General features: G+C 43.6%; 1 protein-coding gene across 1 annotated transcript; it reads right to left on the minus strand.

The window, feature by feature from the left end:
• Positions 1 to 1,848: 1,848 nt before the first annotated feature.
• UBTD2 (ubiquitin domain containing 2) lies at positions 1,849 to 63,266 on the minus strand. Its single transcript, XM_066591286.1, has 3 exons — positions 62,965 to 63,266; positions 28,958 to 29,194; positions 1,849 to 2,653 (listed from the first exon to the last, which is right to left on the minus strand). Exons 1-3 carry the CDS (start codon positions 63,032 to 63,034, stop codon positions 2,256 to 2,258), a joined length of 705 nt encoding a protein of 234 aa, XP_066447383.1. The 5' UTR covers positions 63,035 to 63,266; the 3' UTR covers positions 1,849 to 2,255.
• Between the last annotated feature and the right edge of the window lie 80,913 nt (positions 63,267 to 144,179).

Raw genomic sequence — 144,179 nt, forward strand, 5'->3', positions numbered from 1 at the left:
AAGAATAGCGAAAGAAGAATCAACTTCAAGTTTTGTAATGTGTAAACTAAAGTCCTGATCCTAATCCTATAGAAATGTTGTGGAAGGACCTGGATCAAGCAGTTCATGGGAGGCAACTAGGTGTGCGCAATACACAGTGAATAGAACCCATTGTTGTCAATGGCTACGTGCAGCTGAACATAATTTGTGCATGCATTTTAATTGTGCAATTTATTGTGGTTCTCTTTATCTACTTTTAGGACTTGTGTGAAAATGTGATGTAGTTTTAGGTCAAATATAAACAGAAATATGGAAAATTCTGGAGGTTTCACAAACTTTGAAGCACTACTATAAATATATCATATGTACAAAAAAGTGTATTTTAATATATGTTACTCTTTTAGAAACCTAGAGTAAAGCCCCATTTACACGCAAAGATGATCACTCAAAATTTGCTAAAAAGACAGTAGGAGTGACATTTTAAGCGATCATTTTGCATTGATACTAATGGGCACTAATGCCTATTAGCAGCTTATTAGCTTTATTTGTGTGTAAATTAAGGGCTCCCTTCGCTGTATGCAGATAACAGCGGGTGGTCTGTTATCTGCATACAGCTCCATTGTTCTCCTGCAGGACAGCAGATGAACAATGTTATCAGCGCTCCCACATAGAATCACAGCGTGCGGTCCCTGCTATCAGCTGGCCGGTCGAACAATGGTTTTTATGCTGAACCAAAAATTAGCATTCGGACGAAAAGCTAACGATTGCAGCATTTACACGCAACGATTATCGCTCAAAATACATTGTTTGAATAAATTTTGAGCAATAATCATTGTGTGTAAATGGGCCTTTACATATAGTATATGTTTTGTTTATACATTTATCAGCCATAACACTAAAAGCACCTATCTAATATTGTGTAGGCTCCCCTTATACCGCCAAAAAAGCTCTGATCGGCTGAGGCCTGGACTCCAGCAAGACCGTTGAAGGTGTTCTGTGATATATGGCACCAAGATGTTAGCAGATACTCTAAGTCCTGTAAAGCCCTATTCACATTGTTTTTTTTACTGACAGAGTAACTGTGAATGCTGCTGACATACATGCTCAACGTATCCTAACTCCATTAGGACTAGAAATAAGCGAACGTACTCGTTAAGGGCGATTTCGCAATCGAGCATCGCTATTTTCGAGTACCTGGCTACTCGGGTGAAAAGATTCGGGGGGGGGGGGGTGGCGTGGTGGAGCGGGGGGTAGCAGTGGGGAACAGGGGGAAGCTCTCTCTCTCCTCTCCCTCCCCCACTCCCCTCTGCAACCCCCCGAATCTTTTCACCCAAGTAGTCAGGTACTCGAAAATAGCGATGCTAGATTGCGAAATCGCCCTTAACAAGTACGTTCGCTCATCTCTAATTAGGACCTGTTCATATCTCATCATGGCCTCCATCTAGAGCTGTTGGGATTTCCCTTTGTAAGCCCTAATTGCCCATTTACACGTAGCAATCACTCAAAATGCGTTTATTACTAATGTTCAGTGAGCAAAAAAAACAAACAAAAAAACTAAAATCGCTGGCTTCTCATTGCATGTAAACGTTCCTGGCTGAGCGCTTCACATAGAAGGTGAGGCACGGAGCGAGATGCTCACTGTCTTTCAGTGTGAACGTTCTGCACAAGCGCTAACAACTTTATCGGTGAAGTCAGCTCTCACGCAATCGTTTGAACGACTGTCGGCCTGGGTAAAAGGGCCATTAAGCAGCACCCCTGAATGAAACTCCCATTTTTAATGAAATATTACACTAATGACTGTTTCCTGTAACCTCCCCACACAACATACAATCAGCTAGGTGTCTATTTTCCATAAAATATGACAAAACATTTGGTTGTTTCAAATTTTCATTATTTTGTTTTTGAAAAGTGCAATGCTAAATACTCCACATACAGTCCAAACCTTTATAGAACAGATAAAAAAAGATAGTTTTCCTGATGTTATAAAAAGTCTTTTGTTGCATCATTAAGAAATACGACTGATTCCCCTTGCCCACCCTCCCTTAAAACTCAGAGGAAAGGCCCGGCTCTTCCTTCTGAGGTCACATGTCCGTTGAGCCAGCTACAAAGTCCTGTGATGCCAAAGAGGCCTGCAATGAGTTACACATTGCTCTGACAACTCAGGACTCAAGAGATTTAACAAAAAAAGTAAAAGAGAAAAGTTACAGGCTGCGTACAAACATAGCAAGGAGTGATTCGAGTAAAGAGGAGAACGGTGAACATGGTCTTTGAGATGGTCAATTCTCTACTGGTGTGGGATTTGGAACAGGCTGGCTCACTATTACTTGTACTACATAGTCCTTGGGAATCTTCAGCTCCTCCAGTTTCATTTTGTCTGTCAGTGGCCGGCCAGAAAAAAACCAGCGCTGGCTGGCAGGTTCAACGCCTTCTACAGTGTGCAGACGCCTCTTCATGTGATAAACAGTGTCTGTGCTACGCACCAAGAGCCTAAGGTCCTTGCCTGTGGAAAGGCGCAGGCGCAGCTGGCATTCATGGCCAGAGTTTGGAGGCGGTTCAGGGATATCCAAAGTTTCTGTGTCACTCTTCTCCTCAATCATATTAATGGGAGGGGCAAGGCAGTAAACTGGCAGCTGGTAGCGGTTTCCCAGTTCGTCGTAACACTCTGTAAGGGCACCTGTAAACAAAAAAAAACACATTTGTAAAAATTTTCTCAATAATAAATTGATGGAAAGAATATATTTAAAAGATAAAACACTATGAATATAACCCATGCATATAAACCCCAAAGAGAGTGCTTACAATGGAAGATTTTCAAGATCAACCAGGATATAGACATTAAATAACCAGTGGGGTTATTGATCCGGGTCTTGGAGTCGGGTAGGAACTATCAAACATTAATCAGGGGATTATTATGACTGCCATTATGGAGTCGGGAAGGATTTTTCCCCCCAAAATGGGGTAAATTGGCTTCTGCCTCACTGTATTTTTTTGCCTTCCTCTGGATCAACAAGGGGGAAGGGGGGTGGAAACAGGCTGCACTGGATGCACATCGTCTTCTTTCAGCCTAACATCATACTATGTAACCTATGTTCCTGTAATGTTCTGCCGGAGGTCACTGCTTGGTGCAAAGGGCTGAGCTTATATACCTAGTTCCAGCTCTAGTTCTTCTCTTCCCCTTGCTTTTCGGACTCCTCTGGGTTTGGTGGTCAGTCCCATGCTATTTTTTATCTACACAGCAGATCTGCTTTTGGCACCATCTCTACACTGATGCCACCCAATTATACACTTCTTCCCATGGTATCGCACCTTCATTACTACAAATTGCCAGTTATTGTGTGTCTACTGTCTCTAACACCAGGTCATGTGTTTAAAACGCAATCACTTCTTGTGTTTCCGCCATCTACTAATGGACCTAATCCCGAAATTCCCATCTCTGTGTGTGATGCCACCCTAACTTTTAGGAGGCATGCCTGCTGTCTTGGGGTCATTTTTGACTCCGATCTTTCCTTCACTCCCTATATTCTTATTTTTGCATGCTCATGTCACCTGCACCTCAAAAACCTTTGCAGGATCCAGTCATTTATCACTGCAGCTACATCAAAAACTTACTGTTGCCCTTATCCACTCTCAGCTTGACTACTGCAACTCACTATAAGGCTATGTTCACACAGGCGAGCGCGATATCAGGCCAAGAAACTCGTCACACGATGCGAGGAGTTTGATTCTTCTGTGAAATTGTAATCCTCAGGCGCGTTTCACGTGCGTCACAGAATCGCAAGTGTTTTCCATTGTTTTCAAGGGGAACCACATTGCGCTCGCATGCACATCGCACGGCATGCAAGTGCCCTGCGAGGTCTTTTAAGGCCCCATTGAAAACAGTGGACGAGGCATTCCGAGGGAACGCCAAAAGATAGAACATACTGCGATTTTTACCCTTGTAGCATCGCTGAGTGTAGCAAAATAAAAATAAAATTGTTCATGTGAATAAAGTCCATTGAAAAGAATGGAGTTCATAGTCATACGAGTTTTGTGCGTCTTGCAATGCGCAAGATTCTTGCCCGTGTGAATGTAGCCTTAAATCTGTCTTCCCCTCACTAAACTCTCCTCTTCAATACATGCTGAATGCAGCAACCAGGCTTCTCATTTTGCTGCTACACCAACGCCTCCACCCTCTGCCAGTCACTGCAATGGTTGCCCGTCCACTATAGAGTACAATTTAATCTCATCCATAAAGCTCTCCTCAGTGCTGCACCGCCCTACATCTCCTCCCTCATCTACCTCACTACCTGCACTCACCTTTAGTCTAAGATCATTAGCAGAACGGAATTTTTAAAAGGGATGACCATCAGGCATTTAAAGTGGCTGACAGTCATCACAACGACTATCACTCCTATGCTTTCACACAGGAGGGATAGTTATGCAGTGAATGGAGCTGGAGTGTGCCGGAAATCTCTTCTGACTACCTGCCTCTATTCACTGCGATCAGGCAGTTCAAATATGAATGACGGTCTGTTTATCCAGAGCGAGAAGTCACTGCTTCAGTGAGCTGAGACAAAGCGACCAGTGAATAATGAGCGATTCTTTGCTCAGTAACCAGTCAAAATTGCTTGCTTGAGCCAATTTTCAGCCGATAGTTGGCATGTGCAAAAGTAGCCTTAGATTCCCTTTAATCTAAACTTCCCAGTCCCGTCTCTAAGATTTTTCCACAGCGGCTCCAGTTCTCTTGAATGTGCTAACCCAGAGAATCAAGTTAATCCCCAATGCCTACAGTTTTCAGGAAGGCCTACCATACTCTATCTTTGCATGTAAATGGGCCTTAAGATTATCATTCAAAAGGTTTTGAGGGATTGTTTTGCATCAACTGCTAATGGACACTAATGTCCACTAGCAGATTATCACCTTCATTTGCATGTTAATGAACCTCCAAGACATGTGGAGAATGGGTGGTCTGTTCTCTGTATTCAGCTCCTTTGCTTTGCCACAGGGCTGCAAGCTGAATACAATGTAATCAGCACTCCTGTGGAGAATACAGCACCATGGACAGCAAACACAGCATGCAGTCTGTGTTATCTTCTCCCCATCTGAATGATGGATTTTATGCTCACCCAAAAATAATTGTTCAGCCAAAAATGGGAGCATTTACACACATCAATTATCGCTCCAATGATTGCTTTTGCGCGTTAATCTTGCGTGTAAATGGCCCTTCACTCTATTGACGTGGTTTCTACACTGCCCATTAGAAACCTGGACCTTTGTTCCCACTATATCCCCCACACCTGTTAATGCACTCAACTGTATATACACAGATATGGCTGGTAACTAGATCATACAGCTTTATGAAAATATGTGCAACACCCTATTTTTTTGTATTTTTTTTTTGGCTGCACTTTTAGCTCCCATGTTACCCGCATTTCCCCAGTGTGCAAGCTCTTGCACCCCTATTGTTCATGCTGCCTATGGTTTAATACTGTAGATTAGGCCTTATTTTATTAATGGTTGTAACGTGCTGTGCAATATGTTGCCACTATATAAAGATTATTAATAGTTGTCCTTTTTTGACCATACTTGTAATTTGTCTAATTGAACATCGATGCTCTTCTCTGGTCCTGCAGTAAATACTAGAGAAATGTCTTTAGAGTTCAGCCACAAGCAGGCAATGCAAGTCAATGATAGCTGCGCTTGTAATACCACCCCTGGCCACTGCACTATGGTCAGCGTGATGTGCTTTTGCAGCTTCCCAGAGTGACAGTGACGCCGGTAATCAGCTGATCCTGCTGATCCTCTACTGATGACCTGTCCCTTCAAAGGCTGTCCTGTACCCACGTAAGATAGTTTATAGGTAATACTTTGCTCAATCTCTATCCTTACAGTGTGTTAAACATTATTTAATAGACACTAGCATTTGTCCATTGTACTCTTAGCCATAATGTTCGTTAACTTGAGCCAGAAATGTGTTAAGAAAAAAAAAATATAAGACTTTAATTGCCCAGTTTTACACAATGATAAAAGCAGCTTCACAAAAAGTAATTTCTCATGATACCCACTTTGTCCTGCAGGTGGCACACAAACTGAGCAGATGTCCTATTTTACAGCCGCCAAGTCCCTAAACCTAAGCACTCTCAATAGCAATTGGACTGTTATTCTGCACATGCTTCTCAGCTGGTTCTCATTAAAAATGTACGAGTGTTTCTCCTTTTTTTATTGGCATCGACTGGCACAGCTTCTTGCTGCCTGCACATGACACGGAGGTACGCTAGCGGTGGTTTTGTGGTTATACTGCGATATCCGTGTCCAGCGACCTCATTCTTAACAACAGTAACGCGATGCAATGACTCTGGTAAGCATATCTCTAACACCACACTAAAAGATATGCAAATACTATGAGAGATACAGAATGTCCACATCTCCGGACCACCAGTTCAGCAAAAGCTGTCTAGTTCTAAAGGATTCTTGATCAACTTTTTAACATAGGGAAATGATGTAGTGGGATGTTGCTGCTATAGCAGTACATTTCATGGGAAATAATTAGTCATTAGCTGCTCAGTGAGTCTGTCCGCTCATCTAGGTTGTATAGATACAGATGCAGAATACTCCTCTCCAAATATTTAGTTATAGGTCATGCGCTGCACTGCACACTTGCGCCGATTTGGCGGGTGAGACACTCGCGGCAGATCTGGAGAGATGAGTATAGTGGCTCTGGGGGGCGCTGGGTCCGATTCCGCTGCAATATTTTGAAGCCAGAGTCAGACCTGGCCGTGGGTGTGAGCCACAGGAAGCAGGCTCTTGGAGGCGTCAGCCATAGTTTGTGAAAGGAACAGAACGCTATTGGATATCTGGGTTATGCCATAGCATGCAATCCATCCATCGTGAAGCGCAACGCATTGGCCCGTCTGCAATAGTGCGAGGGTCATCATTGGACATTTGAGCACACAGTCCTGACCTGAACATTTTTGGAACAAACATCAGGTCAGGAAATACGAACAGCGTTAACCTTTATCGAGAGAATTTGCAGAATGAATGGAGGGATATACCATCTGAAGTGTATCAGACGTTAGTAGAAAAGAATGCCATGTAGAGCATCCGATGTCATTAGGGCTGAAAGGAAGCCTTTCTTAGAGCCCTTTTACACGAAGAGATTGTTAAAAAAACACGTTGACTTGTGCGAATGTGAATGATCGTTCAGTGTAAACATGGCCAACGATCGAACGATAACTTGTTGGCCTATAGTTTATGGTTCATTTTATACAGGCATAGAGATCATCGCTCACAATTCGTTACATGTCAACAGCAATCGTCCAGTCGTTCGCATTCACAGTCCATGAGTACGCCATTAATGCAATCTGCAGGCTACATAAGTGAAGCAAGAGGAGCCCAAGTAGGAACATCTCTAAATTAATACTACTTCTGATTCTTGTTCAGGTCTCCAATTCCTTTTGGTAGGATAGTGTATATAATCCGATAACAGATGTTTGGTTACAATTGTCCTAAAATAACTATTCCCTCTGATGTAGTTGATCTTACACAGCTTGATGTGAAGCGGACAACAAGTGCTTCACTGGCCCTCAGCCAGGCATATTCAGAATGTATGGGGGATTTACGATTGTTCGCCCCCCATACAGTTTCACCGCTGTGTAAATGAGGGATGTGCGGCCAACAACGATTTTCTTGCTGCACAGGAGATCCGATCAGCTGATGAAGCGCTTGATCCTTCCCCAGCTGCTCAGGGGAACCTCCACATAGCCTAATGCAATTGGAAGTTCTTACCAACGGTCGGGTCTCATTATCAGCCAGTATAGAAGGGTTTTTAGGTTTCTGACAGATGAGAAAGATTTGAAATCAGGTCAACTGGCCATTTACACTAAGCAATTGACCTATTTCTGCCCAGTTGGAATAATATCAGTCTAGATAGCGGTCGGCCACATTCATATTGCCGTATTAACCCCTTAGTGACCACTTCTATTGTGTTTTTACGTCCTGCCGTTGCAGGACGTGTATGGAGGGAGATAGCGCTGCCATCTCCCTCCATACATCGCAGGTGTCAGTTGTTTATTACAGCTGACACCTGCGGGCAACAGCCCCTTTCGCCTGCGCAGCCGATTGGGACTGTTAACCCTTTAAATGCCGCTGTCAAGTCTGACAGCGGCATTTAAAGCACGGTGAGATTGGGGGGGCCATGAATCAGCCGACTCAAATAACCAATCACCGGGAATCAGCTGACTCAAATAACCAATCACCGGAAATGAGTAAATCCAAAACAACCAATCAGGTTGCGAATGGTGTGGATTTGGGGAGTAATATAGATATATGCGATCGGGGGAGCCATGCGGGTGTCATGGCAGCTGGGGGCCTTCTGAAAGGCCCCATAACTGTCATGGCAGGGGTGGCTGGATAGGCTGCCTGTCAGAATGTAGCATGATGTAATGCTATGGCATTACATAATACTGCATAAGCCATCTAAGCATCGCTAGTTGTTGTGCCCCAGGAGAACTAAAAGAAAAAGTAAAAATAAGAATAAAGTTTTATTAATCATATAGAAAAAAAGTTTAGAAAATCTAAAAAAAAAAAAAAATACATATTTGGTATCGCTGCATCCGTAAAAGTCTGATCTATGAAAGTAACACATTTACCGCGCAAAGTGAATGTCGCCGAACCCCCCTCCCCCCCAAAAAAACATAAATGCGCTATTTTGGTCACCTTGTTGCCAAGAAAAAGATCTAATAAAAAGTGATCAAAAAGTCTTATGCCTCAGATTTCTTTATATTTGTGTGTCAGATTCAAACGGAATGTGACTAAATAAATTGCGCGATGCTTCAGCAGATGGCATATTACAGAGAATACCTCTGTGATCTAATGCTGTATGTGGCACTATACACCCACATGGAGCGCCTTCTACCTCCTAAGGTTATGTTCACATCTGCGTTAAGATCCGGCACAATCTACTGGAAGAAAAAGTCCTGCATGAAGGACTATCGTCTGATCAAATGGTAGCAATTACAGTCCATGGGGTCCATCAGAAGTTGGATCCGTTTGGCCAGGGGCTTCCCCTTTCCTGTTCCGATAAAGCAGGAAACCGGAACCCCCAAACGCAGATGTGAACATAGCCTTACAAGCTGCATGAGGCCTCGCATGTCATTTTAGATTCAGTTCATTGAGTGTGTGCAAGCCGGTAACAGAAAATTGGAGCGACCATTTACATTTTGCTCCGAGCCCAATCTGTACATACTGCTGCTGTGCAGCTGGTCTTTGGTGACATTTTGATACTTTGTACGGATATGGAACTCTGCTCAATATCATTAGATACATGTTTCTTTTGGGCAATAATGTCAAAACCGAGCGAATATACATCTGAGATATGGATGGACCTTTTGCATTGGCTTTAACAAGCTTGTCCTAATTGTATCCATGCAGAACGAATGCTACATTCCTGTAATACATCTTCCTCAGCTGTAACAAGGCAGCACAGTGCAATAACCAAGTACAGTGTGTCATTTATAAAAGGGACATGTGAAATCTGTCAAGGCTGAAATGTCCCAATTAAGAACAGCTGCTTTTTGATGTACACTTCTGACAAAACCAAGGGATGGGACCTATTGGGAAAGGAAAGACTCCCGAACAGCATCGCTGTCATGCTTCGACAGATGTAACCACAGAAATAGCTACTAACCACAATCTGCTCTAAAGAAGTCCTTGGGTTAATGACTATTTTATATGGTGTCCTGCATATTTTCCGGAATGTCAAAATATCTAGACCACCAGTGCTGGTAATACCCCAATTACAGCAGGATAGGGCAACTCCATTTGGCATTCAAATGGCAACTTGCAGGAACACAAGTGTGTGGTTTCCTTGTGGAGTGCTTTCACACAGGGGACAGAATATTCCACAGTGTGAAAAATCTGCACCATAATCTGCGTGTCTAAGTGTGCATTTTGATGCAGAATTAAAAATGGCAGAATTCTGGGGGCAATTCCATGTCAAATCTGCAGTTAGATTTACAGATTGACAATGAAATATTTAGCCGCGTCCCATGGAATGTTCCCATATTGTCTTTCCTACTACAGCTTCTGTGCTCTAGAAGCCCGAGAGGGTTCATGACGCCACAATCAACAACATCTGCATCAACAGCCAAACATGATGGATACCAGAAAATACATACATTTTGAAAACTTCTTACGTTGAAAACATAAAAAGTCTCACTGGATCACCTATGGCTCTGGTTCTAAAAGTCTCACTGGATCACCTATGGCTCTGGTTCTAAAAGTCTCACTGGATCACCTATGGCTCTGGTTCTAAAAGTCTCACTGGATCACCTATGGCTCTGGTTCTAAAAGTCTCACTGGATCGATCACCTATGGCTCTGGTTCTAAAAGTCTCACTGGATCGATCACCTATGGCTCTGGTTCTAAAAGTCTCACTGGATCGATCACCTATGGCTCTGGTTCTAAAAGTCTCACTGGATCGATCACCTATGGCTCTGGTTCTAAAGGTCTCACTGGATCGATCACCTATGGCTCTGGTTCTAAAAGTCTCACTGGATCAATCACCTATGGCTCTGGTTCTAAAAGTCTCACTGGATCGATCACCTATGGCTCTGGTTCTAAAGGTCTCACTGGATCGATCACCTATGGCTCTGGTTCTAAAAGTCTCACTGGATCGATCACCTATGGCTCTGGTTCTAAAAGTCTCACTGGATCGATCACCTATGGCTCTGGCTCTGACAGTGCCCGATGCCTTGCTGCTCTGTCTGCTGCAGCAGTGATGTCATCCCAACAAGAGATGTCACTACTGAAGCTAAGTGAGTCAGTTATTGGCTGCAGGGGTCACATGTCCCTGTAGTCAGTGAAATTGTTCTGAAATCCAAGTCCCATTGTTTTCAATGGGAATCTACATTGTAGTTCATATGGTGCAGATTCTTTCAACGTAGATTTTGACATGTCACTAAGGCCAATTTCAAACGGACGAGTCACACATAGGGCCGTAAAACTCAATCCAACGTGTTTTCCTGTGGATGCAAGGCGTTTTTGACACAAAACTCCCATTATATCGAAGGATCGGCAACTGTTTCCCACTGTTTTCAATGGGAGACCTAGAATCGCGCACCTCACACGCCACACCCTGAGATGTTTTTCCCGGCTCCATTAAAAACAATGGGCGAGGTGTTCTGAGGAAGTGCCCAAAGATAGGACATACCGCGATTTTCCCCTGGAGATAGATAGAGATAAAACACACACCATATTTTCCGGCGTATAAGACGACCTTTTAACCCCGAAAAATCTGCTCTGCACTCGGGAGTTGTCTTATACGCCGGGTATACAGAGGAGGTGCTGTCCCCCCCTAAGAAAAATTCTCACCTCCAGCGGCGCTCCTGTAGGCTTTCGCTCACTCGTGCATGCCGGCAGAGCATTGCTTTCTGCAAGCAGGGTTTGAATGCCCCGCCTCCAAAAAGCTAATGCTCTGATTGGTTAACTTAGTCTGGTGTGAGCCAATCACAGCCGTTCAATGACATCATGAATGGCTAACGCCAGACTAAGTTAGCCAATCAGAGCATTAGCTTTCTGGAGGCGGGGCACTCAAGCCCCACTTGCAGAAAGCAATGCTCTGCCAGCATGCACGGGGTAGCGACAGCCTGCAGCAGCGCCGCCGGGGAAGAGTATTGATTTTTTTTTTTCACACTGTATTCCCGGCATATAAGACACACATTTTTTTTTTTAATTGCAACAAACAAATATCACGCAATTTTCTCAGCCATGTGAAAGTGGCCTTATTTGCTAAGAATTTTTCATAAAACTGGAAATTCACATGGAATTTACAGTTAACACATTTCTGAAGCGGATTTCCCCACACACATCACCCGTTGACCACCCTCATACAAGACAGAAGACAGTCCCACTTTCCTCTAAGAGAGAGTGCAACTGTACAAGCCAAATCATCATCCAAAGCAGCGCCTCCTTCATTCCTCCAGTAGTCCTAGCATGGCCGCTGCCCTTCCCCAGTAGTCATCAGGGCCTCTTCAAGTAGTTTTCATATTTTTGGTATATAACGTCTACCATACTGCATCTTTTGCTGGTCAAACAAAGCTCAAAATCTAACAAAAGTACAGGGTGATTGAAAGGTCAGGGCCACCCGAAATATCTTCTGAACGAAAAGAGATACACGTAGGAAGCTTTATAGAACACTTACATGTGTGGGGGAGTGGTAATGAAGTTGTTATGCGATTAGGGTTTTCCATACTACAGAGTTCAACATGTCTTTTCAGGTATCAGAAGATATTCCAGGTGGCCCTGACTTTTGAATCACTCTGAATAGTACAAATTAGTAGACATTTAATTAAAAAAAAAAATTTAAAGTAGTAATTTGTAAAGGGAAAATCATTAGTATGTTTCGGACTGCCTACATGCCTAACTGTTACATTTGTTCTATTGAGACACTATTCAGATGAGAGTTGTCCCATGCAAAGTCACCCTTACCAGAAATGTCAATCTACTACAAGTTTAGATATGCATACTTAAGGCCCATTTACACGCAAATATAATCTTTCAAAGGACTGGAAGATTTTGCGATTTGCATAAAGTGTTAATGGCCATCGTGCCTGTGTTTACATATAACGATTATCGCTCATTTTCGGTTGTTTGAACGAATTTTGGGCGATAATCATTATGTGTAAATGGGCCTTTACTCATGGCCAGTTTCTTCACTTCCTTGTTATATCTAAGGCGCCTCAATGGAATTAATGCTGATGCGAGGCTCACCGTTGTTGTTCACTGCCCTCTACCAACAATGCACTGACGTTTTCTGCTATTGTCACTGCGACTGTATCAAACTCTGACACAGCGGAACACTTCATGCTATTTCAGACTTTTAATGGCATGTCAAATGCATAAATAACCTACAGCAAATGTAACATTAGGATACAGGCTTTCATATGCCCCAATAATGGATAGCATAAACCAGAGTGTATGACTCTTTTGTATCCAGAATCTCCTTTCATGATTGCAATGAATGGCACCATATTTGCTCCATGACATGTGAAAGGAACAGAATAGCGCATTAGATTTACTGCTGGGAGACTTTATCAAAAGGCTGGTGCCAGATTAAAAAAACGCTGAAGAGATTGAGTGCCAATAATGACTGAATCAAGTCCTTGAGTGTTCTTCCTTTAAGCATCAAACTGTACTCCAGCCAAGTGCATGAGAACCAACTAGAGTGGGCGTCCCCAGACAGTAATACTTAGCATATTGACTCGCTCTATAAATACGCCGATAGGCAGCTGGTTGTTTTTTGACTGCTTATGTTATGGGACGATTTATTATATCAGCTCTTCGGTCATCGCTGCTCGTCACATAATGGCGTTTAGAAAAACATTCTTAGAGTGAACCCGGGCTTCACAGATCTCCACTGAACATGGGAGCACAGCGCCAATGAACTCTATGTACAGCATAGAAAGGATTCGGCTAAACCATTTCCAGATTAAAAATAAATAAATAAACAGGTAAAGCCCCCCAACCAAATCAGCAGCATGTACACGGGGGCGTACCAAAAAAAAGCATTTCACCAGTGTTTGTGATGTGGTAGGGACCACGTATGGGCTGCGAGTGTACTGCGCATGCCTGCGTATTAATGCACACGGTCATACGCAATGTGACGGTCTTTTTTTTACATTCTTATTTGATTTCCCACTGTGTTTCATAGCGGGTTTAGGTATGAATTGCCACCCATACGCAATGTATTGCATACGCTGCCCATACAAAAGTATAAGGTTGACGCTGCGTAGTACGTCGAGAAATAGAGCATGCTGCGATCTATTTCTCGTGAGTATCTCGTGAGTCCATTGACTTTCATTGACTCCATTCACCTAGTAGCATACGGGCCGTGCATCACAAACGTAATACGTGGCGAAAAAATGCCTGTGGATAGAAGGCCTAAAGTGAATGCCCACCTTTTAAAGAGGCATACCAGGCATTTACTATTGATGACCTATCCTCAGGATCAGTAGTTGATTGGCCTGCCTTTTGGGATCCCCTGTTGATTAGCTGATCCTCCTGCTAACAATGCCGTGGTGCCAGACGTTCACATCAGTGGTCAGGGCTCTATTGAAATCAATGTGAGCAATGCCTTCTATTACACTTTCTGATAAAAGGTATCATATCTACAAGATTACTTGGTTTCTCTTGCTGGGAACAATCACATTTTCACTGCAGTCAGAGATCAAAGTGTAATAGAAGGCATCGCTCCTATTAATGTCTATGGGTGCAAAGCTGTCTATTATACACCTTTAGCCCTGACCCACGATGTGGACATGAGGCCCTGTTGCAGTGACCGTAGGATGGAGCATTGGCTGACTAGTGGGGACTCAGTGGCGGACCCCTGCTAATCAACAATAAATGCCCGGAATACCCATTTCTAGGTCCAACATTGTCACTCAACAAATTTCGTAATATTTTTTTTTAAATGGTTGAAGCTCTGTTTACCCAATACAGAGCTTCAAATCTCCTGCAAAGACAGCGCTAGGCTACTTTCACATTGCATTGGCACGTTTGGCTCCCTGAATGTGCCGGGGAGGCTCCTGACATGCACCGTAAATTGATTCAAAGATCCCAATTCCCTTGACAGAGGCCACTGTGGAATCTGGTCATGCAGCTATTGTCTCAATTGCAGATTTTTTTATTTTACTGCTTACTGCACTACTCCATGCAGAGGTATCCAGTAAAAAAAAAAAAAAGTATCCTGGTTGATATAGGTTTTTATACACTGGCAGCCTATAGAGCATGGCACAGATTTCCATTGCAGTCAATGAAAGACTTTTAGGACATGGATTTGAAGTGGAATCGGCATGGATATCACTTCAAATTTGTGGCAAAATTGGCTGTGTGAACCAGACTTGAAGCAGTGGCTGCATGCTAACCTTTGGTACAATGGACAGCTGCAGTCCTAAACAAAACAGATAAAAGATAGTTGCACCGCTTCTCTGACTACTTGATGCACACTGTCTATTAGTATGTATCGGTAGTCTAATATACTACATGCTGCTCTGATTGGCCAGGGCTGCTCATGTGGGCAGCGGTGGCCAAATCAGAGCAGAATGTGGTATATTAGACTAATGACTGACAGTGTGCATCAGGTATTCAGAGACGCTGTGTGACCTTCTTTGTCCAGGACTGGAGGGTCGCTTTAAGACCTCATGCACACTGGATTGTGCAGATCTATAATACGAGGCCCACACTCTGCTCTAGGTCCATACTATACAGCTTCATCCCTTCATGTGGAGACATATTGAAGTTTTTTTTTTTTTTTTTTTTTAACTCACACATTCATACAAAATATTCTAAAACGCTCCACATTGTATGCCTATGTGTCTGGAATACGGACCCACTATGATCGTTTGCCAGGATACAAGATCCCTACATACAGCATGTGCTACTCTGTGGAAATGTTCAATATTGTTCGGGATTTGGCTACCGATCACAAACAAATTGACATATTCGTCTCACTTAATGTACTTCGAGTTGGAGAACTTTTTGTATACACCATTTGTTTCATCCACAAGTCAATCTCCTCCCACGGGCTCCTGGCAGGTTCCCCTCCTATTTCTATCCCACAACTGTGAAGTGAACTCTTAAAAATAAACTTGACCTATTCTGTCAGTGTAATTATCATCCACTTTCCTTTCGCCTGCAAACCTTTAGAATGACTTCCAGACTCATGGATCCAAACGTTCAATTCATTCTTACATGGCTGATAAAGGCTTCGTGCTGTCAAAGTCCTTCTGGAGCGCCGCCCTGGTTTATCATGACACTGACGGAGAACAAAATGAATACAAAGATTTTGTCCTCTTATCAAACATTCTCAGATATGCTGTCCCAGCTGTCCTTCACTAGGGTAACAGGCAAAGGATCAAGCTGCAATCGCAGTCATCCTCCGCATAAATTAATTTTCATGCGCTTTTAACGGTAGATATTTTTTCACGATTTGGCAGCCATGTACTTATGTAATGATAGTGAAAGAGTTTGTTCATCCTGGCAACCAACTGTCTGCTCTTGCTCCAACTATTTGTGCCTACAGCTCTAATGTATACATATACGTCTCTATGGTTAAAGGCTACAAACCAACCCCTAGTAGTCTGATCCTGCAGTCATAGGGCATATTCATCATTGCATTCTGAGCATACTCGGAGCATGGAAGACAGACAAGGAATGGGAAGAGGCAGAATACAGCTGATAGGAGACACTGCCCAGTACTACAGTCCGGGTTTCTATGTTTGCCACGCTCTGAGCACCCTTAGAATGCAATGATGAACATGCCCATATTCTCTTCAGTCTGTGCTCCCTGCTGTAATTTATGGTAACTTCTAGTCGGTAACTTAGCAAGAAGTAGTAGAAAGAAGAGAGCAGGACTGCAGTAAGTCTCTAACCAGAGAAACATAGGACTGCATAGGAGCTGTAGATACAGTTCCTTTTAATTAAAACATATCAAAACATTCTGTATCTACCAAATTTGTTACTAATTAAAAGGGTTGTTTATTTGTAAACTATTGATGGCCTACCCACAGGTTGGGCCATAAATAGTAAATTGGCAGGGGTCTGTCACCCAGGACTCGCTTTGATGAGCTGTTTGCACTCATGCAAGGAGCTGGTTTCTGCAGGAAGTGGACAGCTCCGTTCTCTCTGCAATGGCCTGGCATGGTATTACAGGTCATTCAATAACTGGCCACTGCAGTGGAAACGGAGGGTCTGTTTCCTGCAGAAATCAACTCCACGCACCAGACCAGAGCATAGTTGATCAGTGGTGCTCCTGGCTGACGAAGTCATTGATGTACCATGGATAGCGAATAGGCAAATCGGTAGTTTACAACTGGACAACCCTTTTAAAAGAGATTGTGAAACATTCTCTTTTTATAAAATCAGTTTTAATTTTGTGATTGCAGGTTTATATATTCTGACTTTGGGCTCAGTCATCTAGCCAGTGTTAAAGCTAAAGCGACCCTCTGGTCCTGGACAAACAAAGATGGCTGCACCACTTCTCTAATTACCTGATGCACACTGCAGTGGTACACATCGATAGTCTAACACACTACATGCTGCTCTGACTAGCCAGGGCTGCTCACTGATCAATCAAAGCAATGTGTAGGGTCTTCTACTAAGGATTAGTGTGCATCAGTTAGTCCGAGAACTAGCACGGCCATCTTTGTTTGTCCATGATCAAAGGGTTGCTTTAATAGCATTTAGAGATGCTATACAGCAGTCTTATGGGCCACACACAATGAACACATGTCCATGAGCTGTCCAACTGGCATAGACAGTGGGCATGGCATGTCGTACTCTGATAAATCATCTTTTCAGAAACTCCCATATTTTTAATTTTAAATTATGGCCTAATTTTTAAATAGATCCAAAGTTTACAATGTACATTATGGTATATATGAGGGGGGAAGGGGGGGGGGGGGGGAGGGGCGTATTAGGAGACGGATTAATTTTCGATCCTCAGGTTAGCCATCAATAGCAAGTCTGTGGTGGTGGTGGTGGTGGTGGTGGTGGTGGGGGGGTCCAACTTCTAGCAAACCCACCGATCAGCCTTCTGAAAGGGCCGTGATGCTCCATTGATCATCACATCCACTTAATAGCTTACCACCAAGCACAGCATTGTACACTTGATAGCAGCTCTGCCTGGTCAATCCCACTAATCTGATAAAAGGGTTTTCAGGACTTTTACACTAAATGGTCTATCTAAGTTTGGTTGTAGTGGTCACATGATGCTGCAACGGGACATCACATGGTCCAGGAAATGGGAGCCATGGAGGATTGGGTAAGATAGGATTCTTTTTGTATGTTTATTTAATACAGTGTGGGGAACATTTACATTTTTCTTGCCAGACTATCCTTTAAAAGGCTCTACCTGACTTTATTTTTGCGTCCTATTGTTTGAATCGATCTATCCCTTAGACAAACATTGTGCTGTTGCTTTTCCAAAGTCAATCTGTAAATAAAGGTGGACAAATTTTCAAAATTTGCATTAAAGAGGTCATCAATAGAGATGAGCGAGCATACTCGATAAGGCAAGCTACTCGAGCGAGTAGTGCCTTAGCCGAGTATCCTCCCGCTCGTCTCTAAAGATTCGGCTGCTGGCGCGGGTGACAGGTGAGGTGCGGCGGTGAGCAAGGGGGACCGGGGGTGGGGAGACGGAGAGAAAGATCTCCCCACCGTTCCTCCCCGCTCTCTCCCGCTGCTCCCCACCGACACCCGAATCTTTAGAGACGAGCGGGCAGGTACTCGAATAAGGCACTACTCGCTCGAGTAGTTTGCCTTATCGCGTATGCTCGCTCAGCTCTAGTCATCAAGGATTACATATGTATAAATTGAAAAAGTGTCCACCTTTACCTGCAGATTGACTTTGGAGAAACTGGCACTGATAGGGGAGCTCCTGTATTCTTGGAAAAGAAGAAGATATACAAAAAGTTTGCTAAACTTCACACAATTAAAATATGTAGACATTATCGAAAGGGGCAATATTTTCCAACTGAGGAGGCAATGTATACCTCATCAAGATGAACAACCCATCAGTTAGTTAGGAACGCATCAACATTAACGTGACTATTCACTCAATACTTGTGACCGCACATTGGAAATTTCCAGCTTTGCAAATCTGTCCCGGAGATGTGGCTTCTGGCCTCCTGCTGACAACTGTACAACACTATTCATATGATGAAGAACTAATATTCTACAGGCCGTTCACAGTATCTCTGCCTGGCAAACTGTGAACAGCCAAATAAATCAACATAATGACCCGCTAGGAGGACACTGGCTATATTCAAGGTAATCTAAGTATGTGGTATGTGTCGGAGGTCGGCTAGACTGGCGACTACTGAAAAGAGATGTACTGTTTTGCACTTTAGGATGGAGACCTGGACTTGTGTGACATATGAAGTATCACTCTTGCCTAATATTACAGTTTAGATTCAATGTTGGCAGAAAGCTAGATCTTTAACTCCTTCCCACTGCAGCCCTTTCTGTTTGTCATTTTCAATTTTTCTTCCCCACTTTCAAAAAAATAAAAACACATTTAATTTTTCCAGCAACATAAGGGCTTGATTTATGGGGAGACGAGTTGTATTTTTCAGTGATACTATTTAATGTATTGAAAAATTTGTAAAAAAAAGTCTATGTGGGACAAAATGATAAAAACAAAAAAACAAAAAAAAACAAACAAAACTGCGACTTTTTTGTTTGGGGGTGTGAGGGGTAGGGTTTAAAGCATTTATGGTACAGTAAAAAGGACTGTCCAATTGCAGCAATACCAAATTTATATACGGTAGTTCTTTAATTGTAGTGCAAGCTAAGAAAAAAAAAAGCCCAAGAAACTTTAGAGTATGTTCACACGTTGACAATTTGCTGCAGAATTCATAGTTTCAAATTAAATTAAATTAAATTAAATTAAATTAGTGAAATCTGCTGCAGATCTGCACCAAAATTCGCAATAAGGCCGGCTGCACACGGCCGTGACGGGCTCCGCCGCAAAATTCCGCAGCGGAGCCCGTCACTGCGCCCCCCAGGAGACCCCGAACTTACCTGCGGATCCAGCGTCCTCGCTCCCGCAAGACGCTTTCCCGCCCACCTCCGCCGCGTCAGCTACAGCGGAAGATAGCGTGAACGGACGGCTTCCATTGACTGCAATGGAAGCCGTCCGCGCGTACACCCGCGTCAAATAGAGCATGCCGCGGGTGAGGACGCGAGATTTCACGGTGCGGAATTCCACAGTGGAATTCCGCACCGTGAGCATTGAGCTATTAGGTTCAATAGAACCTAATAGCTGCGGGCAACGCAGCAGATTTCCGCCGCGAATTAAACGGCGGAAATCCGTTCGTGGGAAGGAGGCCTTAGGCTGGATTCACACAAGCGTATGCGCTTTTACGTTCGCCCACCAGTAACGTAAAAACGCGTGAATGAGCGCACAAATCTAACATTTGTCTGTCCATTCAGACAACACGGGCCCGGCGCACGTACGCCGAGCCCGCAATGCCGTTGCGCGGGGGAAGACAGTTTAGCTCTGCTAAGCTGTTCTCCCCCTTCCCTCCCCCTCGTCGGCTCTCTACAAGGGGAGTTGGTGGAATGGGGTGGGAGCTAGTGTGCTAAGCGCCTGTCCTCTCTCCACCCTTGTTGCAGCCAGCAATGGGAGGGGGCAGGATGGGGCGGAGCTTAGCCCACCCTCTTCCAGTGCAAACAGCCAGAAAGGGGCAGAGGAGCAGGGAAGGTGGTGGGAGTTTAGCAGTCACGCTGCCAAACTCCCTCCCACTTCCCTTCTCCGGCAGCGGTCATAGGCTCCCATAGGAGTCTATGCAGCTGGCGGCAGCGTAAAACTGCCTTCTTGGCCGGCTGGCCGCCTTTACGCTGCGGAAATATGCCCATGTGCACTGATGCATTGTAAGCCAATGCATGCATAGGAGCAGTGTATATCGCCGGGCGTGAAAACCCGCCTAAGATTACGCTCGTGTGAATCCAGCCTAAATCTGCCATGGGAAAACATACCCTTAAGAAAAAAAAAAAAGGGTTTCGTCGCCATCTTTCAGTTTTTATTGAGCCCTATTAGGGGTACTTACAACATTTTGATCTTTTTAATCCCATTTTTTGGATCCAAGTCTCCAGAAAAAAAATATTTGAAATTCTGGCATTGCATAAATTTTTTTCTGACGGCATTTACCGTGCAGAATTAATAATATGATATTTAAATACAGACACAACCATACCATTTTTTAATTTTTACATTTTTTTTTTTTTTTTTAATGTGATGAATGGGGAAAGGTTTTTTTTTTTTAAAAAAAAGCAAAACATTTCATTTATAATAATTAACAAAAACGATTACTTTTTTTTAAAGTAACTGAATTTGGTCATTTGATTGCTCATACAGTACAATGCTGTATTTTGATCTGCAATCTATGACAGGAGATCATTTATGGCAGCCACGACACCCAGACAGCTCTCTGTGATCTCATTAGACCTCCAACCCCCCATCGTTACTGTATTAACAGGAGGTGTCTGAAAGTAGAAAAAAAATGATAGAGAAAAAGTGGGTATTTTGCCAATAGACTGGCACTTAATGCAGCACATGCTGGGGAGCGGCTGACCTGAACTGTACCCACCGGCGCATTCTTCATCAACATGCTACTACTGTGTTTGCCACCTGGGCTATTCATATACGCAGCCCATAAGACTTGTAGGCTCAATGACTGGCTCTCCATAATCACAAATCCATTGTTTAGAAGGCAATTTATTTGGGTCCTATTTGTCAAAACCGAAGCAGCTGTAACTTGCTCTAACGAGAGAGATCCACGAACACTGCCAATTTTAGTGGGAAATAAAAATTTGCTGGAGATCACATTTATCACACTTGTTACTCTTGCAATTGACAAACCATCTTCTCCCAAACTGTCAACTTCCTGTCACATTCAATATGTAGCAACAGAATAGGATTTTTCACCGTAATTTATAATCTAGCCATTCAGTCCAGTGCAGGGATGCGGTCAGGTCGGCGCCTCACTCCATTCTTCAATATAAAGCCTCCTTCACACGGGCGACAAATCGCATGTATGAGAAGCCCATGATTTCCTAAGGGTTCCTTCACACATGAGATGTTTTGTAGCATGCTACAAAACGACACACAAACCTCACAGGTCCGGGGATATGCCCGCGACACGCGAGGTTTTGTAGCCCATGTTTCTCTATGGAGCCTTCCTCTCTGTTGCATCGCACGAAAACGCGGTTTGCATGCAATGCGATGCAACTTTGACAGTTGCAGATGCTACAAAGTCTCGTGATTTTGTGGAGTTACATGCAACTTTGTAGCGCTACAAAATCGCAGTATTGCTGCGAGAAAAATCACAGCGATATCGTACGGTGCAGCGATGCGGTGTCGCCTGTGTGATGGAGGCCTAAAGGTGTAAATGGTTAACTATTACAGTAAGTATATATAATATATATATATATATTATATATATATCCCTCACACACATCCTGTTTATAGGCTTAGTAGCGTAATAGAACACAGCGATGTTCAGCACCTCTTCTACATGACAGTGCTATTGACTTCTAGTATTTTGCATACTATCAAATTCCCTTTGCATAATTTAACTCTTTCCTAACAGAAGAAAAACAAAAAAAAAATTTTGAGTGTCAGTAGCAATTTGTCTAGGAAGTGTAGTTCATCAGATATAAAGCCTGTCTAAAGCCCAGTGCATAAGGGCGTATTTGCATTGCGGAATCGTGAGCAGGCGACCGCCTCCGGATACTGCAGCAAATACTGCCCAAAGGCATGCTATGGGAAGAAAAAAAAAGTTAATCGCTTTTCCGTTTCCACGAGCGGAAAGAAATTGCGATTTTCTGCTCGCGGAGTGAAATTCCACGCAGACGGCTTCCATTGCAGTCAATGGAAGCGGTCCAATCCGTGGCCCTTCCGCAATGACATTACAGAAGGGTCACGGATTCGACGTCCTTGCCTAGCGCCGGGGCAGCATTTTCTGTACTGCGCATGTGCGCCGGGGCACTAGCCAGAACATTTGCAATACAGAAGAGAATACTGCGGACAGGTACACAGGGGTCACCGGCCGGGCACAGGGTCGTAATTCCACTGCGGAATCCCACATGCAGGATCCGACCAGCCCGTGTGCAGTTGCCTAAAGCAGGCTCTTGAAGCAAATCCTAAAAGGCCCTAGGCCTCATGTCCACGGGGAAAATAAGAATTAAAATCCGCAGCGGATTTTAACTCTTCTCCCGCGCGCGGATCCGCACCCCATAGGGATGCATTGACCACCCGCGGGGTAGATAAATACTCGCGGATGGTCAATAAAAGTGATTTTAAAAAAAAAATGGAGCATGAAAAAAATCTGGACCATGCTCCATTTTCATGCGGGTCTCCCGCGGGGACGGCTCCCGCGGGCTTCTATTGAAGCCTATGGAAGCCGTCCGGATCCGCGGGAGACAAAATTCGGAATTTACTCACACGCTCCGTTTCTTCTCTTCGCGGCGGCGCCATCTTCTCTCCGTCGCGGCCGGATCTTTTTTCTTCGGGACGGCGCATGCGCGGAGCACGTCACCGACGTCATCATGCACATCCGCCGAGCCGAAGAAAGAAGATCCGGCCGCGACGAGAGAAGATGACGCCGCAGCGAAGAGAAGAAACGGAGCGGATGGGAGGTGAGTTTATTTTCATTTATTCTTATTTTCAGCGCTCATGTCCGCGGGGCAGGAGGGACCCGCTACGGATTCTACATGTAGAATCCGTAGCGGGCCTGATTTTCCCCGTGGACATGAGGCCTAAAACATCAAGGGTTTAAAGGCTATAGACACCTTTGGGGTGCAATTTGCACTTAAATACATGCATTTTGGGCTAACCATCATTTTTGCAATAGGTTTTAATTAAAATCTTGCATAACTTGTCTTCTGCAGCTTCTACATATCATAGTATATGGAAACTGCAGTCTAATTCTAATAGGTGATCTGTCAGGGAGGCTGGACCGACGGGTCAATTTTCAGCCCCCATCTCTCCTCACTTGCAGCTTTTTATCTGCTACCTTGTGATCATGACAAAGAAACTTTGTTGTAGTCCTAGATTAGCTGATAAAAGGGTGCAGATGACGAGACAGCGGGGGAGGGGGGGGGGGGAAGAATAATGGTCCTTTTACACATCAATTGGGAAAACGACTGCATGAGCGCTCGCTGACGTCACCGCTAAGGTTATTGGCACCGGATCGTCAGCTTCTTGCCCAGTGTTTCACCTTCTATGGGAAGCACTGATCAGGGAGCCTTTACACGGAACGACAAGCCCACAATCCAGCGATGGTTTTCAAGCTGCCTGAAAAGTCAGCTTAGAAACCCGAGAACGAATAGTGAGCGATTTTTGTGCATTTACACTGCACCGTCATCACTCAAATTCATTCGTTTTGAGCAATAATTGTCCCGTGTAAGTGGCCATAAGCTATCAATCCAACTTCCTTGATGGATCTCCTATTGAGGCTTAGACTGCAGTGTTTCTACACTGCGATATGTAGAAGCTGCAGAAGGAAAATCATGCAGCATTTTTTAATTAAACCCCAATGCAAAAACGATTGTCAGCTCCAAATACATGAATTTAAGTGGAAAAAAAAAAAAAACGCCAAAAATGTTTCAATAGCCTCTACAGGTGTTGTACCTGCTTTCTTCTAGAAACAGGGCAACACCTGTCCATGGGTTTTGTCTGGTACTGCAGCTGGAGTGAATAGGACAATGCTGCAGTACTCAGTCCAGCCACTGACAAACGTATGGCGATCTGAATGGGAACCTGACCACAAGCAAATGTCAGCACTGAAAAGGTTGCAGCGTTCTCCGGTGCCGTGGCTCCTCAAAATAGTTGATCATTATGGGAGCCGAGAGTCAGACCTCTAGTTACCACCATGGACTGGTGGCTTTATCGGGCTATACAGAGCAATGGATGGACATTTAAAATCTGAGCAGACAGGAGTGAGAAACCCCTGGATACACCCTGTATCATCATGAATATTAGTGCTAACACCAAGGTTATTAGACACATGATGGGTTGTGCAAGAACATAAAGCACTGGGACATGGAGTAGCTGCACCCCCAGGAACCGGACACCACGAATCTGCACTGCACCACTTTACCAGACTTGTTCAAGCAGAAGAAAAAATGCCAACACGTGGGCAGCGGTGACAGAGCAATAAGCGTGGCTTCACACAAACCTAAGAGAAAATGCTGAAGGTTTTTTTTGCCACAGCCAGACGTTAGCTGGAGGTAAATAGAAGTTATGAAACGCAGTATATACTTTGGAGGAAAAAAAATGGCATGGCCCTAAAAAAAAATAAAAAAAAATGCTCCAACCCTGAGAAGCCAATTACAGCATGCTCTCTGTTTGGATTATTTTTCAGGAGTTACACAATAAACTTGTCTATAGGAAAAAAGCCTGGAGAAAAAAAGGGTGTGTGTATAGAGAAAAACAAACAAAATAACGCCAAGTTTATGGTGTCTTTAATAGGCCATAGGAAAATGCAACAAAAACTTGTGAGTGAAAGAAGCCTTGAAGGGAACCCGTCACCTCTTTTTAGCCCTATGAGCTAAGCTTGTGTGCCGAGAGCAGGCGACCCGCTGAGTCTCAGGAGGTGTCCTACTTCCCTCCTGCGCCACAACTGAAAGCCCAATGCATGAGGGGCGCACTAAGTAGTTCACCCGTTCTAATTTTATAATGGACTTAATGCACTGCAATGGCGGCTTCCAGCACTGACACGGGGGGAACACCAAGTATAGGGGAGGGGTCCAGTCTAAAACTTACATCCCCATTACACCCATTTTCAGCCCATAGGCTTAACTTATAGAGTGAAAATGTCCCTTTGGTAAATACGTCTATTCCCCATTAAACAGCAATTGTGGGTCTTAAAATTCAATGTATGAATAAATAGTTACCATTGCCATGATGACAGGTTGTTTCCCTACACTCTGTACTATAGTGGCACTTAACCCATATACCACAGATCCACGAGGTATGCAGCAGGCACCCTGGTGATGTCGGCCAGTCATGATATCATTGTGGGTTTACCACAATTCCCCAAAAACTACAGGAAACTCACGACAACACCATGACTGGTGGATGCTATAAGCTTTGACCTCCTTCACACGGGCGATCAGGATTTTGCCGTGAGAAAATCGCGGTAAAAATCGCGTCTTTGTTCCTACGACTTTTTGAGAGTCAGCAATGCTTTTTCCCGGAAAACGATCTTGCATTGCTGCCGCCTGTGATTTTCTCAAGTCCTAAAATTGCGCAAAAGTCAATAGCAGTTTCGAATATTAAAAAGGCATTGCACGGAAGTCGCAAGTTCGTGTATTGCGATGCAATAAAAAGGAGGCTACATAGGGAAACATGGGAGATCAAAATAAAATAAAATCGCAGTAAGAAAGGACATGCCGCGATTTTTTTCCCCACTCCACATCGCATGAGTGAAAACATCGCAAATGGGAATGAAACCATTGAAAATCATTTGCTTCATAATTCAGCATTGTCACTCGCTCTCGCATCGCTCAAAAAATGTACAATTTTCTGGCAAGTATGAAGGCGCCCTTAGAGATCCATATTGGAACGCACAGAAAGGACTACTCTGAGGACGACTCCTGCTCTGTAATTATACTTGGATGTAGGGCATGTACAGGAAACCTGTCACCCCCGTACAGCACCATAAACCAAGTTATGGTGCTGTTAAGGGAGCCGGGGGATATATTTTTTTATACTGCCCTGCTGAAAATTGTGCGTGCGATGGCACTGCAACTCTTCTCAGATTGCTGTGCGGCACGCTGTCTCATGACCTTGTATGGGAGAGAATTGCCATGTGGCACATAGTCTTTGGCAGGTGACGGCGCAGGAACCATGGAGCAGGTTGGTATGTAAAATACATCACCCGCCTCCCTGTCACCTTCCCTAACAGCACTATAAGTTAGTTCATGCTGCTGTAGGGGGGCGACACGTTCCCTTTAAACAGCGGCATTCCTACCATAGACATGTAATGTTTGATTAGTTGGAGTTTGATCTCTAGGACCTCCACCAGGTGAGAACAGGGATTAATTGCCTCTCGCTTTCGTCATGTCAGTCCCAAGTACTTTCCCTGTATAGAAGCGTCCACGGTCAGACAATGTGCAGCAGCCGACTGTGGAGGGTCCTTTGACCAACTCTGTGGCTAGGTTTGCATAGTCAAATGACGGAATTTCTGTTGCAGGTAAACAGGTGAACATGTTCATGTTACACATCCCCATTAGCAGGATCGGTGACTTGATATATACACCTCTTTATATTATACTATGTTGCTTGCATCTGTTTTCTACTCTTCCCGTTTTTCCTACTAACAATCCACATACATGATAATCGATAATGGCTCAGTAAAAGCTTCTGTTAATTCTGAAATTAGTGGGATTTCACTGCAATCAATCTTAATTCACTGCCTACAATTCAAAACTGGGGCAAAGTAATACTGTACAACATGCATTACTAGTATTATTAGTTTGAACTGCAGGGGTGCACAACCTGCAGCCTGGGGGTGGGCATATGTGGATGAAGATACCATTCTGTACAGCCCCCAAACATCTCCCTCACCTCCGGGAGAAGATGAGTGGCAGACAGCTCAGACGCAGGAATAAGCGAGTATTAATGGTGTACTGTGTAGTCATCTCTGTATCCCCCATGTACCGCCTTTCCCTGAAAATAAGACCCTGTCTTATATTAATTTTGGCACCAAAAGAGGCCTTAGGTCTTATTTCCGGAGAACGTCTTATTATACTTACCTAGCAGACTTGGTCCAGAATTCTCCCGTTGCTCTCCGGAGCTCCGACACGCTTCTTGCAGTCCTCAACCGCCCACAGAAGATCACTTCCTGGTTACAAGATTCATAAATCCCACCTCCAGGAAGCTATGGTTCTGATTGGGCTGGGCAGCGCTCGAGAACCAATCATTGCAGGCTTGATAAACCAATGCAATGGCTGTGATTAGTTCATCGAACCAATCACAGCAATTGCTTTGTAGAAGCTGGATTTATGAATTGGCTGAGCCACGGCACTGATTGGCTGAGCAGCGGTCAAAGAACCAAATCACAGCCATCGCTTCCTGGAGGTGGGACTTATGAATCCTGTAACCAGGAAGTGATCTGTGGTGGCCAAGGACTGCAAGAAGTGCGTCAGAGTTCTGTAGAGCAGTGGGAGAGACCTAGACCAAGCCTGCTAGGTAATGTTTTTTTTTCTATGTAATGCAGTTGGGGCTTATGTTCGAGGCCTCCTCGAAAATCCCCCCAAATTATGGTAGGGCTTATTTTCAGGGAAAAGGGACATCAGGAAAATAAGGTCCTGCGACCCATTGGACACTCCAGAAAGGAGTATACAAGTTAGCGCTAGCTGTCTATAAACATAGCCTTCTGAAATGCAGCTAATGGGAGTTGTGACATGCTAGACTGTTACCACAATATCCCCCCCAAGTGACTTGGAGCTCCATTTGGAATGAATCTTCAAAGCATGTTTATTCTGAAACGCAGCAGTGTTTCAGAGTAAGACAAAACATGAGCACACTCTCCATACCCATCCCAGGTTCATGCTACACTTGCTTAAGGATGCCTGTCCACGGGCATGATTGCAATACTCCGCTCGTGGCAGGCAATTCATAGCATGCTGCGAATTGCCCCGATTCTCCTCGGCCAGCCTATCAGATAGGGCTGCCCGGCGGAGATCTGCCACGGGACTTCGCATTGCCCGTGGACAGAGAGCCTAAGACAGCATAAACTTGGTTGACAGCTTCCCTTTAACAAAACACCAGTATTTACACAAAGACTTACCATTGATAAATCCCTACTACAGATTCACCTTTCTGCGCCCTTTATCTTTAAAAGCCAAGTGATAAACTACCTTTAAAACAGCAGATCTGCAAATTGCCCAAGAAGTGTTAACCTAAAGGATATGCCAAATAAACAACCCCCTTCCCTGTTTGGTGTTTAGCCATTAACTTCTGCTGACCAAGTATGAAGACAAGTCTGTCAGTCACCGGCTCACAGTACAGGGTGCTTTCATCACTTAGCATCCCAGAGATACCAATATTTAATGTGCACTTCTTTCCAAGGGGCCAAGAAAATATTGTATAGTAGCTGATTAGTGAAGCAATTCACTAATTGGTTCAATGATCTCTCAAACGCCGCTTAAAACTACAGCTTTTCAGTATTGAGTTTGGTACTTCTTGAAATAATTGTGAGTTAAACAAAAACTTTCCCGGAACAAAAATAAATTAAAAAAAAGGGAAACAGATTATCACGGAAAAGATAAAAAAACTAAAACAAAACAAAACCGGATTTGATCAGGCAACAAAACCCAAGTTACTAATGTTAACAACTTTAACCATTTTACTATATAAAAGAGACACACAAAAAAGTGTGCCAACGTGTTTGCCAGCTGCTTACAGTTTTGCCTTTAGGTAAACCCAACCTACCATGCGGTAACGTTATACTTGCACCATCAATGATTGCTTGGGCCAGTTCATGATCATTACTCTCAAAAGCGTGTGCCGCTGCTTTCAGAGCATCCCAAATTTCTTTCCGTCCTTCAAAAGCCGGTGCAGTGTCCCAAAATTCATCTCGTTTGCTTCGCAACTGTCCGTCTGTCATAGGGTAATCACTTTTCCATTTGGGTTTATCCTTTTTCAAAGGTTGATTACGTCCTAAGGCCACTAAATATAAAAGATGCAAACAGTAAATATACATTTACCCACATGCAAAAAAAAGCATCAAAACCATTTATAGAGCCCCGTAAAAGGTACTTTTTAGCAATTTTACCCATGTGGTCGTTTTATGGACCCGTTTTTTTTTCCTGGCCTGCCAAAACTATTTTTGTTGTGTTTTTCTTTTTCGTCACATACAGGACTATATTTTACTACTTTTTTCCCCCAGTTTTGACTTGTACAAACAGCAAAAAAAAAAAAAAACCCTTACATTTCTAGTTCTTTTAGGTTAAAATTACTACATTTCTGTTAAATTACAGGAATGTGTTCGCCATTTTGTTTTGAACGTTTTAATATAGCATTCATATAATCTTGGATTACAGGGCGGATACGGCAGCAGTTTATGCCAGCATTGGGTCGTTTTCTTTTCCTATATATTTTTATTTTATTCTGCAAATTATTTTTAACTTATTTTTGTAATTATTTTCTCCACAGCTATGTCCCCCATGACATCATTTAAGACCTCTGGGGGACATTCACACTTTTTTTTTCCTTTTTCACTATAAATGTAGCATCCATTGCAGCCCCAGTTACAGGGGAAACATCCCTCTATTGTGACTGTAGTCACTGCCAGAGCTAGTCAGGGGGTCTGGTCTGCTAAGACCCTACAGCTCTAACTTGCGATCACATGATTGCCAAGTCCGATTCAGGAAATGGGCAGTGCTGCTTCCTAGTGCTCATTGAGGCCATGTAACCTGTAAAAGAGAAGGCAGAAATGGTTAAAAAACCATGTCTCCTCTTCTCCAAGTCCTTAGCTATGTTTGACAGCTGAGAATCTGACCTGCGCTCCTGCTGGATTACAGAGCTTTAATCCACATATTTACTGTTGGGTGGGATTATTGAAGCCCACGACCAAGTGCCGTATATTTACGGTGCTCAGTCTCTAATGGGTTAAAGAAAAAAGTAAAATTATAAAATGTGCTGTAGGTTCTGCATACCAGATGAACAGTCTCAAGGCTTACAGGGATCTCGAACTATACAATTATGGTCTCTCACTTTCAGACTCACCTTAGTGCCATCCAACAATGCCAGGCACAGTGCTCTACTGAATGTGCCACTCTTCCTGCCTTCAACCAGGACTGCCATTGTGGCCTTCTGATCATGTCAGACAACACACTATCAGCTTGCCATGTTGTCATGCCATATGGGAGTGGCAAGTACTGTAGCTGGAATGAATGGATTAGATGAACACGAAGACGTCCAACAGACCAAAAAGGGACTCCATTACTGCTTTTTGCTAGCTGCCAATGGGGCACAATTATAAGATGTATGGCACAAAAAAAAACCCAGAAGTGCCGATATTGAATGCAATCACACTGATGCATACTACATATTGTGCATGCAATTATAAAGGTTATATAGAAAAATGTGTTTATGGGGAACAGCATAAATCCCCCCTCCCCTGGCATGTTAGAAAAGCATGCCCACTATTATTCTATTTCATTTCAGAGAAGAATGGGTCAAGTGTGGGCACCGTAAACTATAAAGCACAGCTAGATATGCTGAAAGCAGCAGCTCTCATAATTGCTAGCTACAATAAAGTCTGAAGGATGGCAGGGTAAAGATGTTTCAGAGGAAAGAACTCTTGCTAACCAAGCCTTATGCAAAGTTGTCATGCTGGCACTGATGAAAGAGATCCAGCTGGGCACCAGCCACACGGAGGCATCACCAGTTTTATTTAGTTTCTGCATCTGTGCTTAGGCCAATTGTTTTAATCACTGAGAAAAATGAAAAAGTGTCCTTCGCCGCTATAGATCAATGTGGCACAATGATGAGACTATATGCCCAATGACATGGAAAAGAAAGAAGTTTACTAAATTCAAGTACCATTTGAACAAGGCTATGGCACGCATTCATCATTTGCCAGCATTAGCGGATATGTGCACCTCTGCAAGATTTCTTCCAATAACCACATCTAAGAAATGGAGCAACTTTTCTGTGTATACAGCTCCTATGCATATCCATGCCTGCAGGCTACAGATAAACTTTTTATGTAGTCTGCATTTATCGGTTGCTTTCTACAGTCTACGGGTTAACAAAAGGCAGGGACCACATGGAAGAGTCCGACAACTGCGGGATCAGACGCTGCACAGATCTGTTTGTAGTCTTGCGGGCAAGAAGCACAGACCGTTACAGAGGCTCTGCAAACAGTAGATCTATTGTGGAAGTACAGAATGACTGTCGTAGCATGCTGGGAGCTGTAGTTCCATTATAGTTGGAGCACCAAAGGTTAGAGACTAGTGGACCAGTTTACAGCAAGGACAATCCTCCTTAGACACAGTTTGTGACCCTCATCATTGAAAAACATGAGAACTATGTACGGTGCATAAGGGCTCAGGGAGTCACCAAAATGTATGATCTTCTACAATTAAGGGCTCGTTCACACGGTCATCCATGAAACGCAAGTATTTCTACTCCCAAATACAAAGTGAAAGCATAGCCTCTAACGGACCCATAGGCTATAGTGGGTTAAATGAGGAAATCTGACTGCATTTAGCAAGGCATACGTTTGTGAGATCGGAACGTGTAGCCTACTACGCTTTTTTGTTCCACAAGGGAAAAAAAAAAAAAATCTATATATGTCTTGCTCCCACTCTGCATACATATACTTTCTTCGTTTTTTTTAACATTCCAGTCAACAGAAAACATGTGGGAACATATAGCCGTACGTTTCCATGTGCTTAGCGTATGAGTTTTTATCGAAGAAAAAAAAAAAAGAAGAAGTGCGGAACTACAAAACTTTAAGGAAAAAAATTAATTAATTAAAAAAATCTTACAGTGAAAAGCGTATTCCTTTTTATATCCACGTTTATAACGGATTACAGTTTAGATCGTGTATGGGATTTTAAAAAAAGCGTAAACATCTGCTTAAAATGCATGCGTGTTTTGACACTTTGGTTCACATAACTTTCTTGCATACGTAAGCAAGAAACATATGCAGAAGCGCCCTAAAAAAATAACCTTTTGGGATTTGTGAGGACATGCAAATACCATCCATTTTGAGGCTGCCTGTCCACGGGCGTAGCGATATCCCGCAGCAGATCGCCGCCGTGGGAGCCGCCACCCGGAAGCAGGGGAGAGCTGATGGTTCTCCGCACTGAGCCTATCTGAGAGATAGTCTCACAGCGGGGAAAAAAAAAAAAAAAAAAAAAAAAAATCGCTGCATGCTGCAGTTTGCCCCATCGCTAGGATTCTCCACTCGTGGACAGGGGGGGCTGTGCTTTCCGCATTATCACCACAGGGGACACAATGAAAATTTGCCCGTGGACAGGCAGCCTAAGAAAGTAATTGAACATTTAGTAATTCATTGAAGCCCCCCCTATCCTTTGAACTCAATAAGATGAATGCATTGATCAAACCTCTTTCTACATAATATCCAACCTTGTTTGTTTTTATTCCTTTAAGACATTGCACAGCCGAATGCACACGGCCGGGTCGGATCCCGCAGCGGAATCAAACCTGGTGCCTGACCGATGACCCGTGAGTATCTGTCCGGATTCTTGTTATCTGTGCCGTGGATGTGCTGGCACACATGTGCAGAACTAACAATGCTGCGCTGTTGCTAGGCGATGACGCGGATCCCGCGACCTTTCCGCAACGATGATTAAGGAAGGGCTGTGGGTTGGATGGCTTCCATTGACTTCAATGGAAGCCGCCTGTACGGAGTCTGCACAGAATTGCAGCATGCTGAGATTTCTCCTCCACAAGCGGGAAAAAAATAAATAAACAAATAGCAAATCGATTTCCGCCCGTGTAGATGAAATTGCATTTTGCAATAGCATGCTATGGGCGGTATTTGATACGGATTACACAATGCAAATCCGCCCGTGTGCAGCCGGCCTAAAACACAATTTGATTTACAAAGTAAAAAGCCATTTGCTATTGATAAGAAGTTTGCTACATAAGTAAAACTAAGTTAAAAAAACAACTAATAGAAGATTTCTGAAGTCTCGTTACATAGGAGTTCTCTGGACATAAATCTAGTGTGCCGTTTGACCCATAATGTGAGTTTGCAAGATGCCTAGCTTCACTTAGAAAAGAAGCCAAGAGTCACAGTACGTGTCTAATACTCCACCAGAGAAGGTCACACGTACTTTAAATATTTTATTAGCCAGAGCTCCCCTGCTGAGATGCATAGCACAGTCCTGACAGTAAATGCAGCAACATGAAAGCCTAACAGATCATCTCCACATTCTATAAAATTCATTTTTCTTCTAAGGCAGGTTTTGTGATCTAGGAATAAAAATACAAGTTTTATTAGTTCCTTCCCTGCAGACAATTTTGTAAACGTACAGAACAGACTTTCAGACCCTTTTTTCCCTCAACTGCTCCAAATTCCTTCAATTGCTAACTGCATAACCTAAAAGGATTGTCTGGTTGTAAATTATTGATGGCCTATCTTCAGGGTAAGTCATCAATAGTAAATTGGCAGGGATCTGCTGTCTGTGACCCCCTGAAGATCAGCTGTTTGCCAGGCCAGCATACTTGTGCTTTGACCTGATTTCTGAAGGAAGTAGACAGCTCCATTCCCTGTGAAGTGGCCAAGCTTGGTATTGCAGGCAAGGTTGCCATACATTTCAATTGAAACAGACAAATACCAACCTGGCCACAACAGTAAGCTCTCTGATTTCTACAGAAATCAGCTCAATGCACAAGGGCACCAACCCAGCAAGCAACGCAAGAACCCCCCACCAGTCTACTATTGAGGACTTATCCTGAGGGTACACCGTCAATAGTTTAAAGCGGTTGTCTGAGTTGTACCATCACAGGACCACTCCTCCTTCGTGCACTAAGATAACACAGCGATATACTCACCTCTCCCCACTCCCGTTGTGTCCCATGACGCTGCTCGGTCCCCAGCTTTACAGCCAACAAACTTTAATAAATACAAGTGACACATACGGAAATAGCACAAGCAACATTTAAAGTGTACCAATCGTTTCAGAATAAATTGTCACCTTGTACATGAGAAAACACTTTTTTGCATATTATATGACTTGTATATGTAGTTTTTCTTCACTTTTCCCATCTGCAGGCTCTCTTTCTAATTGTTAGTTTTCTCTGAGCCGCTATGATGTCTCCCATACATATCACACCGAGAAGAGGAGATTGTGCACCCTCAGAAGCAGCAGTACGGAGGACATTATACAGCGGTACTGAACAGTGTGAATGAAGCAAGAGCGAAGACTTACTAGAGCCTTCAGCATTTGTGTCTCTCTGCATCTGCTTCTAACCTTTATAAACTTCTATGAGCAGCATGTAACCTGGTCTCTCAGCGTGAAGAACCCTCTGGGAGACAGATTCTAGCAGTTTTTCAGAGTGAATGATCAGTTCAGGAGACGAGGAATGGGGTGAGGAAGAAGTGGCATGTATAAAGAGAAACAGGCATATTTCAAAAAAAAATTTGTATTCGCTTCTACAAGTTATGAAAAGTTGGCTGAAATGACAGTGCCTACAGTTTCATAGATTTTCATTTTAATGGAGACATTAAAACAGAGAAGAAAGAATCTATGAAAAATAATATCCTATTGGCATAAAAGACATTCTTTGATTTCCTATCTTATAAATAATAATGGGTAATTAAAGAAGTTAGGGTAGTGTTGTATCTTGTCCCCACCACAAGTATGGGTGGAGACCTAGTGATGAGATGCATCCGCCCAGTGTATGCCCACAAGCTGATTGGCTGGCTGCAGCAAGGTCCTAGCAGAGTGGGGACTAAGGTTTGGCTGGGATTGAGGGTAACAGTTAGGGTTAGTTCAGTGTTAGGTTTACATTATTAGCTGTAAATGTGAGAGTGGGACGGCATTAACATGGAAGCATTTACAGCTAATAATGTAAGTCTAACACTGAAAGAAAACCTAACCTTCCATCCAAGGCATTGAGAGAGCGGCCCGTGCTTCAGCGGCGCAGGAGGAGGACAGGAGCAGCTCAGGATGACAACCGGACCAGTTATGCCTTTTAGCAGCACAGGAGGAGAACGAAAGTACAGATTACTAGGCCGATGCCACTGTGGCCACGGAGACCAACAGTGTAGGAGCCGTGAGCGGACAACGGAGACCGGGGTGAGTGGCAGGACACGGGACGCGAAAAGTGACAGGAGCTGTGAGCGGAGACTGGAGGACTGCAGGACAAAGGACAGTGACGTCATCACTGACAGGAGCCGCGACGAGCAGGAGGATCGGGGGCGCCATGGAAAGCTCACAAGTCACAGCGGCGGAGGGGTGAGTGAGGAGTAGGCTGCGCAGCTGCATGGAAACCCATCTGCTAAAGTGAGAACATCCTGCAGCGCATGTAAACCCATCAGCTACATTGAGAACCTCCTGCAGCCAATCAGGAACTGGGGGCATCACCTGGCTGTCAAGCAGCCTAACCCTTGACTCCACGATCACTTCCGGTGGAGACAAGATACAACAGTACCAGAAGTTAGATGCCTTAGAAATCAAATAAGAGAATGAGAAGAAAAAAAAAAAGTAAAAAAAGGCTATAAAGAAATAAGATCCACAAGACATCTGAGAGGAATCTAGTCGGGTATTGCTTGCTCATTTCCACAGTTTTCTGTGATATACTGTACATTCTAGAGAGGGCACAATGTAGAATATAAAACAGGTGGGTGGATAAAAAGCAGTCACGCTATTGAGTAAAACATAAGACATCAGAATTCAATATTTAGAGAAGTAGGACAAATTTGCAAAATCAAACAGCAAAAGCTACACAGCCAGCTTTCTGTAGAACTACCATACCTAAATCTAGGACTCCACTTTCTAGGAATCTGACCACAGCCCACGAGGTACCTGCGAACACTGCGATCTGCACTTCGCTTTGTGGTCCATCGTAGATGGTTTATCATTGTAGAATGAAGTTCTGTAACTTTTGATATAAGCTTTCAATTCCTCACCACATTCAAGGTCTTTGTAGCAAAAGCAAAGTATTCAGTCTAAGCAGTCTGCACCCAAACTTCCAGCACAAAGTCTCTGTTACGTTTGGACCATACGAATCAATGATTAGATGCATCCCAAATAATAAGGCTCATTTCACACTGGCGTTTATGCTTCGTTCAGGCTTTCAATAGTCAATGGGGTCCTTCCGGCGTGGAGACGGAGCTATTCATCCTCAGGGATTTCCCTTTCCCGCTCCCCCAAATAGAGCAGGAAAGCAGAATCCCCAACGTAGGTGTGAAACCACCCTGACCCAGTTATCTAGCCAACAAAATTTGGCCCTTGTCAAAGTCATTCAAATCTTTACACTTGCTATTTTTTACTGTTTCTAACACATCAATTTCAAGAACTGACTGTTTTCTGCTGCCTAATATATTCTACTCCTTGACAGCAGCCATTGTCATGATTTATCAATGTGTCGCCTCTAGTGGTTGTACTGTTGTGGCTGATCGGCTTGTGAATTCATCTTCTCATTAAATGGAAATTCCAATAAACAAAACTTGATGCCTGTTGTGCTACACAGTAAAAGCCCTCAATATTGAGTAATTAAATCCTTTCAGCAGCCTTGCACATGATTAGGACTTATTTACACAAATGATTTGAAATGTCCCGAGTTTGAAACTGACAGAACTTGGGCCCATTAAAGTCAATATGTGTGATATTTTTCCACAATGTAATGGTCCATGAAAAAAAAAAAGGATAGGGGAAAAAAAAAAAAAAAAGAGGAATGGGTGCTATTCTTTTTTTCATGCACCCATTGAAATCAAGGTTGATGTGAAATGCACATAACACTCCCAATCAAATCCGTTTTTCACGGACCAAAAATCAAACTTGCCTGTGTGAATAAGGCCAAACTCATCACCTATGGGCAAAAAAGGGATGTTTGTAGCTCGCTACCAAAGGTTATGACCTGCAGTTCAAGTTGGTGGCCGAGCGTGCTTACTTCCAGCTTGGAAGGGTATAACTGGGAAGTATTAGGAGAGGGTTAAAATTGAGAAAACACTATAAAAATGTACAAGTGGGGGGCTTGTTGCTCTTCAACCGCCAGAGGAGAAAAGATGAGCAGAAACCAGACGGACCCCAACAGTCAATGGGGTCTATCGAGCCCTTCCTGGTTCCCTCATAAGATGGACCCGTTTGGCCACACGATTCCCCCCGGCCCATCTGAACAGCACACTTGACTATCACTGATCAAACTGACAGCAAACAAGTTTTTTGCCCTTTTTCTTAAGGTTGTCAATGAAGAATGAATGCAACTGGAAAGCCTTCAGTTTGTATCCATTATGTGTTCTTGTAAAAGCAGGACTTTCTTCTGCGTGCTACAAAATAGAAACAAAACCAAAGCAATTAAAAAAAAAAAAAGAAAAGAAAAAACTTATCCATTAGAGATGCCAAATGGAAGCAAATGTGTTATATGAATCCATTAAAAAACAGAAGCCTTAGTTTCCGTTCGTTTCAGTTTGGCATCCACTTTTTCGGTAATACAGATGAGTCTTCCAAGACAGACACCCGAACACACAAGTGAACAGAGCCTATCCTTCCAGTACATTACGCTAATATTTACGGAATTGTTGAAATATACAGTTAAAGAAATTTTTTCCCAGTCACAAAACTATGCGATTCTGAGAAGTCAACGTTTTCAGCATCTCACGAAAACTGAAAAAAGGAAGAAGTAGTAATAATGGATACTCACAAGTCATCTGTCAAATAATGAACATTCCCCCAATGCAAAACGTGGTATGCTTGCAGTTTTGTATCTCCACTAACTTATGGGTCAGCAAGAAATAAATACGATATTTTGGCAAAGGGAATGGAAGTTCTGACAGATTGTTGTCCTCCAAGACTTTTGCACACTTGGCCATGAGAGCATGCATGTGAAAGAAGGACCAGAATAGCTGGCAGTCAGCCGAACCCTCTTTCAGTGGCCAGCTATTTCTCAACTAGAGATGAGCGAGCATACTCGCTAAGGACAATTGCTCTATCAAGCATTGTCCTTAGCGAGTACCTGCCCGCTCGGAAGAAAAGGTTCAGCTGCCGGCGGGGGTGACAGGTGAGTTGTGGGAATGAGCAGGGAGGCGAGAGGGAGAGAGATAGCCCCTCCGTTCCTCCTCGCTCTCCCCAGCTGCTCCCCGCCTGCCGCCGAATCTTTTCTTCCGAGCGAGCAGGTACTCGCTAAGGACTATGCTCACTCGAGTAATTGCCCTTAGCGAGTATGCTCGCTCATCCTTACTCTCAACCCTACCATCTATACATGCATGCAATGTGTATGTCTGATGTGTATGGGCAGCATTACTGCTAAGCATCTTAAAGAAGTGAAATCCGTTATTTTTGCAGGACTTCTATATATTCTGGAATCTTGATTGCAAGTTTCCCATCATAACTTTTATGCAAGTTTGTGGAAACATTAACAAAACAAGCATATTGTCCCAGTGAGATTATACCCATTCTGTATTGGCAAGCCACGGCAATTAAAAAGCAGCGCTGCTCAGTTCCCAAGTTTTACGGACACACCCGAACATCGTAACAAAGCTGAAATAAAAATGTATTTCTTTTCAGCCTTGTGAGACCAATTTAAAATTGTTCTTGATACATCAACAGAATGGGAGGCTGAGCGCTTGGCAGAGTAAATGTTTCTAAACTAATCATTCCCATTTGGAGTGTAAATATGACTTGGTGATTTCTAACAGTTACATTAGTAAATGAGAATCAATCCCGGCTTTTATATCCCACGTTTCCCAAAAAAACAGCTGCAGGAAATTAATCTTTCACAATCAATTTTAGACCGATGTTTGAAAGACATTAACAAGTAAAATAAAGCGTTAACGTGTAAAGATGCATTGAGAGGATGTGGATCATGCACATGTTGTATACACAAGGTTAATGAATACATCATGCGGTACAGATGCTGCAATACCTATGGACTGCTCTAAGGTGCAACTCCAACCGAACAGCAGACACACAATCGCCTGTGAGCCGTCTGATCTGCCGGGTCAGTGTACATGCGTGTCCTATTCTCATCTGTGATATGGACCAGAATAGGACGTGCAACAGTTTGTTTCACATAGATTATTGATCCGCGCGAGAAAACCTCATCCGTGTAATTAGCCTTATAAGCTATAGTAAGTCCATGTTCTGTCAATGACCTACATGGACAGCACACAGACATAAGCTACAGCTTTCTGCATAACTGAATCCACCATCTACGAACACAGAGGGGGAAATTAGTATAATTCATCCCGGAGCACCATACACCCCTTCATGTGTTTGGAGCATCTCGGCACCTCCGTGAGGCTACACACAAATGTACACCAGACCCAATCTGGGAGTACATCTCTGGCATGATTTACGTCAGCTTCTGCCATTTATTATACATAAATCTGTAGGCCCGAGAGTTATGTCCTCTCCTGACAAGCCTTACCCCCCCCCTTTTTTTTTAACTAAAGTGGCAAAGCTGGAGCACAAATTCTCAAATTTGTGTGCGAATCCCCACTTGCACAAAAATGTGAGACTAATAAGTAAAGAAAGTAGCTACCAGAAAGTAGCATAATTAACTTTTTTTTTTTTATAGTCCCAGGAGGATAGCCAACAGCCAATGCCTGCTGTGCGTGGAGCAGGCTCATCTCTCAAGCATATGCTATGGACGTTTATATACATCCTAACTGCATGCGTCGTTTGCAGTTAGGATGTAATTAGCCGTATGGATGACGGCAAGGGGTTATGGCTATTTTTTTTCTTCCTTTGGAAATATTCATCATAAGTTTTTTCTGATGTAATCAATCCTCCGATTGATAGGCATACCGTAGAATAAGTCACCTGCTGCTTCCCAAAAAATACATTTTATATATAGTTAGTTTTGTACATGAAAGCACAGCAGATGTCATTCACCTAAACAGCAAGAAGAAAAATAGAGCATACTTACCTGGCCTATAATAAAAGCACCTTCATGTCAGCCACCAGGCACATTATGTCCTGTGAGTACATTCAGCGTATTCACCGGGAGCTTCCCTTGTACTCGTACATACACCAAACATTCACGCAACCAGGTATGTTCGTTAAAAAAAAACAAAAAACTAATTATAGTATAAAGAAGCTCCTGAAAACACCTGAGGGGCGATTTATGAACGGAGCACTCACTGAAATAAATTTTCCTCTATGGAAAAGCGAATTCTAAAGACTAAGGCCTCATGTCCACTTGAAAAATACAATCCGCGCAGAATCTGCCGCGGATTTGCTTTAAACAGTATTTTTTTTGCATGCAGATATCCGCACACATTGCTATCAATGTGATAGAAATGTTGCCAATCCGCGGCAGAATGGGGCATGCCGCGTTTTTTCTCCCGCATGTGAAAAACGCAATTCTTTTAAAATGCCATCCACGGGTGCAAAAATCAATTTAATGGACCGCGGATGGCCAATGATTCCCTATGGGCAAAATCCGCTGCGGAATCCGCAATTCCATTTAGCTAGTGGACATGAGGCCTCAGTGTTGGAAGCAGTGAGGTTAGGGTGGGGAGAAGATGTATAAATTCTATGTTTACAGGGTTTTTTTTAATATTTAAAAAGGGATTCTGTCATGAGGTCCATACTGCCAAAACCATAGCCAGCACGATTCCTGGACAGGTAGAGCGCTCTCCCCTTTTGTGTAATAGGGAGAGAGCTGTCACTCTGCGAGATCCGGGCAGGGAGAGGCCAGTGTGACCCACCTCCGTGGCATGGAGCGCCGTTTCAAGTTAAACTTCAAAGCATGCGCATGTGTTCGTGCTGGCCGTGGTTCAGGCAACATGAATCTGATGACAGAACCCCTTTTGTTTTATTACTCAAAATGTTGATAATCTGCAACAAAACTAATATGCAGTTAAAAACAGCTAAATCAGTATTACATGAGTGTCATAGATGGGGTCCTCAGCTCGGGACCCAACTCTATGGGTCAGAGCAAAAAGCTAACAGGCAGCAACTCGCACTCAGATAGATTTCTATTAAAAGGCCCACCGTGTAATTCTACAGAAACGATCAGGTTGCGGTGACTACTTCCGGCAAAAATCAGCAGTTTATCACAACAGCCAGAACCACAGTGATCAGCTGATCATCAAGGCTGATCCCACATAAAGGGGTGCCTGTGATATATATATATATAAATATATATATATATATATATATATATATTTAAAAAAAAAAAAAAAACAAAAAAAAAAAACCACAAAACACTTTAACATAAAAACTGCATAACGAAATCCCCCGAATTTAGTTTGCTTTTCTGCAATATTCTTCAGCGACAACCTTGACCCTTTCCAATCCACTGTCTGAATTCTGAAGACATTATGATTTAAGGCTGTACAGCTCCGATGTTCGAAGACATCCATCGGGGTTCTCTTACTGTATATTGCCAGCCTCTCTGCTGTCGGAGCCTATCCAACGTTTCACCTCATGCAGTACTGGCTTTGGCCAGCATATAGCGCCGTTGTATAACAAGAGTAAGCCCCCCGGGAAAACCAGAGTACAAAATGAATTGGAAAGGGTTAATGCCCAGTGGACAGTGAGGAACGCCCAGACATCTAAAATGACAAGCAGCCTATGGAATAAGAAACGGGGAACTTTATCACTACTCTTCCTTAGCTCATAGGGACCAAAGACCGTTGTATTACGTGCATGGTACGGTTCTTTTATGCGTTTCCAGTAGTCCGATCACCTTAATGTTTCTAGATTAAAGCGCTGTCATTTTTGATCCCGACTTCTGAAGTTAAAAACTACACAGAAATGAAGCAATGTTCTGGGATCGCAGTAATCTGCTGGAAAAATCAGATGCTACTGTTCAAACACAACCTTCTTCCGCACATTGGCCTTGGTCACACTCATTTGCCAGCTGCGGAATAAATCTGAGCTTCTAAGTCACAGCTTGATAGCCTGAAAACTCGCTGGTCATATCAGGCAATGCAAACATATTAAAATCCTCTGTTTACAAGGCATGCAATTAACTTAAGCCATGCCGGAGCCTTAAAGGCACAGTTTGACACATTATGGAGAATCGGTGGTATTTTTAGCTACAGCAAACAATGTGATGTTGAGGGTTTTGTTTTCGATCAATAGCGGAAAGCGAAGGGTTTTGGGTAATCTTGAAAGCAGACTCCCAATATTACGGTCATTATCTAGACAACGATGTTCGTTTTCAGGAAACTATTAATGCCATATCCAAGTGTTAAATGAATTTCTAACCTCAAAGCCTTTTCTTCTACAGTCATGTGTAAAGCAACCAAAGAAAAAACTAAGGGAAAAGATGGAAGTTGTTGGATTACTTTCGCAGTAAAAGTTAAACTTAATGCCATAAAAGCAATGCATGATTATGAATGATTACGATTTCAGGCTAGGGATACACAGCGGCATTTTTTTTTTGCCTGAGAGTCATGATAGAATTGCGGCAACTTCAATGGTTACACAAAAATCCAAAAGGGATCAGACTTGTTCTGCGTTAGGAAATATTAAGGTCACGTTCGAGAAATACCACAATTTTACCTGTATAAAACAACTAGAAGCCAGCATTCAGCTCGATTTATAATTTTAAAAAGTTTTATTAAACTTTGTTTCAACTTTTATTTTTAGTCCCATTAAGAGACTGTGCCACGTGATCAAGATGCAATAGATGTACTAAGCAGCCTTCGGGACCATTCTTAGGTCTTCAACTGCCATAGCAACTCATAGGGAGGCTATGATCACATAGTGGGCGGCTGGTCAGGTGATAGAGGGAACCCCCCTTCTATCTGTCTAATCGCTTAGACCCACAGTCACTATTGATCAAGGTATCTAAAGGGTTGACTGGACTGCCAGTTCTCTCCGATCCAGCCCATTACAGGCCTGTACGATACAGCCGGCACCCATGGGATCAGCTCCTTAGCATGGTTTAGACACGTTTCTACATGTGACACACATCTATGTTTGGAAAGAATTGAGGCTAGGTTTACAGTGGTAGTGGTGTAGTCGGAGGCTAGCACTGTTGCCTAGCACACTGGGCTCAAAACCCACCAAGGACGTCATCTGTATGGAGTTTGTAGGTTTGTCTTGTGTTTGTGTGAGTTTCCACTGGTTTCCTCCCACAATCCGAAAAAAATATACAGATAAGTGAATATAGATTGTGAGCCCCAATGGGGAAGGAACCCAATATCAAGTGATGTACAGTGCTGTGTAATATACCTGTGCTATATAAAGATTATTATTAGAGATGAGCGAGTATACTCGCTAAAGGCAATTGCTCGAGCGAGCATTGCCCTTAGTGTACCTGCTCGCTCGAGACTGAAGGTTCGGGTTCCGGCAGCGGGCAGGGAGCTGCGGGGCGGAATGGAGGGGAGATCTCTCTCCCCCGCTCTCCCCCCCCCCCCCCCCGCTCCCTCCTGTTGCCTGCCCCTACTCACCGCTCCCCCGCACCGGCACCCGAACCTTCAGTCTCGAGCGGGCAGGTACTCGCTAAAGGCAATGCTCGCTCGAGCAATTGCCTTTAGCGAGCATACTCGCTCATCACTAATTATTATACTTTGCAAATTTATACATCCTCTTATTTCTCAGATGTGGTCTAGTTAGCACCCATTCATAGCTGCACCATTAAGCAGCCTTTGGTGCAGATTTAGCAGAAAATCCCAGATGAAACCTTGCAGTATGCTGCAGCATTTTGTCTGTGAAAATGCCAGTGTTCCGGACGATTGCCATTATGGGGTCCCTTTCGGATCTAGCATATGCTGGATCCAGTGGTTCTGGGATTTTTTTGATCAGGTCTGGAGGACAGTTGAGCAATGGAAAACGATTGGAACTGCCGGCGTACGCGTGAAGACGGCCTTAAAGGGGTTGTCCCACGCCGAAACGGGCTTTTTTTTTCAATAGCCCCCCCGTTCGGCGCGAGACAAACCCGATGCAGGGGTTAAAAAAGAAAACCGGATAGTGCTTACCTGAATCCCCGCGCTCCGGTGACTTCTTACTTACCTTGTGAAGATGGCCGCCGGGATCTTCACCCTCGGTGGACCGCAGGTCTTCTGTGCGGTCCATTGCCGATTCCAGCCTCCTGATTGGCTGGGATCGGCACGTGACGGAGCAACGAGGAGCCGCTCTCCGGCACGAGCGGCCCCATTCAGAAAAGAAGACCGGACTGCGCAAGCGCGTCTAATCCGGCGATTAGACGCTGAAAATTAGACGGCACCATGGAGACGAGGACGCTAGCAACGGAACAGGTAAGTGAATAACTTCTGTATGGCTCATAATTAATGCACAATGTACATTACAAAGTGCATTAATATGGCCATACAGAAGTGTATACCCCCACTTTGTTTCGCGGGACAACCCCTTTAAGTGCTTGTCTCAACCACACAACCCCTTTTTGAAGATTAAATAAAAAAAAAAAGTAGAGCTGCATGCTACAGATCTGGCACCCGAAAACACTGGCAGTCCACTGGTACTCTCGTGGGAAGTTGCAGTGCCAACCATCTCCCTGCAGGTTATTTTTTATGGACCACTGGATTAGTGAAAATCTTCAGGGTAGTAAAAAGAAAACTATCACTACAATTACAAGTTCAGGAATTTCATACCTCATTTACATGCAGTGGGAAAACATCCTCATGGAATGTAGATGCCCCTGCTTTTAAACCACAGTCCCGGCAGCGCACTACATTTTTGGGTACTGCTGAGCTGCCACTAAATGTTCCTCTAAAATAGAGCGACAATGGCAGTAGCACACGAGGCGACAATGGTAACACCACACATTTTTATCCATGCTTTCAAGTGAATACAATCCACCACCGCCAAGTAGCTTTGTCAGTACAAGTAAAACATCTTGTGTTACCTTTCCCCAACCATGAACGTGCCCTGCTGTAATGACGAACCTCCTTCACACCCCGACAGTGCTGTTTGCATCTGTCTATACAGTGTGCAAGGGCTCACTCACATGGGTATAGTGTATTCAGTCGCGTAATACGCTGAAAATTTACACAACCAAAATGTGCGGATTTCCTGTGTATTTCTAGCCATGCTTTCCACCAAATTCCAAGAGATACGTGGAGGGATTTGAGATCTGGACTTTGAGCTGGCCAATGAAGTTAGCAGATGTTCTGCTCCTCAAACCAAGCCTCAACACTGTGCTGTACGATATGGTGCCTGACCATATTGGTATAGAAATGGAGATGTACCAAAGTATTGCAACAGGATAGGTAATGCCACATTGTCCAGGCCACAATGTCCAGTTCTGGGCACCCTAAAAGCCCAACAAACTAACAAGTTCAAAGATTTACCAAGATGGTGAGCGGTCTGCAAATCATGTCCTATGAGGAAAGGTTATAGGATTTTGAAATGTTTATCTTGCAAAAAAGTAGGGTGAGAGGAGACTTAATAGCTGTCTACAAATATCTGAAGGGCTGTCACAGTGCAGAGGGATCAGCCCTATTCTCATTTGTACAAGGAAAGACTAGAAGTAATGGGATGAAACTGAAAGGGAGTAGACACAGATTAGATATTAGAAAAAAAACTTTGACAGTGAGGGTGATCAATGAGTGGAACAGGTTACCACGGGAGGTAGTGAGTTCTCCTTCAATGGAAGTGTTCAAAACAAAGGCTGGACAAATAGCTGTCTGGGATGATTTAGTACATCCTGCACTGAGCAGGCGGTTGGACCCGATGACCCTGGAGGTCCCTTCCAACACTACCATTCTATTTAAATACACAGTGAATACACAAGTATCTGCAAAAAGCAATGCAAGTATGAGCGGTCGGATAGAAATCAATGGGCTTTTAGCACCGCAGTATGCGTGAGTTTAAAGGGGTTTTGTCATTTAAAAAAAAAAAAATTCTATACTTACCTATTTCTTCTCTGTCAGTCTACTTACTGCATTTTCTCCTGGCTAAGCTTCTCCAGTGCTCCCGGGGTCACCTCACGCCGGCTGGCTTGTTATGAAGCTGACATTCCTCACGGCCAGGTCAGTGAAGGTCGTATCCCCGTGCTGTAGTGTTCACTGCCTAGGAAGGAATGCTGATCTATTGCCGAGATAGCTCGCATGAGCAGTCTCTGAAGTAGATCGGCACTCCCCCTGCTAGCTGTGACGTAACCTACATTTCCAGGCAGGAAGACTGCTGGCAATTTACGTAACCTCACAGGAAGGAGAAGAATCAGCCAGCTGGAGGTGAAGTCCCCACCCACCTTCTTTCATGATACTGTAATTTATTGGTGGTGAAGTTTGGTTGATACCAAGCAAAGATGTAAGAAATCACAATAATATACATAAAAGTGCCATTTCAAAGTGTTCTTTCGGCAGTTCCTCTTCCTTAAAAATAAGAAAAATTAATTAACGACAGTGGAAGCTTCTAGTTGATGAAATAACAATTCTATCAAAATTTATTATTTTGCCACAAAAAGTTTTTTTTTTTTTTATAATTCTTATTGATTTTTGTTCACAAAGGAAATTGCTCTTTAGAAGAAGGCGAATAAACTCAGGGAACTGAAGGCTGATCTTGTGGAAATTCTAAGACACACGGTGCGCTGCTCTGTCTTTGGCAATCAGATGAACAGCAGGTCTACATTTACCCTAGGTCTCTCTACTAGACCCATGACCTAGATAAAACGTCCTGTTGCTATGTGGACACATTTCCAATGCTGTATTCGGAATAACAATCAATGTGTCATGTCGGTCCAATGCATTGTGAATTTCAGTCCCTATCTGGGGGACTGGGCTGAGCTGCAAACAAGCAGCAGAAAAAGCTTTCTGTGCACTCACAACTTCTCGAGAACTTTCTCAGCCACATACTTGGTTTGGCACGGGGTTAACGAAGCCTCAAATATTGTGGAGTCAGCAGAAAATCTGCCCATTTACGGTTGTCTGATGGCTTCTGATGATTTTTCAGGATGATATTTTGTTGCCCGGCAAAATCGATGCATAAATTATCAATGAAAATGACTCCAGCCCAGTGGTGGTGGTGGGGATGCTTTCACATTTATTGATGTCTTGTCCATTTATTTGCTACAACAACGATCTTTAAATAGTAAATGGAAGCCTTTGTTTATAATAAACTCAGTAGACCGGGTTCACATCTGCACTGGAATCTCGTAGGTTTCATCGCAGATCCGTTATGCAGTGCTTTCGCGTCCGGAAAGTACTGGGCAGCTGAGCGGAAAAAGAACAGACCTCATGTAGTCAATAGGGGTCAGTTTGGCGTCGTTTCATTTCCGTCATAAGACCTCATGTTCACGGGCGGATCGGATGCTAGGAGCCTGCAGCAGAATCAGACTCTGCCTGCGGCCAAGGACAGTGCGGTCCGCAGCCTGTCCGCGGTTCGGATGGCTTCCATTGACTCCAATGGAAGCCGTCCGTGCAGAAGCCGCACTGAAAAGAAGCATGGTGTGATTTTCTTTTCCGGACGAAAAAGTCCACAAATCAAATCTGCATGCTTTAATTCATTTGCAGACGTCCATGTGTCCCTGTAGGTGGCCCGATTTGTGGATCTTTCGCGCGGATTCCACAAATAATCTTTATTTGTAGAACGCCAACTTATTCTGCCCATGGACATTGGGCCTAAGGCAGACTCATTCGACCCAAAAGATGCAGCAAAACTGAGAAAAAAACAATAGTGGAAAAAAAATGGGGCCTTTCATTTTTTCCTCTACACCTAAAGCGAACATTTGGACATGACATTTTTTGGCATTTAAAAAAAAAAAAAAATGGCATGCTCCAAAACTATGCTTTTGAAAAAACAACCGACAGCAGCCTAAGGCCGCCTGCACACAAACAGATTTTTGCTGCTCCATTTTTGTGCTGATTCTGCATCATCGCCTAGCAACGGCACAGGAAAAAAAATTGAAAGAAAATTTAAAAAACAAACAAAAAAAAAAAAAAACTGTACTGAGCATGTCAGACAGTGAGCCGCTGGGTTCATTCGCAGTACAGAGGAAGAACGGAAATGACAGGTACACACGAATGCCGCTGCTGTCAGGGTCGGATTCTGCTGCGGGCTCCCGCATGTCGAATCCAGCTCTGCTGTGTGCAGGTGGCCTTAAAGGGGTTTTCCGGGATGACATTTATGGCTTATCCAGAAATATCCTGTTGACCATTATCATTTGTTTCTAGATCTACTATTTCTTTAAGGCCAGGCTCACACAAGCATATAGCCACAGCGGATTATACGTGCAGGTTTTGCCCGCGTAATACGCTGCACCAATCTGCCATCATAGGGTACCATTTTGCCGCTCACACGAATTGCGTGAAATACATGTGCAAGAAAAATCACAGCATGTTTTATTGCGATTGGCGGCATGCAGCAAGTACACATTGTCATTGCCTACTTGCCGAGTGTGGCACGTGTCTCTCATAGGCAGCATGTAGCGAATTAGGACTGTCTGAGCTTGGTCTAAGGCAAAGCAAATGGAAAAGGTGCTGGTTTTATGCCCTGGCTATTAAATAAAAGAAAAAACCTTGAGTGGTCTAACTGTCACTACAAAATTACTAGCGAGTCTATGGTCAGAATGCACATCTACAGATATCATACCTTACAGGATGTCAACTTGTGAAAAAGAGAAGACTTGAGTAAAGAGATGTGGCAGCAATTTCCTAACAGATGTTCATTATCAAAAAGTTGCTTTTTCAGAAATGCAGCAATGTGACTTCTCTTCTCCACTAACCTCTGTCAGTCTGCATGTTGTACATACTGAGCTTCAAACACGTGCCATTGTAAATGTACAGTGCAGGTTTTTTAAAGTTCCTTCAAATTTAGTAGAAACAGGTTGTGTGCCTGGCTGTAAAGACAGCTGGGATCCTGCGGAGGCACTATAGCCACTTCAGTCTTATTTTCAGCATATAAAGCACTCTGTAGCGAATGTAAAAATGAAACACAAGCACTGCCTCTATTGGACACAACCATCACTGGGGCCCCGTGGCATTGCAGAGCTTAGTAAACCCAAATTAGGTGTCAGTGACTAATGTCAAGACAGGGGGGTTGTTTTTCCTTGTAACTGGATAATCTAGTTACAGTGAAAAACTGCTAAATAAAAAAATTACATGCGAGTCTTAAGGCCGATTTAGACAACAATTATCGCTCAAAATTCACTCAGAAGCCATCTTCTGAGCGATAACCGTTGGGTGTAACTGTGCCCATCTTTCCCTTTTCTGTGGAACGCTGAACTTCAGTTCGGCATGAAATCCATAGTTCGGCAGTTGATTAGACAGACCGCACGCTGTGTTCTGCCCGCGGAGTGTTGATTACATTATCTCAGCTGTCAGCCCCATGGCAGAACTAAGGGAATTTATTCAGAGAACAGCGGGTGGTCTGTTCCCTAATTACATCTCCTGGCAGCTCACATGCTACTAATTGGTACTAATAGGCATTAGTACTAACTAGTAGTTTATGCAAACAGATCACTCAAAAGCCATCTTTTGAGCGATCACCTTTGTGTGTAAATGCACCTTTAGATGGTCCTGAAACTAGCGGGTCTCACGGGAGGTTGCAGATGGATGTGTCCCTCCATCTGCGGCCATACAATGCATGGTGTGGTGCACTGTCCAGGGAAGAGGTATGCCTTCCAGGGAGCATAGCTTCACAAACAAAAGGCTAAATCACACAGAACTTCTACAAAAAAAACCAAGAAAAAACTAAATTGCCCATTTTAAATGTTTAACAGACATTTGGAAACCGTATACCTAAAGACCTAACGTGTTCAATATTTAATATTTACCCCTTAAATATTTGATGCTCCTTACCAACAAGATGCCATTGTGTCAGCTCTTTAGCAGTTGTATCACGGTGTGCTGTAGAATTCTACAATTGCTTTTTGCATCAATTCTGATTAGGTCTTAAAACTTCCAAGGCAGTAATCCAATGGCAAGACTACTTTGTGGGAAGAAAAGCCAATATCTCATGCAGCCTGCAATTAGAAGAGGTCAATGCCACAGAAGTTTCATAAGGGTGCTTTCACGCTTGGTGGAAAAATCCTAAAACGGATAAATCCGCCACAAACCCTGCGCACATTACATGGGGATTCGGTGGCAGATGTGTCATGGAATTGCTGTGGAGTTCGCCCCTGTGCAAACCTGTAGTAATTCCACAACATCCACATTCTACATGCAAAACATACGAAGTGTATTGCAGAGTTATCAATGGTAGACTTTTTCAGCCATTCGTCAAAGCATCCTTGGGCTGGATTCACACTGAGCGTAAACCCCATGGAATGACCGCAGCGGTACCGCACGGAAATGCCACAAGATTTCCACAGCTGGAATGCAGCTTCAAACCCAGCGTGGGTTTTGAAGCGACTTCGTCGTGTGTAGTCCGCTGGGGCCATCTCTCCCCCATAGAGAGTAGAGATCATTGCAGCAGAGATGGCGCTAAATTCGACATGCCGCAGCTTTGATTTCCGCACGGTATGTCAGTTTCAGTGCGGCTCGGACGCAATGGCTTCTCCGCAGTGTGTGGACGAGCTTTTTGCAAATCTCGTCGACTTTGCCGCTTTACCCAGAGATAAAAATTGCAGGCAGAAGTTTGTGCAGAAAGTCTGCACGGAAATTCCGCCGGAATTTTTCCCTCGCTGTCAGTAGGTGATGATGCGGGTACCCGTGGCCTGTCCGCAATGTCAACTGCGGATGGTTTGTGGGTCGGACAGCTTCCATTGACTTCAATGGAAGCCGTCCGCATGGAGTCTGCAGAAAAATAGAACATGCTGCGATTTTTCTTCCGCTAGTGGAAATTGCAATTAGTTTCCGCGTGTGTGAAAGAAAAAGCGATTTACTATAGCATATTTTGAACTGTGGATCCTCTGTGTGGAGGCCGACCACGAATTCCGCTGCAAATATGCGTCTGTATGTAGCTGACCCATGTGCCGGGAAAGCTCAGACATATATGATGAACATATCCATAGACCCCATCTCTGCTGCAGGGAAACCCTGCCAATCTGTATGCACCTAAATAAGCTACAGACCATAAGAATAAAGTCATAAGTATGAACTGTAATGATCTCTATTGTAAACTTTGTAAAAGCAGATGTGTGATCATCATCAGTAACTGCAATAGGAGAGTCTGTGTTCCCCTCTGAAGAGCATGTGTTGTAATACGTGTAAAATGTGATTGTTCCCAGCAAGAGAAACCAAGTAATCTTGTAGATATGATACCTTTTAACCCCTTGAGTGGCGGGTTTCCTACCACCCTGTCGTGCCCACCAGGGCAGGTTTTTTAAAATGGTCTAATCATTGAATTTCAACTAGTTTTGCAGTTGCGTCTCAAGAGCCATAACTTTTTCATTTTTCCATTGACATGGCCATATAAGGGCTTGTTTTTTGCGGGACAAGTTGTGATTTTTTAAACAGGGGGGAGGAAAAAAAGAAATGGGGAAAAAAGAAAAAAGGGGCCATGTCATTAAGGGGTTAAATAATGTATTAACTTCCTTCTCTGGGTCATTACGACGCACATGGATACCACATGTGTGATTGTATTTTTGATTTTTTACAAAGTAAAGGGAGACAAGTGTTTTTTTTATTTTTTTAATAATTTTTTTACTTTTTTTTTTTTTTTATTTTTTAAAATTTTTTTTTTTTTTTTGTCCCTTTAGCGGACTTCCACAGGGACCCATCAGGACCCCTGATCACATTCCAGGGGTCCGATGGTGACAGCCCTTTACATGCTGCAGTTACAGCCCTTTACATGCTGCAGTCACATAGACTGCAGCATGTAAAGGGTTAACACAGCAGAGATCGGAGGTTTTCTCTGATCTCTGCTGTAAGAGCAGGTACCTAGCTGTCCTCTGACAGCTAACAACCAGCTCTCCCTGCCACAGAGACCATCGGCTTGCTTCTGACAAGCCGATGGTCTCTATGGCAACCTGTAAACAAAGCAGGACATTGCCGACATGCCGGCAATATCTTCTGCTGGTTTTTCAAAGCCCTTGCTCTGTTCTCTGTGGGACTGTGCAGGCAGAGCACACTGTCACAGCTTGTGGCATTGTGCTCTGCAGCTCCCATAGTGATACATAGCCCGGAAATCTTCCGGGCTATGTTGCTATGAGCAGAGGAGCTCGTCCCCGGAATTTTTCCGGGCGTGCCACTCAAGGGGTTAAAGGCAAACAAAAATATATGATGTTATTGCAAGCTTTCAGACCTCTTAAGTTCCTTCCTCAGCCATTATTGCCTGAGGAAGAATCCTGAAAGGTTTGAAAGCTTGCAATAACATTATGCATTTTTTTGTTAGCCATTAAAAGGTATCATATCTACAAGATTACTTGGTTTCTCTTGCTGGGAACAATCACATTTTGCTCTACTGGTTAACACGGTACCAAACCTTTTTGTAAAAGGTGTGTAATATAAAATCACACAGGAGTTATGCTGACTGAGAAACTGACTAGTTTGAGAATATATAAACCCAAGTAAATGTGAGCTGATCAGAACAGAGATCATATGACCACCTGAGGAGAAAGAGGGCAGAAGTTTCAAAGAGAAAGGAATACCTAACAAAGGTAACACTAGCTGACTTATCTATCCTAGAGGGATGGCTACATAATGAATGAAAAAAACAAATTCACCGGAGTGACTCTTTAATATGTTCTTTCTTTAACAAGATCCAGCATGAGCTCAGGTTAGAAAGCACATGAGTAGGATAGTCAGGTAATGGTGGCAGCTTGGAGCACAAGGGTTTGTGGAACTTCTGACAGATTCTCTTTAACCTGCGATGAAACTTGAGCAACACATTGTGTTTCCTGATCCTTTGAACACTGTACATTTTTAATGTAGTCTACATAAAAAAAGCCAGTGTGAATGTGGCAAAGAGCAATAATGATAAGGAAAGAACAACTGTCCAACTTATACTATTCAGTTATCAACATACTCATAGTGGGGGGGGGGGGGGGGTCACTTGGCAAACCCATTCTTGAATCTAGTCCCCTAGAGTCAGCCTTTAGAAAAACTGAAGGTTTATTTTTCCTGATGGGCGCAATTCAAAGCTTGTAGAGGGTTTCTGCAATACTTGCATCTGAACAAATCTACAGATCCACAAGCTTGCTGCAGAAAGAACACCCCCCCCCCCAAAAAAAAAAGAAAGAAAAAAAAAACAAACCACATTTGGATGTATGGGCCAAGATTTCATTACTGCCACTAATTTACTATATTTCAATATACCCTAAGACCTCCCACACACAGACATCCCAGCAGAAATTTCAATCAATGAGCAAACAATGCAGGACGGAGTCTGGGGGGGCAACACAACCATCCAGACTGCTGTCTGCAACGTGACCATACACAGGTCTTCCCTTGCGGATATCCGTTCAGTTTGGGTGCGCTCACCCTTACAAATTCCATAGGAATCAGTGGGGGGGAAAAAAAGAATTACCATGTGACTGCATAATATCTTACAAAGGTACAGCATGACACCACAGCAAGCCCAGGTCTGCATTAAAGGGAATTTCTGGGACTTTTAACGTTTTTTTTATTATTATTAAATAAAAGGGCTAAAAGTCAATAAAATTGAAATATTTACCTATTCTGGCTACAGCGCCGATGCCAGCTACCTGCAAGCAGTGGGCGGTCAGTGCCATTCACTGTGCACGTGATCACTAAAGGCTTTAGCAGCCAAAGAAGAATCACCGTTCATTGTGCATATGACCACCCGCCGCTTCTTCCGGGTTCCATGCGATGGGCACCGGAGGTTGCAGAGCTGGATGGGGAGCCGCTGGGATAGGGGAGTATTCAATTTTACGTGATTTTAATTCCTTTATTAAAAAAAGTTAAAGGTCCCGGAAAACCCCTTTAAAGGCATAGTCAAATCTAGAAAAGTCCTTTTCCTAGTGATCTCTAGAAACAAGAAGATTGTAGAGGGATCCAAAGTGTCAACGACCAGAAGGTAGCAGTTATTAAATGCATTGTCTCCCAGCTTTTATGAATAGCAGCTCTATATTATCCAAGAAAAAGAGGAAAAAGGGATATATTGCAGAACACAGAATAGAAGGGTAAAATTAGCTAAATGGGTTACTAAAAACCGACTGTGATGGTTCATAGGAACACACTATATGCCTGCCCCAGCCGAAGCCCGTCTCCACTTAATGACTGTGGACAGCTTGGGATATCCATGTCTGCTTTGGTAATGAAAGTGGCAAATCCCATTGACAGCCCAGTGTGAACGGCAGCTACATACTGAGCGGGGGACAAAGAACAGATGTAGGATGTGCCACCGGGGCGGTGCTGGAGCAAAGATCAGCAGGAGGCACGCAGATGTCTGGTGGCACAGTCCAGGCAATAGCGTCACCCTGCTGCTCTTTCACATTTATGTCAAAGTAAATCAAGCCCATTATCAACAGCATCATTTTTTTTTTGATTACAGCTAATTTCTGCCTCTTAAGGCAGAGTTCAGATATTAATACATTGTGAAGTCAATCAATAACTGCACCGTAACTACTGACAAATCGTCTTCTGGTAAGTGTAGAAATAAAGCGCTTACACTATCCTTCACTAGAATGGTTTATAAAGTAACAGAAGTGACGACAATACGAATAGAAAGTATTAAAAACAGTATTTTCATTTGGAAGTAGGCTCAGTCACACAAGTGCATGTGTTTTTGCATGTGCATGAGCGTATTTTACTGCACTTTTTGCGTGAACAGGTCGTGCACAATTGAGCGCAAAAAACAAAACCGCACCAATGCTCTGTTATTGAAATAGCCACCAGCGTCATAAGTTCAAAATATTATTTCCTTTGCAAATGAAAATAGAGTATGCTGCATATTTTTTTGCACAACCGGATTGTGCACGCCGAATGGCTTCTATGTTTTGCGTATTGCTTACATACATTTTTTGTGTGCAAATACACTTAAAGTGGTACTCCAATCTTATAAAGTGAGGCCAAATCCCTAAATCTGTCCCTCCACTTACTTTATGAGTGGGAATACCCCTTTAAACAAATCATTGGTAAGCACTAGTCCTTGACTTGTACTCTGTCAGATTGTGAAAAACCTTGTGTTTCAAAGGCTGTCTACAGATGGGCCATACGCAGAAAATACAACCTACTGGAAGAAAAAAAGGAGAACATGCTCTATTTTTTGCGTATTTGTGCATTGGAAGTCCCCATAGAAATCAATGGGGGTGCGCAAATGCAAGCGGACGAGTGAAACTTTGCACAAAGGCACTGGAAAAGGAACACGTCTAGAACTATTCAGCAATTTCAATTGGTGCGTTTATTTGCTGCACACAAATGAACATGCTCTGTGGGCAGAAAAAGTACAGTACAATATGCCAATGCCCACGCAAAAACCTCATCCAGTACGCAAATAAGTTGCACACGCAATAGCGCTTACGCTCGTGTGAAGCCGGACTAAGGCGACTCTCACACAAAGTCGGCAAAACGCTGCAATCTGAAAAGAAGTGAAGAAACAAATAAAATAAAAATATTTATATATATTTTTAACAATTTGTAAAATAAAATCCAAGTGAAAACAAAAAAAAAAAAAAAACACCTTCATGCACCACTTTATTTTAAAAAGTTGTAAGAACTCTGGACAACCCCATTCGCCATGCATTAATTAAAAAAAAACTGGTGGTGATATACTTCCCCCCCCACTACCGCTGTGTCCCGTGACGGAGCTCAGTTTCCCCGCTCTGGTCTCTGTTTACTGCTGCAGTCCTGCAGCTGATTAGTCGCTGAGCCCTGCTACTGGCTGCAGCCCCTGTAACAACTCCTAAAGCGTGCAGAACTGCAGCTGTAAACAGAGACCGCAGCGGGGGACCAAGAGTCGTCGTGGGACGCGGTGGGAGCAGGAGTGGGCGAGCATATCTCTATTTATTATTGTAATGCATGGGGAAGGGTTTTCCAGAGATTTTACAACTCAGACAACCCCTTAACGGGGTATTCCCAGTTTGGCAGAGAGTGGGGGAATTGCTGCTATAGTTACCGGCCACCTGGCCTGTAACTACCAAAAAACATCTTAAGGCTGGGTTCACTCGGAGCGGATTTGGCGCAGAAATTCCATGCGGAATTTCACCGCGGCAAATCCGCATGCAGCCGCTAATCCCGGGATTAGCCAGCCATGTGGACGGCAAATCCACTGCGGCTAATACGGCAGAAACCGCCGCTGCGGCGCGGCTTTGCCGACCGCAGCATGTCCATTCTTTTTTTTCTTTCCGCTGCGGCCGCGTTGTCCTCTATGGGAGCGCCGGCCGCAGCGGAAGAGTGAGCGGCCGGGCTGCGCGGTTCTCCCGGCGGAAATCTCGCTGTTTTTGCTGCGGCCAAGCCGCGGGATTTCCGTCGGGAATCTGCCCCGTGGGAACCCAGCCTAACAGTGTAGCACAGCGCACCAAGTTGTTTCCGTAATTTGCCGAGTTACGGAAACAAAGTAGCACACTGTACTATGCAGTTTCCATAACTCTCATTCACTTCAATAAGAACTATGGAAGAATTCAGCCGGTTCCGACGGGTGGTTGGAAACAGAGGGCTGGGTTTTCCCATCTAGGCCATGAAAAGCAGAGATGGGAATATCCCTTTAAATACTAAACTAGTCCATATCCTCAAGGGGTTAAAGGACTTTTCTTAGGATCTGCCACTCCATATCCCTCGCTTGGGATCCCCAATCAGCTGATTGTCTGGCCTGCTATGAGTGCGGCAAGACCAGTCGCGGTCATCAGGGTTGGAACCAGAAGTGGCTTGATTCATAGAGGGTCCATTGCAAATGTATGTGTTTATGCCAATGTGTCCATATATTTCAATAGGCACACATGTAAAGAGGTGTCCTTTTACTATACAATATGTAGGATATGTCAACTGGGTTTTCAACATAAACTTCATGAAAAAATGCAAATAAGGGAGATGGAACAATACCTCTGCAGCGCCACCTAGTGGAAGGCAGCATTCCTGCAAGTCAATGTTAGACTACAAGCCAATTCAATTCAATTCCCAGTCATTATTACAGGGCTTATATAAAGAGTCCAACATTGACTTGCATAAATCCTGCCGTCCAATAGGTGGCACTGCAGAGATATTTTTCTATCTCCTTAATTTGCATATTACCCAGAGGAGCATGAATGGCCTTATAAGTTTCCTTACTCACTTTCTAGGTGCTCTCCCTAAGGAGAAAAAATAGTGTTCCCAAGCGTCGTGAAAAATGTACACTAATTTATATATTTTTATACTTATATTTTTTTTAATGGAAGACATGCAATTATATAGGAAAATAGTGGTGTACTTCTGTCCATACGGGCAACATCATTTCCTGTTTCAAATAATCCTGTTGAAAAGTCGAATTAGGCATAAAAATAGTACCACTTATTTCCATTTCTGGAAAAGATGGGTTGTCAGCTAACATTGTGTCCGTTAGAGCCCTGACTAAGGGGTCGTCACCCCCGAAGAGTTTTCTAGACTCTTGCATGAAAAGTCCGCATGGGCAAGCAGTAATACACCCCTCCCCTCAGTACCGCTCTATAACTAGACCTACCTGCCATTGAGAAGTCTAAGGCCTCATGTCCACGGGGACAGATCCGCAGCGTTTCTTCTGCAAGTGTGATCCGCGCCCCATAGGGATGCATTGGACACCCACAGGTAGTTAAATACCTGCGGATGTCATTTTCCCCTGAGGCGCGGATTGCGTGCGCAGGAAAACACCTGCAGCATGCTCCATTTTAGTGCAGGTCTCCAGCAGGCTTCTATTGAAGCCTATGGAAGCAGTCCGGATCCACGGCACACCCGCCGCTGAATTCCTGCTCTCTGGCGCGGGAGAGCAGGAGTTTAAAAAAAAAAATGGAGTGCGCGGCACGCTGCCGGCGTGCAGAGCACATCCGCCAGGCCCAAGAAAGTAGATCTGGCCGCGAAGGAGGGCAGATCTGCAGCGTCCGGACAGGTAAGTAAATCTTTTTAGCCTCATGTCTGAGGGAAAGGAGGGACCCGCTGCGGGATTCTGCATGAAGAATCCGCGGCAGGCCTGATTTTCCCGTGGACATGAGGCCTAAGACAGCTGAGTGACAACCCGTATAGTAGCTGTAATGTAATCTCGTTACTCACCACCAAATATGTCAGGGAATGGCTGAACTAACAAGACAGAAGGGGACTATTAAAGATCTGTATTAGCTGGTCATATTTTGATGTTCTGTGAAATATTTAACATTGGATATAAAAAGTACAAAAGCGCAAGGGCGGGCAGTCTACTGTACTCGTTATGCAGAATAGTTAATGTAGTTTTTTAGTGCCTGTGTCATGTTGAAAATCTGTACCAAATCTGCATAAAATCCCTTAAAACAAAGCATAATATACTGACGTTTTACATCCTGGCACAGTCTAATGTCATCAGTACCACTTATCCCCCTCCGTACGGATGGCATATCACTGCATGGCATGGCCGTGTGGTCATGTGTATGGCATGCCATTGAAACAGCACCACAGAATTTAAAGAGGAGTACATTAATGTAAGTTTATTGATTTGGCGTTTGACAGCGGGTATTTTATAGAGATTGAAAACCCCCTTTGGCCATACTTCCACACGGCAGACTTGTTACAGAAGTTTCCGCGGCTGTCCCATACATCTAAATGGCGCTTACAGAAATTCATGCGTTTGCTGTCAAAATGACATTCAGATGAATAAAACAGAGTTCAATCAATCAGTTACGGAAATTTCTGCAACAAGTCTGTGTGAATTCAATCTTAAAGTAACCTTCCGGTTTTGGGAAAAAGTTTTGCTTCTGAACCGGAAGTGAGAGGGGTATAAGACCTGCGGTTGTTCTCTGCCATCCAATCCGCCAGTTCTGGGTCCTGTTTTCAGCCGCCCAAGATGGTAGACCCAATCATCAGACTGCCTAATCTCCACAGTGCATCGGTAGTGTTAGACAACTGCTCTCTGATTGGCCAGAGCTTCTCATGTGATCAGCACTGGCCAATCAGAAAGCAATGCAGAGTGCGCATAAAGTAGTTAGAAAACTGCAGCAGCCATCTTGGCTGGTTGAAAATAGGGCCTTAACCCTTTGCAATCCAATTTTGGATTTAGGGTTTCCTACGGGGCTTTCTCTTTCTGCCATTATACACTGGCGCCATCTGCTGGCTAGAGCCAGTACTGTGGTATGGGACATGCTGGAGAGGCCCCCGACAACAGAACGGCCAGTAATCTACAGTAAGAATACCCCGTTAGACGCCTTCCAACATTGGAGCTGTACAGCCTTCAATTAGAATGTCTTTAGACATCAGACAGTGGCTTGGAAAGGGTTAAAAAGTTGGATCGGAGGGATGGCAGAGAAGCACAAATGCAGGCATACCTGCCTCTTTTCTCCCAGGACATGATTTTATCCGTAAACAAGAAATATTTATTACCTTTCCATTGGATAGATGCTAAATGTCTTATCACTGGAGGGTCCCACCAGTCATGAGAACAGGGGTCCCTCTTTCCTCCTTATTGCCCCCCTTGACAATGAGTAGGAGTGGGTGATTGAGCATGTGTGCTGCTACTCCATTCAGGCTCTTAGTCACTATGCGAGGGTGTAGTGAGAAGGAAAAGGGGATATAGGATCCATTGGGCAGCAGTCAGACATTTAGCATGTATCCGGTCGATAGGTGATAAATATAACATTTTGGGAATACCTCTTTAAACAGGTCATTGCATTGAACTTAATACGTCCATATCGGTTGATTCCACGGACCGAGGGCCCCGCTGAGCGCCTGCAATTTGTCATCTCGACGGAGAAGCATGTACAGACTATAGAAATAAGGTAAAATGTATACAGCCCATAAGCCGCCTCTGAGAAGAGTAGCAGACCGCTGGGCAGAAGAACTGTAACCCTTTGTTCTAAGTATCCGAAATATCCTTGACAAGTCAGAGGTTCTCTGCAATGACAGTTACCATTATCTGTGAGAGCAGGGCATGCTGTGGGATAGATCTCGCAGAGAGGAAGCCGATTCCGCAGACTGGAAGGTAATCAACTAAAAATTGCAGCAAAGTCCATGTTAGGTCTCCGGTACACTAGCATATTCGGGTCCGTGTTAACTCATGGCGACCATGCGCTGTCAGACTCAAGAGGCTTGGGTGCGACTCGCATCAAAGTACGTCAGAGACCTTAAGGGCCATTTACACGGATTCACAACGAAAACGTGCGATAATCATTACGTCTAAATGCAAAAACATTGTTTACTTTTCGTTAAAATCACCACTGGATTGCGGACTTCTCGCTACGTGTAAACGCTCCCCGCACAGCACTTCACATAGAATGTGACGCACTGAGCAAGAAACCAGCAGCGAACTGCCTGTCTATGCTCTACACGAGCGCCAACGACCTTAGTGGCGACATCAAATGCTCGTGCAGGAGTTTAGCCGGCAGTCGTCCCGTGTAAACGAAGCATTAATTTAAGCGCAAATTTCATACTATTCGCAGCACATTACACCAACCTCAGAGGGGCGACTTGAGGGATTGTACCAGAATTGACTTTCACCACCTATCCATAAGAGACAATACAAGTCTGATCTGCGGGGGTCTCAATGCAGAGACACCCCTTGATCTTGAGAAGGGGGTCCCTGTCATTCACATCGCGGCCTCACTGCACCTCCCACAGTAAGGAGGGGACTGAATGGAGCGGCGGTCACACGTGCGGTGGCGGTCCATTCATTTTCAACAGGACTGACGGAGTTGGCTGAACACAAGCTATTTCTATCAGCTCTACTGAAGTGAATGGAGCGGAGGGCGGGCACACGCAGCTGCTACGCCATTCAATCCGATGTCAGTGAAGGTGGGTGCTGGAGACCCACAGTGACGAGAGGGAGATAGGGTACCCTCATTCTCTGGATCAATGGGAGTCTCAGGGGTGAGACCCCCACCAATCAGACTTTTATCACCGTTCCTATGGACAGGTGATAAAAGTTAATTCTGTCACATCCCCTTTGAGGCTTCTGGGCACCAGTGCAAAATAGCGCCATCTACCTACCATGTGCCATTTATACCAGCGTCTTCCTATGTGGCAGAGGGGCCCAGACAAGACTACTTCCTCTGCAGACCCTATTGATACACCCCTGCCTAGGCTTATGAGCCCATCAATACCGCCAAGAGCCAGTTTGATTATTTCACTAGCCAGGAAGTTATATAGAAGTAGATTAAACTTTCCACTCAATGTCGGCCCGGCTTCACATCTGCGCTGGATGTGGCACAGCCGGCACAAAATACCAGAAGTATCGTTACATGCAGAACTTTTTCTCCTGGTAAAATGACGGACAACTGAGCGGAAACCGAACAGACCCCATTATAGTCGACGGGGTCTGTCCACAGACCCCATTATAGTCAACAGGGTCTGTTCGATTCTGTCATAAGATGGATCCATTCAGGCAGGGGATTCCCCTTTCCTGTTCCCCGAACGGAGCAGGAAAACGGAATTCCCGTCGCAGATATGAAAGCAGTCTTAGGCTGGCTTCACATCTGCGTTAGAACATCTAGTTGGAGGTTCAGCAGATGATCCGGCTCAAAATACCGGAAGAAAAAGAGGAACCAAATGGACCACATTATAGTCAACGGGGCCTGTTTGGTAGAGACGGGGCCATTTAGCTGCGGGGATTCCCCTTTACTGCTCCCTGAACGGAGCAGAGAAGCAGAACCCCAGGTGCAGATGTGAAACACCGCTGGGCAGAGATGTGGTTACTTTGTAGCAAAATCTGGAGACGTTTATAAATAATCAATGTGAAGATAAACAGTAAACAACATAAAGAAACATAAGGCAGGTCATCCCCGGATCGCCTCGCCCCACTGCGGACCCCGTACATTGGGAAGGTAGCCACACAGGGACAAGCTCCTAATGACAGACGTCCCATCCGTACAGGCGAGTAGTGCGGCCGAGGGGGCCGGCGGACCAGGGCGGGAAGTGCGGCCGAGGGGGCCGGCGGACCAGGGCGGGAAGTGCGGCCGAGGGGGCCGGCGGACCAGGGCGGGAAGTGCGGCCGAGGGGGCCGGCGGACCAGGGCGGGAAGTGCGGCCGAGGGGGCCGGCGGACCAGGGCGGGAAGTGCGGCCGAGGGGGCCGGCGGACCAGGGCGGGAAGTGCGGCCGAGGGGGCCGGCGGACCAGGGCGGGAAGTGCGGCCGAGGGGGCCGGCGGACCAGGGCGGGAAGTGCGGCCGAGGGGGCGGCGGCGGCAGACCAGGCGAGAAGTGCGGCCGAGGGGGCGCCGGCGGCAGACCAGGCGAGAAGTGCGGCCGAGGGGGCGGCGGCGGCAGACCAGGCGAGAAGTGCGGCCGAGGGGGCGGCGGCGGCAGACCAGGCGAGAAGTGCGGCCGAGGGAGCGGCGGCAGACCAGGCGAGAAGTGCGGCCGAGGGGGCGGCGGCAGACCAGGCGGGAAGTGCGGCCGAGGGGGCGGCGGCGGACCAGGCGGGAAGTGCGGCCAAGGGGGGCGGCGGCGGACCAGGCGGGAAGTGCGGCCGAGGGGGGCGGCGGCGGACCAGGCGGGAAGTGCGGCCGAGGGGGGCGGCGGCGGACCAGGCGGGAAGTGCGGCCGAGGGGGTGGCGGTGTACCAGGTAACTTATAGGAAAGAGTTGGTTTCCATTATCATCCAAGGGAAGAGTACTGGAGAACCGGCCCCAAGTAAGACAGTCCACTGCCAGGAAGAACTGCCTTAGGTCTGTACCAGGCTGCCCTGAACCCCAAAGTAGTGGGCTGCCCAGTGGAGAGCAGAGGCATCTCCTGCCAGCAGGCACTACCCCAAAGGGCATGATCTGGGGGCAGCATGGCACCGCTTGTCACCCCTCAGGAGGCATTATCTGCACCGGGCCAGTATCAGACAAAAGAGCAGCGAATCCCTTCTCATCTCCTCCTCCCCCTCTCTCTCCTCCTCTTCCCACCATCCTTCCTTCTTTCCTCACCTCCGGTCCCGTCCGAGTTCTCGTTCAGGCTGCCCGAGGAATCGTGGTGAGTGCCCACACACCCTCCCATGGGTGCCGGCGGGGGCAGCCTCTGCCGTTATCTCCCTCTTGCCTTTGCACGGGCGGGCGCGCTCACGCTGCGCGGCACCGAAGCCGCGGACGAGGGAGAGGAAAAGAGAGCGTGACGGGAGCGCGCATGTGGCGTCATCCGGCCCCACACCCCGCAGCATCAGCTGCCGCTCTGATGACGTCACGGGCGGGTCACTGAGCGGGGACCGTGCGGATGTATGCGGGCCGGACGGGAGATGCCGGGGACGGACCGCTCCGTCTCCTCGCAAGGAGGCTTCTAGGAGTAGTTTCCGGCCTTCCAAGAACTTGATGTGAACTTCTCTCATATCACATGACGTTTTGACTTAACCCCTTAGTGACGCGGCCTTTTTTTGGATTTTGATCTCCACTTTTTAAGAGGTATAACTCTTTTTTCCCCCCCTCAAAATGCCCCTATGAGGGCTTATGTTAGCTTGGCGAGTCGTACGTGTTATTGATACCATTGTGGTGCAAGTATATATAATATACTGTATAATGTTTATTTATTTTTTGGAGGATGGGGTGTTATAGCATCAGTTCTGCCATAGTTTTCTTTTACAGGGTTTATCGTGCAGTATGAAATGTCACAATACCGTTTTTTCTGCGTTCATCATACGGTATAAGTACCATGATCGCTGTCTTTGTGCAGGTCGGTACGATTACAACAATACCAAAATTATATATATTTTACGGGTTTTCACTTTTGCACAATAAAAACCTTTTTTTTTCAAAATTTTTGTTTTTGCGTCTCTACATTCAAAGACCCGTAACCCTTTTCATATTTCCGAGGACGGAGTGCTGTGAGGGCTTGTTACTTGTGTGATAAACTGTAGGGTGTTTGGGACCATTTTTGGGTACACAACATTTTTGGGGGAGATGAAATGAACAAAATAGGCTACAAAATCAAATGTTTTGTAACGTGATTATTCATTGATTTACCTCTCCCTTTGTTGTAACCCCTCCCCCTTTGTTGTAACCACTCCCCTTTGTTGTAACCCCTCCCCCTTTGTTGTAACCACTCCCCATTTGTTGTAACCCCTCCCCCTTCGTTGTAACCTCTCCCCCTGTCCTTTCCAAAATTCAAAAATAAAGAATATATATATATAGGCTGCTTTTAATTTGCCTCATTTTTTTCAGCATTCACAGTTTGGGATAAAAAGTGTGTTCAGTGTGTTGTACACATTGCCAAGAATGCGGCTATAGCGAATGTGATTTTTTTTTTTTTACTTAAGTTTGTTTTTTTTTTGCTATTTATGGGTGTTTTTTAAAGCTTTTTAATCCCTAAAGGTGCATTCAGGCGACCGTATATCGGCCGGGTATTCACGCCGACCTATATACAGCGTCTCTCTCTGCAGAGGGAGGAGTCTGGAAGAGCCGGGAGCAGTGCTCTGAGCTCCCACCCCCTCTCTGCCTCCTCTCCACCCCCCTGCACTATTTGCAATGAGGGGAGGCAGGACGGAGGCAGAGCTAATTCCCGATACTTAGCCCTGCCCCCGTCCTGCCCATTCTCATTGCAAATAGTGCAGAGGGGTGGAGAGGGGGCGGCAGCTCATAGCACTGCTCCCGGCTCTTCCAGCCTCCTCTCCCTGCAGAGAGATGCCGTATATCGGCCGGCGTGAAAACCCAGCCGATATACGGTCGCCTGAATAAGCCCTAAGGCTGCCTGTCCACAGGCGTGGCGGTAACCCGCGGCGGATCTCCGCTGTCAGCCTTATCTAATAGATAGGCTGACCACAGCACAATGTTTCTCCACTCGTGGACAGGGGGGAAGCGCTCTCCATAGCAATGCTATGGAGAACTTGAACTGCGTTCCCTGCGGCCGGATTATCGCTGCAGGTCACGCAATTCAAACCTGCCCGTGGACAGGCAGCCATAAGGACATGGCCCTTTTTCTTTTTTTCCATTTTCAATTTTTCTTACCCCTCTTTATTTCTCCATCGACGTCGCTGCATGAGGGCTTGTTTTTTGCGGGACGAGTTGTATTTTTTAATGGTGCTATGTAATGTACCATATAATGTACTGAAAACTTTGTGGAGTAAAATGAAATAAAACCCGAAATTCCGCCATCTTTGGGTGCGTCTTGTTTCTACGGCGGACAAACTGCAACAAAAATGACATGATACTTTTAGGTCTATGGGTCAGTACGATATGATTACTACGATACCAAATTATATAGTTTTTTTGTTTTTTTGCTGTACTAAATTTATTTTTTTCAAAGATATTTAATTTTTTAAAATTATTTTCTGTTGCCGCAATAACTTTTTTATTTTTCCACCGACAGTTGTGCGAGGGCACATTTTTCGCGGGCCGTCCTGTAGTTTGCGTTGGTACCATTTTCAAATGCATACAATGTACCGATCACTTTTTATTGCATTTTTTTCTTAGAAATTGTGACCCAAAAAGCGCATTTCTGGCGTTTGAAAATTTTTTTTCTGATGACATTCACTGTGCCGGGTAAATAATATGTTACTTTGAAAGATCAGACTTTTACGGTCGCAACAATACCAAATATGTATTTTTGTTTAATGAATTAGATTGTTTTATTATAAATATGGCAAAAGGCTTTTCTTTTAAACTTTTTGTTACTTTTTCTTCCCTAATAATTAGTCAAACTTTATTTATCTTATTTTTACCAATTTTTTTTCTCAAGTCCCCAGAGGAGACAAAAACTAGAGATGCTTTGATCGCTCCTGCAGTATAATATAATGCCATAGCATTACATCATACTGCGATATGACAGGAAGTCTATTAAGCCGCCCCACGAGGATGGCCTGATAGGCAATCTGCTGAAACAGCCCTGGGGCCTTTCAGAAGGCCCCCAGCTGCCATGACATCTGCACAGCTACCTGCGATCTCATCGCAGGGGGGACGTATGGGACCCCAGAACATCACCTGGGAAATTTAAATGCCCCTGGGTCTATGGGTCAGTACGATTACTAGAATACCAAACTTATATCGTTTTTTTTTTGCTGCACTACTCTTATTTTGGTTCCTATAGAAGCACTTCCTGTGCGCCTCTATTGTGCGCAGACAGCGCCCGTCTGAGCAAGTCCTAATAAAACCTTTTAAAAAAACAAAGAAATTCAGTGAAAAAATATGTAAGAAAATAGCCCAAATGTCACGGAAAACCAAAATGCTGCAAAAATAATTTTGGTAGCTAAAGAAAAAAAAATAGGGCAGTAAAACCACCACATGGGTAACAAACATCCCTAAAATGTGTCTTGTCCTTTTGGATCATAATACAGTGGTCCTTGAGTTGTTAAAAAATAGATGTTTTTAAAAAAAGGATTTTCTTTAAAATTAGAAAAATTGTCCCTTTACATACATGCTCTCTGACATAGGCTACATGTATAAAGAAAATCAAGCATTACATTCTAATCAACAATTCAAACAATAGTAGTGAGGCCCTGCGCACAAGAGCTTACAATCTGTGCAGAAATAGTAGTGACCCAGAAGGTAGAAGTGCTTGTTTTGTACAATGGTGAAGCCATATTTTTGGGAAAATGATAGTTTACATAGTATCTGTTTATGCACACATATGAAGTGCCTTTCAGTGGAATGTGGGGGTTACTGATTGAAGAAGGTATCAAATTCTGCAGAAAAACGTAAAAGAGGGTAAGATAGTAGTCGGATATTAGGGAATGTTTTAGGCCTACCTAAAAAGAAGTGTTTTAGAGCACACTTAAAGGGGTTGTCCCGCGGCAGCAAGTGGGTCTATACACTTCTGTATGGCCATATTAATGCACTTTGTAATATACATTGTGCATTAATTATGAGCCATACAGAAGTTATAAAAAGTTTTATACTTACCTGCTCCGTTGCTGGCGTCCTCGTTCCCATGGAGCCGACTAATTTTCGCCCTCCGATGGCCAAATTAGCCGCGCTTGCGCAGTCCGGGTCTTCTGCAGTCTTCTATGGGGCCGCTCGTGTAGAATGCCGGCTCCGTGTAGCTCCGCCCCGTCACGTGCCGATTCCAGCCAATCAGGAGGCTGGATTCGGCAATGGACCGCACAGAAGCCCTGCGGTCCACGGAGACAGAGGATCCCGACGGCCATCTTCAGCAGGTAAGTATGAAGACGCCGGACCGCCGGGATTCAGGTAAGCGCTGTGCGGGTTGTTTTTTTAACCCCTGCATCGGGGTTGTCTCGCGCCGAACGGGGGGGGGGGGGGGTTAAAAAAAAAAAAAAACCCGTTTCGGCGTGGGACAACCCCTTTAATAGTGGTTGTTGGGAATTAACTTGATCACAAGAGGCAGTACATTGCAGAGAACTGGTGCAGCGCTACAACAGTCTTACACATGAGATTTGGAGGTTTCGATTAAGGCAATTAGTCTTGAATCGTCAAAACAGAAAGTTGGATGATAGAGATGAAGAGGCGGTATAGGGTGGTGCAACATTGTGGAGAGCTGCTGGGTCCTAGCAGACCTAGATCAGCTCTGTTAGGGATGTTTTTCTCCTGTAACTGGGGCTCCTATGGATGCATTCATGAAAGATTTCCCCTGACTCACTTCCTATGGACTGAGAGTAGCAGAACTTGGCACAGTTATTAGTCCTTCTCTACATAGGTGCCACCTAGGGGGACACACGTCTCCCATCTCTTTATTCAACTGTAAACTCCTAGTTTGTAGAAGTCGACAGGTTGCTCCAAAAGCCATGTTGTGACTTAGGAAATCAGAGTCTCATCATCTAGAAAATGCTTGCCCTTCAAAAATAACTTAATTGTTGGACAGAGGTGGAAGTCCAATGTTGTGGGGTCTGGTGAATAAGGGGAATGTGGTAGAATTTCATGCCCGCAGCAACGTGCTTCTATCTGGGCAAAGTGAGTTTAGAACTGGGGTATTGTGTTGCAGAAGGCGAACACCTTTGGTGGGCATGTCTTGGTTTTGATGGCCTCCCGCAATTTCCACAGCAGTGAAGCATAGTATGTCCTAGTACTCATTTGCTAGGAAATCCATCAAGACTACTCCATGCTGGTCCCAAAAGACTGTGACCATGACCTTGCCTGCTGAGGGTTGGGCACATGTCTTCTTTGGAGGTGGTGAGTCCGAATGCTTCCATTGCATCGACTGGACTTTAGTCTCCGAATCATAGTGATGGACTCGGCTTTCATCCTGTGTGATTAGTCTGTTAGAAAAGTCCTCCTGGTTTCCCTGGCACATCGACAAAAGAGCCTGGGAGCATTTGACCCCTTCCTGCTTCTGGAAAAGCCGGGAAACCCAGCGAACTGATACCTAATGCATTTGAAAATGGTCTTGGATGATTTTTTCCACTGACCCCACACTAATCTTGACGTTTTTGGCAAGGTCACGAATGGTTATGCAGCGTGTTTCCAAAATGGCAGCCTCCACTTGCTGGATGGTGTGTTCATCGATAGCAGATTGGGGTCGCCCTAGAATTGCAGCCGTTTCCACCAAAGTTTGACCACATTTGAATTGACGATGCCAGTTCTTGACTACATCATATGATGTGGAATCCTCCCCATAAACCTCTTTCATCTCATCAAACGTCTCCCTTGTGCGGTCTTTCAAGCAAAGGAACTTGATGTATTCCACTGGGTCCATTGTCAGACCTCACACCACTTCAGTACTTGTAAAAGAAAGTCCGTTATCAGTTCAGTGTTGCAAATTGGCACGTAACCTATAGAGACTTATATCATTACCACGTGTGTGGTTTCAGCTTCCTGCGATAAATAGAAGTGGGTCAGGGGAAATCTGTAATTAACCCCCCTTGTATCATGGGAAGACGTATATAGTTGGGTGTCATCAGTGTAGAAATGGTACTGAAGGACAAATCTGTTTATAGTTTGTCCAATGGGTGCTGTGTAGAGAGAAAAGTGGAGAGGACCTAGGACTGAACCCTGAGGAACTCCAACGGCAAGGATAGGTAATAAATGTACAGTATGATTCTTGGGGGACCTACTATCACTATAATGGGTTTCCAAGTCATGTATTGCTCAATGCACGACCACAGTGAGGAGTAATTTGAACAGAGTGATATTCAAGTATACGCAGTTCCATGCTCTTCAAAGTCAAAGGGACCATTGCAACTAGTTAATCGTTTAATATACCAATGCACCTAAAATAATAACTAAAGTAACTCCCATGTAAGCAGGCTATCTTCCAGGGAATGGAGTTGGCATGATGAAGTTAAGGGAATATTGGGCCTCATGTCCACGGCATAAATGGATTTACAAAATCCGCACGGGTCTCCTGCTTGTGTGATCCACGCCCATTAAGAATCATTGGGCACCCACAGGTACTTAAATATCTGTGGATGTCATTTTTATGGCGTGCAGATCGCATGTGGGGGAGAACACTCCATTTTTTTGCAGTTTTCCCGCACGGACGGCTCCCGCAGCTTCCATTGAAGCCAATGGAAACCATCCAGGTCGGCAGCACAGATGCAGCTGTCACTCTGTCCGTGCCATGGACTGCGGTAAAGCAGGAGTTTTAAAAAAAAACAAAAAACGGCACATGCGCACAACGCGCCACCGGCGTCCTGAGCGCCTCCACCATGCAGAAGAAAGAAGATCCAGCCTGCACGGAGGAGAGTTCCGCAGCGTCCGTACAGGTGAGTATAATGTATTTTTTGGCCTCATGTCTGCGGGCCAGATGGAATCCGCTGCAGGATTCTGCATAGGGAAACCGTGCGGGCCCGTGGACATAAGACCTTAGACTGGATAAGAAAAAAAAAAAGGAAAATCAATTGTCTTATTTAACCCCTTCTCTCCCCATGACGTAAGGGTACGTCATGGGAGCGGGGTACTTCCCGCAAAATGACGTACCCTTACGTCATAGGAATAGCGTGAGATCATGACAGATCTCGCGCTATCTGGCAATGGGAGCCAGCTGTCACTGATAGCCGTCCTCCCGCTGCAACAGCGTGGGTGCCTCTGATGCACCCCCCGCTGTTAACCCCTTCCTTACCGCGATTTAAGTAGATTGTGGCAGAGAAAGGGTTCACAGCGGGAGCGCGCTCCCTCTGTGACTTCAGCCAGCTCTCGCGATGTCATGGCAGAGAGCCCGGCTGGTTGCTATGGCAACAGGATGCCAGATACTGGCGTCCTGTATTGCCATTGCCTCTGATTGCTGTAATGAGCGATAAGGCATTGCAGGAGAGAAGTCCTGCAATGCCTTATCATAGCGATCATCGTTGCTACAGTGCAAGTCCCCCAGAGGGACAAAAATGGTGTAAAAAAAAAAAAAATCAAAATAAGGTCCAAAAAATAAATATGTTAAAAAAATGCAAAAAATCACCCCTTTTTTAAGCTTTTTCTCATATTAGCATAAAAAAATGTAAAAATCCCACATATTTGGTATCATTGCGTCCGTAAAATCCCATACAATAAATCGAACACGTTTTTTATCCTGCACTGCAAAGAGCGTAAAAAAAACACTAAAAAACTGAGGCAAAATGCTAATTTTTAGCATTTTGCTTCCCAAAAAATGCACTAAAAGTGATAAAAAGCCGTATGTACCCAAAAATGGTACCAATAAAAACTACAGCTCGTCTCACAAAAAATAAGCCCTCACAGAGCTCCGTACATGAAAAAATAAAAAAGGTATAGCACTGAATGCAAAGCTTTAGAAAAAAAAAGATTTCAAAAGAAAGGTTTTTTATTACAGAAAAGTGGAAAAACCTTTAAAAAATATAAGAATTTTGGTACCATTGTGTTGTGTCATTTATGCTGCGTAATTAACGCTTTAAAAAAAAAACGCAAAAAATCTATGGCAGAATTGATGCGTTTTTTTTCCCTACGATCATAAAAAAAATATTAAAAGTTTTACAATATAGTCTTTGTACCCAAAAATGGCACCAATAACTACTACAGCTCGCCACGCAAAAAACAAGCCCTTATACGGCTGCATCGACGGAAAAATAAAAAAGTTGTGGCGTTTGAAAAATGGAGATGAAAATCTACCAAAAATCGTTTGGTCCTCAACGCCAAAATAGGCCATGTCCATAAGGGGTTAAAACCCTATATAGCACACAATAGTGAAATAAAAAAAAACATCTGTACAAGGTAATGCCCTAAAGAAACAGGAATCAGGTTGCGTTTGGCTCCAGTGATTTATTTTTTCAACAAGTTCTTCTGTTTTGTGATGGCTGATTAATATGAGTAGAGATGAGCGAGTATACTCGCTAAGGCACATTACTTGAGCGAGTAGTGCCTTAGCCGAGTATCTCCCTGCTCGTCTCTAAAGATTCGGGGGCCGGCGCAGGTGACAGGTGAGTTGCGGCGGGGAGCGGGGGGGGGGGAGAGAGGGAGAGAGATCTCCCCTCCGTTCCTCCCCGCCAGCTCCCGAATCTTTAGAGACGAGCGGGGAGATACTCGGCTAAGGCACTACTCGCTCGAGTAATGTGCCTTAGTGAGTATACTCGCTCATCTCTACATATGAGCAATATTCATTTGTTACTTTGATGTGAGAGTAACAGTAACAGCATCAAACACTTAACCAAAGTTTGTATTTGAAAGATTTGAAAAGCTTGCATTACGATGTACAGAGAAAACGTCCCGCTTTGTGGCAGGCCTGTGACTGGATCTTCCATTGTGACAACGCACCTGCCCCTACAGCGCTGAGTGTTAACCCACTTTTGATGAAAAATAGCATGACACACTTGCCTCACCCTCCATATTCACTCAACTTCTGTGCAGTTTTGTATTATTTCCTCGGATTAAAAGAGTCTTCGAAGGAAACGTTTTGCTAATATTTAAGTACTAAAAGACATCAATAACAACGAGTTAAAAAAATTCTTTGAGCAGTGAAGAGAGGGAGAAAGAGATCTCCCCTCCGTTCCTCCCTGCTCTTCCCCGCCGCTCCCCGCCCCCCGCCGGCCCCCGAATCTTTAGAGACGAGTGGGGAGATACTCGGCTAAGGCACTACTCGCTCGAGTAATGTGCCTTAGTGAGTATACTCGCTCATCTCTAATGTTAACATAACTCACGCCACAAAAAACAAACACTCAAAGGGTTATTTTGTCTGAAAAATAAAAAAAAGTTATGGCTCTCAAAAAGGAGGGATAAAAAAACTGAAAACATTTGCTGTGTCCTGAAGGCTGAAAGAGTTTAAAGTCAGAGGTGAAGACATGTAAGTATAAACTGTCATATGTAGTTGATGTTCAGCTCTCCGATATGGTTCCTTGTAGTTATAGGAGTAATAAATATCCAAATGCATAGAATTGAATAGGCACGGTCATGAATCAATAGTACAAGCAACAGTAATGCTGGGTTCACACAGGGCGGATTTGCTGCGGTTTTGCCACAGAAGAACTGCTTCTGTGGCAAAACCGCTTCAAAGGTTAATTTTGGCTTGCGGATTTTCCTGTGGATTTTCGTGCGGAAAAATCCGCAAGCGTTTTTTTCCGCAGCGCTTTTTTATTTTTTGCAGCGTATTTTGGTGTGGATTTAGCTGCGTCCATAGGGGTCTATGGACAAAAAAGCCAGAAGAATGGAGATGCTGCTTCTTTTAAAACCGCGCTGCAGTTGCATTTCCGCACTGCGGCTGTGCGGAAAAAATCCTTCCAGTGAGAACAGCTTTTTTCCAAATCTCATTTGTGCTGCATTGCACTGCAAATTCAGCGATTTTACCGCAGTGCGGATATGCAACGGCAATCCGCGGCAAAACCGCAGCAAATCCGCCTTGTGTGAACCCAGGCTAAGGAACTTTGTAAGCTTACTAGAGACAAACGCCTCTTTTTCGACTTGTTAGCCACTTCTTCTCCTCTCCGCCTCCTGGTTTACTGCTAAAATTTGTCTTGAGTAAGACAGAGCCTAGATGCATTTTCATCTTCAATGAGGGATCAGGTTACAGTTGCTTCCCATAGAAATGTATGAAGAGGAGAAGGCAGAAGATCTCGACCATCTGAGGCATTGGATTCCAATGCATTCATTCACAAGGGGCGATTTTGTGGTGCATAAAAACCTGTCGCCAGAAAACATAGCACATACGTGGCCGAAATCGGCGCCTGCAATTATACGCTGCCAATATCTATCTTTCGACTGATTTACGCTGGCACCTCCAATAGACTCCTATGGGAGCTAGAAAAATAGGAAGGGGGCGCGGTTTAGCAGTGTTCACCGCAGGGCAAAGCCGATAGGTGCCTCTATTTAGGCATTTGAAGTCATTCCGACGATTTTTGCTGAGCGAGGGATTTCTGGGCTTCGGTGTATTTTTTTCGCTAATACGTTGCACCCTGTTGTGTGAATGGACGACAAAAAGGCTAATTAAGCTCAGGACTTGATTGCGTCATTTCTTAATTCACACAATTTAACGTCGCATACGGGTGAGCACAAAACGCATACGCTCTTGTGAAGGAGCCCTCATATAGATGCTGCTTTCTCAGTACTGAATTCACAACTCTTTTGCTGTATAATGTCTTCCATGCTGCTACTCCAGATCTGAGGGTGTGCTACAGCGAGATAGGGGAGCAGGATCTCCTCTCTGTACGCTGTGTATGGTAGACATCATAGCAGCTAGTCACTCCTGACTGGCTGCAGAGACTACTAACAACTAGAAATGGAACCTGCAGAGGGGTAAACTGGTAATATATGCCATATATAATGGTCCAAAAATGTTATTCCTCGTGCACCCCTGACAGCTTTTTCTGAAAATCATTTAAAATGACAGGTGCACTTTAAGTTCTTTCTAAAAATTGTAATTACTATGAACAGATACGCTCATGTTCAAAGAAAGATGTCCTCCCACCTTCATCTAAAAGCTTATACCTTGATATATAGCTGATGTCATCTCTTTGATGCAACATTTATACTTATAGTTATTGCTTCTATATATAATGAATTTTTGTTGATTATGTTATTTTACTTTTATACAAACTCCTTTAAAAAAAAAAAGGTCCTGGCAGGTCTGAAACGTGATATTGAGATAGTATGTGCAGAATGAAAAACTACTGTGCATCATGAAATTATAGTAATAAAACAATACACTTAATTGTAATAGGGATGAGCGAGTATACTCGCTAAGGCACTACTCGCTCGAGTAATGTGCCTTAGCCGAGTATCTCCCTGCTCGTCCCTAAAGATTCGGGGGCCGCCGCAGCTGACAGGTGAGTTGCGGCGGGGAGCCGGGCAGAGCGGGCGGGAGAGAGGGAGAGAGAGATCTCCCCTCCGTTCCCCCCTGCTCTCCCCCGCCGCTCCCCGCCCCGGGGCGGCACCCGAATCTTTCGAGACGAGCGGGAAGATACTCGGGCTAAGGCACATTACTCGAGCGAGTAGTGCCTTAGCGAGTATACTCGCTCATCCAGACATATAATGGTTTGCTGTTGACTAATTTTTTACATGTAACTGGTTTAAATCCTTCTTTCATAGAGTACCTTAACTTTATTAGAGGGCTAATCCTTCTCCTATTGAGCTGTCGTAGTCATACTGCTCCCATTCATCTTGCGTTATTTTTCTGGTATGCTATTAATTTGCTGATGTCTATCATCAGAATGTCGCTCTTGCTTCCCATAGCTGTGCGTCTGGTTTTGTGTACCAGTGCTATAGTGAATGCTTTCTCGCAGATGGTTCATTGCAGAGGGAGATAGAACTTGATGATTATGGGAAGAAGAAATACCAAAGCACCCACTTCTTCAAGACAGATGAGTACTGCAGATTCCAAGTGGCATCATGCGGAGGTCCCATTGACTAAGCCATAGTAGCCCTCAAATACATCTCTACAGTAACGCACTAATGGAGCTAGTAAGAGGAATCGGTGATGCACTAAACTAGATGTGTATGTCAGATAACTGTAAGCTGAAACACCGTGACTGTGTTCTGGTAGTATGTTGTAAGAATGGTAGAATGAGTTGAAAATATGTCAAGTCTTTGGCACCGATGTGCCAAAAGTTTACTGTTGTTTCACACTTAAGGGGAACCTGTCACAGGATTCATGCTACCAAAGCATGGGCAGTATGAACCCAGGACAAGTATGTCTTTTGCCTCCACGTATATATTATTATGAAACACTGCAGTGTTTTAGAACAAACACATGAAGCCTGACAGCTCTCATCCAGTTCGTGTATACAGAGAGTCAACATTAGTCAACGTATTTCGGGCAGGGTGAGGCCGGCGCAGCCCGCCTCTATGATTCGGAGCTCTGTTTAGAGACAAACTTCAAAGTGTGTGTATTCTGAGACGCCGCAGCATTTTAGAATAACATATACACCGGGCAATAAGCATACATGTCCTGTTTTCTTTTTAAAGGAAATTTGCTATTTTCCCACATTTAAAAAAAAAGTGTCCGGGGTAAGTAATGGTGTAAAACAATGAAATAGCCATTATCAAATGCGTGTGTCCACTCCAATCTGCACTGATACAGAAATTAATGGCTTCAGCAGTCGTGTACATGAATGGCACATGATGATGCCAGCGATTGGCTGCAGCGGTCAGGAGAAGTATGAACGTGACGCCATCGCTTTCTGTATCGGTGCGGACCAGAACAGAATGGACCAGGTCAGCAGCGCTGGACTGGAAGCAATGTCAGAGGGTGAGTAATGCCTACTTTACTTTTTACATCATTCCCTACCCTGGGGCTAAAAATGGTAGAAAAGCCCTTTATGTTCAATCTGATTATTAGGAATTTTTAACAATTACAAGCATAATAGAAACAAGAACAAAGGAATCAAGTCAGGAGAGATTGTTTGATTCAAAGAGGACATTTTATTCTTGTTTAAACCCCTTTCAGCCCCCTTAGCGACATAGGACATAAATTTACGTCCTGTCGGTTCAGGGTTTGTATCTATGGAAAGGGATCAGGAGTCGATCCTGCTCCATACAATGCGGGTGCGGCTGTTTTATTACAGCTGACACCCACCATGAATGCTGATCACTGCTCTTTAATTTCCACTGTCAGTTTTGACAGTGGTATTTAAATCCTCCAATTAAGGTTCCGTGGTTCGAAACGGCTCTTTCGTAATGTGATTGCAGGATGCCATTTGTTGGTCATGGCAGCATAGGGCCATCTGAAATCTCTCAGTGCTGCCATGGCTGATTGCCTATCAAGCGATGCTTGTTGTATTGCCTGTCAGATCGCGGTACAATGTAATACTATGGTACTATGGTATTGCATTATACTGAATGAACAATCAAATGATCACAAATTCAAGTGCCCCTAAAAAAAAATGAGTTAAATTGTTATTAACTATTAGAAAAAAAATCAAAGGAAGTAAAAGTTTACCGCTCCCCCATATTTATAATAAAAAAATCAAAGCCCAAAAACATATTTGTTACCGCGTCCATAAAAGCCCGATCTATCTAAGTAATACAATATTTGTCCCGCACAATGAATGCTATTAGGAAAAACAAAATATGCAAAAGCAGAATTGTGCTTTCTTTGGGCACTCCATCTGCAGGAAACAATGTAATAAAAAGTGATCACATAGTCATACGTAATCTAAAATTGTACCAATAGAAACTACAGGACGTCCCGTAAAACCTGCGCCAGAAAATAAGTAAACTTTTTCCAAATATATTTTTAGTTTTAAAAGTAGTACAGCAAAAATATATAAAATTGGTATCATTGTAAACCTGCTGACTCACAGACTAAAGTTATCATGTCATTTTTCCCACAGTGTGTACACTATAAAAACAAGACCCACCCAAAGATGGCGGAATTTAGTTTTTTTTTTACATTTCACTCCTCTTAGAATTTTTTATATAAATTTTATATATAGTACATTACTAGTATCATTGTAAAATACAAGTCGTCGCACAAAACACAAACCCTCATACATCTACATTGATGGATAAATATGTTATGAAAAAACGGAAATAGGAAAAAAAGGGCAGTCCTTTAGGAGTTAAGAATATTTTAATTTCCTTGTTCCTAATCCTAACCTCAAATGAATACAGTATGTAACATTCCAAAAAAAAGGCCCCAATTACTCCCTAGGCGCCTTTAGATGTATACTAAGTATAGTGCAGCCAGAAATGTGTGCAGCTTTCCAGGTGTCTGTAAATAGTCTCACCCAAATCATGTTTAGTGCAAGTCTTCTTCCTATGCCATGTAAAAGCAATGCTGTGTGCTCTGACCAATATGTCACGTCTCTGCTGCTTTCCACTCCCTTCTAGAGATTACAGCTACATCTCCCTGCTGTCTGTCTTCTATTAACTGTTTTAACAAGAAGGATATTTTCAACACTGAAGAGACCCTACAACCACAAAGGGGTCACTATAGACTGCTGGAAGGTGAGGAGGATATAACTTCCCCAATTGTTACATACTACAAAAATTCATATGTGCAACTAAATAAAAAAAAAGATTCAAAATTTAGTAAAGTCAAACATTGCTGTAACAAAAATATTCGAACCACTCCTTTCGCATGTCAATTAAAGAAAATAATATATCATCCTGGTAACTGCAACAGGTTGTATGTCAAATCTATCAAACTTTACAGGAGAAACAAAAAACATTCTCATTTTGCCCCATCTTCTTGATTCGTCCTATAAAAAGAGAGAGAATTTCGCGGTTTCTCATTGGTCTGTTGACATACAACATATTCCAGTTGGTATAGTTCACTAGATTGGCCCCCAGGGTGCAATAAACCAAAATGTGCTATATATTTTTTTGACATACGACCTATTGCAGTTACCACAACAATATGGGAGGAGAACCAGAATACAGGGCAGAATTTATTATCATACTTGTGCCATAATTCTGGCATCAAAATGTTGCAATTCTGGTGCAAGTAATGTTTTGTACAAAAAATTGTAACATTTTATGGTTTTACACCAGTCTTCCCACTTTAAAAAAGTGGGTGAGGTTTGGTGGTAGAAGATATGGTTTCTGCAGCCCATTTAATACAATTTATGCAAGAAAACTGGCGTAAATTATAGCTGAAATTTATACCAACTCACAGCTGGCATAGAATTCTGGGAGTGCCTAGATGGCCTGAAATTCGTCTTATATGCTAAGCCATGCTCCTCTTAATAAATTAGGTGCGTCTTCTTACAGCCAGGCTGCATATTAAGACTGGGTTATGAAACAGTGGTCTAAATAAATCAATCCCACAATTTTTGAATTCTAACTGTGTTTCTAAAGAGCAAAGTTTAAATTTACTCAAATCTAAATAGAAATTACATTCCATATGAATATTAGAAAATCACTGGGGCAGAGGAATATTAATGTAGTAGCTTGGTAGGACCTTTTATTGTTAAAAATTATTAAAATATGCTATTTAAGGAACAACATGAATAAACAAAAAACAAAAAAATTATATTGAGATGAAAAGAAAAGGAGATCAAATACGGAATGCCTAAGGAATTGTATAGGACTTTATCCATCTGGAGTGACCAGTTCCAAAAAGAGTGGTACAAGATGCAACAGATAGATACTGTGCAAACTTGATCACCCTAAAAATTGCCACTCTAGTTGTGACAATGCCGTGGTACCGAATATGACACCCACTGCTTGTGTGTTACAAGGAAGCAAATAATTAGAGATGACCGAGTATACTCGTACATTACTCGAGCGAGTAGTGCCTTAGCCGAGTATCTTCCCGCTCGTCTTTAAAGATTCGGGGGCCGGCGGGGGGCGGGGGAGAGCGGGGAGGAACGGAGGGGAGATCTCTCTCTCCCTCTCTCCCCTGCGCTTCCCCCTCTCTCCCCCCCACAAGTCACCTGTCATCCGTGCCGGCCCCGAATCTTTAGAGTCGAGCGGGGAGATACTCGGCTAAGGCACTAGTCGCTCCAGTAATGTGCCTTAGCGAGTATACTCGCTCATCTCTACAAATAATCGATTTAGTTCTATTTCAGAATATGTCTGACTCATCATGAACCATCAGGAATTGTGTATACAGAACTGATTAAAACAAACGAATGAATGAACGCCAAATTATTCCTAGAGTGAGAAAGAGAGGCGCTGAAGGACTGGTATGGGCTGTTTGATAAAATACAGCCAAATATAAGTCCAGAGAGAGAGCATCTCAAAGCTGGTCTGTCCTAAGCTGACTAAGGAGATTCAGATTCTGCCTAGCTGATGTTTGCTACAGTCTTAGATAGTTCAAGTAGCTCATAATAGATTTGCTATAGAACTAAAATCCTAGACCCATGGATAAAAATAATAAACAGAGGACGCAGCAGCGTCTTCAGCCCAGATGGTAGGCTGGAGAACTATATGTTCATATAGAATCGTGTGAAAGAGGCCTAAATGATCAGTATACCCAGAGTCGAAATGCGCACCATCAGTAACAATTTTAACTCAAAATCAGCTGCGTTTCTGTAGCCAATTTCAGAAGATACTACTCTCCCTCTTACCTCCCCGCTTCCTTCACCTAGCAGCCTCCACTGAGTGCAGCGCTGTTCGTCAGGTGAAGCGGAAGTGACCAGCAGCGCTGCACTAAGAGGCTGTCAGGTGCCGAGTGTGTGAAGACTTCGGAGGTGAGAGGAAGCATGGTATCTTCTGAAATCAAGTCCAGTTGATTTTGAGTTACAATCCGCACAGATGGTGTGGATTGGGACTCTGTTTTGAATGCGGAATTCGCCGCGGAATTTTCAGCTGTAGAAATCCCGCAGCATTTCGGCTGAATGTAACAGTTCTCATAAGAGTATGTGGCCAGGATTGGAGGCTATTTTTCATTGGCCCATCCTGTATAATTACATCTTCAAGAAATGATTCCACTCGAGTCCATGAGCCGTCTTTAGTATACACCTCAGTTTTCTATTCTCATACATTTCTTTTAAAATCCGCACTGAAATAGCTGGCTGAGATCATGCAGTATAATGACACTTGTGTAACAGGAAGATTATTTAAAGAGTGATCTATTGCTTGAATGAGACATTCATCTGCTCCCAGGAGTGCATCCAGGAGGGACCTGTTAGTTGGCAATATGTGTGTAGTTAACCAGTAACAAAGCCCTAGTGACTCTTCTTTGCTCCAAGGCTCTGCACACAGGGCTCTTCAAAAAATAAACTTTCTTTATTTTTTTAGTCTGTTTCAATGATGGTGACATATTTGAATATGTATCCTTGTAATTTCCAGGATTTCAGAGAAACCCTACAACATACCCTAATAACATAGTTTTTAATATGATTGTGAACTGATGGATAGAGATGTGCAACCCCAATGAAATGATAGACATGTTAGCTTTTAGGTTGGATTTCCATGCTGCAATAACCACATGCATCTGAGACCCCGATCCCACCTGCAATGTAATGGTTAACTGATTGCCAGCCTATCCATACTTAGAAAAGGATTTGTCTCAACATAACAACTGATTTAACCCTTTCATCCTACATGTACATCGCAGAGATAGGGGTTGGGTAAAAAAAAGGTTTGGTAGCAGGATCCACTGCATAGGCTATTGGAAACAGTTGATGCTTCATAGAATCCTAGAATGGTAGAGTTGGGAGGGACCTCCAGGGTCATCAGGTCTAACCCCTTGCTCAATGCAGGACTAACTAAATCATCCCAGACAGATGTCTGTCCAGCCTTTGTTTGAACATTTCCATTTAAGGAGAACTCACCACCTCCCATAGTAACCTGTTCCACTCATTGTCAGAAAGTTTTTTCTAATATCTAATCTGTGTCTCCTCCCTTTCCATTTCATCCCATTACTTCCAGTCTTTCCTTGTGCAAATAAGAATAGGGCTGATCCCTCTGCACTGTGACAGCCCTTCAGATATTTGTAGTTCGCTATTAAGTGTCCTCGCAGTCTTCTTTTTTGCAAGCTAAACATTTCCAGATCCTTTAACCGTTCCTCATAGGACATGATTTGTAGACCGCTCACCATCTTGGTAACTCTCTGAACTTTCTCCAGTTTGTCTATGTCTTTTTTAAAGTGGAGTGCCCAGAACTGGACACAATATTCCAGATGAGGTCTGACTAAGGAAGAGTAGAGTGGGATAATTACCTCACATGATCTAGACCACAGGTGTCAAACACAAGGCCGAATCCGGCCCGCCACCTCATTTTCTGTGGCCCGCCTGCTGTGTAGCAAGTTCCCTCACCCTCCTTGCTGTTGTCAGTATGCGATCTTCTATCGGCTTGTTCTGTCTCAGTAGAGCAGACAGTAATAGAGGAGTGCCGATATCACCATGACAACAGCCACGGAGAAGGGAAGAAGACTGTAGAAGATATGATGTCTGGAGTGAGCAGAGCGGCGCTGAGGAGGAACAGCTGAGAACCTGGTCAGCGGTGAACTCCTCTCACTAGACCTCCCTCTGTTCATGGCTGCAGGCCAGGGGAGACATGAGGAGCCCAAGTATGCAGGAGGGCCCCACGAAGGACTGAAAGCAGCCAGTATACCTGACAGTGGGACCATATTGGATGCAGGTAAGTATAAAAATGTATAGTGTATAAAAATGCAGAATTGTCCTTGTGTGCATATGTATGTATCTGTGTGTGTATATATATATATGTTTATATATATATATATGTATGTATGTGGGTGTTTGTGCATATATATATATACGTATTGTAGTGTGCGTCTGTGCATATATATGCTTAATAGTGTGCGTCTGTGCGTATATATATGCATAATAGTGTGAGTCTGGGCTGTATGTTTAGAATAGTGTGCGTCTGTGCTATATGTGTAGCATAGTGTGCGTCTGTGCATATATGTGTGGAATAGTGTGTGTCTGTGCTACATGTGTAGAATAGAGTGCGTCTGTGCTATATGTGTAGAATAGTGTACGTCTGTGCTATATGTGTAGAATAGTGTGCCTCTGTGTATATATGTGTAGAATAGTGTGCGTCTGTGCTATATGTGTAGCATAGTGTGCGTCTGTGCTATATGTGTAGCATAGTGTGCGTCTGTGCTATATGTGTAGAATAGTGTGCGTCTGTGCTATATGTGTAGAATAGTGTGCGTCTGTGCCATATGTGTAGAATATTGTGCATCTGTGCTATATGTGTAGAATAGTGTGCATCTGTGCTATATGTGTAGAATAGTGTGCATCTGTGTATATATGTGTAGAATAGTGTGCCTCTGTGTATATATGGGTAGAATAGTGTGCGTCTGTGCTATATGTGTAGAATAGTGTGCGTCTGTGCGTATATGTGTAGCATAGTGTGCATATGTGCGTTTATGTGTAGCATAGTGTGCGTCTGTACGTATATATGTAGAATAGTGTGCATCTGTGCATATATATCTGTAGAATAGTGTGCGTTTGTATGTATATGTGTAGCATAGTGTGTGTCTGTGTATATATGTGTAGCATACTGTGCGTCTGTGTATATATGTGTAGAATAGTGTGCGTCTGTGTATATATGTGTAGAATAGTGTGCGTCTGTGCTATATGTGTAGAATAGTGTGCGTCTGTGTATATATGTGTAGAAAAGTGTGCGTCTGTGTATATATGTGTAGAATAGTGTGTCTGTGTATATATGTGTAGAATAATGTGCGTCTGTGTATATATGTGTATAATAGTGTGCGTCTGTGCGTATATACTTAGAATAGTGTGCGCCTGTGTATACATATATATGTATGTATAATAATAGTGTGGGCCTGTTTGTATATATATGTATAATAGTGTGCGCTACTGGCCAGTATGGGGGACCTTCTTACTAATTGGGCCACTATGGGGTTCACTTTTACTATACTGTCTTACAATTAGAATCCAAAAAACACGTCAGGGAGGCGCTACCTGTGTTGGCTTGGAGCTGTGAACTCTCTATGTGATCACTCTCTATGCGAGTTTGAATACGGAGAAAATAAATCAATTGGACTCACCCGGTGTCTGGCGAGCACCCCTTGGCAGAGGTCTCACCAGCACCTCCACATCCTCGTCGGCTTTTAAATCCTCTGGTATGTCCGTTCGGCTGCTGGGCTTCTGTGTCCTGCTGGCTAGCAGGACCCACTCGAAGTATATTCGTATATGGACTTAGTAAAAAGAAAATGCCCGCGCTCTTTAGGACCTTAAACAACAGGTGTTCAACAGGCATCCGCCGCTCCACCATCCATACAGCATCACGTATGGATGGTGGAGCGGCGGATGCCTGTTGAACACCTGTTGTTTAAGGTCCTAAAGAGCGCGGGCATTTCCTTTTTACTAATTACAATTAGAATCGGCCCTTTAAAGGCAACCATAAGGCTAATGTGGCCCTCAGTGAAAATGAGTTTGACACCCCTGATCTAGACTCTATGCTTTTCTTAATACATCCCAAAATTGTGTTTGACTTTTTGTCTGCTGCATCACATTGTTGACTCATGTTCAGTCTTTGATCTATTAGTATACCCAAGTCTTTTTCACATGTGCTGTTGCTTAGCCCCATTACTCCCATTCTGTATGTGCTTTTTTCATTTTTCTTGCCCGGATGTAGGACTTAGCATTTCTCCTTGTTAAATACCATTCTGTTGGTTGCCGCCCACTGTTCAAGCTATACTAGATCTTTTTGAATACTCTCTCTCCTTTCCCTAGTGTTAGCTATCCCTCTGGCAGATTTGATCAGTTCCCATCAATTCCCTCCTCCAGACCATTTATAAAAATGTTGAACGATATTGGTCCTAAGACAGAGCCTTATGGTACCCCGCTTGATACATTCCTCCACTTGGATGTGCAGCCATTTATGACCACTCTTTGAGTACGATCACTCAGCCAGTTGTGAATCCACCTAACAGTTGCCTTGTCAATCCTATATATGGTAATTTTGTCAATAAGTATGGTATGAGCTACTTTGTCAAATGCTTTACTAAAGTCAAGATATGCTATATCTGCAGCATTTCCCTGATCAACTCAGTCGGTGATTCTATCATTGAAGTAAATTAGATTCGTTTGGCATCACTTGTTTGTTACAAACCTATGCTGGCTCTGGTTTATTACTCCATTCTTATCCAAGTACTTGCATACATGCTGTTTAATAATTTGTTCAAAGATCTTTCCCGGTAAGTCAGGCTCACAGGTCTGTAGTTTCCTGGATCCAGCTTCTTAATTTTTTTGAAGATAGCAGAATGATCCGCGCCACCCAACATGGAACAATGCACAAGTGTGAGATAAAACAAACTTTACTCACCTGGTGCTAGGCGGAAGCCCCATAGGATAAGGGTGAATCCGACTGCACCAAAAATCCTGTTTCCCCTATAGCTAGTACTTAAAGTCTTCTGTAGTCCGGTCAGCAGCAGAAAAAGATATGACCCCAGAAGGAAAAACAGCTTCCGAGTGGGGAATGAGTGGATACAAAAACAGGAAAATCCACGCTAATTACCGGTGACTGCAAAAGTATGGTTCTTCAAGAAGAATAATTAAAGTGCCCAAAGCACGTTTTATTAAAATTGCCATACTGTCAATTACACAAAAATGAACTGCGCAAATACAAAGAGTACAACTGACTGCTACACGTTTCAGCGTCTTAGTACGCTTGAAAAAGGCGTACTAAGATGCCGAAACGCGTAACAGTCAGTTGTACACTTTGTATTTGCGCAGTTCATTTTTGTGTAATTGCCAGTCTGGCAATTGTAATAAAACGTGCTTTGGGCACTTTAATTATTCTTCTTGGAGAACCATTATAGATGAGCGAGTATACTTGCTACAGGCAATTGCTCGAGCGGAAGGTTCGGGTGTCGGCAGCGGGCACAGAGCTGCGGGGAGAGCGGGGCGGAACGGAGGGGAGATCTCTGTCTCCCTCTCTTCCCCCCGCTCCCTCCTGCTGACAGCCGCTACTCACCGCTCCCCCGCGCCGTCACCTGAACCTTCTGTCTCGAGTGGGGGAGATACTCGCTAAAGGCAATGCTCGCTTGAGCAATTGCCTTTAGCGAGTATACTCGCTCATCTCTAAGAACCATCCTTTTGCAGTCACTGGTAATTAGCACAGATTTTCCTGTTTTTGTATTTACTTTTTTTGAAGATAGGGACCACATTTACCCTTTTCCAGTCTTCTGGGACTTCTCATGTTCTCCAGGAATTTTCAAAGATTATGGCAAGTGGTTCAACAATTACCTCCACTGCTTCCTTTAGTATCCTAGGATGTAATTCATCTGGACTTTGAGACTTGAATTCATTTAAGTTAGCTATGTGTTCCTTCACCATCTCTGGTTACAGATTGCCTGCATTCTTTTATTCCATCTACTTTCGGAGAGAAAACAGATACAAAATAGGGATTTAAAAGTTTGGCTTTCTCAACATCCTTCTTAACCAATTCACAATTTTTATCCTGTAGGCATCCAATAGCATCTTTGACTTTTCTTTTGATTTTGACATACCCCCAAAATCCTTTTTTTATTGCTTTTGGCCTCGGTGGCAAGCCTCAATTCATTATTAGCTTTAGCTTTTCTGACACTTGCCCTACAGTTTCTGCAGACCCCATTATCTTCTTCTTTAGATATTTCCCCCTCTTTCAATTTAAAAAAACATATTTTTCTTCGTTTTTAACATGTGTACAAGTTCTGTTTTCATCCATCCTGGTCTCTTTAAATGCTTCCCATTCTTCCTTCTTTTAGGAATTGTATACGATTGTGCTTTGAGAACCTCATTTCGCAATATTTCTCAACCTTCTTGTACACTTCTGTCCATAAGAACGTTCAGCCATTGGATTCTTCTTATCCTCTTTCTGAGTTCATTAAAGTCTCCCTTTCTGGAATCCAACCTTGAGATCTAAGTTTTCTCAGGTCTTCCTCCCCTTTTTATGCAAAATTCAAGGATAGCATGATCACTGCCTCCTAAGGTCCAGGCCACCCGTACTTCCTCAACCATTCCCTCCCTGTTGGTAAGAATTAGGTCCAAGATAGCAGATCCCCTTGTTTTCTCTTCTACCTTTTGGAAGATAAAGTTGTCAGCAAGAGCGGATAAGAATGTATTGGATCCATTACTTTTACCTGATAGAGATTCCCAACAAATATCTGGATAGTTAAAATCTCCTATGATCACTATGTCGTGCTTTTTTGAGAGTTTGGCCATCTGATGTAGAAAGAGTTCATCAATATCTTCTGCTTGTCCAGGTGGCCTATAGTAAATGCCTACAATGGTGTTCTTTCTGTTGTTCTCTCCATGTATTTTTACCCAAACAGTTTCTACAGAACACCCATGCTCTGAAGCTTGAATCTCTGTGGAGATCAATGTTTTCCTAACATACAACGCAACACCTCCCCCTTTTTTAGGTTTGTTTTTTATAAATAAGTTGTATCCTTTAAGCCTTGTATTCCAATCATATGTATCATTCCACCAAGTTTCCGTCATGCCTATGACATCATATTTGTCTTCCTGTGTTAGGAGTTCCAATTCTCCTTGGTTGTTTCCCATGCTCTGTGCATTTCTGTAAAAAGGTTTTAGCTTGTGATCGGTGTCTCTTGTTTCTCTACTTTCCTTCTGATTTTTTTTGTCTTTGTTCTTAAAAGCTTCTCAAATGTATTAATTAGCTGTATATTTTTACCTGGCCTTTCACTTCCCTTCCCATATTGTTCTAGTTTAAAGCACTCCTAATGAGTGAAGCAAGGCGCCCGCCAAATTTATGCTTACCTGCAGCAAACAGCCATAATCGGAGTTGTTTGACAGCTTACATGTGCTGTCAGTCTTGACCGCAGCATGTAAGCTGCCTGTCAGGCGTAAGGGGGGACGGGTTCCTTCTGACTCACTATTGGCCCTCTGTGATGCAATCGAGAGGTGGCAAAGTTTGCCACAGTAGTTCTGGGCCTATTGAAGGCTACCATTAGAGATGAGCGAACGTACTCGTCCGAGCTTGATACTCGTTCGAGTATTAGCGTGTTCGAGATGCTCGTTACTCGAGACGAGTACCACGCGATGTTCGAGTTACTTTCACTTTCATCTCTGAGACGTTAGCGCGCTTTTCTGGCCAATAGAAAGACAGGGAAGGCATTACAACTTCCCCCTGTGACGTTCAAGCCCTATACCACCCCCCTGCAGTGAGTGGCTGGCGAGATCAGGTGTCACCCGAGTATATAAATCGTGGCTCGCCACAGATGCATTCTGACATAGTTCAGGGAAAGTGCTGTCTTGCTGGAGTTGCTATAGGGAGAGTGTTAGGAGTCATTTTAGGCTTCAAGAACCCCAACGGTCCTTCTTAGGGCCACATCTGACCATGTGCAGTACTGTTGAGGCTGCTTTTTGCAGTGTTGCACATTTTTTTTTTTTTGTATATCGGCCGTGCAGAGCATTGCGTCCTCAGTCTGCAGTAATTTTACATAGTATAGGGGCAGTAGTGCTGAGGCAGGGACAGTGAAAAAGGTGAAAGACGTATACTGTCTATATAGGCAGTGGGCTTTTCCAAAAAAATTTGGGAAAAAACATTCTATTTGGGCTGCCTGTGACCGTCCTGAGTGTACTGCGTCTCTGCTGGGGGTAGTAGTCCTAATTAATACGCAGCCAGCTAAGTGTTACAGCAGGCTTGCGCAAAATTCTTTCCTGGCTCTGCGTTGGCCGTTACATCACCGCTGTCATCCTGTCCAGAGGGTAACAGTCTGCAGTAATTTTACATAGTCCAGGGCCAGTAGTGGTGAGGCAGGGACAGTGAAAGAGATAAACTGTCTATATAGGCAGTGGGCTTTTCCAAAAAAATTTTGGAAAAAACATTCTATTTGGGCTGCCTGTGACCGTCCTGAGTGTACTGAGTCTCTGCTGGGGGTAGTAGTCCTAATTAATACGCAGCCAGCTAAGTGTTACAGCAGGCTTCCGCAAAATTCTTTCCTGGCTCTGCGTTGGCCGTTACATCACCGCTGTCATCCTGTCCAGAGGGAAACAGTCTGCAGTAATTTTACATAGTATAGGGCCAGTAGTGCTGAGGCAGGGACAGTGAAAAAGGTGAAAGACGTATACTGTCTATATAGGCAGTGGGCTTTTCCAAAAAAATTTGGGACAAAAAAATATATTTGGGCTGCCTGTGACCGTCCTGACTGTACTGCGTCTCTGCTGGGGGTAGTAATCCTAATTAATACGCAGCCAGCTAAGTGTTACAGCAGGCTTGCGCAAAATTCTTTCCTGGCTCTGCTGTGCGTTCCGTAAGCGAAGTCAGCCTCCAACCACAGGCCAATAAGCGGCACATTTAATTACAGCGTTCTGTTTCTGCACTACTGGTAATACACCATGCTGAGGGGTAGGGGTAGGCCTAGAGGACGTGGACGTGGATGCGGGCGAGGACGCGGAGGCCCAAGTCAGGGTGTGGGCACAGGCCGAGCTCCTGATCCAGGTGTATCGCAGCTGACTGCTGCGGGATTAGGAGAGAGGCACGTTTCTGGCGTCCCCAGATTAATCTCACAATTAATGGGTCCACGCGGTAGACCTTTATTAGAAAATGAGCAGTGTGAGCAGGTCCTGTCGTGGATGGCAGAAAGTGCATCCAGCAATCTATCGACCACCCAGAGTTCTGCGCCGTCCACTGCTGCAACTCTGAATCCTCTGGCTGCTGCTCCTCCTTCCTCCCAGCCTCCTCGCTCCATTACAATGACACATTCTGAGGAGCAGGCAGACTCCCAGGAACTGTTCTCGGGCCCCTGCCCAGAATGGGCAGCAATGGTTCCGAATCCTCTCCCACTGGAGGAGTTTGTCGTGACCGATGCCCAACCTTTGGAAAGTTCCCGGGGTCCGGGGGATGAGGCTGGGGACTTCCAGCAACTGTCTCAAGAGCTTTCAGTGGGTGAGGAGGACGATGACGATGAGACACAGTTGTCTATCACTTAGGTAGTAGTAATTGGAGTAAGTCCGAGGGAGGAGCGCACAGAGGATTCGGAGGAAGAGCAGCAGGACGATGAGGTGACTGACCCCACCTGGTTTGCTAAGCCTACTGAGGACAGGTCTTCAGAGGGGGAGGCAAGTGCAGCAGCAGGGCAGGTTGGAAGAGCCAGTGCGGTGGCCAGGGGTAGAGGCAGGGCCAGACCGAATAATCCACCAACTGTTTCCCAAAGCGCCCCCTCGCGCCATGCCACCCTGCAGAGACTGAGGTGCTCAAAGGTCTGGCAGTTTTTCACTGAGAGTGCAGACGACCGACGAACAGTGGTGTGCAACCTTTGTCGCGCCAAGATCAGCCGGGGAGCCACCACCACCAGCCTCACCACCACCAGCATGCGCAGACATATGATGGCCAAGCACCCCACAAGGTGGGATGAAGGCCGTTCACCGCCTCCGGTTTGCACCACTGCCTCTCCCCCTGTGCCCCAACCTGCCACTGAGATCCAACCCCCCTCTCAGGACACAGGCACTACCGTCTCCTGGCCTGCACCCACACCCTCACCTCCGCTATCCTCGGCCCCATCCACCAATGTCTCTCAGCGCACCGTCCAGCCGTCTCTAGCGCAAGTGTTTGAGTGCAAGCGCAAGTACGCCACCACGCACCCGCACGCTCAAGCGTTAAACGTGCACATAGCCAAATTGATCAGCCTTGAGATGCTGCTGTATAGGCTTGTGGAAACGAAGGCTTTCAAAAGCATGATGGCGGCGGCGGCCCCGCGCTACTCGGTTCCCAGTTGCCACTACTTTTCCCGATGTGCCGTCCCAGCCCTGCACGACCATGTCTCCCGCAACATTGTACGCGCCCTCACCAACGCGGTTACTGCCAAGGTCCACTTAACAACGGACACGTGGTCAAGCACAGGCGGGCAGGGCCACTATATCTCCCTGACGGCACATTGGGTGAATTTAGTGGAGGCTGGGACAGAGTCAGAGCCTGGGACCGCTCACGTCCTACCCACCCCCAGAATTGCGGGCCCCAGCTCGGTGCTGGTATCTGCGGCGGTGTATGCTTCCTCCACTAAACCACCCTCCTCCTCCTCCGCCTACGCAACCTCTGTCTCGCAATAAAGATGTGTCAGCAGCAGCACGTCGCCAGCAGTCGGTGTCACGCGGCGTGGCAGCACAGCGGTGTGCAAGCGTCAGCAGGCCGTGCTGAAACTACTCAGCTTAGGAGAGAAGAGGCACATGGCCCACGAACTGCTGCAGGGTCTGACAGAGCAGACCGACCACTGGCTTGCGCCGCTGAGCCTCCAACCGGACATGGTCGTGTGTGACAACGGCCGTAACCTGGTGGCGGCTCTGCAGCTCGGCAGCCTCACGCACGTGCCATGCCTGGCCCACGTCTTTAATTTGGTGGTTCAGCGCTTTCTGAAAAGCTACCCACGCTTGTCAGACCTGTTTGGAAAGGTGCGCCGGCTCTGCGCACATTTCCGCAAGTCCCACACGGACGCTGCCACCCTGCGCACCCTGCAACATCGGTTTAATCTGCCAGTGCACCGACTGCTCTGCGACGTGCCCACACAGTGGAACTCTACGCTCCACATGTTGGCCAGGCTCTATGAGCAGCGTAGAGCTATAGTGGAATACCAACTCCAACATGGGCGGCGCAGTGGGAGTCAGCCTCCTCAATTCTTTACAGAAGAGTGGGCCTGGTTGGCAGACATCTGCCAGGTCCTTGGAAACTTTGAGGAGTCTACCCAGGTGGTGAGCGGCGATGCTGCAATCATTAGCATCACCATTCCTCTGCTATGCCTCTTGAGAAGTTCCCTGCAAAGCATAAAGGCAGAATCTTTGTGCTCGGAAACGGAGGCGGGGGAAGGCAGTATGTCGCTGGATAGTCAGAGCACCCTCCTGTCTATATCTCAGGGCGTTGAGGAGGATGAGGAGGAGGTGGAGGAGCATGAGGAGGAGGGGGAAGAGACAGCTTGGCCCACTGCTGAGGGTACCCATGCTGCTTGCCTGTCATCCTTTCAGAGTGTATGGCCTGAGGAGGAGGAGGATCCTGAAAGTGATCTTCCTAGTGAGGACAGCCATGTGTTGCATACAGGTACCTTGGCACACATGGCTGACTTCATGTTAGGATGCCTTTCTCGTGACCCTCGCATTACACGCATTCTGGCCACTACGGATTGCTGGGTGTACACACTGCTCGACCCATGGTATAAGGAGAACCTCTCCACTCTCATACCCGAAGAGGAAAGGGGTTCGAGAGTGATGCTATACCACAGGACCCTGGCGGACAAGCTGATGGTAAAATTCCCATCCGACAGCGCTAGTGGCAGAAGGCGCAGTTCCGAGGGCCAGGTAGCAGGGGAGGCGCGGAGATCAGGCAGCATGTACAGCACAGGCAGGGGAACACTCTCTAAGGCCTTTGACAGCTTTCTGGCTCCCCAGCAAGACTGTGTCACCGCTCCCCAGTCAAGGCTGAGTCGGCAGGAGCACTGAAAAGGATGGTGAGAGAGTACGTAGCCAATCGCACGACCGTCCTCGGTGACGCCTCTGCCCCCTACAACTACTGGGTGTCGAAGCTAGACACGTGGCCTGAACTCGCGCTGTATGCCCTGGAGGTTCTTGCTTGTCCTGCGGCTAGCGTCTTGTCAGAGAGGGTGTTTAGTGCGGCTGGGGGAAGCATCACGGATAAGCGTACCCGCCTGTCAACCGACAGTGCCGACAGGCTTACACTCATAAAGATGAACAAAGCCTGGATTTCCCCAGACTTTTCTTCTCCACCAGCGGACAGCAGCGATACCTAAACAATACGTAGGCTGCACCCGCGGATGGAAGCATCGTTCTCTATCACCATCAAAAACGGGGACCTTTTAGCTTCATCAATCTGTGTATTCTATTCATCCTCCTCCTCCTGCTCCTCCTCCTGAAACCTCACGTAATCACGCCGAACGGGCAATTTTTCTTAGGCCCACAAGGCTCAGTCATATAATTTTTGTAAACAATTTTTATACGTTTCAATGCTCATTAAAGCGTTGAAACTTGCGCCTGAACCAATTTTGTATTTTAACTGGGCTTCCTCCAGGCCTAGTTACAAATTAAGCCACATTAACCAAAGCGATTAATGGGTTTCACCTGCCCTCTTGGTTGGGCATGGGCAATTTTTCTGAGGTACATTAGTACTGTTGGTACACCAATTTTTTGGGGTCCTCGCCTACAGTGTAATCCAATTAATTTTTTGCCCACCTGCATTAAAGCTGACGTTACATCAGCTGTGCTGGGCACTGCAATGGGATATATTTATGTACCGCCGGTGGGTTCCAGGGAGCCACCCATGCTGTCGGTCCACACGGAGTTGTAACTGCATGTGTCCACTTCTAAGGAACCCCAGTCTGACTGGGGCATGCAGTGTGGGCCGAAGCCCACCTGCATTTAACATGACATTACCTCAGCTGTGATGGGAAATGCAATGGGATATATTTATGTACCACCGGTGGCTTCCTGGCACCCACCCATGCTGTCGGTCCACAGGGAGTTGTAACTGCATGTGTCTACTTATAAAAACCCCCAGTCTGACTGGAGCATGCAGTGTGGGCCGAAGCCCACCTGCATTTAATCTGACATTAGCTCTGCTGTCCAGGGCACTGCAATGGGATACATTTATGTACAGCCGGTGGGTTCCAGGGAGCCACCCATGCTGTGGGTGCACACGGAATTCCCATTGTGGAGTTGTACCTGCCTGTGACTATTTATAAAAAACCGCGGTCTGACTGGGGCATGCAGACACCTTGACAGAATGAATAGTGTGTGGCACATAGGTTCCCCATTGCTATGCCCACGTGTGCAGCTCCAGATGGATGTGGCACAGGATTGGATTTCTCATTGCTTCTGTACAGCATTGTGGGCTATCGCCCTGCCCCTTTTAAAGAGGGTCGCTGCCTAGCCGTGCCAACCCTCTGCAGAGTGTGCCTGCGGTTCCTCCTCATGGCAGACGCACATATAAATAGACATGAGGGTGGTGGACCGTGTGGGGCATGAGGGCAGCTGAAGGCTGCGCAGGGACAATTCGGTGTGCGCTGTGGACACTGGGTCGTGCAGGGGGGGGGGGGGGGGTTGGGCAGCATGTAACCCAGGAGAAGTGGCAGCGGAGTGTCATGCAGGCAGTGATTGTGCTTTGTTGGAGGTAGTGTGGTGCTTAGCTAAGGTATGCATTGCTAATGAGGGCTTTTCAGAAGTAAAAATTGTGGGGACGGGGGGGTGGCCCACTCTTGCCGCTATTGTGGCTTAATAGTGGGACCTGGGAACTTTAGATGCAGCCCAACATGTAGCCCCTCGCCTGCCCTATCCGTTTCTGTGTCGTTCCCATCACTTTCTTGAATTGCCCAGATTTTCACAAATGGAAACCTTAGCGAGCATCGGCGATATACAAAAATGCTCGGGTCGCCCATTGACTTCAATAGGGTTCGTTACTCGAAACGAACCCTCGAGCATCGCGAAAATTTCGTCCCGAGTAACGAGCACCCGAGCATTTTGGTGCTCGCTCATCTCTAGCTACCATACATTTAACCATATTAAGCCCTGCCTGTGGCTGCTCATAATATATGAACATTGAAAATACGGTATAATGCCATAGTGAAGTATCGCAGTATATTGTAGATGCAATAAAATAATTGCAAGTTCAGGTCCTCAAAGGTTGCATTCACATTGTCATGTGCAATATCTAACCGATTGTGATATGGTCAGATATCGCACGTGAAAATAATACATTGCTTTATATGTGCTTATTCACGTTTTTTTATTGACATTTTTTTTATTCAATGGTCCAAGATTGAGAGATCGCTGCATGTTCCATTTTTAGGTGATCTGTTTTAGAATCACCGATGATTCCCTATGAGCTACAAAAAAATAGCTTTGCATTCGCATGCAAATGTGATGTTCATGTGAGTGTGATTCGATTTTTAGAGCTCAGTCAGACAAGCAAATTTTTCACGCATGTATAGGATCTATTACAGTATAAGACAACTAAAATATAACTTTTATTTAAGAATATTTATAAAACAATTAGGGCTAAAGACAACCAGACATACATAGAGACAGAGAACAGAGATGGTCAGCGTGGGTAGATAAAAAGGTAGTAGTACCCAAACTAAACTTGTAGATACTTGAGACTAGGTGGTCGCTAATATGATGCGAGATGATCTTAGATTGTGACAGTAACAATCATTGATACGTAAGCTACACATACATGTGGAGTATAGATTACTTAAGATAGTGTCACAGGATAAATTCATTCAGTAGTCAACAGAGCTCAAGCTCCAAAATTAGAGGTATGTGGTTTATGTGGCTAGGTGCGATACCAAGCAACAATTCATAAGCCACTCACCACATAGGTAAAATTACCCTCAAAGAGCGTGGTGTTGACAATAATTCGAATGACAGCAGAGGCTGACTAAATTCAAAAGTCAGCAGCGCTGGACTTCAGTATTGAAGATGTAAAAAGAAAAATCCAAGGATCTCATATATTTAAGAAGCGACCCATACCAATATCTAGATGATAAGAGTAACGCCAAAAGTAGATGAAGATCTCAAATTTTAGGTATTTTTTAGAAACTCAAGGACCCGTCTAACTGGGGAGGTAATGGTGTCTCCTCAGTTTTCTGGGGGTATCATAACCTCATAACCACTTGAGAAGGAGAGTAGTCCTCTCAGATGGATTAATTGACGCTCAACGCGTTTCCCTACCAGGGTAGATAGTAGTTCATCAGGAGCGGTTAAATGAGTTTTTAGTCAATTAGAGTTGACAGTATCATCAAAGATATTTTGCCATACTGATATCTTTTGGCAAAAAGAGAGAATATAGTCTCAAAAAGTGCCACAGTGGTAATTTGAGACACAACAGAGTTAGGTAGCCTCTGTCAGCTATCGTTGGTGTGATAGTATAAAAGAGCTCTCAGGTAGAATGTAGAACACAGGTTCAGAAAGGATAATATAACCTTAGTATATATTGTCCATGGACTAGTGAGAGATAGTAGATGACAGAATGAATGAAAATTGGCATCAGGGATACCAACTGAGATGATAATTGATTCCCAAGCTCTATGTAGAGGTAGAGTAGTTTTCAGATCAAGACCTATTACTGCCTAAATAAATTAAGCAGAAACAAATAGTGACAGTCATCCTCTAAAGGGAATAAATCCCAGCCATTATTAGAGCAACTGGATCCCATTCATTCAAAGTTAGTCAAACATGAACAGCATAATAGCGGGAGCAGAACGATATCTTTGCTACCCAGCTAGGAGAGCTAACTATCACACACATCCATTCAAAATAAAAAAATGGTAGAGCCTAGAACTCTGATGGTGAGTTCAGGCAATCTGTTTGAAAGCCCAGTGTGCTGCTGCTAATATACCCAGAAAGTCCTCCCAGAAGGGGGTTGGTATAAGTGGTTGTCTTTAGCCCTAATTGTTTTATAAATATTCTTAAATAAAAGTTATATTTTAGTTGTCTTATACTGTGAAGGGTTTCGATTTGATTATTGAGACAAATTCTGCCCCTGCGATTCTATAGGATCTATTAGAAGCAATGCTTTCCAATGAAAGTGGTCACATGTCCGTTTTTTAGAATCACTTAAAATTCACACCTGCAAAAGATTGGACAGCATTTAAAAAGTGGAGCCCTCCTCCCCACTGAAAACATAGGGAGTAGATTGCGCTCCTCTGCCACTGCTGTGACAGCTGTGGAAGAGGATTCCTTCATCCCTGCGGGGAGTCCCCTCATCACTGAACACTGTAACAGCACTGTCATAGTGTTCAGTGAGGAAGGGAACTCCCCACGGGGATGAAGGAATCCCCTGTCACAGCAATGGCAGAGGAGCGTGAGCGGTGGCAGGGGGTTCCTTCATATCTGCATGTAGTCCCCTCATCACTGAACACTGTGACAGCACTGTCACAGTGTTCAGTGATAAGTAGACTCCCCGCAGGGATATAGGAATCCCCTGCCACAGCTGTCACAGCAGTGGCAGAGGAGCACGATCTGTGACAGCTGTGGCATGGGATTCCTTCATCTCTACGGGGAGTCCCCTTATCACTGACCACTGTGATAGCACTGTCACAGTGTTCAGTGATGAGGGGACTCCCCACGGGAATGAAGGAATCCCCTGCCACAGCTGTCACATCATTGATCTTACCCCATTGCTTTCAATGGGGCAGGCGCTGCTGCCCCATTAAAAGCAATGGGATGAAGGTAACTCTCACAGGCATTTTTGGGGGGCTCCGCTGCGTCTTCTCCCTGGGTCCCTGGCACTGTGCTTCTTCATTTCTTCTGGCCGGGGATTACAAAATCCCCACCTCCTGGAAGCGCTGCCTCAGATTGGCTAAGCACTGTGACCAATTACAGACATTCATTGATTGAATGGCTGTGATTGGTCACAGAGCTTAGCCAATCAGAGGTAGTGTTTCCAGGAGGCTGAGATTTTTCAATCCCCGGCCAGAAGAAATGAAGAAGTCCAGGGGAGATGATGTACCTGAGTCAGACAGCGCTTGTAGGTTTTTTTTTTTCTGCAGCTATGGCTTATTTTAGGGGTAGGGCTTATATTTTAAGCCACCTGGCCCCCCTAAAATCCTTGCCGCTGGGAGTCCCCACATCACTAAACACTGTGACATTGTTGTCACAGTGTTCAGTGATGAGGGGACTACCCGCGGAGATGAAGAAATCCCCAGCCACAGCTTTCACAGATTACGCTCCTCTGCCTCTGCTGTGACAGCTGTGGCACGGGATTCCTTCATCCCCACGTAGAGTCCCCTTATCACTGAACACTGTATGCGAATTTTAGCTTCGGTTATGCATTTTTTTTTTACATGCGTCCGGTTTTTAACACACCTATACATGCGTGAAAAGCACACTCGTCTGACTGAGCCCTTAATTTTTTTTTCCTTTTTGAAACAAAATACAATATTCTCACAACTGAAAAATGTGAGTGAAAATCGCATGTTACAGTGATGTGATTTGTCTTTTCTTGCAGAATACATCACACTCACAGGAGAAATTGTGAGTTTAAGAGTGTGATATTGGTGTGAGTTTCTTGGACCAATATTATAGTTAAGGGAGTAAAATGAAAAAGAAAACCAAAAAAAATATTTCTCATTTTTGCTACAAAATCCAAAGAGTAAAAATAAACATTGATATTGTCACTTCCGAAAAAGCGCAACCTATCTAAGCATCATATTATTTATCTCAGATGGTGAACACTGTAAAAAAATACAAAATTGTAGAACTGTACTTTTTTTTGGTCACCCTATACCCTAAAGAAATGTATAAAAAGTGATGAAAAAGTTATATGCACCCAAAAAATAGTAACAGTAGAAACTACAGCTTGCCCCGCAAATAAATGAGCTCTCACACATTCCAATCCATGGAAAAATATAATATAATGACAATAAAAAGCTTTCTTAAAAATAAAAAGGATTTAGATTTTTTTTAAAGTAGCAAAACTTAAGAAAAATCGATGCAGTATTGTCATAATGGTGCTGACCCATAGAATGATGACAATTTTATCGCAACATGAACACAGCAAAAGCAAAAACCTCCATGAAAAATGACACAGTTGCTTGTTTTTCCATTTCACCCTAGTTCAAATTTTAGAAAAGTTTTCCAATATATTATATGGTGCATTAAATGATATAATTAAAAAATGCAACTTGCCCTGCGCAAAACAAGCCCTGATACGGTTATGTCAATGGAAAGATAAGAAAGTTATGTCTTTTGAAAGACAAGGATGAAAAACAATGAAAAAGTGAAAAATGTCTGGAAGCTAATGAGTTGAAACTATAGAGCCTACTCCAGTTTTGGAGGTTTTAGTGTATGCAATGTGGAATATATATATATATATATATATATATATATATATATATATATATATATATATATATATATATATATATACATATGCAGTAGATGCATACCATTTTAATCAACAAAACAGGGACTCATTGTAAGCAGTCAGTCATTTGGATCACCTTGTCAAGAGAATCTCTATAATTATTTCACCTGATAAGTCTATCTTTAGCATCAAACATCATATGCAGACAAAAGGAAGAAGAGTAATTAAAAAAGATAGAAAAAGTGTCTTATCTAATTTTAGGCAAAAGGTTAAGTTTACATCATGTTGGTGGGATGTGCTTTCTTGTACATCTTTTCATAACAAAATAGGATTTGATCACTATTCCAAGAAAAGAATCCCTAAGGAGCTATTAGCGAATACTTTCCCCTCCTTTGTGCCACCGTCTGATCCTTCTGATCTGATCCATTCGTATTGAAGAACTCGATGTAAACTCAGCCTAGCAGTAAGTATGCAGATCTAGCATTATCTGATGTATGTTTTGGTTTTTTTTTTAAATCATTTTTCTATACAGAAATTTTTAGAATATTTTTTCTCTAGCTATCATGGACTACTTTATTTGTTACAGTAATGTTCAAAAAATAGCAGTCCAGCATCAGGGGTTGTCCCGCGGCAGCAAGTGGGTCTATACACTTCTGTATGGCCATATTAATGCACTTTGTAATGTACATTGTGCATTAATTATGAGCCATACAGAAGTTATAAGAAGTTTTTCACTTACCTGCTCCGTTGCTAGCGTCCTCGTTTCCATGGAGCCGCCTAATTTTCGGCGTCTAATGGCCAAATTAGACGCGCTTGCGCAGTCCGGGTCTTCTTCGTTTCTCAATGGGGCCGCTCGTGCAGGATGCCGGCTCCGTGTAGCTCCGCCCCGTCACGTGCCGATTCCTGCCAATCAGGAGGCTGGAATCGGCAATGGACCGCACAGAAGCCCTGCGGTCCACCGAGGGAGAAGATCCCGGCGGCCATCTTCAACCGGTAAGTAAGAAGTCACCGGAGCGCGGGGATTCAGGTAAGCGCTGTGCAGTTTTTTTTTTAAGTCCCTGCATCGGGGTTGTCTCGCGCCGAACGGGGGGGGGGGGGGGGGGTTAAAAAAAAAACCCTGTTTCGGCGTGGGACAACCCCTTTAAGCTGCTAAATGACTGTTTTTAGTAGAGGTTATATTTCTACATAGCAAGAAATTTACTTGTAAGCGTAGTAGAGTAATAGAAAAAAAAACAACAGACCAAACAATTAGGACATGCATGCCACCCAATCTGAACAATTGCATCATTAATTTCAAAATAATAGCAGTGAGGTGTTAAATTGGTGAAGTCATTAATTCTGTGGAATAACAGGGGTTAAGTTTGCCCCTTATTTTAGATAGGAGGGTGCCCAATTTTGTACGTTGGTTATAATGTATTTCCTTTTAAAATACTGATGAAAATGGGTCGCTCCAGACATTGTTCTGATGAAGGACGAACTTTGATTAAAAAGTTGATTGGAGAGGGAAAAGTATATAAAGAAATGCAGCAAATAATAGGCTGCTCAGCTAAAATGACCTCAAATGCCTTGAAGGGACAACCCAAACCTGAAAGATGTGGACGGGAGCAGGGAACTACTGTTCGAATGGATCAAAGAATAGCCAAAATGGCAATGACTCCTCCAGAAAGATCAAAGAAGATGCAAACTTACCAGCGAGTACTGCTACAATCAGAAAAACAGGATTGAGTTAATGGAGTGACCAGTTCAATCCCCAGACCACAATCGCATAGAAAACTTGTGGGCTGACATAAAAAAAATGTGGTTTATGAGACAAAACAAAAAAATGCTGAAGAACTGTGGCATGTAGTACAATCTTCCTAGACTGGAATACCTCTTCAGAAGTGCCAGAAATTGGTAGACTCCGTGCAACACAGATGTCAAGCAGTTCTCAGAAACAGTGGTTATGGTACTGAATATTAGTTCAGTAATTCAAAGTAAAGGAAATCTTAAAGGGGTTGTCCCACGCCGAAACGGGTTTTTTTTTTTTCAATAGCCCCCCGTTCAGCGCGAGACAAACCCGATGCATGTGTTGAAAAAAAAAAAACGGATAGTACTTACCCGAATCCCCGCGCTCCGGTGACTTCTTACTTACCTTGTGAAGATGGCCACCGGGATCTTCACCCTCGGTGGACCGCAGGTCTTCTGTGCGGTCCATTGCCGATTCCAGCCTCCTGGTTGGCTGGAATCGGCACACGTGACGGGGCGGAGCTACGAGGAGCAGCTCTCCAGCACGAGCAGCCCCATTCAACACGGAGAAGACCGGACTGCGCAAGCGCGTCTAATCGGGCGATTAGACGCTGAAAATTAGACGGCACCATGGAGACGAGGACGCTAGCAACGGAGCAGGTAAGTGAATAACTTCTGTATGGCTCATAATTAATGCACAATGTACATTACAAAGTGCATTAATATGGCCATACAGAAGTGTATACCCCAACTTTGTTTCGCGGGACAACCCCTTTAAACATTTTTTCAGTCCATGCCATTTTTGAATTTTTATTGATTAATACTGGCTCTGCTATTTTTTTTGAACAGCCAAACATTCCTTTTGCTTTACTTTCTGTAAACGATTAACAAAAACTGGATACATTTTGTTATTATTTTGATTTGGAATTAAATGTGTAGTATTTCAGTGCATTTATGGGAATAAAAGTTATTATAATGGTTTTGCACTTTATTTGCTTTTCTAAACTCCCATTGATATAATTTTACATTGGGTGGCTTCCTGCCATCAATCAGCATGTGATACTTAATCATTTGGCCTTTTCATGGGGTTGATATTATGGTGCAAATATCGCAGTGGAAATAGACTAATTTACTGTGGTACTTTTCAATAGTGTGTTTATCATAAAACCTTCATACAAGATTGATACATTTGTGAATGGGTGATGATGAAATTAAATTCTGTGGTTATCTTATCTTTTGGTGTACTGGAATAGATTTTGTATATCTGCATATTCACTATGAGAACTATGCAGCTGCAAGAGTAACAGTGACCTCTGGTGCTGTACTTATAAAATGCCATATAATATAGTGGGGAAGATGATTATTCATATAGAACAGATGAGAATTTACTAACCATATCATAATTTCTTTCCTAACATGTTAGATGGAGTAAACTATGTCAAGCATCTTGATGATTTATTTTATGGACCAGCATTCATTTACAACAGTGTATGTGTTAAATTGTAATCTGGTCCATCTACTAAATGCAATGCAGTCATTTGGTATATGTACACTGTTCTTATAAAGCAATCCTATGTACAGTGAGATAATAGTAAGAATGCTAAGGTATTATTAATGCACATATGTGTATGAAGGTAAGCATATGTTCCCCTTCCAGGTAAAGATACTATGGTGCAGATGTACTATTGAAATATGGGGTTTCTGATATAGATCGCCTGTGACAAAGTTTTGGTTGCACCATAATATACAGTATTAGGGCTTATTCACATGAGCGTATATCGGCTGGTGTTTTAACGGTGGCCGATACACGCTATCATCTGATGCATTTGATTCCAATGCATCAGATCATACAGGCATATGTTACGGGTAGCTCTGTAATCCTCCCTGACAGTGGTGATAACTGTGCTCTGCTCAGCTGTCACACAACGGCAAAAATAACGTATTTGGAAATGTTGGAAATGAACAATTGTTTTGTCACGGGTGACGCCAACCTGAGGTCACAAATCTAATGATGACGGAATAACTTGAGGCGAGTCCAGTAGCTTGAATTAGTACACTGGGAGCACGTAGTTTTACTGAAGCTTAGTTGCAATAACAGAAAGGTAGGCAATAGAGATGAGCGAGTATACTCGCTAAGTCTAACTACTCAAGCGAGTAGTGCCTTAGCCGAGTATCCTCCCGCTCGCCTGTAAAGATTCGGCTGCCGGTGACAGGTGAGTTGTGGCGGTGAGCAGAGTGGAGCAGGGAGGAGAGAGGGAGAGAGAGATCTCTCCTCTGTTCCTCCCCGCTCTCCCCTGCCGCTGGCCCCCGAATCTTTAGAGATGAGCGGGCAGGTACTCGCATAAGGCACTACTCGCTTGAGTAGTTAGCCTTAGCGAGTATACTCGCTTATCTCTAGTAGGAAACGTTTTGCAGATACAGCAGGGTCCACAACAGTGCAGTGAATTGACACAATGAAAACAGTAGATTGACAATTTGAATTTCCACTTGTCTTCAACGCTCACTCTCTCTAGAGGTAACTCAGTATTAATCTCCCTAATTGTTACTAGTCGAGGGTTTACTGGAAGTGTATTATGAAGGAGTGAAATAAGAGTTGCAAGGGCCGCGAAACTAATACTGGCTTTGAATTCACCGGGTAGTTTGACTCACTGTTAGGTGGGAATGATGACCTCCAACTCTTTCCTCCTGACTGCTGGAAAGACAAGAGAGCGAAAAGTGACCTAGTTTCCCTTGCTGGACTACTAAATCGCTGAACACACGCTGAACTGCTGACACCTCTTTTTTCCGACCACGTATTACTGCCTCTCCTCTCCTCCGACTGCAACTGACTGACCAACTCCTCCTTCACTTCCTCTCTTCTTCCCGCACTTTCTCCAAACTCCACCCCCTCTGCATAGGGACCAATGTAGTGCTTACCCGCTCTAGACTCTCCTACCAATGAGTGGAGGCGAGGCATATAGCCAATAAGCAGCCAGCTAATGCCAGCGCTAAGTTTTCATCTTAGGAAATTGGAGAAACAGGGTTTCTCTGATGCACGGCACCTTCTATGCCTAAGAGAAGCACATAGACAGGTGTGACAAGACCAATTGTTAGTGCAACTGTTCTGTAGGACCCTCTGGGCCACTACACATATCATACTTACTTCCCTTCAAAATCAAAAGCTATCCAGCAGTGGTATAAGCTCAGAACTGACAAAAACCATTGTAACCTATGTACACCCATCTACTGTTCGGAGAGGTTTGGCCAGAAGTGGTCTTTATGGAGAATTATGGTCAAAAAGTCATTTCTTTGATGTGGAATCAAAGCCAAAAGACTCAACTATACAGGAAAACATAGGAACTAGTGTGCAGAAAAATGGCAGCAGGTGCTCCTAACTGATGAGTCACAATTTCAAGTACATTGTTGTAACAGAAGGCAGTTTGTTTGCTGAAGGGCTGGAGAGCTGTACAATAATGAGTGAAGCATGGCGGAGGTTCCCTGCTAGTTTGGGGCTGCATTTCGGCGAATCAAGTTCGAGATTTAGTCATGATTAATGGTGTCCTCAATGCTGAGAAATGCAGGCAGATCCATCATGCAATACCAGCAGGGAGGCATCTGATTAGCTCCAAATCTATTTTACAGCAATACAATGACCCAAAACATACAGCCAATGTCATTAACAATTATCTTTAAAGAAGAAGAGCAAGGGGTTCTGGAAGTGATGACACAGCTCCCACTGAATCTTGATCTCAACATCATCAACTCTGTCTGGGATTACATTATGGGAAAGCTGACTGCTGTAAATAAAGTCTAGTACTCTTTTTTTGTTTTCCAGCTGGTGTCGTTAAAGATGGTACACATCAAACTAACATCCACAAATGCCAGAAACCAAGGTTTCCCAGTGGTACATTGCTCAGGATCCCCCCTGCATTGTGACATCATGTTACGATCGTGTGGGCAAACTAAGCACAGGGCCCACACGATTGTGACCAAAGAGTGATACACACTTGGGTTTCATACAACTGACCCTGTGCTACAAGGGAGGATGACATGGCCCTACCAAAGCGGGGACATCGCCCCAATAAAGGGTGGCCCAGCGGTCTTCGGATCTGGGCCCTAGCTGCTCCTAGGAACCACGCCACTAGAATAGAATGCATAAACAAGCCACATGACAGGGACAGAACAATAGGACACACAGTGCCAGAAAACACAGCATACAGCAGGCAAAATGCAACCATTAATAGCAGATAGTAAAGCTGAATATAAATACCAGGTATTAGTTGACATTTTGATCAAAACATAGAAGCTAGCGGGCCATTTCATGGCTCCTGGCTATACCGCTAGTCCCTACACTAACCAGAAGTCCAACCACACCAGAGCACAGACCACACAGCAAGCTGCAACAGGACAGAACAGAGCACAGATCACAGATGAAACTCCACAGCAAGTCTATGTGTTCTCATACAGGGGGAATAGGCAGTCAGCCACCGAGCTGAAATAGGGAGCTGTGTGAGAGATCCACCAACTGACACACAGAGTGAGATATAAGACTTTTGTAGGTCGCACCTGTAAGGGAAAGGGAAAAGGGCGCTGTGCTGCAGACTAGGACTACAGGTGTCCAAACCATCTTTAGGGAAGCAGAGAGACACAGCAGACCTACATGCAAACACAGATCTGAGTGGGAACAAAACAGATACATCCAAACAGTAAGACCAGCATCAACTACTGACAGGAGCTGGGTTTATAAGTGCTGCAGACTAAAGGGGATTGGCTGCTAGAGAATACCACACCCAGCCAGCTCAAATAACCCCACCTGTGAGATGTGCTGCTAGGAACCTTAGTACTATAGATCGCAGCAGCACACCCTGACACATCAATGTTAATATTTTTCCCAGGGATGTCATGGTCCCAGGGCATCTCAGAACAACACCTTGGGACTGTACTTGGCTGGCACAGTGCAGCAGGGTGCCCCTTACAGAGGTTTCCTTTGCCATGTCACTTGCAACTGTATCTCTGACCCTAGGATGAGAATAAGGTTATACTTTATGGATGTTCACCTTGCCCCTCCTATCAGCATCACAGACCTCACATCAGATGGTGTGACACTTCCTCCATGTTCCACTTGGGCCCACACTGACGCCAGAGCCCTTCTCTTGCCAGTTTCTTTCCATCACCTACCATGACAAGGCTAGTGGAACCAACAGGATGAAGAAGAGCAGGTCTGGGAGATACGAATGCCTGGGACTTGTTAATGATATGAAGACTACTTAAAATTCATGACCGAGCTCTGAAACAGGGTCCAAAACTGGCATATAGAAGGGGCAGCAGAGAAGAACAACTGCAGGTAATATAGCCCCCTTCTGTCCCAGGACAGAACTCTGTCCCAAAACCAGAGGGTCGCTTTAAAGTTATAGTATAAAGTTTTATATTGTATAGTCTGGTATAGGCTTTATTGTTAGATTGTGTAAGGTTAGTTATTACATTTGGCAAATAAGCTAAATTGCAACAGCGGTTGAATAATTTTGATTGCACTGTACATATTTAGTATTCCTGTAATTGTAAGGTCCTGTACTTGTGTTATAACTTTTGAATGATGAAGGGAATGAAGAAATATAATTGCTTTTTTATGCATTCTGCCATTACAGAACATTAACGTACCGTAAACGAAATGCTAAATTGAATGTATCCTATGAACCGCTAAATTATGCCTGAAAATCCACACCATGTTCTGCAAAAAACAATACCTCACACAGCCATGAAAACGAAAAGCAAATGGAAATGTTCTCTTGTTCAACAGCTAACTCTGTAGTTTCTAATGAGTAACATCGACCTACAAGCATCATTAAAGGGGTTTTCCAATTCTTCCAAGTTGATGATCTATCCAGAATCAATTGGTCAAGTTTTTCCGCCAAAGACCCCCACCGATTCGTTGTTCACCGAACTGATGCCACCTTCTACACATAAAAGTTTAGAACTTTATGCATCTGTCTTCAACTGCTTAGAACAGCCAAAAAAGCACAGAACTAAGTTGAGCTCTGCCTCCCTTCATGTCATCTATGAGTGGAGGGTCTCAGCACCCGGACCCCCACTGATTAAAACCTTTGACTTGTTTCTATGAAATGTCAAAAGCTTTTTAAAAATGCAGATAGTCTTTAAAGGTTCCTTTCTGGATTTGTATTTATCAGAATTGCCCACAAGATGGTGCATGGACATTAAAATTAAGCAATGAAGCACTTAGAGTATAAGGTAATTCAAAATAAATCTCACTGGATCAAAAAGAAAATGTACAGTATATCAGTCTAACAACTTGTTATAGTATACAGAGAAAACGGAGCTCATACAGTTTTTGGCGTGTAATTAATAAAATCACTACTGATACAGTAGAGCATTTTAATTTTCCAATATTATTTAAAGACAGTTTCTGTCAATTAGCACAATCAGCATAAAGACCAGAGCTGCCCTAAGCGCTAAGCCTTAATATGCCTCTTCTAAAGGCATAAAGGTTATAATTTGCTCATTTCTATGCAATCATAATTGGCTGGTGTTAACAAAGGTGAAGATCTACATGAAAATAATGTTTTATCATCAATTGTGATGCCAAATAATTATGGGTGGCACAACTGATAGGTGTAAATGCCGTTCATAGTGATAGTTGCATAAGCACACAGCCAGGTTAACATGCATACCACTATGCTCTAACTGTATAATCTGACCATACAGTAACTGGATCGCACCATCATATCATGATGACTCGATACTACCACCATACGGTGAATGAATAATACCTGGATAATGAAACCTGAAACCAAAAGTTTCCTGAAGAAGACCAACATACTGTGCATACGGTGAATAATATCAGCATATCATGGTAGGAGCAGCTCCAGATACTTTTGGACTCTTGGGCAACAGAGTTACAATGCCCCTCCTTAAAGTGGATTTACATGCTGAGAATATTTTTCCATAGCGTAATAATCTAAATTAAATTTAAAGTATTTACCTAAATTTACAAATAGTTTTTTTTTACATTTTAGTACAACGTCTACAGAGTTGCTCCCCAAACCAGCTCCACAATGGTTAGGAGGGTGATGTTATGCTGCACTGAACTGATTACTGTTTCCCTGGAGTAGATTGTGCAGTAGTGCATACCTGGTATGAATAATTAACAGTCCACAAAGACAGGGGAGACCACTTAACTCATGATTTATTTGTTCAAGTGTAGTAGTACAACATCCAAAGAAGAAGGCACAGACCTTGAACATCCACAAATAAAACAGACATTTGTCTGGTTGGTGACTGTTATTCCTCTCTCCAACTGCCTTGACATCTGTACTGCAGTTTGTGGGATAAGCCTGGAGTCTTCAGCTTTTTAAGGACACTGCACTTCTGCTGTCATCTATATCTTATGTATTGGGATAGCAGGAATCAGGATTCAGCATAGCCTGGACCTTGTCTACCTCCACTCAAAAGTGGGCCGCATATCTGCCGCTCCTAAGGTCTCGGAGAACAGCGGAGAATTTACTCAGTGAACTTAATTTGGCCTAATTGACTGAATTCTGTGTGTTGGTTACTTACATAGCTCTAAGGCCTGTGTCACACGAGCATAGGTGTATTAGCATGCACATTTGTGCTGTACAGTTCCACAATGGGCGTTGTGATTAGATCGATAATGGATGGGTGTAGAGCAACCCCATAAGCTTAGACTGGAGTACGGTTATGTTCCCAACCGTTGTTACTCAGCAGACATAAGTCCATCAGAGAAGCACATCAGGATAATTGTTACGCTTGTAGTGCTAAAAATTTTAGATATTTTTACAGTTTTTAAAAAATATAATTTAGTGTTTTTTGCGACCATAAGACTCATGCATCATTTTATTTATTCACCTTTTGTTGGGCAATAGGGTGTTAAAAAAACCTGCAATTCTGGCATTGCGTATTTTTTCCTTTTACAACATTCCCTTTGTGGGATAGAGAATGTCATATTTTAACCCTTTCCAATCCACTGTCTGACGTCTTACTACATTCTGATTGAAGCTTGTACAGCTCCAATGTCAGAAGACGTCCAACAGGGTATTCTTACCGTCTGCAGTGATACCAGTTATGCTTATTTTTGTGCCTTAATTTTATGTGAAAAATAAGAAAAAGTTTTTTCAAACTTTAATTAGTTTAATTTAACTTAATATTACTTTTTGTTAGTCCCACTTGTGGAGTTGAACTTGTCATCCTCAGTATTGCAGTATATTGTGCTTCTAATGGCTGCCACACAGTACACAAATAGTCACACCATAATGTACAAAAATAACGTCACCATAGAATATATTAATAACTATTACTGCGCAGTACATATATTCATCTTTCTATCATCTATCCACAGAAATATACACACAGATAGATTAAACTTGTCTCCCTCTCTCTTTCTGCCGTGTGGTTCAAGCCCCCTAAGGCACCACTCTGGGCACTGGACCTTTGAAGGGTCTAGTGGTCAATATGGTCCTGCTAATAACCACTTTTGTAAATTTATAATAAGAACAGGAACATAAGAAGTAATTATGGGGCCCGATAGCAAACTTTGGAACGGACCCCACTCCACTATGACCACTTTCAGCTCAAGTAAGTCCAGAATATACAAAGATTATGTACATAGCACTAGGATAATGCATACTGTGATGTTACACTTCATGGAACATCATGCTATAAAGTTACAGTACAGCTCAGTAACAATGATGTCATAGTAGACATGGTGGTGACATAGTATAGAGATATAGCTGACAATCATGCCAGAGAACAGGCATAATGCACAAAGTGATATAATAGAACAGGGATATCCCACTCAGGAAAGTTATAGCCTAGGAGCAATGCATAAAGTGATGTCACAATACTACGTTAAAGCATAGAGCGATGTCATAGTATAAATGTAACGCACAAACATATTGTCACAATAAAGGAATAATGCACATAATTATGTCACAAAGTGATATTACAGTAAACAAATAATACCTTTCCCTATATTCCCCAATGATCTGCACTCAATATTCTATGCTCCCCTTCCATTACCCATGCTCATAACTGTGTGCACTTTACTTTTCTGAGTGAATGTAGTTCTCCTATAGCAACCGCTGTGTCTGCTATTTATGCCCATGATAATAAGGCTGGGTTCACACCAGTACTTGGTTTCCATTCCCCTGTACTCTTATGAGAGAACTAAATGGAACCAAGCAAAACTCATTTACTATAATGGGGTTCCTCTAGCCTCCATATGGCTCTGGTAACTTCAAACTTGACAAGTGAAAAGAGAAACCTCGTTTTGCAATAACTGCTAGTGGCCAGCTTGTATAATTGCACCGAGATATTACCTCCTATGACATGCGCTACTATTGGCTGCTTGGGGAGGGGGGGGGGGGGGGGCTCATTTTAAAGGTCCTGCATAAAAATAAAAAAAGAAGTATGTATGAGTGAGAAGATGGTATGAAGCAGCAAGGGTTTGACGGGATGAATGACGAGCTCTCAAATCTCCTCTGTGTATGGAACGCAGGACTCTAGAGAAAGTAAGAGTACCTGGGGCTGTGGCATCCAGTGAGAGGAACTGTCGACATAAGAGATGATAGCAAAGCATGCCTGGCCAGCAACCACCACTAATAGAAGAAGGGTCCCATTGTAACCAGCGCCGGAGTCCTATTGTCGAATCAGCCACTGACTATGAACAGTGGAGGTCAGAGAAACGTGCCCACCAACTAAAAGTAGAGACCGGTCTCTCCAACAGTATTAAAGTATGAGCACCAGAGACTAACAGAACTTAAATGGTAGCACTATCCGTACTCATTGCTACCGTTCTGCTATGAGTACTCGGCCATAAATGTTCAACCCAAGTTACAGTGTTAGTGCATGTGAGAGACTGAGAAATAAAGGAGTAATAGCGCTGACAACAACAAAGACTAGGAATTGAGGGATACCTGAATTGAGATGTTATATCACAAGTAACTTATGTTATCGTTCAGAGGGCTGTTGGACTGTAAATGGTTATAAATGTTTTTTGGGGCATTAGGAAACTAAATTCTGGGAAAACAATATATCCATGTAATTCTGATAAGCTTTGTTTTGCTTGACATATTACATTGTGACAATTCATATCAAAACAATATATACTGTCAATTGTATGTGTCCACCTCCCTGTCCTGTTGTATCCTGGTACCTGCTGAGACTAGCCCGTTACCTCAACAGTGGAGAGCCCACAGGGAGGTACAGCGACAGTCTCCAGTAATAGATCCTTTCTAAGATGGGCTCACTTCGCAGTCCAGGACTATTAAAGTTTTCCTGAATTGACTAGTATGCATCAAGAGTCTCCACTGGCGACATCCGTATTTCATTGTCAGGGTATAAGTCCCAAAGATCATTCCCTCTGCAAACCTGATGGGAGAACTGATCAGTTTAGTACTGTCGGCGCATCCTTTACGAACAGGAATCAGTTCTCCATCTTGGTTAGATTGGTGTTTTGTGTGTTTGTTTGTGTTACTCCTAGTAATTTGTAATGATTATTAGTAAAATTTGGATATTTTAACGAACGTCTATTCTGTGATAGGGCTTTAAATTTTTGGTATAGACTTCTGTGACTGCCTCAGTGATTAATTCTTTCAGTAATGTGAACTTTAAAAATATGTGCGCAGAGAATTAATTGGAAACATATTAGAAGCATAACAGTAGCAGTAGGAATCATCTAAATCTGACAGTAACACATACTAAAAAAGAGAGAACTTTCCCATCACAACAAATTCAATTGTGTTGTTTTTTTTTCAGTTGTAAATAGAGATGAGCGAGCATACTCGCTAAGGGCAATTACTCGAGCGAGCATTGGCCTTAGCGAGTTCCTGCCCGCTCGGAAGAAAAGATTTGGCTGCCGGTGGCGGGCAGGGAGCGGCGGGGGAGAGCGGGGGGGAACGGAGGGGAGATCTCTCTCTCCCTCTCTTCCCCCGCTCCCTTCTGCTCACTCCCGCAACTCACTGCTCCCCCGCACCGGCAGCCGAATCTTTTCTTCCGAGCGGGCAGGTACTCGCTAAGGACAATGCTTGATTGAGTAATTGCCCTTAGCGAGTATGCTCACTCATCTAGTTGTAAACCATTTAAAGGGGGCTGTCCAGGTCCTTGTAAATAAAGCTGTGTCATTGTATAATAGAAACGTATGCAACTTTCTAATGTGTTTGACTTTCTAATTTCTCATAATCTCTGCTTGTAATCAGAAAATGAAATTTTGAAACTTACATTGGTGACTCATTGTACTGGAGCCAAATGTAGTGCTTAGCACTGATAAAACATTCACCTTATTGTCGAATGAGAAATCATGGCATAGATCAGCTTTCAGTCTAGAGTTAACATTTTTACTTTTTCTTTATTTCTAATGTAAGCATCTTTAAAGGGTTATCCAGGATTTAAGTCTTGCTGACCTATCCACAGGATAGGGCATCAATGTCAGATTGGTGGGGAGCCGACTAATCGCACTCCTGGAAATCAAATGATTGAAGGGAGGACATGCTGAGCAAACTCTGCAGCCTCTTCCCTGTATATTAGGCACAGCAGGTGGCCACACCGCTTTTCTGACTACCTGATGTATACTGTGCATTAGTATGCTTTAGGCCGGTCTCACACGGACAGGTCAGATTCTGCGTGCAGGAGCCCACAGCAGAATCCGTCCCTAACCGCAGCCGGTGCATGTGAGTACCTGTCTCTTGTCATCTTTATCCGTACTGCGGATGGCTGCAGCGAGCCGCCATCGTACATGCGCAAGTACAGATTTTTTTTCCAAATCTTTATTTTTCCCGCGACGTCACTAGGTGATGACGCTGGTACCCACGACCTATCCGCAATGTCAATTGCAGATGTGCTGTGGCTTGGACAGCTTCCATTGACTTCAATGGAAGCCATCCGTGCGGAATCCACAAGAAAATAGAACATGCTGCAATTTAATTTCTTCAAGGAGAAATTGCAGTTGCTGTTCGTTCATGTGCGCGGACATAGCAAATGTGCTATTTTCTGAATGCATGAGGATTACCGGTGAGGATCGCGGATTCCGCAATGCAAATCCGGTCATGTGAGACTGGACTTAGCAGTCAAAGGGTATGTTTACACATAGCGGAATCAGCAGCATTTCCACAAAAGACAAAGGGTCAAGATCTGCATCATCGGTGTGGATTTTGACTTCCGCAGCTAATTTCAGAAGATACCGTGCTACCTCTTGCCTCCGAAGACCTCACGCTCTGGCACTTCCTTCACCCAGCACCCAGCAGTCTATAATGAGTGCAGCACCACTGGTCACTTCCGCATCACCTGACCAGAAGCGTGGTGTGCTTACTAAAGGCCGCTGGCTGCCCGGTGAAGGAAGCGCCGAGAGCACGAAGACTTCAGAGGTGAGAGGTAGCATGGTATCTCTGAAATCAGTGCGGATTTCAAGTCAAAATCTACACCGATGAATCGGTTTGTGTGTTTTGCGGAAATGATGCGTAATTTTCCTCCCTATGTGTAAACATAACCTAAGACAGTACATGCTGCTCTGACTGTCTGCTACTGTTCAGGAGGACAACCCTAGCCAATCAATGCAGCATGTAATGTCTTAGGGCCCTCTAACATGGGCTGAGAAATCGTTCAGATGACCCGTGATCAGCGAGAATACGAACGACTATTGTTACGTCTAATAGCATGCACGACTGCATGACAAATGATAAATTCATTCATAGTTCAGTTTCTGCAGGCATAAAAACTAAACAACTGATCGGCCGGTGTAAACAGATAATCGTTCATCTATAAATGACCTCCTGTTTACTGTCAATGGAGAAGGGTGGGCCGAAATGATCCCAAGCCTGCTCCGTCTCCATTTACTCAGCGATGATTGCTTCTGTGTAAAAGCGCAGGAACAATTATCGCTTGGATGACCCGTCAGGCATCTGCGCCCGACAAGTCATCCTATGTAAAAAGCACCATTAGACTCAGGGTAGATTCAGACGACCGTATATCGGCCGGGTATTTACGCCGGCCGATATACGGCGTCTCTGTCTTCAGGGGGAGGAGGCTGGAAGAGCCAAGAGCAGTGCTCTGAGCCCCCGCCCCCTCTCTGCCTCCTCTCCGCCCCTCCGCACTATTTGCAATGGGGGCGGGGCTATGTTCCATGAATTGGCTCCGCCCCCGTCCAGCCTCTCCTTATTGAAAATAGTGCAGAGGGGTGGAGAGTTGGTGGAGAGGGGGTGGGAGCTCAGAGCACTGCTCCAGGCTCTTCCAGACTCCTCCCCCTGCAGACAGAGATGCCGTATATCGGCCAGCATGAATACCCGGCTGATATACGGTCGTCTGAAACAGCCCTAACGATGCATAATAATGCACAGTGTGCATCGGGTAGTCAGAGAAGCTGGCGCAGCCATCTTTGTTTGTCCAGGGTTACTTAAAATAGTTCATTTAAAGAAGATCCAACTTCCAAGCCCCTGTCCAAGATGTTGCAGTATGTTTATAAAATGCTATAGCAACCATATTTAAGATGTAGTATTAGATGCTGATATGGGCGATGTTTTATAAATATAGTTAGTGCATACGTTCTTTTTATTAATCTTGTTTTCAACATGCTTTCTTGTATGTCTTCAGCTTGAAAGATTTGGAGATGTGTATCTTATGTGACATCATCCTTGCACGGTTTAAGGCAAATTTGTATTATTAGGCAGATGTTGGATGGTCTCCAATAATATAGTACAGTAACTACTATATATGGAGCGATAGAGCGATGTCAGCTATATTAGCAATTTCTGCCTATTTATCTTGACCATGATCTTGATTTGAAGACATTTAAGAGTTTCTGCCTTGCAGAAAATAAAAAAAGAATTGTAATTTATATCAGCTTTTTACATGTATATCAAATGGTGTTGTTTTGTTGTATAGGACATTTCAACTATAGGCAAATATTTACTACTGTTGCAACAGATTGATATTATTATTATATTTATTCATATAACACTAAACATTCCACAGCACTTCCCAATTGGCTAAATAAGTATATAACATAAAACAGATGAACAAAAGGAAAGCGGTTCCCGACCATAAAGGCGCTTTTGCATTGGGCTATTCATTGTGAATGAGCATTCACCTGATGATTGCCCCATATAAACACGGTAGCAATCACCCGTGGAATGAGCAAACGCCAAGATATACTGCTATCGTTTTTAGCTCAGTCCCATGACAAAAATAATCTGCATTAGCTAGAAAATAATGAGCTATCCTTTTGTAATTAGAGATGATGCAATTAACAGGAAAGAACTTCTTGGTTGGTCGTATTGATTTTATGCCTATGGCCATCTCAAGACTAGTGTTATATGGTAGATCAAAGGAGAGTTGCTATTACAAAATTACAATACGATTGCAATTTTATAATTGCAAAGACTATGAGCCTCATAGTCAGATTACAGGCAGGGCAAAAGGTACAAATACCCCACCAGGGCCATTGACTATGGGCCGAAATCTCCCTCATTAGGGCAATTGTTATTTTAACACTGTATGATGGTAGTTTTGTACACTGCACTTTGATTTTTTATGGTGCTAGCCGTAATTTTTGGGAGCATTGTAGTTGTATGATTTACTGAAAATGTAAAGGACTAGACACAATGTTTTACCATAGGGCTACCACAGATTTTGATCTGACTCTCCTTCTTGTCATATTTTTGGCTAGTTGTGTCAGAATTGTTTTTTTTAGGAAATCAGGTGTGTGATGTTAAAGGTATTTTCCTGCCATTTACTGTTAGTGACCTATCTCAGGATAGGTCATCAATGGTTGATTGGCGGGGGTCTGTCCCCCAGGATCTTCACCAATTATTGGATTCTCTTCACCGCTGTGCAGCTGGAACAGATATTCTCATTGGGGTCGGAGCCAGAAGTGTAATAGAAGGCATTACCCCATTGAAATCAATGGGTGCGAAACCTTCTGTTACACTTCCATCACTGACCCCCGTGCAGACGTATGGCTGCTACGCACTAACAGCAGACCAGAGGATCAGATAATCGTTGGGGATCTCGAGTGGCAGGCCCTGCTAATCAACTATCGATGACCTATCCTGAGGATAGATCATCAATAGTAAATGGCCGGAAAAGCCCTTTAAAAACTGTTGTCTTTTTTTTATATGAGTATTATAGAGTTGAGACTTTTATTGCCTAACCAGAAAAATGATGCGTTCTGGTTAGTCAGTAACTGTATCGGTTCTATAATACTGCTGTCTTTTTTATACAAGTGTATTTAACATCACCGATTTTTCTGGATAAAGCGGTATTACGCTATTTTTAATGTACATTATGAAATAATGAAAATGGTATCTGACAAATCACACTTGCAGCTGTAATAGCTGACTGTTGGACAAAAGGTACAGGAGGTCACATTCACAACTGATAATTTGCTGTATAAAGACAATGCAAACTGATTGCAGGACTATTCATAATAATGATACACATTTCATAGTCCTAGCTTAGATGTAAAATTAAAAGACATCTGGATGCATGTACTGGATACTTTAGGTTGTTTGTCCTATTTTAAGCTAAATAAAATTTAAAACATACCTACATTTTCAGATACAGAATAAGCTGCAGTGTGTGTACATGAGGAATAACACTATTTTTTGGCCATTGTAGGACTTGTATTTTGCAGGTTTCCCAATTTTCCCCCTCTGCAAGGTATACATCTTCTGCCGTGCTGTGTTCTATAGCTTGTACACAGAGAACTGCAGATTCTGCTCTCTAAATGACTGTAACACACACAGATAAAAAAGTCATGTTGTAGTACAGTGTACAGCAAGCATGAGTAGTGGCTATATGATTTCTGTAGCTAAAGTACAATAAACAGTGACTTACTCTTAGATTGCAGGCAACATCTGTATTTCTCTTTCCTTTCTCCCCCCTCCCCTCTGCTCACTATACAATTCAGTGAGCACGATAATTCACCCCCCTCCCTACCCTATTGTAATATCTCCACATCTCTTGTCAGTCAATTGAGAGCAGACAGTAAACAGCAAGGTTGATGGAAGGAGGACCGCATTTTAGAGTGATTTTTCAGCACTAATGCATCATTTAAAGTAAGTTATCATAAAATCACAAGTTCTTTGAAAAGTGGGTGTCCATTTAAGGAGTTATATAGCATAAAACTGTTGCTTTATGACATATAATAAAAATGATTATCTATCCATCCATCATCTATTGAGATGAAAATAATGACAGTTCTGCATTGTATGCATTGTCCTCAGCACGAAATGGGCCGGACACGTTAGATTAATGCTGGCCAAAGCAGCCAATTTTGTCAGGATTAGCCAACCATCTAATGTACAGGCCTCCCGACTCTTCGCCAAAAGCAAATGATGCACGAGAGAAGGATGAGGCAGTTTATTTTAGGGGAGATAAACTGCTGGTAGAAGTTCAAAAATACACTTTTTTGGCCTTCATTGGGTCAAGTGGGGCGTATGGCTGCATTCAGCATATGCCTCAGGAACATCCCCGGCACATACAGTTAGCATGTTCACATGATGTGTATGCTCAATTGAAAGACAGATCTTTATCTCCCATGGTAAAAAAGGAGTAGGCATTAGAGATGAGCGAGCATACTCGTTAAGGACAATTACTCGATCGAGCAGTGTCCTTTTCGAGTATCTCCCCGCTCAGCAGAGAAGGTTCGGCTGCCAGCAGGTGACAGGTGAGTTGCGGCAGTCAGCAGGGGGGAGTGGGGGGGGGGGGAAGAGGGAGAGAGAGATCTCCCCTCCGTTCCTCCCCGCTCTCCCCCGCCGCTCCCTGCCCGCCGAACCTTTGCTCCCGAGCGGGCAGGTACTCGCTCGTCTCTAGTAGGCATGTTGAAAGCTGAAAAATTGTGTCAGCCGAAAGTCAGGATGCCATTCAAATCAGTGAGGTTGGGTGACTTTTATACAATCTGTACGCCTATCATAACACACACACTGTGTCAGCATATGGAAAGGGCTCGTCTGGTAGGAAAATCTCTGTAGGCATTGTAGCAATCTTGTGTATGCTGTTCTATTCGAGCTTTTTCTCTAGTATTCATTTAACTCCCTTTACCTATTCAGAATATGATTAGAAGGGCAATTAGAAAGGTGAATAAATGTGCTAAATGGCTGTGTTCACGTTTATTATAAATAACTTTTTTTTGTTCTAACCTACAGTGTATTTCTAGAGGGTGAATTACCTAGAAGACAAAAAGAAAATGATTACAAAATCAGAGCATTTATTTTTATAATGCTTCCCAAACAGAAGTGTGCAGAAGCCCTTAACACCTCCAATCTCATTAGCTGAATAGGAAGCATATAGCAGATCTTGATACTTTGGCTCATACTGAAGCTATATTATAGGCATAATAATGTAGCATTAGGTATTATACATGAGATAAATACTTTATACATTTCTTACATGTGCTATTTTAAGCTTCATCTCATCACTGGGAAATAGAAGCTTGGACCAAGAACATATTAGTTAACAAGCCCTATCCTCCTGAGATTTAGTACATTCAGAGAGTCACATTCTGCATGACCTCCTCAGTGGTGTGTTCTCTGCGGATCAGAAGCAGCTTTACGCATAAAAAAGATCAATATATAAAACCTCTGTGAATGTCTCAATTAAAGGGGTTTTCCAACTCTTTAAAAGTGATGACCTATCCACAAGATAGGTTATCAATAGCTGATTGGCAGGGGTCCACTGCCTGAGATCCTGACTGATCAGCTATTCGCTAGACTGCTGTTACCTTGTATGGAGCAAGAAGGAAGCAGATAACTCCGTACATTATTCTGTGGCCTGGCATAGTATTGCAGGCACAGCTCGGATTTACTTAAATGGGCACAGCCCAATGCAATACCATGTGTGGACACTGGAACTGTTTTTTTACTGCTCTGTGCAGGATGTCAATGACTTGGCATACAGCTGATGGGATGGAGTTCCCTGCTGATCGGCTATTGATGACCTACTACCCTGTGCATAGTTCATCAGTTTTGAAGTACTGGAAAACCCCTTCAAGAGAGGCAAAGACCTGTGGCAACTACCGATGAGCTTATTTGTATATACATATGGTTCATATAGGGACTTGCCTTTTGTATTGTATTGCTTGGACCATACATGCAAGCTGTTTGTGCATATTTTGTAAAATGAATGACACTTATATTTTTATAATTTTTATGTAACTAAATGAAGATACAATATTATTATTATGCTAAGAAAACAATTTTAATGCTGATCTAGGGTGCAGATTAAGCACGGTAGCCTAGGTATTTCAGCAAGAACATCCACTATATTAATTTATGCAAGTTATTGCTATAATTCTAATCAACTATAATCAGTTAAAGGAGTTGTGTCAAGATTTAAAGTTATCCTGTATCCACCCGATAAGGGTAAACTATCTGATCGGTGAAGATCCAACCAATTGAATACCCACCAATGATGAGAATGTAGGCACCATATCTTCCTGTGTGAATGGAGCGGTGGCTGAATGTACATGCTACTGTTCCATTCATTTCATTGGGGCTGCCGAAGATAACCAAATGCTTGAATTACCCAGTGGATACGGAATAACTAAATCTTTGAACAAACCTTTGGAGAGCTTTCCTCGCTATTACAAGAGATGGCATATCACAAGGATAACGTATTATTTGTTGATTAGCGGGGATCCAAAAGACAGGATGAAAGGTGAAAAGTTTTTATGTTCTGTATTAATATGCTCTTGTGTCCAGAAGATTTTGCCTAAAGACCACGAAAACCTTTATGCATGAAAAATAAATACACACATTGCTTAATAAGTCCTTGAAGTAAAAAATGATGTACTTTGTTTTTTGCATTGCATTTTCCTTCTTATGCATTTGGAATGCCTCATAATTGGTTTGCAGTCTCTCCAATGTTCAAGTTTCTGACTCTGGGGGTGTTCCCTGCATTGATAAGCTGGCCGCTCTCATGAACAAGCAGAAGCTCAGCTCCCCCTCCCCTCTCCTCTTTCAGAAGCTATGTAGCATAACCACGTCCACTCAATACTACACAGCTATCTCTCCATCTGTCTCATCCTCTCTCTGAGTAGCTGGTGGTCCATTCACCCTAACTGCTCACAAGAGTAAACTACAGCCTTCTGTAATAGTAGTTTTCTCTGCTCTGCTCTATGTCTTCCTTATCTCCTCCACTATATCCAGGCACTGTCATACAGCGCTCTATTATAGCTGAGTGGAAAGGCAGTGACATCTACTTTAATCATCCCTTATGCTCTCTGCAAAAGAATGGGACCAAGGTTGTGCAAAACTCAACCAAGATGACTTGGGACAAGATGTCTTAGGACAGCATTCTGTTAAAACATTTCTTCTTAAGGAGGATGGTTAGAGGTTCTCATCAGCCAATAGTTTAACACGTTGTATAGTACATGGTCATGTCAAGTCTTCCAGGATAGGAGCTTCTCTTTCCAAAGGCTTTGTATTTTATTTTTTCTGACTGAAGCAATGAAATTTAATTGCTCACAACTGACATTTGTCCTCTCTGTTTTATACAGCATTTTCTATAGCATAGCTGATATGCAGGTGTCACCTTCCTAACTTCCCCTTGCCTGGAGCTTACACTGTGAGGGTGTTCAGGTATGTTGCTGAAAAAACTACTTTGTATTGGTAATGTTAAGTTCTATTGTGGGTCCATAGTGATCTCTTGTGACTATGGAAAACAATGCTTTCCTAATAGGAATTAGTGTGGCCTGAGCATGTGATGCTCACATGGGCCAGCGCAGTGGCTGACATCTTGAGATGTTTAAAAAAGGAGCTCCATGAGGCTATCTTAGAAGAAGTAGTGAAGATTCAGCAACACGTTGTGGAAGTGAGAAACTTAAGAGGTCTGCTGTCTACTATGCTGCTCTCAGTTTGCAATGCAGCTACGACAGTGCCAAAAAGAAAAAGCTCTCCATTAAGCTGAACCGGGCCTTTTGACTACTAGAAGACACAGGTCTGCAGGCAGAGAAAACAGAGTTTACAGTATGGCCTATGCCTCTGACTCAGGGACCACTGCATGACTTCAGGCCTAGCATGCAGTGTGAGTGCTTGTTCACGAAGTGTTGTGGCTAGAGATGAGCGAGCGTACTCGGAAAAGCACTACATGCTCGCGTAATTTGCTTTATCCGAGTATCGCTGTGCTCGTCCCTGAAGATTCGGGTGCCGCTGCGGCTGACAGGTGAGTCGCAGCGGGGAGCAGGGGAGAGCAGGCGGGAGAGAGGGAGAGAAAGATCTTACCTCCGTTCCTCCCCGCTCTCCCCTGCAGCTCCCCGCTCCGTGCCGGCACCCGAATCTTCAGGGACGAGCACAGCGATACTCGGATAAAGCAAATTACTCGAGCGAGTAGTGCTTTTCCGAGTACGCTCGCTCATCTCTAGTTGTGGCCAACTGGTCACATTCTGTTCTTTCTTTAACATTTCCAACTTATAAGCTTGTACATTTCCAATTTATAAGCCTGTACCTGTTCACTTTTGGTCGAGAACTGCAAATTCACCTTGACTTGCTTGTTGTTTGTTAATAAAAGTTGTTATTGAGCATGATGGCAGTGTCTTATTGTGACATGAAGAAACCAATGTTGGATTATCTGCAAGCCTGCAACTGAGCCTTTCTTGATCACCAGTGAGAGCCTAAGATTGAATCCTGTCATGCGATTGAACTTCTACTGCCACCTCCACTACCGGTGAGTGCCCATGTAGACAAGTATATAGTCAAGCCTGCAGTGCATTCTGTGACTGAAGTAGTGGTACCCCTCTGGTAGGGCCTCCATGCTCCCTCCCGAGGGAGAGTCCCCAATACCTGAGGGCCCTTACAATTACAATGGGACTGACTCAGCATTTTATGCTCATTAGAGAAGAAAAAACATATTGTATTACTAACAAACACATGTTGCTGGAGCTGCAAACAATGATAATAGACAAAATGTAATATGACAATCCAAAATATACTGATATTTGTAATTTTAACTTCTGTCTCCCTGTTTTGTGTTTTCTTTCATAAGTGTGATTAGATTATGGTGCCTTTCCAGTCTCCTTGTGATAATCCACCATGAGCCCTGGCGCTTATCTGAACCTCTCATTAGGACATGTAAACAGTACAGACATTTTAATACAAATATCAGCGCAAACACAGTCAGAAACTAATATATCTGTCTGACTGGCATCCATTCAAGGAGCTCTGGCGGAATTCACTTCAGTAGATTTCAGTGAAAATTAGCATTGTTTTTTCCCAAAGAGGCATGCATTTTATTCCACAGCGTAATTTCACCATCCCGGAGAGTCAGTAGTTTTAGATACAAATTCAGCAATTAATATACATAAGTAAATAAATAAATCTAAGATTGTAAGTACTGCAACTTTTTATAGCATCCCATCCCATCTTAAAAAATATATATCTGTCCTTAAAGGCTGAACTAGGGGGTGCGAACAAGTCCTATTACAGTATATACGAGTAGTACACCAAAGTCGAGCCATGGCGGAATGTATATTGTGCCTGAAATCAACTTGAAATGGACATTTGGGAAGAATATTTTGAGCCGCTGTCAACAACCTTCTCCCAGAGTATCAATTCTGCTAGGAGTGTTATTAACAGTGCTGACAGATGACATACTGTACAACAGTTACCGCGTAATGCTCCTGCCAAATGTCTCTTTCTGCTGGATGCCAGACCCAGTATGCAAAATCTCCAAACTACCTTTGGGAGATGTATGTTGTGCACGCTTACCAAATTATCCAATCATTGTTGTATAATTGAACCATACATTTTCATATTATCTACACAATGTGCAAAAAATATACTTTGACTAGTATCCTGAGATAGATATTAACCATGTTTTCCAATATATATTACTGTCTAATCTGTTTAGCTTGTGGGAAAGTAAGATGATCTGTTACACTTGTTATTTAAGGCTTAATATTTTGTCTCACTGAGCTGTTCTTGAAGCAGCGTTTCCTGAAGACCATGTTTGGTCATCGTGTCTGCATTCCTTTACTAGGATGGTGTGGGCAACAAGTCATATAATTATTTATTTAGCTTTGTCATGATTTGCTCTGTTCAGGAAGGTGGTCCACTATGATAGGCCATTATACGCTATTTGTCTGCTCACACTATAAATAAAGTTCAAACTGGGCTGGGCTCTTTAGAAAGATCACAGCAGAGACTTCACACAGTTGGTGTCACTTGTTCTTTCTCTGATGATCATTGTTAATTAATTTAAACATGAGAGAACTTAGATCCCAGTAGCCTTATTGCTGATGTAAATTTAAAGAAGTACTCTAACAGTTTTTTTGTGGAGAATGTGGACAGACTTAGAAGGCTAGTGAATTGCCAAATGCAGACAGAGCCTAAGCACCAGTAAATTGAAAGCTGTGGTGAGTAAAAATCTTTGTTTGTTACAACAATTTGCCATTGCTTTGGTATTTGTCATTGTCTAATTCACAAATTCACAGTCTAAGTGATTTCTCTCATGTATCTATTAAATGTTTCATTTCAGGTCTGATTATATATGTTCTATTAAGATGGAGACAATACGAGACTCTTGTAGACTTGTGTGTGTTTATAGCATCCCATCTGTTGTTAGAAGATTCGTAGGACAAGGAATGTCCTACCCCCTCCATGTGTTACAGTTGCTGAGATAAGGACTTCAAAGGAAAAGCACCCTATGTGTCCTGACAGACTGCTAGAATAGAGAGAAATCTCTTGTCTGATGAATATGGGTCACAAGTAGAGATGAGCGAGCACCAAAATGCTCGGGTGCTCGTTACTCGGGACGAAATTTTCGCGATGCTCGAGGGTTCGTTTCGAGTAACGAACCCCATTGAAGTCAATGGGCGACCCGAGCATTTTTGTATATCGCCGATGCTCGCTAAGGTTTCCATTTGTGAAAATCGGGGCAATTCAAGAAAGTGATGGGAACGACACAGCAACGGATAGGGCAGGTGAGGGGCTACATGTTGGGCTGCATCTCAAGTTCCCAGGTCCCACTATTAAGCCACAATAGCGGCAAGAGTGGGCCCCCCACCCCAACAACTTTTACTTCTGAAAAGCCCTCATTAGCAATGCATACCTTAGCTAAGCACCACACTACCTCCAACAAAGCACAATCACTGCCTGCATGACACTCCGCTGCCACTTCTCCTGGGTTACATGCTGCCCAACCCCCCCCCCTCCCGCACGACGCAGTGTCCACAGCGCACACCAAATTGTCCCTGCGCAGCCTTCAGCTGCACTCATGCCACACCACCCTCATGTCTATTTATAAGTGCGTCTGCCATGAGGAGGAACCGCAGGCACACACTGCAGAGGGTTGGCACGGCTAGGCAGCGACCCTCTTTAAAAGGGGTGGGGCGATAGCCCACAATGCTGTACAGAAGCAATGAGAAATATAATCCTGTGCCACCGCCATCAGGAGCTGCACACGTGGGCATAGCAACGGGGAACCTATGTGCCACACACTATTCATTCTGTCAAGGTGTCTGCATGCCCCAGTCAGACTGCGGTTTTTTATAAATAGTCACAGGCAGGTACAACTCCGCAATGGGAATTCCGTGTGCACCCACAGCATGGGTGGCTCCCTGGAACCCACCGGCTGTACATTAATGTATCCCATTGCAGTGCCCATCACAGCTGAGGTAATGTCATGTTTAATGCAAGTGGGCTTTGGCCCACACTGCATGCCCCAGTCAGACTGGGGTTCTTTAGAAGTGGACACATGCAGTTACAACTCCGTGTGGAACCACGGCATGGGTGGCTCCCTGGAACCCACTGGCGGTACATAAATATATCCCATTGCAGTGCCCAACACAGCTGATGTAACGTCAGCTGTAATGCAGATGGGCTAAAAATTATTGGATTACACTGTAGGCGAGGGCCCCAAAAAATTGGTGAATTGGTTAATGTGGCTTAATTGGTAACTAGGCCTGGAGGCAGCCCAGTTAAAATAAAAATTGGTTCAGGTGAATGTTTCAACGCTTTAATAAGCATTGAAACGTATAAAAATTGTTTACAAAAATTATATGACTGAGCCTTGTGGGCCTAAGAAAAATTGCCCGTTCGGCGTGATTATGTGAGGTTTCAGGAGGAGGAGCAGGAGGAGGAGGAGGAGGAATATTATACACAGATTGATGAAGCAAAAATGTCCCCGTTTTTGATGGTGATAGAGAACGATGCTTCCATCCGCGGGTGCAGCCTACGTATTGCTTAGGTATCGCTGCTGTCCGCTGGTGAAGAAGAGAAGACACCCAGTAGTTGTAGGGGGCAGAGGCGTCACCGAGGACGGTCGTGCGATCGGCTACGTACTCCCTCACCATCCTTTTACAGTGCTCCCGCCAACTCAGCCTTGACTGGGGAGCGGTGACACAGTCTTGCTGGGGAGCCATAAAGCTGGCAAAGGCCTTGGAGAATGGTCCCCTGCCTGCGCTGTACATGCTGCCTGATCTCTGCGCCTCCCCTGCTACCTAGCCCTCGGAACTGCGCCTTCTGCCACTAGCGCTGTCGGATGGGAAGTTTACCATCAGTTTGTCCACCAGCGCCCTGTGGTATAGCATCATTCTGGAACCCCTTTCCTCTTCGGGAATGAGAGTGGAAAGGTACACCCAGTAATCCGTAGTGGCCAGAATGCGTGTAATGCGAGGGTCACGAGAAAGGCATCCTAACATGAAGTCAGCCATGTGTGCCAGGGTACCTGTACGCAACACATGGCTGTCCTCACTCGGAAGATCACTTTCAGGATCCTCCTCCTCTGGCCAGAAAAGCGCGCTAACGTCTCAGAGATGAAAGTGAAAGTAACTCGAACATCGCGTGGTACTCGTCACGAGTAACGAGCATCTCGAACACGCTAATACTCGAACGAGTATCAAGCTCGGACGAGTACGTTCGCTCATCTCTAGTCACAAGACATAGAACCTATGTTTGAGGTTGAAAAATCAGGCTTGTTTGTAATCATAGAGGAGTGCACGTGAATAACCTGTACAAATGAATGTAACACATTGTGAGATTAATCCTCGATTGGTAAATGTACATTGTGTCAAAGGTTTCAGTCTCATACTAGTAGTTTTGAGTTTATTCAGTCTACGGGCAACACAATTGCTGCATTGGAGTCATTAAAAGACTTCAGGGACATTTCCGTTAGATAATCATTTGAGATTGCAGCAGGGATTACCAATTATCAGAATTCTGAATTTGCCATTTAAGAGACTGTCTCCCTAATAATTGAGTCTCCCACTACCAGGACGTATCTAGCTGGCTGTTGACAAAGGCTTTTGCCGAAACGCGTTCAGCGTGCACTTGTGAGCTGTATGCTTTATTTTATTCAATAAAGAAGGAAATTTTTAACGGTAGCAGCTCCCCTCCATCTCTATTTTCTGCTCATATGAAATCTGGCCGTTTGCCGTCGGCTACTTGAGGATGGAGCTCCTGTTGGATCCCAAATCTTCCTGCAACATTGAAAGTTACTGCTGGTGAGGTGAGCCCACATCTCTCTTTTTTGGCTTATTCGTATCTAGCTTGCCTTGGCCTTCTATTCCCCTTCTTACTGGAACAGACATCCCCTTGGTGGTCAGCGGGCATATCCTGCTGCAGCAGTGCTAATCCTGTAATGGCATCCCCCTTATCTGCCAACTTTGCAAATTTGTTGGTGTGTGCCAGCCTTCCTGAATCTCTTCCCTCTAACTGTCATCCAGCTAGCTGCCTGCTCTCCCATACTACCATCCACCTCCACAACTACCCCCATGGGTGCCTGCTCAGTGAGTAGCAAACTCCTTTTCATGATGTGAACGGATTTCAGTGTTGCAAGCTGCTCATTTGGACCCAGGATCTGGGCTTCCAAATGCGCAATACACTCACATCTCGTACAGCAGTATGCACCCTCCAACGGCTGTTCGAGGACTGCATACGCAGTACAAGATGTACACTGGATGGCATTGTCAGTCTTAGAGTACGTTCTAAATAGTGATTGCAAAGATATATTAGATTTATATACATATATATATATATATATATATATATATATATATATATGCAAAAATTTCAAATAGTAATAAATAAGTTACTCTTCCAAAGCCCCTGATCCCAAGTCACGCTCTTATTACACAACACACTTAGAATACTACAGTTAGAAGACAGCCATACACACTCAGCTTGCACGATTTATATAGCTGTTATCTGTAGCACTTCTGTTCCTCTTCTGATGTGAGATTTTGGTCTGAAAATGTAGAAATGAGAAGGAAAACATTGAAATGTGTTATACAATTACTTGCCTAGAAGGAGTGAAATTTTTTCTCTTCAATGTCTTAAGAAATAAGGTACATTTCAGTGGGAGGCGTGCGCTCTGGTCAGACAACAGAGTGTAGTTCAGAGGGTAATTCTACAGGTCAGATATAATTTTTCTGTTAAATCTGATCTTGTTATTTGATCATCATTAATGTGGATTTTTTATTTTTGTGTGTATGTGCGAAGGGCCTGTAGTTGTCTTTTCTGTACTTTGTAATGTACTTATAAGGCTTGCCAAGTACACACACAGAATCAAATAAATAACAAGGGTTTACTTAACCCCTTAACGACCAGCCCCTAGTGTTTTTACACCCTCCCGAAGTGGGCTTTATTCTCTGAGGACGTAAAAACATGTGTCCTGCAGAGAATAAAGCCCCTCGGGCTCTGGACGTGACAGCTCCATGCCGGGGGGGTCCCATCCCAGGCTGCTGGGACCCCCCCCCGGCAATGCGATCGGCGCTATCCAATGGATACCGCCGATCCCATAAAAGTTAAAAAAAGTTTAAAAAAAGTTAAAGATTCAGCTGCCCTGATGGATCCAATCCATCAGGGCAGCTGAAATTACTCACCCAGCCTTCTGTGCATGCGCGCCAGGCGGCATTACGTCAGCCTTATGCGCAGAAGGCCCGGCGGCCCGGGAAATTGAAAATCTCCTTGCTCCCGGCTCCTGTAGGTAGCCGGGAGGCAGGAGATGTCAGCGGGGACCGCGGTGAGCGGTCCCTGGTACCACGATCGCCGTTATCCAATGGATAATGGCAATCGCGGAAAAGTGAAGCAAGAAGTAAAAAAAAGAAAAGTTTCACCTCCCCTCATGGATCAAAAGTAGAAAAAAAAAAGTTAAAAGTTAAAAAAAGTTTATAAAGTTAAAGTTTCATCTCCCCTTACGGATCATATCCGTAAGGGGGGATGAAATTACATACCCAAGGTCCCCGGATTTGTTCCCTGGTGGGATGTTGATCCGTGGATCCTACCCCAGCTTCGGCGCATGCGCCCGTCAGCATGATGGCGGACGCATGCGCAAAAGTGAAAGATTGCCCAAGAAATTTAAAATCTCCCTGCTGCTAGCTACCAAAGGTAGCCAAGAGCCTGGAGATGTCACGGGGAGCCGTGGTATGCGGTTACCGGTCACGTGATCGCCATTTTCCAATGCATAATGACGATCACGTAAAAGTTCTTAAAAAAGTGGAAGTTTCATCTCCCTTCACCGATGCGATCGGTGAGGGGAGATGAAACATCTTCTCGGAGGCTTCCGCATTTGAATCCAGATGCGATTATCCTCCATGGATTCTGCCGGCTACTGGGTATGCGCCCGCCGGCAAAATGCCAGACACATTCGCAGGAGCCGGGGAGCCCAGGAAATTTTAAATCTCCTTGCTCCCAGCGACCAACGGTCGCTGAGTGCTTGGAGCAGTGACCGGCGGCCTCGTTGAGCGGTCTCCGATCACGTGATAAATTAGCGATATAACATTAGGCTGGTCACGCATGACCGGAGAGGAATTACGGGTTCTGCATGCGCTTGATCAGCTGTAATCCAAGGATAAATCACATGCATTGGATTACACAATTCCCCCCAATTAGCGGGTCGGAATTACGTAATCCACTTGCAGAAACAGAACATGGCATGCTATATTTTACCACGGATATCCGCAACCTAGAGCCCATTGTGCTCTATGACCGCGGATATACCCGCAGCCCATATGCAAACACATTGTGTACGGGCTGCGGGTACCCGGGTCATCTCTAAGCGACGGCGCGGGAAATAAAAACAAAAAACAGTGTACTGCGCATGACCGCCTGTGTGAATAGGCAGTTATGCGCAGTACATTACGCAGCCATACGCAGGGTCACAGCCGGGCTCACAGCTGGGATCCGCTGCGGGCCTCCGCAAGCAGATTCCACCTACGGCTGCGTGAGCCCGGCGTTATTCAGACCGCTACCTGTAATCCGTAATTTACAAGAAGCCCCGGGAACGCTTGCCTTCATGCAGTTCCAGGAACAGCTTGTTGAGCGCCTTCTGTGTGAGACCGCCGCACCGCAGCAAGATTACAGAGACTCACAGAGCGCCACTTTTTACACCCCATCCCTGCCGCTGAGGTCACGAGATTACCCCCAAGCGAGAGAGGAGGGGGGATACCTGGTTTTCTTGCCCCATGTGCCCAACCCAACCAGCCTCCGTAATTACCCCTGTCTTCGGACATAAAACGCAGTTTATATTATTACTTTTATCTACTATTTGGGGGGGGGGGGGGATTATTTTTAGAAAGTTTATTTTTTTTCTGTATAAGTGGGCAATGGGGCCTTGAATTTATTCAGTTCTACCCTGAAATCCAGTGGGCATTCCCTCCATTATGGGCCTAGCCATGTGTCCTGTAAGTAGTTTAGGGCCACAATGGGTATGTTTCTGAACATGGGACAAACAGGGGTATCCATTTTGGGGTGAAAGTCTTCATTCCTATGTACACTGTACAAAAAAACTGTTTTTAAATTGACACAATTGCCAAAAAAATGAAAATCATAATTTTTTCCTTCTGCTTGGCTTAGATTCATTCAAAAACTGTGAAGTTGAAAAAGTCATCGTACCCCTAGATGAATTCGTTAAGGGGTCTACTTTTCAAAATGGGGTCACTTGTGGGGGTTTTCCATCGCTTTGGTCACTCAATGGCTCTACAAGTGTGCAATAGGGCCTAAAACTCCTTCAAGCAAAATTTCTGTTCCGAAAGCCACCGGTTGCTCCTTTCATTTTGGGCCCCATTGTGCATACAGATGTAATACTAGGGCCACAATGGGTATGTTTCTGAGCACGGGACAAACAGGGGTATCCATTCTGGCGTGAAAATCCTCATTTTCATGTGTACTATAGAAAAAAATCCTGTCTTTAAAATTACATATTTGCAAAAATATGAAATTTTAGTTTTTCTCTTCTAAATTGCATTGACTCCTGAAAAAAAACTGTGGGGTTAAAATACTCATGACACCCCTTAGTGAATACATTAAGGGATGTAGTTTTTAAAATGGGGTCACTTGTGGGGGTACCTATCATTTTGACTCCTATGAGCCTTTCCAATCTTGGCTTGGTGTAGAGAAACAAAGTGTTCCTCAAAATGCTGAAAAGTAATGTTAGATTTGTACGTCTCCTAAATGGTTAAAAAAAACCGAAAGTTTTTCCAATGTGCACCCAAAATAAAGTAAACGGATGGAAATATATATCTTAGCAAAAATTTCTATATTATGTTTGCACATATTTTAGATATTGCAGTTGGAAATGTGAAAAAATGACGATTTTTTCAAAATGTTCCCAATTTTGGTGCTTTTAATAAATAAACACAAATTCTATCAGTCTTTTTTTCCGCCTAAATGAAGTACAACATGTGGCGAAAAAACAGTGTCAGAATCGCTTGGATATGCAAAACCTTTCTGGTGTTTTTCCATGTTAAAGTGACACGTGTCAGATTTGCAAAATTTGGCCTGGTCATTTAGGCGCAAACAGGCTTGGTCACTAAGGGGTTAAAGTTTATTACATTTTCAATCTGATTAACAAAAACGAGTGTTTAAAAAGTTTATATTGAATACATGCCAATAAGGTTATTTATATGTCCTGCACACCAGATTAGGTGTAAGCAACTAACACTGCTTGCTTGGATTGAATGTCTGACAATAAATAAGGACTTTTCAAGTATGAAATACACACTCAGTTGCCCAAAGTAATATGTTCTAACTGTAATATATATCTTTATTTTGAAGGTGTTATGTCTCCAGCCATAGATAGGTGGTCTACGAAAGTAAGCAGAAAGATGGTAAAGACCACAACTGTCTTTAATGCATGAAATCAGAATATTAAGAAATATTAAAGAGAATTCCATTGCTAATGTAGTTTTTAAGTTTTTTTTTTTTTTGTAGATGTCTTCAGATATTACAAAGATGGGTCATTCAAGACAGGATATGCACTGGCCACGCAAGGTGAAGTACTACTATGACAACCACTCCCACCTATAATGTCAGCCTAGAAGGTAAAGCTGAAGGCACTAATTGAGGCATGTAAGATGGCTAAAGGTAAGACAATAAGCTATAAACAAGGTCTGTGTACTCTGAGCATTTCTCGAAATTATGGGTCCATTGGCATAGTAGAAGCTGTGTGGAGCCCTTGGATAAATCAATCTAGAATGCAGAAGCATTCTTTGTTGTACAAGGCTTTTAGAGTTAGTAATGGCATTAACTAAAAAAAGTTGAATAAATCTTATCAGCAGTGGTGACTTCTGTTACATTTAATACTTTGAATACTGTCATATAGGAATTATACTATATTATACTACTATTATATTATTACTGCTAGTAATAATACAATTTATTAGAGAAATTGGTAAAAGTTAATTTTTTGGGGCAGGATTAGTGATTTTTCGAGACCAGTATTAAATGAATGAATTTAAAAATTACCTATCCCATTTGGAAAGCAGCTATTAGCAAGGAACAAAACTTTTCTGCGCTCAGTGAATGGTTCATTTTCACAAATGGTGGTTGTCAAGAACGTATAGGAGTTACACTTACTGGGGAGGAGGGGGGTAAGATAACCATGAGCCCCCTCCTTGAAGTGATGTCTCCTTTTTCTCTCCAGAAAGACGTTTCCAAGCGTTAAAGATGAAGTAATAACACTTTTTATTTCCAATGTTCGCTAAAAAAACGGGCAACGCGTTTCTGTGCTCACAGGCACCTTTCTCAAGCCATGGTTAAGTCATACAATCGTTACATATATATAGTATAAGATCACTTACATTGTAAGTTGCCGGTGTCTCCCGGTGGTGGCGGCCATATTGGGGGCGTGTTTGAATTTGCCAACGTCATCACGCTGGTCACATGATCGGCGTTTGACGTTCCACCATAGAAAGGCATACAAGGTATCGCTAGAGGCGTGTCTGGCGTCTGAAACGTCATCACGGCCATCATGTGGTCGGCATATGACATTCCCACTATCAAGTACATAGGACATGTTGTTGGGGGCGTGTCGGGTGCTACCGCCACCACCGGGAGACACTGGCAACTTACAATGTAAGTGATCTTATACTATATATATGTAACGATTGTATGACTTAACCATGGCTTGAGAAAGGTGCCTGTGAGCACAGAAACGCGTTGCCCGTTTTTTTAGCGAACATTGGAAATAAAAAGTGTTATTACTTCATCTTTAACGCTTGGAAACGTCTTTCTGGAGAAAAAAGGAGACATCACTTCAAGGAGGGGGCTCATGGTTATCATACCCCCCTCCTCCCCAGTAAGTGTAACTCCTATACGTTCTTGACAACCACCATTTGTGAAAACGAACCATTCACTGAGCGCAGAAAAGTTTTGTTCCTTGCTAATAGCTACTTTCTGTTGTATTTCTTTGGGATCACTCTCTTATGAGAGACCCCAATTATTTCCGCAGCTCTCCCCCCTTTGGAGGATTAGAATTGTGTCGTTTTTCACTGAATGACGATCCTGAGGCGCTATCTGGTTACATTCTCTTGTGAACTATCCTATTTGGGCTTCCTATATTTTTTATGCTGAAATATTTGGATGGCGCACAATGGATTGCATTTCATCTGATATAAAATTAAAGGTGCCTAAAAGGTTGTTGGGAATTTTGTAACGATAAATATGCCTTAATGAGGTTTTCCCGCTTGAGGCATAATAAATGTCAGATTGATGTGGTCCAACTACTGGAATTCCCACCAATCTTAAAACATAGCCACTGTAACTTATTACTAACTAAACACAGTTTAAGAAAAAGTATAGGTCAGGAGTGTAATTGGTTAATAAATTGTGACAGAACAAGAAGAGTTCTCAGTAACTTCCACTTTTGAAGCTGGGTGAGTTGGGAATTACTGACCCTTCTGTGCCATTAGTTGTACCAATATCCTCAGGTCTGCTAGACAGAAAAGTGTCGGCATTAACAATCCTCAAATAGTTCACAGCTCTCCTGCTCTAAGGGATTTCCTCCACACATGGTCCAAGGTATTAATGAGAGAATATATAATGTAGACCAGTTTACTACAGGAAATCTGTGTATTATGACTTCCCACTAGAGATGAGCGAGCACCAAAATGCTCGAGTGCTCGTTACTCGAGTCGAACTTTCAGTGATGCTCGAGAGTTCATTTCGAGTAACGAACCCCATTGAAGTCAATGGGCGACTCAAGCATTTTTGTATATGACTGGTGCTCCGCTAAGGTTTTCATTTGTGAAAATCTTAGCAAATCACCAAAGTCATGTAAAAAACACAGAAATGGATAGGGCAGGCGAGGAGCAACATGCAGGGCTGCATTTCGGGCGCCGAGGTCTCACTATTAAGCCACAATAGTGGCAAGAGTGAGACCTCCCCCCCCCACTGTCAGCATAACGATCGTTCTCCTCTGCCAGAGAAGAACGATGTTAGCCCATTGAATTCAATGGAGCCGGCAATACAGCCGGCTCCATTGAAAGCAATGGGCTGCCGGCGAGCGCGGGATGAATTTTCGGGAAGGGCTTAAAAATATAAGCCCTTACCTGAAAAAGAAAGATTTCAGTGTAAAAAAGAATAAAAATGCAGGCATTCTCTTCAATGGAGCCGCTGCTGCTGCCGGCGGCTCCATTGAAGACAATGGTCCGCTGGCACACCTGAATTCTTTTTCAGGGAAGGGCTTTACATATAAGCCATTCCCTGGAAATGAATTAAAAGTGATTTAAAAAACAAAAAAAATAGATACTCACCTCCCTTCAGCTGACGGGGCACAGCCGTGTCTTCTCCTGCTGTCCCCTGCACTGTGGTGCTGAACTGCTGTCATTCAGCTGAGAGCTGCGCTAAGCCAATCAGAGGCAGCATTCACTCATCCATTCATGAATTCATGAATGGGTGTGAGTGAGATCTGCCTCTGATTGGTCAGGCTGTGACCAATCAGAGGCAGCTCATTCAGCAGGCGGGGATTTTATTTTTACACATTTCTGGATGAATTGCAGGGAAGGGCTTATATATTTAAGCCTTTCCCGAAAATTCATCCCGCGCTCGCCGGCAGCCCATTGCTTTCAATGGAGCCGGCTGTATTGCCGGCTCCATTGAATTCAATGGGCTAACATCGTTCTGCTGGGACAAGGTGAGTATATTTTTTTTTTTACTTTTTACACATTTTAGGATGACTTTCAGGTAAGGGCTTATATTTTTAAGCCCTTCCCGAAAATTCATCCTGTGCTAGCCGGCAGCCCATTGCTTTCAATGGAGCCGGCTGTATTGCCGGCTCCATTGAATTCACTGGTCAGTGCTCGTTTAATCGAGACGAGCACCGCGTGGTGCTCGTCTCGAGTAACGAGCATCTCAAGCACCCTAATACTCGAACGAGCATCAAGCTCGGACGAGTATGCTCGCTCATCTCTACTTCCCACATAATCTTCATTTCACCCACCATCCCTGCAAGCAAGTTTTAATATAACAATAGGTATATCATCTTGTCCCTTTTACATAGAGCGATTATTGTTTAGTCTATCTATGGATTGTGTGAAGCTGAATGATAATCATTCAATGTAAACACTGCCGGCGAATGGACAGCGGACAATTTGTGTGCTTATAGTTCATCGTTCAGGCATAAAACTCAAGTGAAGATTGGCCTGTGTAAACAGGCAGTCATTCATCTATGAACGACTGCCTGTTTACTCTGAATGGAGGTGGATGGCTGGAAGAGATATCCAAGGCGCTCGACTCTGCTCAGTGAACGATTATCACTCCTGTGGGAAAGCACAGGTGCGATATAATCGTTGTGATGACTGTTGGGCATTTAAGTGCCTTATAGGTGTAAAAGGACCCTAAAAATATGATAAGGACTAGAGATGAGTGAGCACCCAAATGCTCGGGTCAGCGTTATTTGAGTCAAGCTTTTCGTAAAATTCGAGAGCTCTACTCGAGTAACGAACCCCATTGACTACAATGGCAGACTCGAGCATTTTTGTATGTGGGTCGCCGGGTGCCGAGCTTTTTTTTTTTCTTGGATCTCTCTCTCTCTCTCATTAAGTTAATGGCAATTGTTATTCTCAAGCGCAATAGGTCACTTAGAGAGGCATTAAATACCCTTGCAGCGTTTACAATGTTTTATGTAACCTCTGTGTTCGATGAGTTTTATTTGATTTGACATTAATCCTGCTGTTAGATAAAGGCATAAAATTCATATTTTCTTTTTAAATCTAACATTTGGACTGTTGCTAAGAAAATCTTTGTTTCTGCAAAAATAGTTTTACTAAGTAACAAGTAAAAATACATTTTTGCTGGTATTTGAGATCAAGTGGTAGATTGTTTCTTGAGAAGTGGGGGTAATAATGTTTTCAGTGTTAAGTTAAGGAGAGGGTTGGCACAGTACTCTCACCATGCCAGATGTTGTATGTCCTAAGAAGTCTAGTTATTTTCTGTCTAATGTCAGGGTAATAATTTCATAGAGCTTTTACACAGTTGCAGAGCCAATGTTAATGTAGAATGTACAGTATAATAATAAGTACAGGGACACAAACATACAGAGATTATTGTATTGAAAACTATAAAGAAAGATTTTGGGAGACAAAAAGTACTGTCTTGGCCAGTATTGATAAGCCAACTTTTGAAAAGTTTGATCTGGCCGGTTCACTGAACTTTTGCAAAAAGTTTGGTTCAGTTTGAATTAATTTGCACCAAACAGGAAGTGCACCAAAACCCCTCAAACAGTGTTATACAAGACTTTTATGGGTTTTAAACAGTGTTATACGCCAGTTTTCAGAAGTAGAGTTGAGAGAGCAAAACCAATAGTACCCAGTTTCAGGTAGAACTTTGCTTAAAACTAAGTTCAGGTTTATGTTGAATCAAACTTTTAGCAAACTTTCACCCGAGACAGGGTTCTACTGGTTTGGTTCATTCAACACTGATCAGTATGCAAAACACATAAGTATTTTATTGGAGTTTGTTGGTGGAAGGCGATAGGGTGCTGATCATTGCTATCCCTAAGAAAGGGTTAGTCTTGCTTATTGATGCTGGTAGAGAACTCACAAATTAAGATTAGTGCATGTTACAGGCATCACAAAGGCAACACAACTTTCTCCCAGCTCACATCCTACAGACATAATCAAGACTTTTATACAATGTCCACTATATAAGACCAACACAATCTCTGTTGCAGGGTATGATACAATGATGAAGTCCAAAAGTCAGTTCTAATGGTATAGTGAATTCTTATCCATGTCATTTACTCAAGAACTGCCAATATGTCAAACAACTGACAGCAACTTACTATAAATGTTACATCAGAACACACAAAGGGACAACAGCAGTGGTGGCAGACACAAAAAACTGGCGGCAGGGAACTGGAGCAAATTCAGTATGGTATTTACAGCATATTGCAAAACCTGTCTTACAATTTGGGCTGAATGGCATAGATTTTAAATAATAGAAAACTCCTTTAAATATTTAAAGCTAAAATAATATTCAGCTTTTGCTTTTCACACCAAGATTCAGAAAATCTCAAAGAGAAAGAATATTCAATCAAACCTATTAAAAATACAGATAATGACTCTCCCTTACTAAAAATGCCCTTTAAGTACTATTAGAGGAGTAAGTATACACTGTGTTGACAAAAGTATTGGGGCAGCCACCAATCCTGTGTTGTCAGGTGAAAGGGATATGCAAATTAGATGTGTGAGCAGTAGGTATAAAGGAGAATATCACACAGGCATAACCCAATACAGAAACCATTAGAATGCAATAAGTTATAGAGTTGACAAACCTCCAATGTGGTATGGTGGTGGTAAGTCACCTGAGCATCTAATCAGTTCGGGACATTGCAGCGCTTTTGGAATCCACTGTTGGCAATGTTATTTGGAAATGGAAAACATCTGGTGTTTATGCAGTGCAGTCACATTGGGGAGACCTCGTAAACTGACAGAATGTGGACAACAAAACCTTGTATGAGTTTTGAAGGCATCACACACATTGACTGCCAAAACACTCACTCAGGAGGTCTCAAATGCCATTGGAACAGTTCTTAGCACCACAACCATCCACTGGGAATTGCATGTGAAGGGTTACCATTGATGAGAGACTGCATGCAAGCCCAACATTACAGCAGTGAATGCACAGAGGCGCCTGTGATGGTGCTTAGAGTGTTGATTTTGGACTGTAAAAACTGGAAGCAAGGTCTGTGGACAACGGCATCACAGTACACCATCTTCCAATTGGATGGCCACATTTGGGTGTGTTGGTTGCCTGGAGAATGATTTCTACACGACTGCAATGTCAAACACTGAAGTTGGGAGGAGGTTGGGTTAAGGTGTTGGGGTGTTTCTGCTGGGAAGGGCTAGGGTAATTGTTTATAGTGAAATTCACCCTCAATGTCAATGGGTAGAGAGACATTCTGGATGATGTGGCATTACCTACCATGTGGCAATACTTTAGTACAGCTCCATGTCCGAGCACCATTATATATAGCACGTAGTGTTAAGACTTGGTTTGAAGAGCAGAACGTCTGGAAAATTCACTGCCCATCCTCAAAGTATGCATCTCAATGAATGAATTAGAACACCATATCGGTGCATGCCCATAATCCACCACATCACTATCTGAAGCTCTCCTCAAGGAATAGAGGCAAATACCTCCACACATTTATCGGAATTTGGTGGAAAGCATGCCTAGGAGGGTTACTGAAGTCATTGAGGCCAAAGGCAGCCCAGCACCATATTGAAAAATGTGAATAGAATTAAATTTCATCGCCTTCTTAGTGTCCCAATACTTTTGTCAGCATAGCGTATATTTACCCACATTTATCAATGCCCATGACACAATGGGAGTCCAATTTTTTTTTGATTTTCAATGAGATAAGAAAAGTTTTAGGTTTGCATGGGCAAGTGAGCACCAGGTGAAGCTACCACTGATTAACTGCTCTCCCTATCTTCTACAAAGGAAGATGACCAAGGACCTACCTGAGCGGGGGCATCGCCCCAATAAAGGGTGGCACAGCGGTCTTCAAATCTGGACCCTTACTGCCCCAAGGAACCCACACACCCAGGCTAGGATGCATACACAAGTTACCACTAATGGACAACTGGACAGGATAAGAAGACCCACAGAGCCATAATCAGACCATACAGCAGCCAATATGCAAACACTAGTAGCAGATGACAATGCTAATAAAAGCCAGGTATTTGTTTACATTTTGGCCAAAATATGGAAGCTAGCAGGCCACATCATGGCTCCTGGCTATACTGCTAGTCCCTACACTAACCAGGAGTCCAGCGACATAACCAAACAAAGCACAAACCTTTCTTGCAGCCACCACATATAGAACTTGCTCACACCACACACAGAGCGAGAATGAGAACAGAGAAAGCTGACCACACCCACACCTGGGAAAGCAGCTTTTATATGGACTCACCTGAAGTGATTGGCCGACTGGAGACACACACACGCCCAGCCAGCACAATCCCCCACACCTGAGCAGGAGAACTCTAGTAAATCTGTAGAGCCGCAGATTTCAAGAGACAGACGTGACAGCAAGGATGGTGTAGCCATATGAAGATGTTGCCATATCTCCTTGTAGGATGCCAAGTCCTTTTGACAATGGCACTTTCCAATATACAGTATATGCTGATGTGCTCGTAGACATCTATAGCCAAACGTAAGTAAAAGTGGGGCAAACATTTGACTTGAATATGTTACTGTAGTTTACCTTTTATTCAACTGTTATTAAAAACTAGAATAAATTATGTTTCTCAATTCAAAGAACCCTGCAAAGACTAAGCATACGTGCGGTAGACTTTTTTTTTCACAATGTGTGTCAATATCATACATATGCAACTGTATTGGTATACCGACATTGGTATTCCAATGTGTTGTACTCTTGGGAGGCAATGTGAAATTGGTTGCCTTTTTAAAATTATAGCTGAAGAAGATATATTTCGGACAGTGGTTGCAGGTTATAGCACATTTCTGCAAAATACATTTTTTAAATTCATATTTTCTTTTTATTTCTGTATGTTGCTATAAACCAGAGGTTTCATGTAAATGTGACAGCGCTGAAATAATTTCTCTGAGCCTCTAGCCATATTTTCAGTTGCTAATTTGATTCGTATGTGACTTAGCTGATGGGGTGCCTCAGCCACCGGATGATATAATAAATGATCTTGTGGGAAATATTATAAGATCATGAAGTATAATTAGGAATGACTTTCTCATTGTTTTCCCCTTAGTAATAAATTGATCTTGGAATTATTTACAGTTTTGTGAATGCGCCAGATTTTAAATAGCACAGGATGTACCCGGAACCCTACTGAGGTCACTATGTATTTTTTGCTTAGAGTTACTAAATGGCTTAAAATGGTTATTAGAGTACTTGATATCAGTGCAAGAATGAACTGGCATTGTGGATGAACTGTAAGCCTGTTGAATCAGGGATTTGTTGCTTCTCTATTGTTTGTGTTGACTGGCAAATGCTCTGTATGGCTGTCTTCCTTCTATATTTCTCTCCATCCAAACAACAAAACATCAAATCATTCTTGGTATTCTTGCCAAAAGTATCAAGCAAATTCCTGTGGCAATTTTATCTCAACCATATTTCTCAATATTTCATATTGTTCTTCGCCTTTATTCTACTTGGCCGTATTGCTTTCATAAAATAGCAGCGCATTGGCTATCCCAAAGTTTTTTCTCCTTTCCTAAAATGAAATTTGCTTAATCGATTCTATAGATTGATAACTTTGACCCATAGATTTAAGTGAAATTTTCTAAAATTAACACCATTTCAAAAAGTGTATTATTCAAATATCATGTTGTAGCCAATGGAGTATAACTTATTACTATTGTACATGGAGTTTGTTGTATACACAGAAACTATGACATACAAGGTATGCAGAGGATTGTATATACAAAAGAGAGGATTTTTAATCAAGACTGTTTACAAAGTTACACTATTCTACATTTCAAATACATTATTAGGGCTTAGTCACACGGGCGCATCCGGGCACCGATGCACCCGTCTTCCTGCAGGATAAGATGGCCACACTGCAGGTGCGGAGAAAGAACCCATGACCGGCTCCATTGCCGGTCATGTGTTCTTTCTTTCGGTGCTGCGGAGAGTCGTCCGCACCTGCAGTGCGGCCGTCTTCTGCATGCAGTAACATGGGCGCATCGACGCCCGGATGTGCCCGTGTGACTAAGCCCTTAGGGGTTTTCCCCTAAATATGTTTATCACCTATCCACAGGTTGACGATAAAGGTCTTAAAAATAGTGGTTCAGCCATTGAGTCCTATAGGGATCATGAGAATGCATGATTTCTCTGTCTATGGAGACAGCTGAGTGCAGGGCCAACATTGCCTGTCCACAAAACCAGAACAAATAGGGAGTTACAATAGAGCAGAAAGGGGGAGGTGCTGTGAGTTATTAAAGTGGTTGTCCCAGTAGCGGACAGCTTTTTAAGAAAATTACCCAGGCCTGTTGCAACAATAAAAGCAGGGGTTCTTACCCGTCCTCTGCTCTGGCGATCTAGTGCTGCAGCCCCACGGCCCTCCCGGTCTTTATTGGGGAATGGCTATCACCTGATAACTGCAACCAATCAGAGGTCGCAGAAGTCAGGTGCAATTCTCCTGGCATCACCGCTTTGATGCTACCTAGGAGCCCTGATGCCAGGAGAACTGCATCTAACCTCTGTAGCCTCTGATTGACTGCAACAGTCAAGTGGTAGCCGTTCCACAATAAAGACCAAGAGCTCCATGGGGCTGCAGTGCTGGATTGTTTTAACAGGCCTGGATCAATTTTTAAAAAGTTGCTTGCCACCTGGACATCCCCTTTAATAATTAACTTATACACTTGAAGGGTGAAACCCCTTTAAATATCTGCTTCTGGTGTCAGCTGAAGGAAAAGTAAAATTGCCCAGAAAAAATATATTCCTACTGCATATTTTTATATATTTCTATGTGGAATCGACTAGCAATATAAATCTGTATACTTGTAGCAATGATGTTCTGATGTGAGAAACTCATGAGCATTTTGTAAAACTTAGCAACAAAATACCTAAATATTTATTTTAATTGCGTGAATGTAGATCTTATAAAAATTCTCCAGCCACCTCTAATATTGTTGGGTCTTTCCTTGGGGACAAAAAGGGTACAGTTAATTTTGTACTATGTGCATAAAATGTATCCTGTTTTATCTCATAGCTGTGCTGGCAAGTCCCAAGCTTAGGACTTTTGGCAGCACTGACTACAGTATCTATGGGCTTAATCAAACTAAAGATTTGTTTGTGAAATGCAGTTAACTAAACATAGAGACTTATTGCATTCTTATCCTGTCTCTATAACTAATCCTTAGTACGGGCCACACTGTCAAATGTGGGTAAATGTTTGAGTACATCCTGAAAATGTATCTTTGTAGAGATATAATAACATCTTTATGGAGATTGTATCCAGGCAATTCTAGGTTTCTGTTTCTACCAGCTATTTATGGTTTGACCTGGTAGAATCATGGACGAGGCATGCTCTTGTAGTAACCACCGTAGGGGTTTAGAATGTGCCGTCCATTCTCAGTTCCTAAAACATGATAGGTGTCATATGGACGATGATTCAGCTTACAGTTTTGAAGCCCTGATTCAACCAGTAACATGTGCTGTTGGCTCTGCTAAGCATGCATGTTATGTACATATAATGACCGTACAGTGTATTTACTTGCTCAACCACTATATCTGATCAGCTGCTTTAAACCATTTAACCCAGTCCTATTCAACAATCTACTATTTTATGTGTTAGTAAGCAGGTCATTCCTGCAAACCATCATATGTCACAGAGATTGCTGCAGCACAGGCACTGGGTATTAGTGTATCTTGACACCACCAGGAATTCCTGGTGGAGTCAAGATTGACAGGGAGTGACGCCCCCTGTCCCTGATTGGCTGGACAGCTTCCTCGGCTGCAGGTCCTGGAATGCTAGTAAAGAATGTGTAGAAAAGAGATACAGTGGGGGCTGCCGCTGTAGCCGCGCACCTCCAGCAATGAGTGGGTTGCCCAGCAGGGCGAACCAAAAGCCGGAACACCCCCCCTGTTGTCACTGCAGAAGCTCAGTGCGCCTTAGGCAGCAGGGAAGTGCAGGGCAAGTTACTTTGGCGGGAGGGGCTGTGAGCGAGCACTGATGCGGGCGGCGGAAGGGAGCGGAGAGACAGCGACCGGCCCTACTCACTGTGCTTTGCCAGGAGCGGGCATGAAGGAACAGTGATGAGGGCGGCAAAATGGAGTGGAGAGCTGATGGCTGGACACGGAAGGGGTGAGCCAGCACCCGCCTATGACCCCATGGCTGAAATGGCGGCCAGGACCAAGCACACACACTGCAGCCTTACGTGATAACATGTAAATGCTGGCATGTTACCACTGTAACATGGCAGCATTTACATGTCATCATGCAAGGCTAAGCAGAATAGTAACCCTCAGCATAAGCCTGCAGTGCTGCCACTAATAAACCGACACTGTGCGACTAGGACCTTCGTGCCTTCACCCTATCCGAAGCTAGGGGTGTGAGAGGGGCATTCCCCCTGTCAAACCCCTAGCTTTCGGTGGCGTCAAGGTACACTAATACCCAGGCACTGTAACTGCATCGTCATTTGCAGTTGCTGGTTGTATTTTATAGTTAACACTGTGATCTAACAGAATTGGAAATAACTCAGACTGTTTACTTCTTAGATGTTGTAGTCAATAGCGACTCTGGTATTAAAGTGGTTTTACAGAGGCAGTGACTCCCTATGTAAGCCTATAGGTACCACTACAATGTGATCATATGTTGCTGTTAGGTTGCTGTGCCAGGCATTGACCAAACAATGGACCCCAATGACCCCCAAGCCTTTTAGGCTCTCATAGTCTGCCTGTGAGTTTTATACTGACAAGCATAATGCATTGCAATACAGGACTTTTGCAGTGTGTTATAGAAGTGATCAGGAGATTTAGATGTTTGAGTCTCATTGAAAGACTAAAGAAAACATTTAAATAAAAGTTCAATAAAGATGATAGAAAAAGAAAAAAATCCAAGAAGAGGAGCAGACAAACCCTTAATTCCTACAAAGGTTTTTTATGGGTGGAATGGGGGAACGTTTAGAAATTTTAAAAAAACACAAATAATTGATATTTTGTCATCTGTGAAAAGGTATATTATAAACATAAAATGTTATTTATCTGCATAGTGAATACCATACTATACCGTTGCATGCTGCTACAGGGATGCATTGTCATGCAGGTCCTGAATATAGGGCACATATTGGATATATCTGTACTGGGTTCATGCTGCCTGTGGTTCGGGGAGCATGAACCTGGTGACACATTCCCTTTAATGCTGAATTATACCAATATTACATTTACTGCTTACTGTATATGCCTGAAAATGCAGTTATAGTAAGTCACATAACCTTTACATGGTACGACTGTCGGGCACCCAAAAACCGTTCCTGCGACTATTGCAGCTGTGCTTTTACACAGGAGTGATAGTCTGTCAGATAACGAAGGCCAAGTGATCAAATATCGCCTACAGCCGTCCACCTCATTCAATGATTGAGCACTGAGCAAGAAGCCGCTCAGTAGTTGTTCCATTTCTGGGAGCTGAAATGAACAACTAGTGACTACTAAGTGACTTCTCGCTCAGTGCCTTGTCGGGCATGAGTCAACAGTCGCCTGTAATCACTTGTTCGAGCGATTAATCGGGTGACTATCGGCTCAAGTAAAGATACATTCTGAGCCATGAATGTTTGTGTAGTGTCAGCTGAACCTTTGCTCTAGTGTTCCAAATCCACGGCGGATGTGTCTAACAAAAAATTGCATGGTTTGAGGTATATAACTGGCAGAAACCACAGCAAAACTGTAGGTCACTAACACTGCTTTATGTCAGCATGGGACAAGTCAGGAAGGAGAGGGGTCATTCTGAAGGGAAAATAGCATCAAAACCACAACTAAGAAGTTTGCATTTAAAAGTACAAAACTTTGAAAATAGTAATTTACTTGACTTTATAACTGGCAGAGTTAGTGATACAGTAATGATTCTGTAAGTACCGACTACATTTGCACACTAGGCTAAATAAGTCACACTTTGTGAAGAGGGTCAGAAACGCTCTTTTCTCCTTAGGGAGAGCAACTATACTATAAACTAAGTGAGGAGACTCAAATGGCCATGCACGCTCCTCTGGGTAATATGCAAATAAGGGAGATGGAATAAATCCTTATAGGAATGCTGCCTTTCAATAGGTGGCACTGTGGAGGATTTATTCCATCTCCCTTATTTGCACTTTGTGAAGAGACACTGGATGAGTATTCACAGCTTGCTTCCATATGTCTGCTAATTGCTTTGGACAATGATAGGTTGAATAACTTTATATTCTATTTGTACATCATTAGAGTACACATGCTATTGTGTGGAACTTGAATATTTCCTTTTATGCACATAAATTCATTACACGTGTCTCGATACAATATGAAATGTTTCCTTTCCAGGGAACAGGTTCATCAATAACTCTACTGGGTGGGCAGGTTTATACAATGTCCTGTTTTTGGCTTCTTTTACTTAGTCTTATACAGTAATGTAGTGAAGAGAATTCAGTGGTTGGTCGTCTAGACATCTAACTCCAGTCTTACTTCAGTGGTGGTTGTAAAATGCCAAGAATACCAGTGTGAGGGCTTATTCACACGTGCAAGTTTTGTGCAATTCTTTTGAATGGAGGAGCTAACTGCCTGAGTGACTGTGATATATGTGTGAGATTAAATACTGGCTGTATTTGGGTGGGTAAAAAAGAGGGGCCAGGGTGCAAATGGAGACCACAGAGGGGGACGCTGTAAGAATTCAGGGACCACTGAGGGGGCACTATAATAATATTAGAACAAATAAGGGACGCACTGTAAGAATATGGGGACCACTGAGGAACGCACTGTAAGAATATGGGGACCACTGAGGGATGCACTGTAAGAACATGGGGACCATTGAGGAGTGCACCTTAACAATATGGGGACTACTGAGTGGTATGCTATAAGTATATGGGGAACATTGAGGGGTGCATTCTTTGCATATGGGGACTACTGAGCGGAGCTGTATTTTTCCTACTCCCATGCTTCCTGGATACTGCGGTACCCGATGCTGAATTCTGTGTACTGGCCAAAAATCTTACTCTTTTAAGAGCCCCATGTATGCTCTCTCCTATTCAAGTCTATGGAACATCGAATACACAGAACTCTAAAGAGAGTCATATTTTTGGCCAGTCCAAGGACTTTACAGGTGGGCATTGTGGGAACCAAGAAGCAGGGGAATATGAAAAATACAGGACCCGACTCCTGTCACTTTGCCTAAAAGCACCAGTTAGTTAGTTTATGGTGCTTTAGGGAGGTGACAGGTTCACTTTAACTCTTGAATGCTTCACTCTGGTACTCAGGATTAATAATAGTACAGTAGAACCTCAACTAACGTCATTAATCCGTCCGGAAGCAATGGACTTTAGTAGAAATCAATCTTAGTTGAGGATATTATTTCCATAGGAATTAATTTAAATCCAATTAATTGGTTTTAAACGTTCTAAAAAACGCACCAAACCCCATTTAATAGAGAATAACTCTGGTCTTTAATATCAAAAACAATAACAATACTGAATGAATATAAAACACAACTGTAAAGAATAAATTAACATGTAACAGGTTTTTGGACATTTAGCATACAGTGCTTTGATATAGGACTGCAGGGACATTATTAGCAGTATGTATCACTGTGT

The sequence above is a fragment of the Eleutherodactylus coqui genome, chromosome 2, assembly GCF_035609145.1.
Source record: "Eleutherodactylus coqui strain aEleCoq1 chromosome 2, aEleCoq1.hap1, whole genome shotgun sequence".
In the NCBI taxonomy this organism is placed as follows: domain Eukaryota; kingdom Metazoa; phylum Chordata; class Amphibia; order Anura; family Eleutherodactylidae; genus Eleutherodactylus; species Eleutherodactylus coqui.

Coding starts and splice junctions, on each gene's coding strand:
- UBTD2 (XM_066591286.1), bottom strand. CDS start 63,034: ATGGGAGGGTGTGTGGGCACTCACCACGATTCCTCGGGCAGCCTGAAC. Junction 29,195..62,964: donor GAACTCGGACGGGACCGGAG/GTGAGGAAAGAA, acceptor TTTTATATTTAG/TGGCCTTAGGACGTAATCAA. Junction 2,654..28,957: donor AAGTATAACGTTACCGCATG/GTAGGTTGGGTT, acceptor TTTTGTTTACAG/GTGCCCTTACAGAGTGTTAC.